Source organism: Myxocyprinus asiaticus, chromosome 43 (genome assembly GCF_019703515.2).
Source record: "Myxocyprinus asiaticus isolate MX2 ecotype Aquarium Trade chromosome 43, UBuf_Myxa_2, whole genome shotgun sequence".
Lineage (NCBI taxonomy): Eukaryota > Metazoa > Chordata > Actinopteri > Cypriniformes > Catostomidae > Myxocyprinus > Myxocyprinus asiaticus.
In genome coordinates, this window is record NC_059386.1 from 24,734,253 (window position 1) to 24,865,912 (window position 131,660).

The following is a 131,660-nucleotide window of genomic DNA, read 5'->3' on the forward strand; positions in this document are numbered from 1 at the left end:
AATGAAATCAGCATCTTTAAAAAGCTGGTCAGCAGAAGGAAGCATGAAGTGCTCCAAAATTTCTTGGTAAATGGGTGCAGTGACTTTGGTTTTCAAAAAACACAATGGACCAACACCAGCAGATGACATTGCACCCCAAATCATCACAGACTGTGGAAACTTAACACTGGACTTCAAGCAACTTGGGCTATGAGCTTCTCCACCCTTCCTCCAGACTCTAGGACCTTGGTTTCCAAATGAAATACAAAACTTGCTCTCATCTGAAAAGAGGACTTTGGACAAACAGTCCAGTTCTTCTTCTCCTTAGCCCAGGTAAGACGCCTCTGACGTTGTCTGTGGTTCAGGAGTGGCTTAACAAGAGGAATACAACAACTGTAGCCAAATTCCTTTACACGTCTGTGTGTGGTGGCTCTTGATGCCTTGACCCCAGCCTCAGTTCCTTGTGAAGTTCACCCAAATTCTTGAATCGATTTTGCTTGACAATCCTCATAAGGCTGCGGTTCTCTCGGTTGGTTGTGCATCTTTTTCTTCCACACTTTTTCCTTCCACTCAACTTTCTGTTAACATGCTTGGATACAGCACTCTGTGAACAGCCAGCTTCTTTGGCAATGAATGTTTGTGGCTTACCCTCCTTGTGAAGGGTGTCAATGATTGTCTTCTGGACAACTGTCAGATCAGCAGTCTTCCCCATGATTGTGTAGCCTAGTGAACCAAACTGAGAGACCATTTTGAAGGCTCAGGAAACCTTTGCAGGTGTTTTGAGTTGATTAGCTGATTGGCATGTAACCATATTCTAATTTTTTGAGATAGTGAATTGGTGGGTTTTTGTTAAATGTGAGCCAAAATCATCACAATTAAAAGAACCAAAGACTTAAACTACTTCAGTCTGTGTGCACTGAATTTATTTAATACACACGAGTTTCACAATTTGAGTTGAATTACTGAAATAAATGAACTTTTCCACGACATTCTAATTTATTGAGATGCACCTGTATTTTAAAGATAGATAATAAAATTATATTTTGAATATTATGTATGTTACAGGTATTAATATTATACTATTTATATTATTATTATTATGTATGCCATTACCGGTACATATAGCCTGCTTATATTATTAAACTTGACTAATTGACAAAGCAGAGAAAATACCTGTATAGCCTACGTCAGATGATGGAGATGAGGGATGTAACAGGTGTTAAGCAGGGCGAGGAATTCTGTTTTAAGCGTTTCTCTTCACTCTGAGTAGTTCTGGTAGCATTACACACAAAGCATTTTTTGCTATTTCTTCCTTTCTTGTCAAAGGTGCTGTTTTACAAGGGTGCGTTATGATGTGACGAGGCAAAACTAGATCACTCCAATGCCGGGCGCTTGCACTGTAAAAACAGGAGTGATTGTTTTATCATGTCACTTGCAGAGAAACGATATAAAAATTCATGTCGAATTAACCGGTTTATCCTCAGTGTGCGCTCACACTAATCTCTACAATCGTCCAATGAGCTTCGGAATGCTGCACGAGAGAGAGAGAGGGAGAGAGAGAAAGAGAGATCAATTCTAACTAATTAGATACAGCCAAATTACAGCACAAATAAAACAAAATTACTTAACTTACTGGAAAACTCAAGCGCAAAAACAGTAAAATGCGATGCTATCTAGCCCTAAAGTGAGATTACACCATGGCAAACTATCTGTACACAGTGTACAAACTGAGAGCCACCTTGACTAGATACAGACTCAGTGGACACAACCTCACTATAGAAACGGGCAGACACAGGAAAACATGGCTGCCACAGGAAGAAAGGTTGTGTCCACACTGTGATCAAAATAAAATCAAGACAGAGTAGAATGCAAAAAATACACAGACATCCAGGAAACATTTTTACCACAAAATTAAACATATTCACAGCACATTTGACCATTTAACAAGCAATAAACTTATTCGGTGAATACAAGGAGTGCTGTGTGATAGCAGCATAATATGTGTCTGTCAGCCACAGAATGAGGGACAGTGAGTGAACTGACCCGAGTCTGCATCTCCAACATACTTTTTCTCTTTCTAGTTTTTCCTTTATGTATAACTTTAAACTTGTGTAAATTTTTATTATTTAACATTATTATTATTAACATATTATCCAACACATTCTACCTCTTCTGCAGTTACATTCCCTTGCACTGTATATAACCGATTTGTATTTAGATTGGCACTACTTATGTGTATGTGTGTGTATGTATGTATGTATGTATATATATATATATATATATATATATATATATATATATATATATATATATATATATATATATATATATATTGTCTATTGTGTATTCTATATATACTTTTATCTTTTCAATATTTATCTATTTTTTATTAAATTTTAATTATTTTTTAAAAGTCTTGTTGCTGTTTTTGTATTGTTTTTGTAATGTTGTACACTGGAAGCTCCTGTCACCAAGACAAATTCCTTGTATGTGTAAGCATGCTTGGCAATAAAGCTCATTCTGATTCTGACTCTGATTATCGTTTTTACCTTATTTTTCAAGAATACATTGTATATTTAGTTTTTTTATTTTATTTCTTATATTATGTACATTGTTTTGCACTGTTTTATTCGTATGCAGCTCAGCTGTAAACGCTTTGGCAATACGAATGTTAAAATGTGTGAGAGAGAGACACCAGGTTTATTCATTCATATTTCTTAAGGAACTTTTATTTTGACACCATAAAACATATTACTCAATTAGCTTGCTGATGATAATGGAATTTTGGTCAAATACAAGCTATTTTCACAGTGTAAAAATGTACAACATGCATCAGATGGTTGCTGATATAGCCTACATAAATTAATATGACCAAAATGGCAAGCGTTAACAATGAGCTGTATTTAGAAAAATGATTAAAACCTGTCATTCACTACAGAAACCGTAGTCTCCTCCGCCATATTGAAAGGTTACGACTCCTACCATCCAAATTATCTCCACGAGTTTCCCCTTCGTATTTATGACTTGAGGGGTCGTTCATGTGCAATCTCCGAGTGGGAAACTCGTATTTATGATGATTCCGATAGCACGTGAAGGCACCATTATTCTATCATAAGATTGAAATGTAAGTTTGTCTTTGATAGACAGTGAGGAAAACATATGAAAGAGAAACACAAAATATTCTCAATAAAGGAACGATAAAAAGTTATAAGAATAGACCTTTGAACACCGATGGAGTTCAATTTTTTCAGCAAGTGAAGTCTTTGCTGTGACTTTTTAATAATGGCCTCAGTGTTCCGTTCAAACTTTAATGTTTTATCAAAAATTGTCCACAAGTACTTGTATTCATCTACTGTGTCAACCTCTACACCACTGATGTGAACCGGTTCTGGCACAGGGGCTTTTTTTCTAAAATCAACCACCAACTCCTTTGTCTATGAGACATTCAATTCCAATTTCATTCAGTCACACTATGTAATAAACTCCTGCAGAGCAGGACCATGATCCTGTCCTGTGTCTGAACTTGAAAGCAGGGAAAGAAGAACTTGCATATTTGATTAGATAACGGTTTGCATGGCAACTTTGGTAGTCATTTGTGTACCGAACAAACAAAATTGGTGAGAGCACACATCCTTGGGGTGAACCTGCTGAAGTGTATAGTGTATCTGATAAAACTCTGTTTGCCCTGACCTTCTGTTTTCTTCCTGTTAAAAAATCCATTATCCATAAAACAAGTCCTTGGTTAAGATTAAACTCACTAATGAGTTTTTTCTCTAAAATAATAGGTTGCATTGTATTAAATGCTGATGACAAATCTACAAAAAGGAATCTAGCAAAGACCCCCCTTATTCAAATATTGGTGAAGAGTATTTAACAAAAACAGCTTTGCATCACCCATGCCTCTTCTAGCACGATACGCAAAATGTAACGGATCCAGAGCAGCAATAGTTAATGACATAATATGGGCTTTAACCTGCCTCTCTAATGCTTTCATAACCAATGAGGTTAGAGCAATTGGTCTGTAGTCATTAAAAGAGCCAGGCTTATCTCTCTTAGGAATAGGAACGATTGTAGAACTTCTTCACAGCTATGAAACTAAGCTTTGGTCCAGTGAAGATTGGGAAAGTGAGTGGAAAACCATACTGAGCTGTTCTGCACAGTGCGTCAAGGTTCTACCACATATACCATCTGGACCAGGGGCTTTATTAAGTGGTATGGCCTTCAACAGATTTAATAAATTCGCCGGATGCAAATTCAAATCAGTGTCAAAATTCAGTGAATGTCTAAAATCTTCCATGTCTGATATCAGGTCAAGTGTCTCAAAAGAAGCAAAAAATGAATTTAGCTCATTTGGTAAGGACATGCTGTTATTGTAATTTTTCATGACCACATGACTGCATATTCACAGCTGCCATGCTCTTAATGCCTTGCCATGCGTTCCTGAGATTACCCTGGGCAAACATTCCCTCAGTCTTATTCTTATAATTCAATAGCATTTTTGATGGCTTTTTTTTTTTACTTCCCTATTTATCTGCTTAATCTCTTCTCTAGTTCCTGAAAGGAATGCCCTTTTTTTTATCATGTTCAGAATACACTTTAATTCCTTTGTCACCCAGGGTTTATTATTATGGAACACAGTTATCTTTTTGGTGGGTATAACAGAGTCAAAACAGAAAGCAATGTATGCAGATATGGTAGATACTAGTTCATAAAAGTCTGTACATGTGCTAAAAACACATTCCAATTCCAACCCATGTACAGTAAGGCTACAATACTAGAGGGGGTCCAGTTTTTAACAGTTTTACCTCCCTCTCCTCTTGCTTTACAATAGGAGTGTATAAAGGAGCCAACAGTATGGTGTTATGATCTGCTGAGCCAAGAGGAGGTAAAGGCAAGGACCTGTAGGCACCTGGGATATAGGGGCATAACACCTATCTAAGATTTTATCTGCTCGATTGGCACGAGACAAATTGGTGATAACCCTTAAGTGCCTTGTCCATAATACAATGGTTAAAGTCACCCATAGTGAATTTGGAAGAATCAGGCAATATAGTGTCCAATTTATGCAGGGTACTTTTTAATGTCTCTGTTGCAATGTCAGGTTTAGCACGAGGATGTATGTACACAACAATAAAAAACAGTTGGGGAAACTAGCGGCGTAGATAAAAAGGACATGCAGAAACTGCAAGCAACTCAATGTCTGAATTACAAATCTTGTCCCATACTATTGCTGTGTTGCACCAGCTTTTCTTAATATAAACACACACCCCACCTCTGCGTTCTTTCCCTATTGTTTTTTCTCTCTGTCCATCCGAATCGGAAGTCCGAATCCATCTATCCATAAACTGTTTTCATCCATAGATTCATCCAGCCAAGTCTCAGCAAACACCAGCATGTGCGTGTTACTGTATTCATACATAAAATTCAAATTTGCCTGCAGTTCATCCAGTTTGTGGCAGTGAACAAATGTTATCTAGAAGTATGCTGGGCAATGGGGTGAATTGTTGGGATTCCTTCAGCAGGGTCGTAGCTGGGTATTCTGTGGCCCCTGATTGTATATTGCTTTGGGCCACTTTCCTATTAAAAAATACAGTTTAGAATTTGTTGTGGGTCCCCCCTGGACCTGTGGGCCCCTAGAATCATCACCACCTTTCACCCCTCTAGCTACGGCCCTGTTCTTCTGTCTACGTCGCACTCCGCCGCATTTCCCACGTTTCCTCAGAGCTTTCCTTTTGGCAGTCCATATGCTCTCCGGAGGCCTAAGTAATTCCTCAGGAATAGTCCATGTGGAATCAGCGAAACTGGCAGCTGACCGGAGACTTAAAAGATACTCCCTGGTCAGCAGTGGCAAACTCTCCAGTAGTTTTCCACTATGAATTAAAGTAGCAGCAACTCCACCCAGAGAGAACAATGCCAGGATGATGCTCCGCGGGTGTCGGAAAAAAACGAACATTTAGAGTGACAGAAAAACACCTCACGAGCATTTTCACATAGTAAAGGGGTGCTGCAGACCAGTGTTGGGCAAGCAACTCAAAAAATTTAGCAAGCTAAGTTACAAACTACTCGACAGAAAAATTGTAAAGCTAAGCTAAAAGCTACACTTAAGAGAAAGTAGCAAGTTACACTACAAGCCAAAAGTAGCTTGCTACATTTAAGCTACTTCATATTTTTTTCAATCACAGATGCACGGAGCATACCGTCATAGACAAAGCACCTAAAAGACGTATTCACATGATGTTTATCAAAGCCTTGGTACAGTATATTACAGTTAAGTGCAATACAGTATACAAGTATACAGTATGGTGCAATACATACCAGTATGTACATGTAAACAAACCCATGTGTTCAACATTTAAAGTCACTATTTTTACATTTTATTTTTCATATTTATACAACTACATATACTAGCACATGTGTTAAATATGAAAAATCACTATTTTTAGACTGCTACGTCTACAAACCCATACCCGTTTAAACATAATTTAATTTGCACATTCCTGTATAAAAACTCTGCATAGAAACAGTATACTATTCATCTATATATTCATCTATACAATACAGAAATACAGCAGCTAGATACAGAATTACAGGATATATCATCAGAGGCCAAATTTCTTGTGTGTGTGTGTCTGGCGGGTTTGGGTGGTTTAGGAGGACATTTTTTTAAGTTACAAACTGGTAACTATAAGGGTATTATGCTATAAATGTGGGTTATGAGAACATTTCTAGTGTCCCCATAATTCAAATCACTTACAAAACATACTAAACAATGTTTTATTTTATTTTTTATTTTATTTTTATGTAAAAATGCAGAAAGTTTTTTTGTGAGGGTTAGGTTTAGGGGTAGGGTTAGGGGATAGAATCTATAGTTTGTACAGTATAAAAATTATTATGTCTATGGAGAGTCCTCATAATGATAGCCACACCAACATGTGTGTGTGTGTGTGTGTGAGAGAGAGAGAGAGAGAGAGAGAGAGAGAGCACATCTGAGCAATAACAATGTGATTTCTGATGGTTTCAGATGGTAATACCATGGTACTTTGATATACAATTACCATATTTATGTACCATTCTGTATTTGCATGGTGCTTCAAAGTACTTCAAAGAATACCATGGTACTTCCATGGTAAATTGATATATGATTACCATATTCATATACTATTGTATTTACATGGTGCTTCAAGGTAATTAAAATTTTGAAATATTTTAAAATATTTTTTGAGCTTATTGGCAAGTGAGAGTGCGCACAAATGATTCAACAGCGTGCGCACAAGCTTTCTGAGTCATTCAGATTGAATCGCAAACTGATTCAGACCGTTTTCCTATCACGTGGGATCAATTTATTTTAGAGAACCGACTCAGATGAGTGATTCATTTATGATCAGACATCTTTAGTTTTGATTCAAATCTGTCGATAGTAAACACCGGGTACAAGGCATAATGTAGCGATGTAGCATTTATCAACGCTACGGCGCTACCTAGTCAAAAATATAGCTTCGCCACTGAAAAGCTACTTGATTTAAAAACTAGCGAAGCTACCAACTTGCAACTCAGAAATGTAGTTAAGCTAATAGCCTCGCTATTTGTAGTGAAGCTACTGCCCATCACTGCTGTAGACTCTTGGTGAAAATACTTTATGTGCTCCCACACGTAATCCATTTGATAGACTCATCTCAGTAGCTTCAATACAAACAGGAAGTTAGATGACAAAATGTGGAAGAGCAGAGTGCGGAAAAGGGGAGGGGCTGAATAAGGTGAATAGGCCAAAGGAAAACTAATGCACGCTGCTGTTTATTGTTCTCATGCTTTTCATTGGGCACTTGCTTATCACTGTTTGAAAACAGCAGTTAAGCTAACTGTCAAACTGTCGTTTGACTTAATTTAAAAAGGAGAGAGCATTTGTGTCATCCTGTGCATTTGTGGATTGCAGCACACATTTGTGGATTCTGAAACATTCCTAGCTGTAAGAAGCGCACACAGATTCACAAATAGGTGGACTCAACCCACTGTCTACTCAAGCCAATCAGATAAGGACCATATTACTAGAGGTCTGCACGGGCCTTAAAATGAAACCCGACCCGTACCTGAGACCGTGTGGCCCGACCCTACCCGTCCTGAACGATACCATTAGATTTTATCCCCGAACCCGAAATTGCTTACTATCTAATTTCTTCTCTTAGCAAGTACTGTTGCAATAGGCTGTTATGTAGCATATATACAACATTCGTAACAGTACTGAAACAGAAAACATACACAGTTTTAACAAGGCACGGCAGCCTTTTAGTACACTGGAGCAGAAGGGGAAAAAAGCATTGACTTACCATTTATTTGCTGAAACTTCACCTGGTGCAAAATAGTCTGGAATAATATGAAACACTGCAACACTCCCCTCTATGCAGCCTGAACTTGTTTAGAATGTTGAATCTTTGTGACAGCTGCGCTAAAAACAATCTAGATGCAGCGCAAAGAATGAAACTGAGCACAGGTGTCTCAACATGCGTTTTTGACAGTTTTAAGTACTTTTTTGACATGGTGCTAAAATATGCCAGTCCTGCACGAGAAGCTGAAGAAAAAGTGAGATGCAGTGCAAATGCATTGGGGCAGTGGTGGCTCAGTGGTTAAGGCTCTGGGTTACTGATCAGAAGGTTGGGGGTTCAAGCCCCAGCACTGCCAAGATGCCACTGTTGGGCCCTTGTGCAAGGCCCTTGACCCTATCTGCTCCAGGGGTGCTGTATCATGGCTGACCCTGCACTCTGACCCCAGCCTAGCTGGGATATGTGAAAAAGAAGAATTTCACTGTATATGTGCAAATGTATAATGTGTGATAAATAAAGAAAGTTATTAATTATTATTATTAAATGTCAAAGACATTCATCCAGCATATTTAAACAATGGGAAAACAGAACAGACGCATGCAAAAACACATTCGGTGTGAACATCCCCCTAACTCGTCCGTTCGTGCGTGTCTGTGAGTGAGAGTGTGTGCGAGAAACAAGTTCGGTAAGCCTGTTTATTTTTTCATTAATTACAATCCTGAACCCAAAAACCTCAGCCCGAAACCTGTCAGGTTCTCGAGTCCCGTCAGGCCTGGGTTGGGTTGCAGACCTCTACATATTACTGACCAATCCAAGGAGCTCTAACCAATTCTAGCACTTTCTAACTTCAACCAATTGCATTTTGTTTTAGAATCAGGGCGAGATCAAGCCAAAGTTGCAAGTCAATCCAATGGCGGCCATCTTTGGAACACTTCCGGGAAGCTATTTCCAGTCATCACAGTGCAGCTCCTATCTACTTGAATGGGGAAAGTCCGAAATCTCCAAAACGATTGGACAAGATTACAACCAAAGAACATATTAAAAATCAGCAGTAAAATCTTACAACACTGGTATCACAAATTGTGCTTCTTTACCTCTGATTACGCTAAAAAACAAACATTTTCCGGCTTGTATAGCTAATGCGTATGCGCCTTCTCGAGTTGATTGACAGGTGATCTCTGTATCTAAAAGGTGATTGGCTCTTTTACCTGTAAGGCCGGACTTCCTTTCTACATCCGTTGACCATTGGGCATTCCAATTTCACCCATTCATTTTAATAGAAGTGGCCCATCTCTGCTAAATAGTCTGGTACCATCGAAAGACTTTAAGCACCATTTTGACAGCACCATTTAGAAATGGTGCTATTAATCTCCACTTACACTTCAACATCTTTTGTTTTGATTCACATTCTTCATACATATTGCTACCTACTGGGCAGTGAGGATAATTTATAGGAAAAAAGGACTTAAATATTGATCTGTTTCTCATCCACATCTATCATATCGCGTCTGAAGATATAGATTAAACCGCTTGAGTCTTATGGATTATTTTTATGCTGCCTTTATGTGCTTTTTGGAGCTTCCAATTTGGTGCCCATTCACTTGCATTGTATGGGCCTACAGAGCTGAAATATTCTTCTAAAAATCTTTGTTTGTAATCAGCAGAAGAAAAAAAGTCATAAACATCAGGGATGGCATGAGGTTGAATGATGAGAAAAATTACATTTTTGTGTGAACTATCCCTTCAAGTTATTAGTAGTAGGGGGTGGGGATAATAACACAACCACTTGTTTTAACACACCATGCCCCCATTATCGACCGCTGAGTAAAGGTATTATTTTTAGGATTGATGATATCAGCTATTAGAGTTAACAGGTAAAGTTAGTGTGTTTTTAATACATCAAAACGCCTCATGCAATCCTACTTTAAACTAGCACATAAAACTTGTTATTCTACTATGAACTGCATTAAACTGTATATGACTGACCTCTAGTGGTATATTGAGGTATTGCAATTAAACAGTCATTCAGGCTTTCACAGGGTTGTTTGACATTTATTGGAACTATAACTCAGCCATACTTCACATTCCTCCGTGTCCCTTAGTAAATAAGAAATGTATACAATAAAGATGTAAGCACAAGGCTTGAATGACAGTTAGTGTAAATTAAAAATGGTTTAATCAAACAAATGATACATTGTCAAAGAAATTACATAATAACATTTTCTGGTTACCCAAAATGAGAATAGGGTAACACTTTACAATAAGGTTATATCTTTAGTATTAGTTAACACAACAGTTAACATGAACTAAAAATGAACAATACTTTTAAAGCATATATTAATCTTGGTAAATGCTTATTTCTACATATTGTAATACTTTATATGCATTAAAAGTTCTATGCGTTAACATTAATGCAACAATGAACAATATTATATTTGTAAATTAACATTAATAAATGCTGTAAAAAAAAAAAAAAAAACTGTCAGCTAAATGCATTAAATAAGGTTAATGAAAAGAACCTTATTGTAAAGTGTTACAGAGAAAAGAAAAAGTTTATCCCTATAACTTGGCATTAATGTAGAACACTAAAACATGCTGTATTTTCAACAACCTTGGCTGAAAATGAAGCCACAATACTAAAACAGCAAAAAGCAGAAATTTTGGATGGATTTTTTTCAAATGTGCTCTCAAATCAATGCATCTGCGCCTTGAGAAGATGGTGAACAATGCCCTTCTCACCACCTGTGCACTGAAAGGATGTGAATGATCGAGCATTATGTAAAATGCCTTATGTTAAGATTATCATTAAAAAAATAAAATAAAAATAGTACCTGATCATAGTTAAACTGATTATAGTTTACCCTTGCACGTTCCATATGGCTTTTGGCCCATTGTGACCTAAATAGTAGAAAACATGAAAAGCACCAGGCGCTGTGGTATGAACCTTGTGGATACTTGAATTCTGGAAGGCCAGTGAAATGAGAAGGGGTCAAAGGTCATCAGATAAGCAAGAGAAGGTTGGTTAGATGTTCAGGGTCCCTCACTGATTATGGATAAGGGAGCTCATGCAGCTGGGCTAGAGACCTGAAGACTGTGAGAGAGAGAGGTGGAACGAATAGGCCTGCCCTCTCCAAAGTCTTACCAACATCAGATCACGCCCTGGACTTTAAGTAGGACACAGAACTGGAGAACGGAGAAGTAGTAAAGTGTTAATGCAAATTGACAGCCATGCTAGAAAAGATTTAGAATAAAAGGAACTTTTGTTTTTTACTTCAGTTGAGGAACATTGTTGGCTTGGAAGTCTACAAATCCTAAAAAAGCAAAAAAAGTTAAAGAGAATTACCTTTTAATATATAGTCAGTCAGCAGAGTTGGGACCTTCTCACTGTCTTCCTTCATGGCATAAAGAACTGAGAAAAGAAAAAGATGCATTAATTAAGAATGAATTAACAGGCACTAGAAATATAATTTATATTTCTTATTTTCTTTTTTTTACCTGTATTTGTTATGATTTAGCTTACTGACAACATTTCTGAATTACAGAAAAATGTCAACATCGCCTAGCCTACATACAAGGGATCCTTTCACTTTACAAGTGGATTGGACAAGAATAAATACTAATGAAGGTCAGTAGACTTACTTTTTGTGAGCATTTGCAAGTCATCCACAGATGGAGGAGTCCCTTTTTTCTCATATGGGATAACTGTGTTTAGGTACTGTTGAACACACACAAAGAAAGAAAAAACAGTCAAACACAATTCAGTAAAGAATGCATCGTGGCCTGAGCAAATAAAGTCAGTGCCATGGTCTTTCTTGCAATTGTGATTTTCTTTCTCACAATAGCCATTACATTTATTTTATTTAAAAATGCAATCTCATAATTGCGATATTATAATTTTAATATTGTTTGTATTGAAGCTACTGAGATGAGTCTATAAATTTTATTTGTCATTGTTTCGACAAATTTTTTAAATATAAATATCAATATACATTTTTAAAATATAAATATTATATTTTAATATATAATAATATTTTTATTTTTTTAAACTAACAGACCAACTTTTTTCTTTTTGTTATATGAAGGTCACATTAAAACTGAATTAGAAACTTTGAATCACAAATTTGTCATTTATTTTTGGTACTTTCAAATGCATTTTATATATAGATTTTATTTTAGCCTTGTCTTTCAATATTAAACTATGAATATATATATATATATATATATATATATATATATATATATAATCTTTTTATGTTTAAAACTATAATAATTGTGATTGCCCAGCAGTTGTAGTGTTAATAAAAAAATTAAAAAAATTCCCTTAAAGGGGTCATGCCATGAGGAATCAAATTTTCCTTGATATTTTGGCATATAAGAGGTTATTCTACTATAAAAAAAACATACTGTAAATTTCAGAACTCAAAACTTAATCCCCCAATGCAATAAAAGCAGTTATTGAAACCAAACTGCAAAAAAAACGCCTCGCCCTCTACTTCCGCATTTCCCTACATCATTTGTGGGCCCATTAATTCATGACTGACTCTAAAGCAAAAAAAACATCAACGCCTACATTACATCATCACACCCTTGGCCCCGCCCACTAGTGCTTCCATTTGTAAACTAAGAGAGCAGGACGGACAGGCCTAGTGTGGCCTAACTATTCTTGAACACCAAAGAGGACCAATCTGGACTGTTTTTTAATTATTTTTGTATATGAACATGCACTAGACAGACGTATTTGACCACTGTCCTGTATCTCACGGCACTTTTAAAAGATGCGGTGTCAAGTTACAACTCTGAAGAGGAGATGTCATTCTCTTTCATTCAGCTGCTCTGCCTCTTGCTGTTTTTACACAAACTGTTCTTTCACCCACTAATAAACATGCACTAGATGGATGTCTTTGATCGTTTTGATGCATTTCCAGCGATTTGATACTCTATGTGTGTACGTCTATTCACCATGCTTTGGACTATCTATGTGTTTTTTGTTTTTTTTGTTTTTTTGTTTTTTGCAGCTCATATCAGCGTGGATTGCTTGTGAACCAGTCATAATACGATTCAAGCTTTGCAAAGGAATGGTTATTGAAGGATGGGGCAGTTAAAAACACTTGGACCCAATCAAAAATGTAGGTGAACCGTTTTATTAATGAATATTTCAAATACCATGACTGTTTGATATTTTATGGTACTGAGTGTTAACAGTTGTGCTTGAGATGAACAGTTTAACATATTTGGATGCAATGTGTTGGATGTGTGTTGTGTAAACCCTAAAATGTAGTTTTATAATGTTGTGGAGCTTGTTCTTTTGTCTTCCGCTTGAGTTTTAAATATGGCTGCATGATGTTAGCCAATCTTAACAGTAGGCGTTTACGTTTAAGTTTTAATGAGGCACTGAGGCCAAAACCGAACGTTTCAGAAAGAGGGCCAGAGACAGGGTGGAAAATGTATTATATTATAAATATATATATTACTAAATTATGGCTGTTTTGCACTTTACTAACCTGTTAACCTCTGTTTGGCCTGTACGGACCCACCTGAGTGCTTATTTACATTAACTATATGTTTAAATGGTCAGTTATTAAAGGAATAGTTCACCCAAAAATTAAAATTTGCTGATAATTTACTACATTTCAGGCCTCCTCCTCTAAACAATGCAAGTGAATGTACTCCATTTTTTGATGGTCCAAAATGCATATTTAGGGTGCATCAAAATAATCCACACGATTCCAGTCGACAAATAAAGTTCTTCTGAACCCAAATGATTGATTTATTTTTAGAAACAAAACAATACTTATATAATTTTTAACTACAAATGTTCGTTCCGTACATCTCTGTGACACACGCTCATGAGAGTGATGACGTAAGCTCGTTGGTAAGGTCACGCGTCACGTGGAGGAGTCAGGAAGTGCGTCATGGTTTACATTGTTTTTTTTATTTTTATTTTTTTATTATTATTTGGAAATTATTTTTTATTTTATTTTATGTTGTTTTGAAATTGTTTTGGACTGTTTTTGTTTGTGAACGGCGCTTGGTTTGTGCTCTGTGCAAGTTTCTATTGTAAACAATGAAGCGCTTCCTGCCTCCTCCTCCACATGACGCATGACCTTACCAACGAGCTTACATCATCCCTCTCATGAGCGCAATGTAAAATGGAGTACATTCACTTGCATTGTTTAGAGGAGGAGGCCTGAAATGAAATCCTAAAAGTCTTAAATTCTGTTTTGATGAAGAAAGAAACTCAGATACATCTTGGATGGCCTGAGGGTGAGTTATCAGCAAATTTTCATTTTTGGGTGAACTATTCCTTTAAGTAATCTTTAAGACCAATACATCATTTGAAAGCTCTAAATATCATGCTTTGATGACTGAAAGCTGTTTCATGATCACTATGTTATAACAAATGTATTTCCATAATTTATGTAAAGAGTGAACATCAAAACATTTGTATCATACATATGAAATAATTCTGCAAAAACATCTCCAATCATGTAAGATCTAGTGTACTTGTCATTTGATGGCTTCACTAAACAACCTCCATTAAATCTTTTAGTCAAAAAGTGTGTACATTTGGAGAAGTTATGATGGATTTGTATAAGTTTACTTCATATTTCTTTAGCCAGAAACGTAATTCGTGTAAATTTTCTACAAATGTATGCAATCTGAAGCACTACAGGACTCGGATACTCTTATATAGTGTGTGTTCTATTGAACCAGGAAGACAGAGGCCACTATCCACCTTTTTCCTGACTTCTCCATGGGCGGCATCATTGCAGAGAAAGACTTCCTCTCAGATGCTCCACACTTCCGCTTAGTTGTTGTTATCAGCTAGACTAATGTTACTGGCAAGCAGCTAAGGGTCTGGATAATTATGCGCTGTTATAGGGTGTTATAAAAGCTACAGGTGGCTTAAAAACTCCTGGAAAATGAATGTCACAACGATAAGCACCCCCAAAAGCTGCCAATGCTGAAACATTCCGAGTTGAACCAGATGTAATAAGAGGTTGCATTAAACTAATTCTCCGTCACTTGCCTTTACATATATATATTTACAGATAATTCCAAATACTGTCCATCATTTTGGAAGATAATAAAGATGAAAAACGTTTAAACCAAGCCTATGTTTTATTAATCATCTTTACGAGGTTAATATCTCATGTCGCGCTGTGAGTGTATGTGAATGAGGGAGACACCAAGTTGTTCTCGGCAGAGAAGGCGTGAGAAGACGGCACTTTTTAATGCAGAAATAATGCAAAGGTAGGTGCCTCAAATCTGAAGATTTTTAAATGGAACCTATAATGACCATACGTGCTCTTTTCACGGATGTTTCCTCTTTTTTCGAACATTAAAAATCGACCCGTCGGGATTTCTAGATTCCCTAAATGTCCGCGATTTGGCTGTTTTCATATTGAACTACTCAACAAAAAACGTAATTAAATCTTGCGCATCATATACGTCTCTCTCTCTCTCTCTCTCTCTCTCTCTCTCTCTCTCTCTCTCTCTCTCTCTCTCTCTCTCTCTCTCTCTCTACACACACACACACACACACACACACACACACTAGAGCGCTAGAGCCCAGTAACTTTACCATGTAAATGTGTGTGATTGTGTACTTATCTATTCAGGGATTGCCGTTGAAACCATAAGTCAGCACGCGGCCTTTAGTGAGAAAAGGATTTACGTTAAGTAAATACAGACTGTTCACTCGTTTTTGACTGTTGTTAGTGATATTTCAGTGCTTGTTAATGGGAATAAGCTGCGAAGCGGAAGTCCAAATTTCGCCGCCTGTGTAAAAGGTGGATAGCTCCAGATACGATCCATATATGGACTGTAGGAGAAGAGGTTATTACATCAGAGATCACATGACAGGTGTTCCTCATCCCTTACCATAGTAGGATATAAACTGTGTAAATCCTTATTTAACGTTTAGACCGCTGAAGTATGTCCTGAGTAAATAGAAAATTATTAAAAATATAGATATGTGGTTTGGCTATATTTTTCAAGCGATTGCTGGCATATTGGTTTGATGTCTGTATACTTGAAGAATTTTGCTTCTGTCACTGAACCTGCTGTTTGCCATAGACTGAGTATTCTATAAATATTATATTTCTGCTTCATTCTATGAATGGAATCCACACGAGATCAGTGAAAGAAGCTGTTATAACCACTCGATGATAATTGAAATTAAGATATATGCAGTATGTTAGGTTTAATTTGTATTGTTTACATGCTGCTGACAAAGCCAAGCTAATGCTAGCATGCTCACCTTCGCCATAGTATGCACCTGTTACCCTCTGTTATTGGATTTTATGGTGGGATTTGTTAAAAGAATAACCAAAAAATAAATAAAATGTATACTTGTTTTTAAAGAAGAGGGTTAGTCAATGGGCAGAATATAGACAAAAGAATAATAATTAGAGACACACATCTATGTGTCTCAGGTGTGAATTGCTTGCAGACTGCAGACAAACATAAATCAAGCAGCATATTAAAAAAACAAAACAAAAAAAAAAAAAAACAGGGTGAATAGACTTCATTTTTGTGTGTATTTGAGTAGATTTCATTCCTTATGTAAACTTCCTTGAAAAACACATGGCATGGTCTTAAATTATGTTTAATAAAACCCTATATTTTTAAAGTTATCCTCAGATTTGAAAATATAACATTATCAGACTTGTGGCTTGAGCTCCATTGATGGATATAAAACAGACCGTAATTCATCCTTAAGTCATTCATATTGCTGAACATGAATGCCAGTGAAATTTGGAGCATTAACTAAAATACACTTTCCTTACCTGTCTCTCTGTCCCTGAGGTCCCAAAGGTCTGTCTGATCCCTGTCTGCAGGATGTTGGACAGACCCTCCATGCTGAAGCGCTGAAGAACATTAAAACAAAGTATTCAATACCATAGGCTTCAGCTCGAATTGGATCCTCCGATGCAAACATTTCATATCAAACACTGCCCAACGATCTAGTATAAACTCAAATGAGGCTCCAGAATCAATTGAAAATGTAACATACATATTAAAAACCCAAGAAAGCATTTTCACTCACTGAGCACTTTATTAGGAACACCTGTACATCTACTTATTCATGTGATTATCTAATCAGCCAAGCATGTGGCAGCAGTGCAATGCATAAAATCATGCAAATACGGGTCAGGAGCTTCAGTTAATGTTCACATCAACCATCAGAATGGGGAAAAAATGTGATCTCAGTCATTTCAATCATGGCATGATTGTTGGTGTCAGACAGGCTGGTTTGAGTGTTTCTGTAACTGCTGATCTCCTGGGATATTCTCAGAGTTTACTCAGAATGGGGCCAAAAACAAAAAACAAAGTGAGCGGCAATTCTGCGGACAGAAACGCCTTGTTGATAAGAGAGATCAACGGAGAATGGCCAGACTGGTTTGAGCTGACAGAAAGTACTATGGTAACTCAGATAACCACTCTGTACAATTGTAGTGAGCAAAATAGCATCTCAGAATGCACAACACATCAAACCTTGAGGTGGATGGGCTACAACAGCAGAAGACCACGTCGGACACTTTATTAGGACCATAGTGTTCCTTATAAAGTGCTAAGTGAGTGTATGTTTCATTATAGTATAAATACTTTGAGGTTCAAGATTTGCCATGTAAACTAACCCAATATGTACAAAAAGACTAAAATAATCAACTAGAAACAGTACTCAGAACATGACAAATAAAGCTGCAGTGAGGCTGAGGTAAACTCGCAGCATGCAAGTAATCAAATGATGGCTGCATTACTGTAAAAGGAAGCTGGTATTGCCACTACTGCCCAGACAGAGGGAATGCTTCCTCTGCTTTTCCAGTAATTGCTTAGTGCAGAGTAATGGGGCAAGATCCATTAACTGCAGAGAAACATGTCTGTGCATGAAGACTGGATGGAAGCCCTACGATCTGGTGGTATTTACCTCCCGTGCAGCTACTTACGGTACATTATCGTCATAACACTCACCTTCACAGGCATGCCTCCAGTTTTCTCGGAGTGAGTGGAGCCATGCAGACTCATGGCCTTGTCCTTACGTCTGCGCTTGCTTAGATCTCTTTGTTCCTTCTGCCTGTTCTGGACCTCCATTAGAGCTGTAATGAAGGTGTTCTTCACCTCCTTCTCAAACTCCAGCTCGTCCCGCCGGGCCAGCTGAGCCACTAATTCTTCAGAATACTTGCGTATAGCCGACTCCATCCGACACAAGATGTCAAGCAGTGCTGAACTTGGCATCAGCCTCAGACCTGTGTAACAAAGAGCAAAAACATTTAGCACTGAATTCATTAAATGTGGTGTTTCAGCACACACACACACAAACAAAACAAAAAAATCTCACTTTACTCCTGCAATACAGTTTAGCTAGGCACTATCTGTGCTGGTATAATGATACACAATGCATATTTAAATTAAGTCGTTGTCATTCTTTTAAGCTCAAACATGGCTCTATTTTAGATAAACTCAGTGTGTTTTATTCACAAACTTGCCCGACGCAATTAACGTTGCGCTTTTATTGCCTGTGGAAAGCAGACATTTGTGTATATTTTCTATTGATCATGGAAGCAGTAATTCATCAGATGATGTAGAAGAGCATTATAACTGGGCATATATCCATCCTACTGTATGTACTCCAGTGCACTCAGTTTTTTAAAGAGCTAATTCAGATGTCTGGATTGCAGTTGTGGAGCAATTTTATACAGTCGCATTAAAAAATGCCAGATCGCAGTACTTTCTGTTGCCTCTTCCGCAACCTACCACTTAAATTGTGCCATGCAGTTACGTTTTGTGCAGATTTTTTGCCCTATTTGTGGTATTAGCTGATTTGCATGATTCCTTCAGTGAATCAGGAGTTAAAATAATGCTGACAGGAAGTGCAAATAAACAACGCTAACAGTGGGCACAATTCATACCTTTGTAAATTCCCCCCTCAGTTTAAAAAGCCCCAGTGTTAATATAAGACTTATAATATAACACTTTCACTTTCCACTTTAGTGTCCCTCAGTTGATTGTCTGACTTCCATGGGCTATCAGGTATTTTCATTTGCCTCTGCTGCCTTATAGAGAATAACATCTTTGATTTCAAACACTTGATATGTTTCTTCAATCCCTGAGATGATGAAATGCTGAAACAACATGTTTTAAAATAGAAACCTCTATGTGCCCAATTAGACTCCTCTCTCTATTTCTGGGGAGGCAGCGCATGTCCAGGAATGTACTACAGGTCTGTATGTCCTTGATCTGGTATTATCGATTGGGAGATGCTTACCTCTGATAATAATGCCACATCTGCTCAGGGACTTCACACTATATAGGCCAATGACTGTATTTTTAAAAGATGCCTTATCCTCATTCTAACCCCCAATAAATCAATTACAATTAAAGCAGTATTGCTTGGTAATTGATTTTTCCCATTTTAATTATCTAATGTAGTCAAAATTTGTGAAGTATGCAAAGTTCTAAAATTCACACTGAGGTCGGCATAGATTTCTATTAGATGCAATGAGTACCTTCATAAGAGCAGTTGCTGTTGGAGGCCTGAGACAGCATGCGGATCTCCTCCAGCAGGGAAGGGCTACTTTTAGAAGAGGAGACCCCAGTATCATCCTCCTCCTCTTCCTCTGTCTCTCCAGGATCAGGCGAGTTTTCCATCATCTCAACAATCTCTTCAATCACCTTAAATAACAGATTTCAATACACTCAAAAAAAAAAAAAAATTTTTTTTTTGCTACTTTTTTAGTTTACTTAATTAAAATTAACTAAAGCAACACAATTCAAGTACATTTTGTCAACTTGATTTCATTGCGTTCTATCCATTTAAATTTGTGAAATGGAAGTTTACTTAATCCATTTGAGTTGGGACTATGTACATGAATACTTTTTGCGGTGTTAATGTAGCACTGATTAAACTGGGCAGGGGATTTCCATTTCTCAGCATGCTTTTCATGGGACTCTATAGGGATAGTAAATGTTAAAATTAAGTATTATTTTATGAGTTTTTGTGCAAGATGAATATAAAGAGGGATACTTGCTAGTGTTTAATGTTTTATTATATTGAGATTTTGAAGAGTCTCTGTTATGTAAGAGTTTTTGGGGGTTACCATTATGGTGAAGAGCGGAACTTGAGCAAACGATCAGGACAGGTAGATGGTACACATGAAAGTTATTGCTCACTTCGTTGAGAAAAAGTTACTAAACTACACTCTGTAGTGCTTCCAACTAACATGTACAGGATTTAGCATGCTAACATTCACTTTCAATAGTTAATACATAGAGAAAATAAAGAGATGTATTTGAGTTACATTGACTTTGTTGGGTTTACAAAATTAAACTAGGTTCATAGTCATTTTAAATTAAATAAAAAAACTAATTTCAAACACATGGAACCACTGTCCATGATTGAATCAAGTTCAGCCAAAGAGCTGCTTTTTTTTTTTTTTTTTGGGGGGGGGGTCTTTACAAAACTTTGTATACAAAAATAGAATTGTGGATTGCTTCAAATTCAAGGCATTATAGCCTTGAGAGCTGTATACAGAAAGATTAAATGTAATCTCAAAACAGCACACTTTATTTTAAGTATAGCAAAGCTCTGGAGCTAGAGAGTTCAGGTGTTAACCTGCTTAAACTCAAAAACCTAATCTGCTTTGATTTTTATCATTTAAAATCTAAATAAACTTATTAAAACAACATGAAACTTAATACTACCATCAAAAACAACAATATGGGGGGAAAACATGTGGCAGCTGGCGAAGTTAAGACTTACCTGATCAGCTGTAATAAGGGGCTCTTGACTCAGACAATTTGCATTTTTCTCATTCATCTCATCCTCTTCTTTTTCATGTATCTTAAAAGCAAAGAAAAAGAGGATTATGAAAAGCTTCACAACATGATTACAAGCATCAGCAGTATTAATATGACATGTGCTATGGGCAATAGCTCCATAACGTTCCATTATACTCTTTGCAAATGTGCTGAGGAAAGTGTTATCAAATATTAGCAAGGCCCCTGTGCGAATGGTTGACAGCTCTTGCGGCCTTGTTGTACAGCTACATTTTCCTCATCTACTGAATTTGTATTGCCTAAACTGGTCAAGGGCAATAATAGGGTAACATTTACATCATTAAATTGATTACCTAATATGTAATCTATCAATTCAATTTGTTGGTAAAGTATTGTATAGGAAATATCCTTTATAATTTGCTTAAAAAATAAGTATTATAAAGTAAAATATTAACTGAGATTGTAACTGTGTAATCTCACATGATGTCATAATTTATAATGTAACTCAGCTCAGTGTTCTGAGGCAAGTCATTGCCATAAAATGCAGAAATCCTGTCTGCCAGTTAATTGTGGTATAACTGATGAAATTTTCAAAGCTTCTGCAAATGTTTTAATAGTATCAGCCATGCCTAGACTAAGTGCATTTGATGCAAAGCTTGTAACAGTAGTTCTGGCTGAATGTCAGAGAAAGTAGATCAGGTCAGGTTTTTGGCAGCGAGTGAATTCACTGTGTTTGCGGTACATTTGGCATTAATATAGCCTACACACCACACCCTGAACCTAGAGGATAAAGCTGCACTCCCATAATGCTACAAATGTGGTAGAGTAGAAATGAAGTTTCATCTTCCACTGTGTACCAATGTTCAAATTTGGTAAACTCTGCAAATTCATATATTGAAAATACGCTTGACCGATAAGAGGGTCTAAACATAATAACGCATGTTAAAGCGATAGTTCACCCAAAAATTTAAATTTTCTCATCATTAAGTCACCCTCATGCCATTCCAGATGTGTATGACTTATTAGAAGAATGTCTCAGATCTGTTGGTCCTTACAATGCAAGTGAATGGTGACCAGACCTTTGAAGCTCCATAAATAACATAAAGGCAACATAAAAGTAATCTATAAAACTCCAGTGGTTTAATCCATATCTTTATGTTGCCTTCATCTGCTATCGGAATTATACTACTTCCCACTTCTGAAGTGATAATTACGAATACGTCACATTCAAGTGCTTTGTTATTGGAAAAAAACATTCATTCATATATATTTCTTGAGGAACTTTTATTTTGACACCATAAAAAATATTACTCGTATATTACTGACGATAATGGAATTTTGGTCAAATATAAGCTATTTTTTTTGTGTAAAATTTACAACATACATCTAATGGTTGCTGATATACATAAATGAATATGACCAAAATGGTAAGCGCTAACAGTTAGCTGTATTTTAAAAAATTTAAAAATCCTGTCATTCACTACAAAAACCATACTCTCCTCCACCATGTTGAAAGTTTAGGACTCCTCCCATCTCAGAAACTCGGGTATCAAAATTATCTCTGAGTTTCCCAGTCATAATTATGACTTGAGGGGTTTTTAATGTGGCATTTATGTGTTTTTTGGAGCTTCAAAAGTCTGATCACCATTTACTTGCATTGTCTGGACCTACAGAGTAGAGATATTCTTCTAAAAATCTTTGTGTTCTGCAAAAGAAAGAAAGTCATACACATCTGGGATGGCATGAGGGTGAGTAAATGATGAGAGAATTTTCATTTTTGGGCAAACTATTCCTTTAAACATATTCAACCGGACAGTGGATTGTGTTTGCCAGGCGCTCGCATCTGCATAAGCATATTTGCATATAGAAATTATTTCAAGATTGCTAATTTATTTCCAACTCAATAACTCTGCATAATGTGTAATAACTAATAGCTCAGCACTACAGCAAGTAGTGTTTACATTTTTTGTTTAGTTGTTAATATCAGTAATATCAGCTCGTTATTTTACTACTACTAAAGTACACAATACTCTTCAGGAAATTCAAAGAACATATTATCATGTTTACATCATGTCTGTAGCGAAAGGCATCAAAGCAGAGCAGTGAGAGGGATGTTTACCTCATGATCTGAGAGGTTGCCATTCAGTGTTTTTGAAGTGGGGTCATCCCAGCTGGATACAGAAGAGGGGATGTAGTTGTCAGTCAGAGCATCCCACACGCTACAAAACACATGCATGAACATTTATATACACAACCAACCAACCAACATGAAATTAATCACAACAAATGGGACATTCTCTATAAGTAAAACATTCTTTAACAAGGTGTCTTAATTAAAGCCAATATACAGTATGTATTATTTTTTCAATGTAATTTCTTGTATCCCAGCTTAATATGCAGAGACAACTATACGGTGCATCCGGAAAGTATTCACAGCGCTTCACTTTTTCCACATTTTGTTATGTTACAGCCTTATTCCAAAATGGATTACATTCATTATTTTCCTCAAAATTCTACAAACAATACCCCATAATGACAATGTGAAAAGTTTGTTTGAAATCTTTGCAAATTTATTAAAAAGAAAAAAGAAAAAAAAAGAAAAAAAGTCACATGTACATAAGTATTCACAGCCTTTGCTCAATACTTTGTTGAAGCACCTTTGGCACCAATTACAGCCTCAAGTCTTTTTGAGTATGATGCTACAAGCTTGGCACACCTATTTTTGGGCAGTTTCTCCCATTCTTCTTTGCACAACCTCTCAAGCTCCATCAGGTTGGATGGGGAGCGTCAGTGCACAGCCATTTTCAGATCTCTCCAGAGAGGTTCAATCGGGTTCAAGTCTGGGCTCTGGCTGGGCCACTCAAGGACATTCACAGAGTTGTCCCGGAGCCACTCCTTTGTTATCTTGGCTGTGTGCTTAGGGTCGTTGTCCTGTTGGAAGATGAACCTTCGCCCCAGTCTGAGGTCCAGAGCGCTCTGGAGCAGGTTTTCATCAAGGATGTCTCTGTACATTGCTGCATTCATCTTTCCCTCAATCCTGACTAGTCTCCCAGTTCCTGCTGCTGAAAAACATCCCCACAGCATGATGCTGCCACCACCATGCTTCACTGTAGGGATGGTATTGGCCAGGTGATGAGCGGTGCCTGGTTTCCTCCAGACATGACGCTTGCCATTCAGGCCATAGAGTTCAATCTTTGTTTCTCATGGTCTGAGAGTCCTTCAGGTGCCTTTTGGCAAACACCAGGTGGGCTGTCATGTGCCTTTTACTGAGGAGTGGCTTCCGTCTGGCCACTCTACCATACAGGCCTGATTGGTGGAGTGCTGCAGAGATGGTTGTTCTCCTGGAAGGTTCTCCTCTCTCCATAGAAAAACGCTGGAGCTCTGTCAGAGTGACCATTGGGTTCTTGGTCACCTCCCTGACTAAGGCCCTTCTCCCCCAATCGCTCAGTTTGACCGGGCGGCCAGCTCTAGGAAGAGTCCTGGTGGTTCCAAACTTCTTCCATTTACGGATGATGGAGGCCACTGTACTCATTGGGACCTTCAATGCTGCAGAAATGTTTTCTGTACCCTTCCCCAGATCTGTGCCTCGATACAATCCTGTCTTGGAGGTCTACAGACAATTCCTTGGACTTCATGGCTTGGTTTGTGCTCTGACATGCACTGTTAACTGTTGGACCTTATATAGACAGGTGTGTGCCTTTCCAAATCATGTCCAATCAACTGAATTTACCACAGGTAGACTCCAATCAAGTTGTAGAAACACCTCAAGGATGATCAGTGGAAACAGGATGCACCTGAGCTCAATTTTGAGTGTCATGGCAAAGGCTGTGAATACTTATGTACATGTGATTTTTTTCGTTTTTTATTTTTAATAAATTTGCAAAGATTTCAAACAAACTTCTTTCATGTTGTCATTATGGGGTATTGTTTGTAGAATTTTGAGGAAAATAATTAATTTAATCCATTTTGAAATAAGGCTGTAACATAACAAAATGTGGAAAAAGTGAAGCGCTGTGAATACTTTCCAGATGCACTGTAAGTAAGCCATGTGTAGTGTAAACACTGTGGCTCTGTGACGATTTTAAAACATTGCTGTTTTTGTTTGAGCATCACAACCAGCCAGACACAGCAACACTGGCTCAACCAATGGTGTCAGTTTTAGGTGGGATTATACACTATATTGCCAAAAGTATTCGCTCATCTGCCTTTAGACGCATATGAATTTAAGTGACATCCCATTCTTAATCCATAGGGTTTAATATGACGTCGGCCCACCCTTTGCAGCTATGACAGCTTCAACTCTTCTGGGAAGGCTTTCCACAAGGTTTAGGAGTGTGTTTATGGGAATGTTTGACCATTCTTCCAGAAGCGCATTTGTGAGGTCAGACACTGATGTTGGACGAGAAGGCCTGGCTTGCAGTCTTCGCTCTAATTCATCCCAAAGGTGCTCTATCGGGTTGAGGTCAGGACTCTGTGCAGGCCAGTCAAGTTCTTCCACACCAAACTCGCTCATCCATGTCTTTATGGGCCTTGCTTTGTGCACTGGTGCGCAGTCATGTTGGAACAGGAAGGGGCCATCCCCAAACTGTTCCCACAAAGTTGGGAGCATGGAATTGTCCAAAATCTCTTGGTATGCTGAAGCATTCAGAGTTCCTTTCACTGGAACTAAGGGGCCAAGCCCAGCTCCTGAAAAACAACCCCACACCATAATCCCCCCTCCACCAAACTTCACAGTTGGCACAATGCAGTCAGACAAGTACCGTTCTCCTGGCAACCGCCAAACCCAGACTCGTCCATCAGATTGCCAGATGGAGAAGCGTGATTCGTCACTCCAGAGAACGCGTCATCACTGCTCTAGAGTCCAGTGGTGGCGTGCTTTACACCACTGCATCCGACGCTTTGCATTGCACTTGGTGATGTATGGCTTGGATGCAGCTGCTCGGCCATAGAAACCCATTCCATGAAGCTCTCTACGCACTGTTCTTGAGCTAATCTGAAGGCCACATGAACTTTGGAGGTCTGTAGCGATTGACTCTGCAGAAAGTTGGCGACCTCTGCGCACTATGCGCCTCAGCATCCGCTGACCCCGCTCTGTCATTTTACGTGGCCTACCACTTTGTGGCTGAGTTGCTGTCATTCCCAATCACTTCCACTTTGTTATAATACCACTGACAGTTGACTGTGGAATATTTAGTAGCGAGGAAATTTCACGACTGGACTTGTTGCACAGGTGGCATCCTATCACAGTACCACGCTGGAATTCACTGAGCTCCTGAGAGCGGCCCATTCTTTCACAAATGTTTGTAGAAGCAGTCTGCATGCCTAGGTGCTTCATTTTATACACCTGTGGCCATGGAAGTGATTGGAACACCTGAATTCAATTATTTGGATGGGTGAGTGAATACTTTTGGCAATATAGTGTATCTATTTGGTCGGAGTGTTCTGGAAACGTGTTATAAAGCAATCATTATTTTTGCAGTTCAGTTTGGTGATGCTAGTGGCACAGAAATTACACACTTTTTTAGACAGATTTAAGACAAAAGGAATTCCAAATAAAAAAAATTTTTTAAAAAAAATTAAATGTTTTATATATATATATAATATATATATATATATATATATATATATATATATATATATATATATATATATATATATATATATATATATATATATTATATATATATCTATATATATATATCTCAAAATGGAATTTTAGAAGAAACAGAAATATATTGACCAGATTTGGCTGTTTTAAGGTCTGTTGGCACTTGTGTTCTTAGAGACAGATCCAATGTACAGTTGGTAAAGCAGTCTACCAATGCATGTGCACCATTATGCTACATTGTGTATAAGATGCTTTCTTTAAGTAGCTGCTTTCCATGTTTATATAACAGAAGTCGTGACAAAGCTTTCTTTCTCTTTTCTAGCTATTCATTTACATACTGGAATTATTCTCGCCACACTTTTTTTGGTGCCTCTGTCCAGCCATCCAAAGAACAAGTGCCTATTCACAAGTGCCCTGATTGCTGAGGGCACATGCCGCAACCCTACCAGCCTCCAGTCCAGCAGAGCAACAAAGCCAAACTGGTACAGACTCACTGTCTACCCATATGTCATTGTCTGAAGATATTTAATTTCTGTTTACAGTCTGTAAAATTCTAGAGCTGACACTACTGGTGTTTTAGAATATTTAACAACTGCAGGTAAAAAACTGAGAATTGCAGCAGGCTTGATTCTATATTTTGTCAGATGCAAAGCCACAGGCTGAGTTCTAACACAGGGACAGACTTGTGTCTGAATTCGTGCCAAGAACAAAAGCCACAGGGAATGAGAACACATCACAGAGGGAGACTTGGAAAACATGCTAACAAATCATAAATCAACGACAAATTTAGGCTTACTGCAAAAAACAATCTGTTCAATGAGCAAGATTTTTAAGTGCTAAAAATCAAAATGACATACTATATGAGGTTTTATCTCTCAAAGGGCTGCAAATTGTAAATGTGAATCAGATCATTTGAAATTTCTAGTAAATGCACCACTGTGTAATTAAACAATATTTTATGAGGGAATGGTTATAAATCTAAATCCACAATTAGGACATAATGTTCATTAATGTTTATTGATTTTATTAGGGCTGTCACCAATATGAAAATTTGGCTGACGATTAATTGTCAAACTAATAATTTTGATTTCATGATTATGATGGTTAATTGTCATACAAATCATAATACTTCTTAAAAGAATAGTGCACCCAAAATCTTGGTTACTGTTGTAATCTCCGTTCCCTGATGGAGGGAACAAGACGTTGTGTCGATGTAGTGACACCAGGGGTCGCTCCTGGGAGCCCCAAACACCTTTGATCTTTGAGAAAAGGCCAATGGGAATTGGCGAGTGGAATTTGCATGCCACTCCCCTGACATACGGGTATAAAAGGAGCTGGCTCGCAACCACTCATTCAGGTTTTGCGCTGAGGAGCCGAGACAGGGTCCCGGCCATTTCAGCGGGTAGTACAGCGTTGTGGCAAGAGGGACACAAAGTCTCGTTTCCTCCATCAGGGAACGGAGGTTACAACAGTAACCAAGACATTCCCTATCTGTCACTCACTCGATGTTGTGTCGATGTAGTGACACTAGGGGTCCCTATACGAAACGCCACAACCAGCTGAACTGTGTTACGTGGACTGGCGGTGCAGGTGCATGCAAGCCGCTGCGTGCCTAGTAGCAAGTGCATCCAGTCCCCACATAGCCTTCCCAATGCCTCATGAACGTCGCATGGTCCTTCACACCCGGGGGGGGGGGGGGGGTACAAGACATATTTACAATGGGAGCAGGCCACGCCAGCCGCGACCTTTTCTCTTCTTTTTTTTTTCTCCCAAAGAAATTGCATTTATTCAGCTGGGGCCATATGTATTCGTGTCGGGGAAGGCGCTCTTTACACAAGGGAAGACACCGCGGAGACCACATCCTGCCGAAGGGGAGTTTAACATGTGGCGAATATTTCACATCGGGCCCTGCTGAAGGGAGACACGGATTTGCCCTCAGGGAAACCGTACCATGGAAAATATGTCACAAGGGGTTACCACAGGTAACCAGCACATGTGGAGCACCTACCCCAGTACAGGGCATACTAGCACACATACTGGGCCTGGCTTCGAATTCCTCCGCCGGATTCGCCTGCCGCAGGGCTAAGGAGGAAGGACATCCAGGGTTCACCCATCTCGAGAACTCGCATGGGGGAAAAAAGTGCACTTCTTCCCCTCAGGGAGGGGAAAGGCACTGTGCGCAAGCGGTACACCCGGCCAGCTGCCCGCACATTTACCTGTTCGTAGCTGTCAACACACGGGATGAAACTGACTCAACCCGGAGATTATAAAATCTAACAAAGGTATTGGGTGTTGCCCAGCCCGCTGCTCTACAGATGTCTGCTAGAGAGGCACCACTGGCTAGTGCCCAGGAGGACGCCACACTCCTAGTGGAGTGTGCTCGTAGTCCCAAAAGGGACGGCAGGCCCTGGGCCTGGTAAGCCAAAGCGATGGCATCCACAATCCAGTGGGCAATGCTCTGTTTGGAGAGAGTGTTCCCTTTCCGCTGTCCCCCAAAACAGACAAAGAGCTGCTCAGTGCATCTAAAGCTCTCTGTGCGGTCCAAGTATATACACAAAGCGCACACCGGACACAACAACGACAAGGCTGGGTCTGCCTCCTCCCAGAGCAGCGCTTGCAGGCTCACCACCTGATCCCTAGAAGGGGTCGTGGGAACCTTGGGTACATAGCCCGGTCGGGGTCTCAAGACCACGTGAGAGTACACCGGACCGAACTCCAGGCAGGTGTCGCTGACAGAGAACAACTGCAGGTCTCCAACCCTCTTGATGGATGTGAGCACAGTCAGAAGGGCTGTCTTCAACGAGAGAGCTATTAACTCAACTGACTCTAGAGGCTCAATGTGGGCACTCTGCAGGCCCAGCAGGACCATGGAGAGATCCCATGAGGGATGAGGCACGGCTTAGTAGGATTCAACCTTCTAGTGTCTCAGATCATGCTTCCCCAGGGACATACCATCCACCGCGTCGTGGTGTGCCGCTATAGTGGCCACATACACCTTCAAGGTGGAGGGGGACAGCCGCCCCTCCAGCCTCTCCTGCAGGAAGGAAAGCACCAACCCAACTGCGCATCTCTGGGGGTCTTCACCTCGGGAAGAACACGAATTCATGAACATACGCCACTTCAAGGCATACAGCTGCCTCATAGAGGGCGCCCTGGCCTGAGTGATAGTGTCTACCACCGCCAGTGGTAGGCCACTTAGGTTTCCACTTAGGGTGCCAGATGGTGCCCCATCCCTGAGAGAGGAACTCACCAGTGAGGGGCAGTCACGAGGAGTGTGAGCTCCGAGAACCAAGTCTGGGTGGGCCAATACGGCACCACCAGGATGACCGTTCCTCATCCTCCCTGACCTTGCACAGAGTCTGCAAGCAGGCTCACTGGGGGGAATGCATACTTGCGTAGCCCCTGGGGCCAGCTGTGTGCCAGCGCGTCTGTGCCGAGGGGAGCCTCGGCCAGGGAGTACCAGAGCGGGCAGTGGGAGGATACCCGGGAAGCAAACTGGTCTACCTGGACACTTGCTCTAAGGGAACCCCTGCCCGCAGAAATGCAAGGTCCGTCCAAGGGCTGAACATGCGGCAGCAGATTGACATTATAGCCACGCGATGCGTGCCATGGTGCCATGCCCATCTCGGGACCAGAGTCTGAAGCCAGTGCTGAAACGGTCTCATATGCATCAACCCGAACGCCGTAACCACCGCCGAGGACGCCATATGCCCCAGGAGCCTCTGAAACTGTTTCAGTAGGACCGCTGTTCTCTGTCTGGTCACCATTCACTTGCATTGTATGGACCTACAGAGCTTAAATATTCTTCTAAAAATCTTCATTGTGTTCTGCAGACGAAAGAAAGACATACACATCTGGGATGGCAAGAGGGTGAGTAAATAATGAGAGAATTGTAATTTTTTGTGTGAACTATACCTTTAAGGTTTGTATGTTCTTAATACACACACATACATCTTAAAAGGTCATTTATTCATATTTAACTTAGAATCATGTAATAAAATAGGGATATATGATTTCCTTTTAGACATTAAAAACTTGAACGGGGATGAATGACATGAAAAACAATATATAAAAATGTTAAATATTTCAAAATACTTAAATTATGCCTCATCAATATTTTTACCATTACATTCCCAATCAGTTATTATTTTTGCTTTATAAATGATCTTGAATCAACATCATGTAGTTTAAATCAATAAGAATGTATGCTATATTTAGACCAAGAGTATTTTTTTTATTTTTTTATTCCTGTATTGTGAAAGGCCAGATTTGACAACAGACGGAGGAATGGTGACAGGCTGCCAACACAGACAAGTCAGGACAAACAAAAGCATCGAGGCGTATACAAATTTGCTGAATAATTCAAGGCCATAGCATGGATACACACAGACAGACACTGGTGATGGATAAAGGATGGTTTTTGAGTAATTTCATTGGCAGGCCAGATGCCATGGATGTCATACATGTACTCACATTTGACTGGCTGAGAGACAGCCAGCTGGATGGGCATATTTATGATTAGAGACACTGTGCAAAAGGTCAATTCTAACATCAAACCATTCATTTATAAATATCTACATTTTATATATATATATATATATATATATATATATATATATATATATATATACATACTGTATCCATAGCTTTTGTTGTGCAGTGACATTCCATATTATATTATTCCTCCATTGTTGTGTCAACAAGATAATCAACTTACTTCATTAGTTCACTTTAAATGGTCCAGTTGTGTGACAAATGACAATGACAAATAAATATTCCCTGTAGTCTCTCAAATAATATGAGGTCATAAAAGTCGCAGGCATAATAATTCTTGAATAATTTGCATATACATTTTAGAGGAGTATAGCATGTCACACCGCAGGACATGTCCTTTCCAAAAGTATTTAATGTTAACTGCCCATAAATGTCTATCTGTATTATGTCCACTTAAAGGCATCTAAATTGAAAGTTCTTATGTAGAATAGAAAAAGTCTTGCTTACTCTTCATCTTGAAGCCGCTCTTCATCTTCCTCGGCATGTGATTGGTTGCGTACGGGTGCCAGACCTTCTGTCTTGGTGTTGTAGTTGTGGAAGCACACATTCAGCTTCTCGTCAAACTCATTGACGAGGTCCTCCATGGATTTGAAGCTCATCATCTCAGAGAAATTCTCCAGCTCTGAGAAGTCCTCGCGGCACAACGGGGCCAGAGGAATGGTTTTGTGAGGCCGGCAGGGGGGCTGTGATTCATATTCCTCCATCTTGCAGGGCCTTAGATCCTCAAACTCCTCATCCAGGCACACCAGAGGGGCCTCCATTCTGATGCCCTCTCGATCACGCAGTTACGCGAGGGTCGGTGTAGTAGCAATCTTAATTAAACAGAAAAATATTAGATAATTAGGAATCCAGCATTTCAAAGGCATCTATGACCATCAAAGACATAAAATTATGAAAATGGAAGAATTTACCTAGCTAACCTTAGTTAATTTGCACACATTTTGGACTGTTCCTCACACAAAGCTATTCAGAAGACTTGGAAAATAGTGCTTTTATTATACTATTATCATGGTTTTACAACCTTTTTTAAGCTTGAAAGGTCCATTCCTCATTTATTGTTATTGAATGGAAAAGAAAGACCAGCACAGTCATCAGAATTTGTCCTTTTGTGTTCTACAGAAGGAATAAAGTCATATGGGTTTGGAACAATGTGAGGGTGATGACAGAATTTTCATTTTTGGGTGAACTATTCCTTTAAAAAATATATAATTATATAGAATATAAATATATAATATATCATATATTTTGAATGTTACTTTATATAATACTAATGGACTCCTTAGAGCTAAGAACCTTTTAGACCCTGAGAAATATAGAAAATATTTCCTTTTTTTAATATGAAAAATGAATGACAGGCATGCCAAAAGATGTAGGTCAGAGGACAGATTATTAAAAATACATACTTTTTTGTTTCTTTCCTTTTATTCAAATGACTTCTCATTAAAGTAATTCCTTTCTCTTTCACTAAACTTGCATGGAACATGACAATGACTGCATTTCGCTCAAACAGAGTGAAAGTAATTGTCTTTTATTTGCATTGGGTTGATTCAGCAAAACCACTGGGATTATTCCAAATTAATTCAGGGATTGCAGGGCAGCCAAAGTCAAACAGCAACTGTGCTGCTCGTAATGATGCTCAAACAAAGAGTGCTCTTAAACAATGGATAAATGTGTAAGCATGTGCATTAGCATTTTTCCTGCTATCGTTATCCTTTAATAAAAACATGAATGTGTATAAAGGCCAACTCTCCTTTTCTCTGTAGAAAATAAAAATACTATACATGAGTATATTGCATTGTTTATATTATAAATCACTGAACATATACAGTATGATTGTTTCTATAAAAAAATACATTACAAATATAGTACAACAATATACTGTATATACAGTACATTCAGAAAGTATTCAGACCCCTTCATTGCAGCCTTATGCTAAAATGCTTTCAATTATTATTTTACACCAATCTACACTCCATACCCCATAATGACAAATCAAAAACCAGATATTTGATAACTTTGCAAATGTATTAAAAAGAAAAAAAAAATTAAATATCACAACGACATAAGTATTCAAACCCTTTGCTTTGACACTTGAAATTTAGCTCAGGTGCGTCCCATTTCTCTGGATCATCTTTGAGATGTTTCTACACTTTTATTGGAGTCCACCTGTGGCAAATTCAATTGATTGGAAAGGCACACACCTGTTTATATAAGGTCTCACAGCTGAAAATGCATATCAGAGCAAAAACCAAGCAATGAGGTCAAAGGAACTGCCTGCAGAGCTCAGAGACAGGATTGTGTGGAGGCACAGATCTGGGGAAGGCTACAAAATATTTTTTCGGCTGCATTGAAGTTTCCAAAGAGCACAGTGGCTTCCATAATTCTTAAATGAAAGAAGTTTGTAACAACCAGGACTCTTCCCAGAGCTGGTCACCTGGCCAAACTGAGCAATCGGGGGACCCGATGGTCACTCTGGTTGAGCTCCAGAGATCATGTGTGGAGATGGGAGAAACTTGCAGAAGGACAAACATCACCGCAACACTCCACCGATCTGGGCTTTATGGCAGAGTGGCCAGACGGAAGCCTCTCCTCAGTGCAAGACACATGAAAGCCCACTTGGAAGGACTCTCAGACTGTGAGAAACAAGATTCTCTAGTCTAATGAAACGAATATTGAACTGTTTGGCCTCAATTCCAAGTGTCATGTCTGGAGGACACCAGGCACCGCTCATCACCTGCGCAATACCATCCCAACAGTGAAGAATGGTGGTGGTAGCAATCAACCTGTGGAGGGGTTTTTCAGTGGGGGACTGGTCAGGGTTGAAGGAAAGCTGAACGCAGCAAAATACAGAGATATCCTTAATGTAAACCTGGTCCAGAGTGTTCAGGACCTCAGACTGGGCTGAAGGTTCACCCTAAGCACACAGTCAAGACAATGCAATAGTGGCTTAGGTACAACTCTGTGAATGTCCTTGAGTGGCCCAGCCAGAGCTCAATCTCTGGAGAGACCTGAAAATGGCTGTCCACCGATGGTCCCCATCCAACTTGACAGAGCTTGAGAGGATCTGCAGAGAAGAATGGTAGAAAATCCCCAAATCTAGGTGTGCAAAGCTTGTCGAATCATACCCAAAAATACTTGAGGCTGTAATCGCTGCCAAATGTGCTTCAACTAAGTACTGAGTTAAGGGTCTGAATACTTATGTCAATGTGATATTTCAGTTTTTAAATTTTAATACATTTGCAAAGTTATCAAAAATCTGTTTTTTGCTTTGTCATTATGGGGTATGGAGTGTAGATTGATGTGGGAAAAAATATTATAAAGCATTTTAGCATAAGGCTGCTACATAACATAATGTGAAAAAATGAAGGGGTTTGAATGCACTGTGTACAGTATACTATACAAAAAATGCTAAAAAATTATCCCCTCTACTTCTATTGGATTAAAACCTTCTGTTAGTTGATTAAAACATTATTAAGTGAAACTAAATCAAATTCAGTTTGTGTGTAATTATAACATCTAGCCAGCCATTAGTTGTAGTTCATGCATGCTTTTTTTGGCCTGTCATTTGACAGTTTCCATGAATGAGAACCAAAGTCTTTATCAGGCTTAACATCAAGCTAAAAGACTGCTGGATAAAAATCCATTTAAAACAGGCTTGCATAAGCTTTTACCCCAACATTACATGACTCAGCAAAGTGCCATACCACTAATGCAACAACACTCCTTTACTTCAACCGAGTGTGTATGTGTTTGCGTATCTGTCTGCATTGCCAATATTAAGATAATGACCTTTTTCTGTCCACAATATATTTGCCCTTTTCTGTAATTCTCTGCCTTTGGCCAAAACCAGGTTAAAAAACAAAACTTAACATCATAAATCAGTGACCGAAGACTAGAGGTTATTTAATGTTTGAGTGGTAAACTGCAGCGCCTTATTCACACTTCCTGGGGAGAGAGGGTAGAAGCATTGGGTATGAGTGTAAATAGCATACTGACCTCAAATCAATCAATGGAACACAAACTGTGGCAATGGAACAAAACACTTTTGCTATTGAGCAACTGTTCCGGTGGGGATGATGTAATCCAAATGTGCTGTGCATTCTTTATTTATCATCATTCTGATAAATGGCAAAAGATGATTCACAATTGCACTGTTTAGAAGGTGAATTTATATTCCAAAGTGAATTAGCTAATAAGCATTAATGGTGCTTGCACCGTATGTTACCTAATCGAGAAATATGATCATGAACACGTCCATGTCACAAGATAAGATGAATGTAATGAGACATAAGGGCAGGAAATATGGCGGATCGCAAAAAGCATGGCTGATAAAACACAACATCACATATTAGTACTGCCTCGATAACTGCCTCATTTCTTAAAGCCACTTCACATGGCATTGTAATTATTAATAAATAATATTTGTCTTAAAAATAGTGTAAATTGTTAAATATTTTAAAATACATCTTGACAAGAAAACCCCATAATGTCTTAATATATATGTATTTACAGAAAAATTAAGAAATACAGGACATATGAGTTGCAGAAAGGGATGCATGGAGAATGGATGTAGATCAAGTTTATCCCATATCCCAATGGCAATAAAGGGAAAACAATGGGTGGATGGAGAAAGGGTGATGGAGGAAAGAGAGGGAGGAACAAATTACCTGCAGAAAAATCTCTCCTTGTGTCTCTGGGTAGACAGAGCCCCTCCTATTCCAAGCTGCTCAGAGCAAATCCTGATCGAGATAAAATGACACCAGAAACATTCAGTCCCATCTCACACTTATACAAACTCACACACACACACACACACACACATACACACACACACACTCTGAGTTGTAATGGCTGTTCGGTACCCTGATCCAGTCCACGGTGTCTTGTCTAAGCCAGCCGAGGCTGCGAGTGTTGTTTTCTGATCATTAAGCACAAGTTGTCCTCTCCTTTTCCACGGAGCCTGCGCATTGCTACGGCAACTGACGAAATCATCCTCCTCCTTTCCGCCCCTCCCCCTTCTCCTCCTCTTTTCATCCATCTCTCCTTTTGTCTCCGCCCCCCCATCCCTCCCCTCTCCCTTTCGCTTCATCTGCCAAAAGCCAAATCCCTCCATATTCATGAGGAAGGCAAATAACACTGAGCAGTAACAGAAAGAAGCTGCAGTGGGGCTTTATTCACACCTTGCACTCTCCTGTCATAGGCCACATCAGGGGTCTCTTGGCAGGATGCCCGAGCCCCCCTCTCATTACCCCTCAGAGCACGCTTAAGGGATTTTCAATGAGGAAGCCGTGCTTACAGCTTGTACATCGGCTCCTTACTGTCAGTCATTCCTTTTGAAATTGGCAGATCAGCACTGCACCTGCATGGATGCTAGAACATTATAACACTAAGGGATAGTTCACCCCAATATGATAATTCCCTCATCCCAGATGTGAATAACTTTCTTTCTTCTGCCGAACACAAACGACAATTTTTAGAAGAATATTTTCAGCTCTGTTGATCCTAACAAAGCAAGTGAATGGGTTACAAAATCTTGAAGCTACAAAATACACATAAAAGGGAGCATAAAAGTAATCCATAAGACTCTAGTGGTTAAATCTATATCTTCAGAAGCAATATGATATGTGTGGATGAGAAACAGGTACATTTTTAAGTCTGTTTTCACTATAATGCGAATCGCCAAAAACAAAAGAAGAATGTGAAAGTCGAGATTTATAGTAAAAAAAAAGGACATAAATATTTATCTGTTTCTCATCCACACATCACTTCATTTCTAAAGACATGGATTTAACCACTGGAGTCTTATGGATTACTTTTATGCTGTGTTTATGTGCTTTCGGAGCTTCAAAGTTTTAGTACCCATTCACTTGCATTGTGAGGACCTAAATAGCTGAAATATTCTTCTAAAAATCTTCATTTGTGTTCAGCAGAAGAAAGGAAGTCATACACATAAGTTTGCTTCCATTGAAGCACATGACATTTCATACAAAATAAGTTCAGTGTTCTGTATCACAAATCGGCTTATGTAATTAGCAGTTTTGGGTGTAATCTAATTTAAAAGTAATTAATTACAGTAATCCAATTACTTTTAGTACAAAATTTAGTGTAGCTACATGTCAAATTCTTGTAATCAGATTACAGTTACTGATTTTCAATTAAATGAATTACTTTTAATTACTTTACAAGGGTTACACATATTTCTAATAGTATGTACTGTATGTAGAATATGTTTAAAACGTACCAAATTATGTACATCTGTTTGAGTTTTGTGACAGCCGAAGTGTGCGCGCCCCCTAACAAGTCGATGAACTAGGAGGGAATATAGAAATTATTTTGAATTCGTTGAGTAGAAAAACCAAATGTTTTCAGTAAAAATGTATTTAACTTTAAAGTAATTATTAATGTGATTAATATTTTATCAATGAAGTAATTAGTAAAGTCAGAAATCTGATTAGATTTTAGAGAAGTATTTTGTAGTGAATTACTTGTTTGTAGTGAATTACTTTTGAACTTACCCAATAATGATGATTAGTGAGCTTGGAATACTGCAGAATCTTAAAATTATCTTATCAATTTTAAACCCATTAAACCCATAACCCTTCTTCGTTTTAAACTTTGGAAAACTTAAAACAATCCTAAAACTGCCAGGTTAAAATTTGATTTTAAATCCCTGATTTTTAATGTGGTCAAAGATGTTTGGACCCCACTGTGTTTCTTTGACATCATCATTCTCACTTTCAGTAAGCTTTGTCTGGAGTCTAAGCCATCTAGTGAGTCACTGAGGAGAATGCAGTCGCAGACAAAGACTGTGGCTTATAGGAACTGATGAGGCATAAAGAGCACTGCCTGTTTAGTTTGCTCATAGTATTGCCAAGCCAACACCTACGTCACATACACACCCCTCCCATGTGTAACGCCACTCTCCCCGCTGGCCTTAATCCTTCGTGGATCTAAATATGCTCCTAAGACTTTAAAAAGCCCTACACACACAGGTGAACAGATAAAGACACCATCCTCAGTCATACACGCATGCAAGCTGCTCACAATTGGCTCCCCATACTCCTGGGATTAGCATCTGATTTTGTGGATTACAGACAATGCTTTCTCAGTTTTTAGCAGATGACTGCGGGAAAGAACAGAAGTGTGGCACATGCTGCATTAATTGTGCTTAGACATCACAGGATGTCCAGTCTTTTAAAGTAAAGCTTTCTCTCCATGCAGCCAGCTTTACTTAGAAATGTGTTGCATTTGTGTGCTATGCGGTTCAATAACACTTTGTTTGTGTGTGTGTGTGTGTGTGTGTGTGTGTGTGTGTTTTAATTATTATTATTTAGGGTTAAATATGACTAGGACATTTTCTTGACAGGTTTCTAAAGAATCATTCATGTGCATTATTGCTATTGGCTGCTTGCAGGTTAGAATTTTAACTGGACTAAATAGCAACACCACTGTCTATCCTAAATCTGTTTTATATTCTGCTGTAATATATCATATTTGATATAGTTTGGTACATTTGTTGGCAGTATGCAGTATGCATGTAAGGGACAGTCCTGTTTAATTGACTTCAAACCATGTGAGTCCATTAACGGTTAATGTGATGGAGGAGACAGTATAAAGTAACAGTAGTGGGTCTATATGGGGAGAAATCTTCTGCAAAGCTCAAAGACAAATATGACATCATCTCCCATGAGAGTGTCAGTCTTTTTCCTAATTTATTCAACATCTACAAAAGTGTTAGATTGTTAATCAACATGTTTTTATGATCAAAGATAGCTGCATCATTTCAATGAAAGGACCCTTTCAAAAGGGTGTTTCAAAGTCCCTCTCACAATAACCAAACAAATAGAGATGGTGTTTAAAAAAAAAAAAATCTAATTTTTAAGAACAGCTATCATATTTATTTGCAAATTAAAATATCACAGATTAACTAGCCATCTTTACTGGGGGTGGGAGGGGCACTAAAATGACATGATTTTTTCTGTGCACGCCCCCCTCCTTCTGCAACTCTCCTCCACAATACAGTCAAAAGACTCAGAATGATGGAGGACCCGTTGCCGTGGTAACGGGTTTGTGCAGCTGAGCATTGCACTTGGAGTGATTGCCGTGGTTAATGGTGAAAGATTGGAGCTGGCCCACTAGCTCCACGCCTCTACAATGTAGGGCCTAATAGGTTTGAATAATGGGGCAGCTGAATTTACAGAAATAATATATTCCAGCTGGCATTTATATTTATTGATAGTAAATTGTTGTGTGTCGAGTCTATGTCTATTACCCACCAAGTGCAGCTTCACCTTTACTGTAGGACAAGTGTTTTCCCTTGTCATTGTTAAATATGAAAGTCCACCCAAAAAATGAAAATTCTGTCATCATTTACTCACCCTCAAGTTGTTCCAAACCCGTATGACTTATTTTCGTCAATGGAACACAGAAGGACAGTTAGCCAGAATAACAGCCTCAGTCACCATTCCCTTTCATTGCATCTTTCTTCCATACAATGAAAATTGAATTTATTTTAAGTGTAAGTTAAAAAGAAAGCCAGTAGAAAAAACATTTAATAACAAAAGAAATTTAACCATTATATGTAGTTTATTGTTCTAAAAATCAGATTGGATTTTGCACAATAAAGAGTGATTTGTTGCTTACAAGGAACAAAATATGTCTACTGTATGCAGCTACAAACATTGTGTGACAGATTCAGTTCTGGATATAAACACAAAGGTTTTTTATTTCTCCTTGCAGGCCTTATTAATGTGTTTGGGCTTAAATTCTGCAGATCTAATGGAAGAGTTCTCTTTACTTCCAGGTTTCTCTTCTCAGCTTCTGAATTCACTTAAAAATACAGCTGTCAGCACCAGGACCAGCCGATCAATACAGACAATTTCCTCAAAGCCAAAGAACTACACGCACTATATTGAAAACTCATTGGCTAGAGTATCCGCCTTAATCCTTGTCTATCCGAAGGGCTTACAATAAGAGACAAATAGAGCTTATTATACTGCTTCATACCTGGATGCCTCTAGATAGAACAGCAAAGCTTAAGAATCAATGTACAACAATAGAAATGTATTTACAAGCTGCTCCACAAAATAATTACGTTAACTAGTCAACTTTTGCATTAGTATTAGTCAGTAAATACAAATGTACATTGTTGTTGTTGTTTTACTTTCCATTCTATACATTAGCAATGTATTGTTCATTTCTGACTGGACAAATGATGTTTGTCTGCCCTCTAGTGTTTTTGAAGTGGCACTGCAGACTGTGGCCTGACGCGCCAACGAGTTTGTAATCCTCTAGCAACCTTTTTAAGCATTAAAGACTTAGTTCACCCTAAAATATAAATTCTCTCATCATTTACTCACTCTCATGCCATCCCAGATGTGTATGACTTTCTTTCTTCTGCTAAACACAAACGAAGATTTTTAGAAGAATATCTCAGCTATGTAGGTCCTTACAATGCAATTCAGGCCTTTGAAGCTCCAAAAAGCAGATAAAGTCAGCATAAACATAATCCATCAGACTCCAGTGGTTTAATCAATGTCTCCTGAAGCAATTCAGTTGGTTTTGGGTGAGATCAGACCAAAATGTAACTCCTTTTTCACTGTACATCTTAACAGCTGTCTCTTTGGAGATCATTATTTCAAGCTTGATTAAACGTCCTATAGCGCCATCTAGCAGTCTGCGCATGCGTCAAGCACTAGGATGTGTAATCGAGCTTGAAATCATGATCGTGATGTGCCTAGAGACTGCAATGGCAAGATGTACAGTGAAAAAGGAGTTCTATTTTGGTCTGGTCTAACCCTATACTAACTGGATCTCTTCAGAAGACTCCAGTGATTTAGCCACTTGCATTGCATGGACCTACAGAGCTGATATATTCTTCTAAAAATCTTTGTTTGTGTTCAGCAGAAGAAAGAAAGTCATACATATCTGTTATGCCATGAGGGTGTGTAAATGATGAGAGAATTTTCACTTTTGGGTGAACAATCCCTTTAAATCACCAAATCGACTGCAAAAAGACTCAGAGAATTTATATTATCTTGCAAACCAAATTGTGTTGGAGAGAGACAGATATTGAGTTAGACTGGAGTTACAAATTTAGATGTAAATACCAGGTAAAAGGAGTCATTTGTCATTTTTAGCACCAGGTCTAACTCTTTTTATCTCCTCTGCCAGATATTTACATTAAAAAAAAATGTAAGACAGATCTTAAAGGTTAGCTTTCTAATGAGAAAGACCAGTATTATATCTTACAAAGAACAGAAAACTCCAACACTCTTTATATGGCCAGAGTAATGACATAAGAATATAAAGCATCTACATCCCTGGAATTTCTTCCGTCTTTCACACAGTTGAGGTGTAAATATTTTCTACCTGGTCTCATAGAAACACGTTACTAAACGTCCATTTTCTAGGTGAAATGAACACTAAAGGCGCTAAAACAACTACTTTTATTTCCTGTCAGACAAATTATGAATAAAAGGGCTTACTTTTCTATCTTTTGATTTCCAAACACTTTTAATATAGTGCATGACTTGTATGGCGATACATTTGAACTTTTCCATTACATAACCAACTATATAACTCAACTGATGGAGCATTGAAGGCTACTTCCGATGCAAAAGACTGGGGTACAAGCCCTGAAGAGTAGGGCTGGGAATCGATTTAAAAAAAGAATCGATTCCTCGATTCCGAAGCGTTAGGAATTGAGAATCGACTCCCAAGCTTTGAGTGTTTATTTCCTCAACTACTGAACTTCTTACTACACATTCCGGAAGCATTAACAGCGCTAATTCAATTTACAAACTGATTAAAACATCACTGCAGCTAAACCATCATCACCTTGACTCTGAGTCATCTGTAGTGTCAGTCATCAGTTAATCCGCTCCATTTGTTAATCTGTATGAAGCAATCGCGCAAGCCCTTCAACACGTCAGACAGCTGCTTTCCAGACACTTATAGTCTGCTGGTATTTTCCTTTGGATTAAAGTAATAATCAAGTAAAATTACAAAATTGCCATTCAATAACTTCCTGATGTTACAACACCTGTCTGGAGATGACAAAGGAGGATCAAGCGAGTTAGGCCTACAACGAGTTAGCTTCCAAATTCACATAAATAATCGGTAGTTTAAAGTTTAAATGATCAGTGGGCTGCACTTATAAAAGCTAAAAAACTAAAGTGTATTATTTGGACATTTTATTCAGTGTACAATAGGTTGTGGACAATTACATACTAATATAAACCTCTTTGTAACAAGATCATCTAAAAAGTGGTAACTGGCAATTTCAATGTATAAATTGTGTTTTAAACAGTATTTGCAGAAGTTCTTCGAAATACAGGTGCATCTGCTCAAACTTCTCTCAGATGTATCCCATGGGATTGAAGCGTTGCATTGGGATGTTTATCTAGGGCCATTTTTATTTTTAAAATAGATTTATTAATAATAAATCTCATTCATGCTATCTTAAATAGTGCAAAGAACACTTTGTATTGAACTGTTTATTATCAGATTTAACCTCCCATTTTTGTAGTGTTTTTTTTTTTTTTTTTTTTTTGGACAAGTCTGTAATCGACTCCATCGATTCCGAAACCAGGAATTGGAATCAATTCCAAAATTTCTGGAATCAAACAGCCCTATTGAAGAGCACGCATGTCGACACAAGTTGAAAGAGTGATGGAAGCACCACAAAAAGACGTCTTTGCTTCAGCTTTGCTGAATTGTTTTGGATTTTTATGACACTATCGGTTAGGATTAGGTTTAAGGTTTAGGATAGGGAGATAGGCTTTGTTGAGTTAACAATCGATAAGAGTTTGAGAGAAAATGTAACTCTCTTTTAACACTACACATTGAACATTTCCCCTCAGAACTGCCAAGATGAATGTAAGGAGCCACGTAATAGCATTTTGCAAAAATGTTGCAAAGTTCCAATGCAGGTAAAATAAGGACACACGACACAGTGGAAGTGTCTATGAGGAAAAAGATGAGAATTATAGAGGATTCTTTTAATTTGTGAAATCAGAGTAAAAACAAATTTCATACTGTATACAGAGCACATGATACAAGTACTGAAAGAGCAGTTAGATAATTTGTTTTCTGCACTCCAATTTAAATTAGCACATTTGATTTCTAGAATCTTGTAACTCCCTTTCGTAAACTCTGCTAGTACCTTAAGAGCTGTCAATCAGCGTTTTCTAAATCATTTCAAAATCATATACTTACAATTCTGTAAATATATACTGTACATTCATAATATTAATATAGAAATATGGTTGTTTATCTAATGCAGTTTAAAGCAGCAATTTTTTGCACACTGATGAGTGTAAAGAAAGTTAGGAAACATTATTCATTTTTTACTTCTTTGTTTTGAAAGGATACACAGTGCTAATTTGTAATTATATGCAAAGTCATGGCACACGAAGACATAAAGGGCAAGAGGCATGACTATTCTGCAAAGAAATGCTTTAGTGAAACAGACAGTGGAGATATCGGTTACATTTGGAAGTCTTTAAACATGAGCTGCATCCCTCTGTGGCGGGTACTTATCCTCATACGTTTTACAGTCACACTTTCAATCATCTAAATTGACACCAATGCAAGTTTTATAATGTTTAAGAAACAGTACCTGGACCCTAGTGTCGGAGCAATATGCCACATACCTACTGTAATTTAGTTTAGTTAATGTTCAGTCCCTGACACAAGGACATTTTTTTACTTAAGTGACAGGAGGAACTAGCAACAGAAATGATAGTCTCACAGAAGACAGCTTATTGTTAAATAATTTATCATGTTTTTTGGACAGATAAACACCCCAACTTTCTAGACACGGCAAGAAGCAATAATAAAAAACACCTCTTTGAAAAGCAGCCGTAATGGCCCTGCTCTCTGAAAATGGGAAACGCTTCCAAGAAATGTTTGGTAATACTTCTGTAAGCTTTTCAAACAGTCATGATCTTTGTAAGAAGAATTTGCTAAACTGCACTGTTACAATCAGATATTTTTTTGAAATTCTATATTGGTTAGTGAATGGTTGAAGTTACAACATTAAAAAAGAGGGCAGCTGATTTCCAGTGTTGGTAAAAAAAAAAAAAAAAAATGTTAATGCCTCCTAAATTCTGGGAAAGTTAAGTTTAGAGGAATTAATGTGAAAAAAAGACAGGTTGAATGTAAAATTGACTAAAACAACAGCAAACAACTTGTTTAAACATTTCTGTTTCGCCATAATCAAACGTCATACAGCGATAATACTGAATTTCATTTCAATATTTTTCTACACTTAAAAACATGGCAGGGAGCCAAGTACAAACACTCTACCTATTAAAGGGAGAGTTGACCCAAAAATGAAAATTCTCTCATCATTTACTCACCCTCATGCCATCCCAGATGTGTATGACTTTCTTTCTTCTTCTGAACACAAATATTTTTAGAAGAATATTTCAGCTCTGTAGGTCCATACCATACAAGTGAATAGTGGCAAGAACATTGAAGATCCAAAATGCATATAAAGGCAGCATAAAAGTAATTCATAAGACTCCAGTGGTTAAATCCATGTCTTCAGAAGCAATATGATAGGTGAGAGTGAGAAACCATTACCACTTACACACTCTTCTTCTTTTGTTTTTGGCAATTCACATTCTTTGTGCATATTGCTACCTACTGGGCAGGGAGGAGAATTTATAACGAAAAAGGACACACCTTCATATCGCTTCTGAAGACATGAATTAATCCACTGGTGTCATATGAATTACTTTTATGCTGCATTTATGTGCTTTATGGAGCTTCAAGGTTCTGGCCACCATTCGCTTGCATTGTATGGACTTACAGAGCTGAGATATTCTTCTAAAAATCTTCGTTTGTGTTCGGCAGAAGAAAGAAAGTCATAAACATCTGGGATGGATGAAGAGAGAATTTTCATTTTTGGGTGAACTATCCCTTTAAATTATTGTCACTATGAACTGACCGACCTCAGTTTACATAAAACACGACTGCTGACACAGGGAAATTAATTTGGTTTGTTCGTTTAAAATCTAAAAAATAGATATGTAAAGTAAATTTGGGCTGATATGGAGTATAGGGTATCCCCCTGAGACCCTGAAGTGCCCATAATTGTTCCTCAGGAATGGCAACAAAAAGTAAAAAGGCATGTATTGGTAATCAAAAAGTATATAAAAGTTTTTTTTTTTTTTTTTCAGAGTGCATTATGATATCTATTCAAATTAATTATAAATATGAATTAAACACTGTTGCATTAGGAAACTAAAACTGAACACTGTATACCATGAATATGTTATGCAAGAAAACTCAACAATAACAAAGTATTAGAAACAGAACTTAAAAATAGACTGTATGTGGAAAATAGAGACTGAAATGTTTTGTGGTTTCTTGATGGACTGCTGAGATGTTAAAAGCAAATGTAAAAGAAAAAGTAAACATCTGAAGAACAGCCACAAAGAATTTGTAAATATCGATTTAAGTTTTTTTTAATCTTCATATATTTATCCCTTTTTTAAAAGCTACTTACTTAACATCTTGTTGATCATAAAGTATAATGTTTAGGAATGTCATGAAATATCATGTTTACGCTGCCCCACCCGTCTTGCTTCGAGTCCATACACACACTCTCTCTGTCACACACACATGCACATACTGTACACACATGAGATGATGAAATTCCAAGGTCAGGTTTAGTTGCTGTCCTCTTTAGCTTGAGCGAGAGCTTTCTCTGAGGTCGCTGAGCCCTCAAAGCGCTGGGAGGCAATGGCAGCTTGATGGGACATGCTCTTCCTTACAATGTCTCCCTTCCTCCATAGTGTGATCTCCTATATAGTTAATAGTCCATTAATACTCAAAATAGAACATAAAGACATAATTCCATATTTTTATACAAAAGCTTTAAAAAAAATTACTTTGGCTAATAAACTCAGCAAAAAAAGAAAAGTCCTCTCATTTTCAACTGCTTTTATTTTCAGCAAACTTAACATGTGTAAATATTTGTGTGAACATAAAAAGATTCAACAACTAAGACATAAACTGAACAAGTTTCACAGACATGTGACTAACAGAAATGTGTGGGGGGGGGGGGGTCAAAATCAAAAGTGTGCAGTCAGTATCTGGTGTGGCCACCAGTTGCATTAAGTACTGCAGTGCATCTCCTCCTCATGGACTGCACCAGATTTGCCTGTTCTTGCTGTGAGATGTTACCCCACTCTTCCACCAAGGCACTTGCAAGTTCTCGGACATTTCTGGAGGGAATGGCCCTAGCCCTCACCCTCCGATCCAACAGGTCCCAGACGTGCTCAATGGGACTGAGATCCAGGCTCTTCGCTGGCCATGGCAGAACACTGACATTTCTGTCTGGCAGGAAATCGCGCACAGAACGAGCAGTATGGCTGGTGGCATTATCATGCTGGAGGGTCATGTCAGGATGAGCCTGCAGGAAGGGTACCACATGAGGGAGGAGTATGTCTTCCCTGTAACGCACAGCGTTGAGATTGCCTGCAATGACAACAAGCTCAGTCTGATGATGCTGTGACACACCGCCCCAGACCATGACGGACCCTCCACCTCCAAATCGATCCCGCACCAGAGTACAGGCCTCAGTGTAACGCTCATTTCTTCGAAGATAAACGCAAGTCCGACCATCACCCCTGATGAGACAAAACCGAGACTCGTCAGTGAAGAGCACTTTTTGCCAGTTCAGTCTGGTCCAGCGAAGGTGGGTTTGTGCCCATAGGCGACGTTGTTGCCGGTGATGTCTGGTAAGGACCTGCCTTACAACAGGCCTACAAGCCTTCAGTCCAGCCTCTCTCAGCCTATTGCGGACAGTCTGAGCACTGATGGAGGGATTGTGCATTCCTGGTGTAACTCGGGCAGTTGTTGTTGCCATCATGTACCTGTCCCTCAGGTGTGATATTCGGATGTACCGATCCTGTGCAGGTGTTGTTACACATGGTCTGCCACTGCGAGGACGATCAGCTGTCCTTCCTGTCTCCCTGTAGCGCTGTCTTAGGCGTCTCACAGTACGGACATTGCAATTTGTTGCCCTGGCCACATCTGCAGTCCTCATGCCTCCATGCAGTATGTATAAGGCACGTTCACGCAGATGAGCAGGGACCCTGGGCATCTTTCTTTTGGTGTTTTTCAGAGTCAGTAGAAAGGTCTCTTTAGTGTCCTAAGTTTTTATAACTGTGACCTTAATTGCCTACCGACTGTAAGCTGTTAGTGTCTTAACGACCGTTCCACAGGTGCATGTTCATTAATTGTTTATGGTTCATTGAACAAGCATAGAAAACATTGTTTAAACCCTTTACAATAAAGATCTGTAAAGTTATTTGGATTTTTACAAAATTATCTTTAAAATACAGTGTCCTGAAAAAGGGACGTTTCTTTTTTTGCTGAGTTTATATTTAGTGTGAGTACGTGCACCTGCTGTTTGAAGTAACGTCTCTCTTCTTCGTCAATGAGTACGAGATTCAGGTAATATCGAACAGAGAATTTTTTATTAATGTCCCTCATGGTAGGCGTCATCTCATATCCAGCCAAGAAAAGACGGATAGGGATGGATTCACCTATAGGCACAAAGATAAAAGGTAAATACGCAAGAAAAACTGTTAGTAACAAGCTTAATTTACATAAAAATGAACTTAAAATTGATTAAAATGATATTTGATTTGTATCTTTCAGTATACGTCATATTGAAAACAGGAGTCATTCTTAAACTGTCATATGTTTGACAAAAAATACAGTAGAGGCAACAGTTATAAAGTACCTCGGACAGGTGCCCCATCCATGATCTCGTATTTTGCAATGGTGTCATTTTCGTGGTAAACATTTGGCCCGGTCCCCGTTGTCTCTCGTTTAATAATATCAATTTCCATGTGTTTGATCTTAATTCGCACCAGCAGGAAATATATCTTCCCCACAATCACATCTTTCAAGTGATACCTGCCGTTTTCAAGAGATTTGGGAGAAAAAAATTGGCAAGAAGGGATTGATGAACAGAAAACGTAATTATCAAGCTATTTAAATTGTATAAAACTATATTAGCATGTCCAAATTATCTACACCTAAAAACTCAAGTGTAAGCTCCATGCTTTAAATTGTAAGCTGCATCACACTAACTTCTTTCAAATGAGGAACAATTCAATAAATAGTAGTTAGCAGACATTTCATTCACAGCACTTACCCAGTAGCCATTTATCAGACTTACTTTGACTTGTTGTACTCAAATTCAATGTGTAGACAGTCCTCGATTCCCACCTCCATCTTTATGGAGGTGTTGAGTTCTGGATATGTGCTGAGTGTGTGCACTACGATGTCCATCTCTTTAGAGATGTCATTCAATCTCCTGCTGATGACTGCCCGCAGGAAATAGCTAAGGGGGAATCAGAACGCATGATATTATGTACCAAAATAGTAAACCAGTTCGATATTTTCTACTTTAAAAAACAAAATAACATTTAATAAGTGCACAAAATATTTGGGAAATTCATATATACGTACCGAAGTTTTACATTCTGGCCTGTGTAGGACTCGTATGGTTTCTCCACATGTGTGAACTCAAAATCAAAGGTCTGAGATTGGGCCATTTCCCCAGGCCGAGCTAAATCCTTTACGAGAGAGACAAACTCATGGTGGTTTCCTCTGTCATAGTACAACTCTGGGAAAAGAAAAATAATAGAAAAATATTACTACATATTTTTATGTTTTGCCAGATGATGTCTTTATAAATTTGAGTGTTGTTTGAATTTGAATTGTGCATCTGTATTGTTCTTTTAAAGGAATATTACGGGTTCAATACAAGTTAAGCTCAATCGACAGCATTTGTGGCATGTTTATTATCACAAAAAAAACATTATTTAGACTCGTCACTCCTTTTCTTTCAAAAAAAGGCAAAGATCGAGGTTACAGTGAGGCACTTACAATGGAAGTGAATGGGGCCAATTTTTGAGGGTTTAAAGGCACTCACATTAATTCTTCTGGTAAAACTTGTATATTATTTGAGCTGTAAAGTTGTTTAAATCGTAATTTTTACAGTCATTTTAGGGTTTATTGACATTACATAATCATGGCAACGAAGTCTAAGAAAAAAAATAAGAATTATATATATATATATATATATATATAAAATTAACTAAAAAAAATCCATTTCAAAACAACGACAAATATATTTCTTTACATTTCCTTAGAGGAATATTTTCGGGGTATTTGCGTGTAAATAGAGCCCTAATTTAACCAAACTGTGAGTTTAAGGCAAACGTCGTTTTGGAACTGTTCATTACTGTAAAACAGGATTCATAGCCTGTGACGTGCAGCCAGAGGTGTGGGCTTGTCAATAATACCGCAATTTTACAGCGGATGTGTCATGTGTCACGAGGCTATGTGCTTGAAATTTGACACTTCACCATGTATCATTCTTCAGTGTGGATCCACGTACGTTATAAATTTGACAAGATGGAATTATGCGTGTAACACCTCTAAACAAACACACAAATTCGAGCTGTTTGATACATTCTAGCCCATTCGTTACAAATCATCGCTCTTCCGAACGTTCTATTTACCGATTTGCCCGATAAATTCTATTTTGATTCCTTGATGCTCTAGCCTTTTCCCTGGGTTCTTCAGCGTTACGTTGACTTTGCCAGACACTGTCTCCCCGTCGTAAAACAGAAAATATTTGTCCTTTTTCCCATCTTCTGTCTTGTGCTCAGCCTTTTTCCTCGTCTCGCCATCATTTAGAACTATGTCAATTTCAGCACTTTGTCCGAAACTGAAGAAGCTCATCCTGACACCTTGTGCTGGACCGTGGAATCCTTTTGTATTCTAACACCTTGTCAAATTCCACATCAATACAATTCCGTCTTGGTCTCAGGCTAGCTGTTTTATCTTCTGCAGCGCATTTAGGTTTATAATGGGCTATTTCAAGTTCAATGATTTGCTAATTATTCGTATGGTCACTGCGGAGGGGTTTTCAGCTATGTACACAAGCACAAGCTTCTGAAATGATTCAACTACCGGGATAGCCCACGTCCAATATTTTCAAAATAAAAGTCGTTGGAAATCAAATTTAAGGAATCAAATTTCATTGGTTAAAAAAAAAAAAAAAAAAAAAAATTGTACGTAGCAGTAATTACATTTAGGAGTAACTGGTGAAAAATTCCAAACTGTAATATTTCCCACAAGTTATTCAAAATTGATTTTTTTTTTTTTTTTTTTTTTTAATAACCGTGATCACAAAAGTTCATATTTAATTGCATATGTATAATTCGTCACCATTACCATTATATTGGTGACGGAACCATTAGGAATTTCTTTTTCTTTCTAAAAAACAGTAATAATTTATAATAATTTAAAAATAACAGTCGTAATGTTATCATTACTTGTACTTGTAAAATTGTCATTTTAGATATAAGAAATCTTAATCGCATAAAAATTGGTCACCAATTAACAGATATTCACACATTTTACACATGTATTTATTTTATACTCAAATTACTTATATTATACTCTTACATAACTGTGCCAACTATTTTAGAAAAATGCCAATAACATTTTCTACATTTAAAAATATGTAAGACTTTCTCATGCACCGTGGTCTAGGTCAGGTGTTTTCAAACTGTGGTCCTGGTACCCCCAGTGGACCGCAAGGGGATGCTAGGGGGTTCCGCGAAAAAAAAAAAAAAAAAAAAAGTTTGACATTACAGATTCTGACATTGTTACTGTTTCGTTCTGCTTTCTGAAGGCTGGATGGAAATCGTGAGATTAATTATGATTATTTTATTCTATTGTCAGCCCTAGCTAACTGTTAGAAATAATAATAATAACAAAATCTACATATAGGTTTGTGGTCAAAAATATTTATTGAAACTTTAGCAGTCACCTTTAGCTTGCTCCCTGGGTGTTTGTTAGGCCATAAACTCAGTAAAGCTGCAGTGGAATAATATTTATTGTGAAAGCACTATAAAAATGCATTTGAATTTAATTGAAAATGTTTCTCTTAAGGCTTCTATAAAAACATTAATAGTGAAAATATGGTACTATAAACTTAATACAAAATAAATATTTTTGGTGTATTTTATATATATATATATATATATATATATATATATATATATATATATATATATATATATATATATATATATAAGCGGATCACCATATTTGCGAGTCTTCCTAGTCTTCGAAAGGTTTGAAAATCCGTGGTCTAGGTCTGGGACTTTGAAATGTCGCTGTCATTATGACTATGTGGCTATGTCTCCCTCTGGTGAGCAAAACATTGACAGCAAAAGTCTGCATGGACAGGACACTGGATGTTTGACACATTTGCTTTATTGAAATCATAAAGCATCTAAGCACATGTTTAAGAGGCCATGTCCTACAGGATTTACAGACTATTTGACAGGCAGATAAGTGCCAAATAGCTTCTAAATCCCAGTGCTTTTGGCCTCTTAAATCTTGATCAAAGGGCTACTTTTAAATCCTCTTACCAAAAATATACTACGTTAAAATGTTGATTATTTGATATTAGACATCTAAAAAGGTGAATAGAAAGCCAAAATGTGTGGTCAAATTCTTCCATGGCAATCATAATCCCCTGTAAATCCTGTTTAACTGAAAGGATAAACTAGAGTAACGTGGGTTGTGCAAACGCAATCTCTGTTTACCTTGTGAATGCGCTCTTGTGATTGGCTGTCACTTTAGTGATGGGCGTGGCCACCTCACACTACTCACACGCTACAACACAGAGCGCTCCAAAAAACTCATTTGACTTAAAGCCGCGGTACGATTCAGATATCGCCGAGTCTTACAATATAATCAGATATAACTTTGATTAAGTAGAGGTTAGGACATAATTGTTTGTCAGATTATCTAATCATGTGTTAGACAAACTAGTGAAGAGATTTCACCAGCGGATGTCAAAATCTTCACAACATTTATCATCAGTTTGAGGGAGAAGTCAGCGCGACAGCTGTGATTTTGTGATGGCAGAACCGCAGCAACAGTTGGTAGACATCGACCCGGATTTTGAACCTCTCTCCCGGCCGCGCTCATGCACCTGGCCGCTGCACCGACCTGAATGCGCCGAGCCGGGGAGCTCAAACACATCCTCCCCGGCACCCTCCGTCAAGCCGGAGCAAGGCATCGTGGACTTTATCAACAGTTTAAGTTTACTCGAGGAGACCGAGGACTACCCGGAGGAGAAGCCCGTGCTTCTGTGTAACGACTTCCACAGCCAGGACAACTGCGTTCATCCCCAGCCGTTGCATCCACAGCAGCCGAATCCCCAGCTGACGCACCCGCAACAGGTGCCGCCTCTCCCCGCCCCTGCCAGCAGCTCCAGCCCTGCAGCCGCCCAGAGGAAGAGCAGCTCGTCTCGTAGGAACGCATGGGGGAATATGTCATACGCTGATCTCATCACCAAGGCGATTGAGAGCTCCCCTGAGAAGCGGCTCACCCTGTCCCAGATCTACGAGTGGATGGTGAAGAGCGTGCCTTACTTCAAAGATAAGGGCGACAGCAACAGCTCAGCCGGCTGGAAGGTAATTGTATTCTCAAGGCCAAGCAGAAGTGTCATTTAGGCCGGTGTAAAGTGCCATTTGAGATCCCATAGTACAGTATGTGCATAAGTTTATAAAGCTTAATAGATTTTAAAACCCACACATACCATTAAAAAAGAGTTCATGCACATTTAAAACATCCTTGTTATGTTACAGTATTTGTCCATGAATGTAGTTTCATGATTTTTACCTTAACGTAAAATGAAAACATTAATAATTCTCATTTTAAAACGATTTGAAAAGTGGGGAACATATTAAAGGGCCGTTCACACCGAACACGTCCTTGCGTTAAAAATAAAATAATACATATACTAATATGAGTAGGAAAGTAGGGGAAAAGACGCGTTAACAGTGCAAGATTCCTTTAACATCTTTTTTGAAAGATGTCCATCTACCGCATGTTTACAAAGGAGAGCAATTAAAAACATTGAAGCATGAGTTTGTGAAAAGTCTTCTGAACATTTGCTGGACGGATATAGATTATTTATTTATTTTTACATTCTGATTAAAAATACATACATTTTTTATTATTATTATTATTTTCACTAGTCCCCTGAAAAAAAAAAAAAACAATATATGACAGTAACAACTGGCCCTCCATAGCAAAAGTAAATAAATAAAATAATAACAGATTCCCTCTCGGCGAAAATGGGTGACGCGCGGTTTGTTGTGGAATTTAAGGCGCGAAAGAGGAGGGAGCTCAGTGCCTGTTCAGATTCAAAAGAATGCGTTACAACCCAGTATCAGCTGCTTAGTTGGTGATGGCAGTTCAGTTTAGTCATTGTTTAATATACTTGACTGAAGAGCTTGTTTTGTGGTTTGCCTTGTTTACCTTAAGGTGCCAAACTGAAAGTAGAGGGAGGTATTAATGAGGCCATTCACAAATCTGGCATCCTCTCATGTAAACATATTAAAAGAGCACTAACATTAAAAGAATAGTTCACCCAAAATGAAAATTCTGTCATTATTTACTCACCCTCATGTTGTTTTAACTCAATATGATTCTCTTTCCTCCATGGAACACAAAAGGAGCTATTTTGCAAATTGTCCTGGCTGCTGTTTTCCATACAGTGAAACTAAATGGGGACTGGGGCTGTCAAGCTATAAAAATGATGGAAATGCTCTACAAAAGTGGTCTATATGACTTGTGCTCTATATTTTACTGATGTTTGGGCTGTTAGAGACCAGACATTTTAGAATTTATCTCGATTACTCCTTTCAGAATGAATTCCAAGAGTCGATTCCAGACTAATGTTCTCCATTCTTGAGCAAAAACGAGAGGCAAAGTAAAATCTCATAATAAACGGTGCAATATAAAGCATTCTTTACACTATTTTTGATACTGGGTTGTTATCCTCCGAGATTAGAAGTCAACTCTGGGAATCAAAGAATCGATTCTTTTTGGAAATGACTCCCAGTCCAATTTGACCTCAAACCAGTCATGATGTCTTGACTTGCCATATTAGAATGTATGTAAATACGAATGAAATTTAATAGATTGAACAGAGTGAAGATTTTCAGTGCTCTGGGGTTCAGAAGACTCACATTGTGAGTATTGAGGGACCGATTTAACTGTGCTTTTTGTGTTGGGCTTGGAATTTGAAGGCCCTCTTCCCCTTTTACTCATATTGTGTAAAAATGATTCATTTCAAAATAGATAAAAGGTAAATGTTGTTGTCTGAGAAAGAGAGAAGGTAAAAAAGAGGGGAAGCATGCAGTTGTACTCTGCCTGTGACTTGGTTGATAGACTTTTTAGGACTCAAACTACTGTATGTTCACCAAGGAATGTGAGTGAACAGTGATCATGTTCATTGGTTTCAGTCATCTGACCTACAGTATTATACTAGCACTCTGAACACACATGCAATGGTATGTAAGTCTCGTGATTTAACCATACATTTCTAAAGCTCCTGTGGTGCTTTGAGGGGCCTAATGACTAAAATCATCTATCACAAATCCAGGGGTCGGCCTCATTTCTCAGGAGTAAGGTGAAGCAAACAAAGAATGGTTTCAGTGTTGAAAGGGATTTTGTTAACCTGTCAATTATTTCTATAGCACTCGTGTTTCACTCTGATTCACCTCTCCATACAAACCATTTTTGTTTCTTTGCTATGTACGGTGCGTAAATGGAAATACAAATCCTTACCGTCACATATGTCAGGGCCTCCTCCCATCACTGAGCTAAAAATACCTGCAGGATTACCTGTCATTACATGGAGACACATCTGTCTGAAAGGTGTGGTCCACCCCCTCACTGCCATTGGCTCTACACGCCACGACAAAACATTGTCTGGTCTCTTACATCTGTGACATCATAGTGTCAGCATTCCAATCACTCGTAGGATGTTTCTGTCCGGTTCTAGGGGCTGGACTGTTCTTTATCATCATGCTGTCTACATACCTGAGACTAAAACGGTATTCTGTTTCCTGTCCAGTAGATTCCAGCCTGTGTTTGCCCCATTAACCTAACATAATGAAACTTGAGTGCCAAAATAAAGTGTTTGCCATAGTGCTGTTCAGTCACTGTCTATATAATATACGAGTATTAATAGATACTTTTTTTTAACCCGTGCATTTGAGAATTTGCATTTGACATTTCCAGTGTTATGAACTCATTGACTCATTATTTTATTTTACTGGCAAAAGACTTTTTTCTTATTTCTGAGATAAAGTAAACATGCACATAATGAGGTCATGTGACATCAATGTAGCATATTGATGTTTGAAACATTTATTGTATAATGTATACTGTATTTAAAAAAAGAGTAAACAGTATTTAGTGTATACTGCACAGTATGCCATAAGCAACATGCAAGTGTTCCATTCCGAACATAGTAAACATAAGAAAAAAAGAGTAAACCGTATTTAGTGTATACTGCACTGTATGCAGTAAGCAGCATGCTAGTATTCCATTCTGAACAAGTCAAATTTTTCAGTGGAGGAAGATGCTGATCCAATGTGAAATCAATGCTTTTTTAAAACCATGTTATTAAAACAATGTTCACACTTAGAACATTTTAGTTTGAAAACGCATTATTTTCGCTAAATATACACCTCCCATCTGAACTAGAATACTGTTTTCCTCCACCAAAAGCGTTACGAAAATGCTTCTTTTTTTTTCACGCTATTTTTCTCTTGACTGTTTTTTTATTATTGTTGCACATTAAATACATTATTTAAAAAAATTTAAAAAATTGTTAACAGTATTCAGAATCAGCATACATTATACTGTACAGTATGTAGTATGCTAAAATTCCATTGCAAACATAACCAAGGAGATTGAGAGGTGAAAATGCTACCCTGGATTGTTCCAGGGGTCAGGGGTCAAAATTTAAAGGTCATGCCACCACGTTTGTGAAGCATGTCATAGGAGTCCATGTTCATCTCCTAAAAGTCAAAGCAAAATAATGAGAATGGTTTTTAAACACATTTTATGCGTTTTTGGCAACTAGTATTTTGTTTCATAACTTTCCTGTGTCTTTAAATATGCACTCCATTGTTTTATGTACCATTAATAGTCAAACACATACATACAGTGCAGGCAGAATTCCATACAGGTCAGTTTTGCAACAGCACTGCCAAGTGCCCTCATAACCACCATGGCTGTTCATTTAAAAAAAAAAAATGGCATTTACTTTCTATTTCTTAACCCTGGCAGTCTGTGCCCATAGCTAGAACTGTATTTATGTGTATGTGGTATAGTGATAGTATCTTGTGTGTAATCCTGACACAAAGAATCAGTGCTTGCTTTCCTTGTCTAATTGAGCACATACCTTTCCATTCATATAGGCTTATTTCATGTTCATTCATAATGACATGAAGGTTACTCGCCTGAAATAATAAACGCAATCATATGGTTTTTATTATGTTACTTTAGAAAAAAAAACATGCTTTCTCACTTCCCTCTGTCTTTTTTCTCTCTCTCTCTCTCTCTCTCTTCTCTCTCTCTCTCTCTCTCTCTCTCTCTCTCTCTCTCTCTCTCTCTCTCTCTTAAAAAATGTTTAACTGAGCCCTACTTACAGCTGATGAACCCTGTTACCTCTAATCGCTTTGAAGTTCACCATAGGTTTTAACCTCTCCCAGTAATACACAAACAAACATGCAAGCTGTATATTTGTTCTATAGAATTTTCAGAGCATTTGAAAGGCACACACACACTATATTTGTTTAAGCTTATCTTACAGCAGATACTAAATTGTCTCCTAGTTTGTTGGTCAACGAGAGTTTCGGCTGTAGGTGAACTGTCCACTACTTCTCCACTAACTATTCACTGTTGACCTTGAATGTTTGTAGATAAGGCCACGTCCACAATTTTTTTGGTTTGGTTTTTCATTACCTAACATCATCGTTTTTAAAGTGTGGCACTAGAGAGCATTTTTGAAAGTATCAGTTTTCACAATAATGATCTGTAAGTGGTGAACAGCTTGAAGCTCAAAAAATACAAGATGCATTGTTTTCTTCAATCAAAGCTTTATTTATACAAAGTTTGATTTTTGACTGTGAAAACTTGAAAACGTCAACGGCTGTGTCCGAAACCAGGAAAATGTTGCTGTATATGGAGGTAGGAAGGGACCAAGGCATGTCCGAATCCAATGTTCTCATCAAGGTTACTATAGCTAACTAAAACTGAAATGAAATTCCAAAAAATTATTTAGAAAAATGAAATTAAAACTAAAAGTATTTTTCCAAAAAACTAAAACTAAACTGAAACTATCATGCATTACTTCAAAACTAACTAAAAAGGAATAGAAATGATCATAAAATATTTTCAGTTTTCGTTTTTAATACTTTGTCTTGTGCATGTTACAAAATAATTTTTGTTCCTTTTAACATCTCCATCTGTTGCATCGCAAACATGCCATCTACAGGCCATGAGTTTCGTGTGTGTGTGCCCACATTCGGTAATGTGCTCAGTGTTTCAAGATAAATGAATTTGTTTTTTTTAACTACATCATCCATTACTGTTCAAAAAATAAAGGGATACATGCACTCATCGACCACTTTATTAGGTACACCTGTACACCTATTTATTCATGTGATTATCTAATCAGCCAATCATGTGGCAGCAGTGAAATGCAGAAAATTATGCAGATATGGGTCAGGAGCTTCAATTCATATTGATGTCAACCATCAGAATGGGGAAAAATGTGATCTCAGTGATTTTGACCGTGGCATGATTGTTGGTGCCAGATGGACTGGTTTGAGTATTTCTGTAACTGCTGATCTCCTGGGATTTTCACGCACAACAGTCTCTAGAGTTTACTCAGAAAGGTGCCAAAAACAATGAACATCCAGTGAGCGGTAGTTCTGCAGACGTAAATGCATTGTTGATGAGAAAGGTCAACAGAAAATGGCCAGGGCTGCATTTCCCAAAAGCATCGTAAGCCTAAGTAGATCGTAGAAATCATTGGCACCAATGGTCTCTATGACCAAAGCTTGCAATGCTTTTGGGAAACGCAGCCCAGACTGATTCGAGCTGACAGAAAGGCTACAGTAACTCAGATAACCACTCTGTAAAATTGTAGTTAGCAGAATAGCATCTCAGAATGCACAGCATGTTGAACCTTGAGGCTGATGTGCTAAAACAGCAGAAGACCACATCTGGCTCTGTATTAGGAGCATAGTGTACCTTATAAAGTGGTCGGTGAGTGTATCTACATATTTGTAAGTACTCCTTGGTGGTTTTTACCATGTTGTATGTCAGCCTAGCTATACATTGTAGACCTGTGTAATCTGGACTAGACAGGGAATAGTTTAATTTAAAGAAAATTACAAAGTTACAAAGATGTCTCCTGCAAAGTTATTTACTCATCTACAGTTGAAGTCAGAAGTTTACATACACCTTAGTCAAATACATTTAAACTAAGTTTTTCCACAATTCCTGACATTTAATCATAGAAAACATTCCTTGTCTTAGGTCAGTTAGGATCACTATTTTACAAAAGTGAAATGTCAGAATAATAGTAGCGAGAATGATTTATTTCAGCTTTTATTTCTTTAATCACATTATCAGTGGGTCAGCAGTCTACATACACTCAGTTAGTATTTGGTAGCATCACCTTTTAAATTGTTTAACTTGGGTCAAATATTTTGGGTAGCCTTCCACAAGCTTCTCACAATAAGTTGCTGAAATGTTGGCCCATTCCTTCAGACAGAACTGGTGCAACTGAGTCAGGATTGTAGGCCTCCTTGCTCGCACACGATTTTTCAGTTTTGCCCATAAATTTTCAGATTGAGGTCAGGGCTTTGTGATGGCCACTCCAATACCTTAACTTTGTTGTCCTTAAGCCATTTTGCCACAACTTGAGGTATTTTTGTGGTCATTGTCCATTTGGGAGACCCATTTGCGACCGGGCTTTAACTTCCTGGCTGATGTCTTGAGATGTTGCTTCAATATATCCTCATAATTTTCTCCTGCTGCAAAGCACACACACAACATGATGCTGGTTCCCCCATGCTTCACGGTTGGGACAGTGTTCTTCGACTTGCAAGCCTCACCCATTTTCCTCCAAATGTAACAATGGTCATTATGGCCAAACAGTTCAATTTTTATTTCATCAGACCAGAGGACATTTCTACAGAAAGTAAGATCTTGGTCCCCATGTGCACTTGCAAACTGTAGTCTGGCTTTTTTTTTATGGTAGTTTTGTAGCAGTGGCTTCTTCCTTGCTGAGCAGCCTTTCAGGTTATGTCGATATAGGACTCGTTTACTGTGGATATAAATACTTGTCTACCTGTTTCCTCCAGTATCTTCACAAGGTCCTTTACTGTTGTTCTGGGATTGATTTGCACTTTTCACTCCGAACTACGTTCATCTCTTAGAGACAGAATGCGTCTCCTTCCTGAGCGGTATGATGGCTGCATGGTCCCATGATGTTTATACTTGCGTACTATTGTTTGTACAGATGAGCGTGGTACCTTCAGGCGTTTGGAAATTGCTCCCAAGGATGAACCAGACTTGTGGAGGTCCACAATTTTTTTTTCTGAGTTGTTCGCTGATTTCTTTTGATTTTCCCATGAGGCACTGAGTTTGAAGGTAGGCCTTAAAATACATCCACAGGTCCACCTCCAATTGACTCCAATTAGCCTATCAGAAGCTAACTTGCTTAGCAATAGGCTTGACATAATTTTCTGGAATTTTCCAAGCTTCTTAAAGGCACAGTTAACTTAGTGTATGCAAACTTCTGACTCACTGGAATTGTGATATAGTCAATTAAAAGTGAAACAATCTGTCTGTAAACAATTGTTGAAAAATGTACTCATGTCATGCACAAAGTAGATGTCCTAAACGACCTGCCAAAACTATAGTTTGCTAATATGAAATCTGTGGAGTGGTTAAAAAATTGGTTTAATGACTTCAACTTAAGTGTATGTAAACTTCTGACTTCAACTGTATGTTAACTGAAATAGAAATAAAAATAAAAACTAAAACTTATTGATAGACTAAAATAAAAACAAACTAAAGAAAACTAAATAAAAATTAAAACTAAATGAAAAACTCAAAACTATAATAACCTTGGTTCTCGTCACATCCTGTCCATTAGATACCTTCATCTGATTGATTTTTGAAGGCAGCATAGATGTATCCTTCGCTGCTTATGAAATCCCACAATCTTGTGCGTGGGGATCCACAGAGGTTAAGCTGAAGAAAAAAAATGGCGGCCGAAGAGGCAGTTGATAGCCAATTTGTGTGTAAATGTAAGTTTTTATTCACGTTTCCATTTCTAGCGAGAAAGTAGTATTGTAGTTATCGCAAAAACTCTCTTGATTTTATTCTAGACTATTTGACTATTGTAGTTGTAGGTCCAGAAACCAGTTTCTGGAGGTACCTTCATACACGGAGGCTGTCTGTTGAGTCATTGACTGATAGGGCAGCGAGGCAGTAAGACAGTTACCTTTGTTTTGGATTCAACCAACATCTGAGAAAAATTCCTACTTGTAGAAGAAAACTGGACGTGGTATGCAGCGAGCAAGCAGCAGTGCGTTCTCTTGTGTTGGATGACTGTATAGATAGTCTTTTCTCTATCTGCTGGCAAGATTACTGAATGTATTTGTGCTGAAATTGATTAATCGACAATTGATAAGCTTCACTGATCAAATTATTAACAAATAATCATTCACAGATTATTCATTAACATCCCTGTCATAAACATTGCAAAATCTATGTGGTTTTTTTTTAAACCAAAGGCCACATCCACACTAATCTGTTTTACAGTAGTTTGAAAACTTTGTTTTCCATTTCCTAACTTTATAGTTTTCCAAAGTATTCTGTTTTCGGTGAAGGAATAGGCCTTTTTTGAAACTTTCTGTTTTTGGTGGAGGAAAATTACGTTCCAGTGTGGATGAGAGGCGTAAATGTAGCAAAATCAATCCATTTTTAAAACTGAAAACATATTATTGTGGATGTGGCTTAAGTGTGCATCCCAAATTCTAGAATTTGTGTGCATCCCGAAGAAAATCTAGAATTTTAGTTTTAAATTTAAAAAGTTTGTGTGCTCTCATCCAGTTCTGGACAAGTTCTTAGAATCTATCTGATTAATAAATGTCAGCATATGCAGGTGAAATGTGCAGAGGTTGAAGTTTGTGGTTTGTAGATGATACCTGCTCCACATAACACGGGTAATGCCTAATTAGCATTGTGCAAAGTGCAGCAAAATTGAGGGGACATTTAGCTCTTTCTTACACACACGCTCGTACACTCAGAATGAAAGAGAGAAAGGAAAGAGTTGAATATGAAATGAAAGCATATGCAACACTGCTCCACCATACCACAAACACATGAAAGACTTTGTCACTGTAGGCTCTGAGGGTTGGTGCACACTCTGGCTCTGTGGGTACCTGTGGCTTTTAATCTATATCTTTATCAGTGTGCATGCATTGGGACAGTAGTGTGACAAAAACTTGAAAACTCTGAATTCATCAGATACCAGAAAAAATCCCCAAACTCAAATGTCAAATGACAGTAACCGGATGCCAGCGACAAAGTTTTTATGCAGATAAAGAACAGTCATACAACAATCAGTTAGTAGTTTTATTATCTTGTACCTAAAGATTGTATCTTGTCACCAAAAAAGTTACTTAAAGTGGTCATGGCATACCTTTTTATAATAACTTTAAAATGTTCCTGTCATATATGTGTAAAACATGATAATTTTCCACCCTCATTCTGACCCTTTGTCAGAAACACTCAGTTTTGGTGCTGCTTCTCCTTTAAGGCTTGACAGTAAATGCCCACTGTTTTCTTGCCATCTCACTGCTCAATGCTACTGGGCAGGCTATTGTTGTGGAAATGGTTAGATGCAAATGTCTACCGCAGTGTGACATAGGGCTGAAACGATTAGTCGGCGTTATCGACAACGTTGGCAATACAAAATTGTCGACAAAAATGTTGGTGTCGAATAGTCGTTTGATGTCATTTAACATAACATGAGATCACATTAAACTCTGATGATGCGCGAGAGCAGTACTGCAGCTCACAGTCCAGATGCACTCTAAACTTTCCAAACAAGCTTCAGGTGATGTAGATCACAAAGTATGAGAGAATTATAATGCAAAAATACAAAATAAGTAAAAACAGAAGCACTCTCGCTGTGGAATGGACCTCTTTAAAGGAAACACCCCGGCGTTACATCTTAAATGCAGTTAATAGCAGGTCGTGTAAATAACTACAAACTCCGAAACTGGCATTTCTCTGTGCAGTCAGCGCCTCTTCAATGAGAGACTGAAATGGTGAGAGAGATAGTCTTCTCCCCATTATACACTGCAACAAAACACTTTTTTGATTTGTTTTGGCTTGTTTTCCAATATAAATATATAAAACTCCTTTAAAACAATGTACATTTTCTTTAGCAGCTATACTGCAGAAATGTTTTTTTTATCTGAGAATGTTGAATAAAATATTAAAAATACAAATATTTTAAAATATCTAGAAAAATGCAGCATATAAGATATTTAGACTTGGTTTTAGTGAATAGATCTTGAATATAGGTATATTTTGTCTTTACTACACTCGCAGAAGTATAACCAAGTGAAAAAATACACTTATATTTAAGATACATTCTCTTAAAGCAAGTCTAAATATATTATATGTTGCTTCTCAAGTAAATGGATCTTGTTTTAAGGATTTTTAGACAATTTTAAATGGAAAACAAGACAAACAATTGTAAACAATAAGATTTATTGCAGTGAATTTCTTTACTGAATTAAACTTAAGTATTTTTTTCCCTTTAATTCAGTGAATGTCATTTAGAGGTATTTTTAAATGCTGATTTGGTCCTCTTTATTGTTAGTAAGCACATTTAATACAACATTTTAAGTTGGGGCACAAGCTGAATAATCGGTTAAGAGCTAATGATTAATCGCTGCAATAATTGTCGAATAATCGTTAGATTAATCGGTTATCAAAATAATCGTTAGTTGCAGCCCTGTTGTGACATCACAATGTGGCAGCTTGATGTTCTTGCAGTAAGGAAGTTTTGAGTTCTGAAACTTGCCATATGTTTTTATCATACAATGACCTCTTATGTCAAAAGATAAAGGAAAATTTTATTCTTCATGTCATGACACTTTAAAGCTGATGTAGACTAATTTCTGCGACACTAGCATCACCAAACGGAATTGCAAATATAAACATTGTTTTCAAACAGATTTCCAAATACAATCTACGCCTGCCATTGGTGTAACAAACACATAGTCCCGCCCCAAACTCATGGCATTGGTTGCGCCAGTGTTGTTGTGTCAGACCGCTTAAACAAACAGATCAATGTTTGAAAGTGCCACAGTATTTACACTTTATGTAGAAATCAACCTACGAATGGTTTGAATTAGGGAGTGGATTTTAGCTGGATTGAATTCAGTTGGATTAAGGGAGCTGAATTATTAGATTTGGAAACAGATCACACCTGTAGTTGTACACTGCTGTGCACTGAATGAATTGGAATTCAAATTGTTATCATTGAATTGCACTGTGGTATAGCATTCCTTTTGTAGGTAAGAATGAACAATGGAAGCCTAGAGCGTTCTTTGTGATGAAGAGAATGAAATGGATATAGGATTGACAGGAATTTTCTTTTAGCTTGCCATAGACATTCCTTAAACAACTTGTTTGCGCTTGTTGCGAAAAGACCTATGCATTTTAGCTGCAAGGAGTCCCTGGATTATTTAAAAAATCAAGACAATAAGGCATTTGTGTTATTTCTACCTCTCACTGTGCCTTTACTTGCCACAAAAAGACAGAACATATTTCTTAATCTAATTTTTGCCCTGTAGGAGGTCTGCACAGGCATCAAGTTGAAGCCCAAACCTGGCCCGTACCAACACCATGTGACCTGACGCGACCCAACCAGTACCGTCAAATTTTAACGCCAAAACCGAAGTCACTCACTCTCTTTAGAATTTCTAAATTGGTTACAGCAGATTGTAAGTTTATTTATTTATCATAGCAAAATTCATTACAGTATAGGAACAGTAAACAGTACAGTAACTAAACAGTAGTTTAGTACACTATAGTGTTACTAAACCGTATCGTAATAGTAAACATACTTTTAACAAGGCACGGCAGCCCCTAAGCACACCAGAGCAAAAGGAAAAAACACTAGCTTACCGTTTGTCAAGTGCTAAACCTTCGCTAGGTATCTGGAATCATGTGAAACAAGCACATAACACAACTTTTTCAGAACATCAAATTGACTCCTGCGCTAAAAAGAAAAAAGCTGCAGCACATCGAATGAAATGAAACGCAGGTGTCTCCAGATGTGTTTTTAAAAACTGAAGTTCTTTTTACTTGACATTGTGTCTAAAAATGTGGCAACCATGCGCGAGACAAGGTGCAGTGGTCAAAGACATCTTTCCAGCACGCGGTTACATAAAAAAACAGCGTAGACACACGCAAAAACACTTTCGGTGTGAACAGCCCCTAACTCAGCTGTTCGCTAATGTCTGTGAGTGAGATCGTGAAACAACAACAATATATACACACACAAAATATTTATTATAATAGGAATCATTTTTTTTTTTCATTAATTACAAACCCAACCCAAACCCGAAATCATGCTTGAAAAGCTGTCAGTCGGGTCCCGTCGGGCTCAGGTCAGGTGACAGACCTATACTGTGCGTATGTGAATAAGAGAAAATTGTACTATGGGTCAAACAAGGTGTCCCAGTGTCACAAATGTATTGGAATGGCAGCACAATGGATGGGAATCTCTGGTCTGTTTGTTGCTCTCAGTGGTAGATTCTGGCAGAGAGAATCTCAATCACATAAGCAGGTGCCTGGTGCCTGGTGCCTTATTCAGCCATGAGTAAAGGCAAAATACACAGTGAGATTTCAAAGCCACAGAAATACAGAAAGAAATGTCTTTTCTGTGGAAAAAGGAGGTCACCATAAATCAATACATTATTTGTTTTCAGAAAGAAAATAAAAAATCAGAAAGTCACAAATAATCTCTTTTTTTTTTTTTTGGTGGCTAGAACAGGCCTTTTAATGTGAACAGGCCTTTACAAACAAATGTATAAAATTCAGCAAGGTGCAAAGATTAATTGAGTGCACAAAGTCTAGGTAGTTTGGGACTGTTACTGTATGTAGACAAGCATGCACCTTCAAAGGGGCAAGAAACATGCAGCCGGTGGTAGGCCTTCGCATCTCTTTGTCAACTCTCATTCGTCATATAGAATGCACCTCGTTGACGCCACTTCTATGGCGGTGAAGGTACCATAATGGGAGGTCTGCATTGTTGTCAATGAAAAGCCAGTCTACACCCTCCAGAGCCTATATATTCACTGTCTTCCCATGTATGTAAAAATTCTCAGTCATGAGATTCCTCACACTGAATCCCGGAGAGTTCAGAGGCATCTGGGTTCACTGAGGTCACTAAGGGGCAGCAGGGGGTGTTTTTTAGGCCCCACTGTATTCAAGTGAAATACTCAGGACTTACTGCACAATCACAGGAGGTGACAATAACTCCTCCAACATTGTGGAGAGAGGGAGAGGAGATGGGGGGAGGAGGAATGGAAGGGAATGGGGGTTACTTGGGGAAAAACGTCAAACATCCTCCATTCCTGAGCACTGCGCTCATTTCCATCTGAGCATGTTCCTCTGCAGCCCATCAGAAATGCCAGTGGCTTGTATTTGTAGAGGGACATCATGGTGAAGTTGTCTTGAACTCCTTTTTTTTGGTTTGCATATTTGTTTTACATTTACATTTGGTACACACTTTTATCCGAAGCAACTTGCAGTCCTTTCAAGGTATACATTTATCAGTATGTGTGTTCCATGGGAAATTAAACCCATGACCTTGTTATGGCTTGCATCTTTATTAATGTTGATCGCTGACATTGCACTGTTGAAAAGGCCAAAAGTGCTGGTGTTTATGTTGTGTTTTGGATAGCAAGCTCCTGCATTGGTTGCTTGTGGAGTGGTGGTGTAGTGGACTAAAGCACAGAACTGGTAAGCAGAAAATTGCTGGTTCAATCCTCATAGCCACCACCATTGTGTCCTTAAGCAAGGCACTTAACTCCAGGTTGCTCCAGGGAGATTGTCCCTGTAATAAGTGCACTAAGTCGTTTGGATAAAAGTGTCTGCCAAACGCATACATTTAAAAGGTATGATGATGTCTGCCTTGCCTGGTCTTAATGTGCTTAACCAGGCAAGCCTCCCTTGGTCAAGCAGCTTCATCAGAAATAACATGCTGGTTCACCTGCTAGACCAGCACTAATCACATTAACTCCAGGCAAAATCTGCAAATATCCTGAAAAAGTAATGTAAAAGTCTTGAAAATTTCTAAAGTATAAAAGTATAATGCATTTTTCTTGATTTTCTCTTCTCTAACATTAGCTAGATATTGCTCATGTGGGAATATAACTTGCTTGCAAGCCACAGTAATGTCCGATTTGTCAGTGAATCTTTTTTTTAGTCTGTTTTTTGAGTTTGTTTTTTTGGTTGAAACATTTCACAAATCGGTTTAAACCCTGAAAATACAGTAGCTTGGACCTGCATGGAAATTCATGCTGGCCTAAGCTAGTTACTAAACTAGGGCCCTACTTTAAGAGCACAAGCGTTATGCGCAAGGCAATGCCTTAAGTCATAAGCGCAAAGTCAATGGGCATGTCCATGAAGTTTTGGTATTTTCATACAAGAATGCTTAAAGTCTCGGTGCAAGTGGGTTTGGTAAAATCGGCTGCGCAACGCGCAAAAGGCATGACCAAGTGCCATTTAATTGTGAGGTTCTTCTCCGGTTATTCAACGTCTGCGTCCTATAGTCCATTCCCTCATGTGCCAACGATTTAAACAAAGGCAGCACATTAATAAGAAGTTGGTAGTGTTTAATGGACTGTATGCAATGAATTGGAAGAATTTAAAATTACGTTCTTCTGTCCATTAACTGCATCCTTGATGAATATCAGGCATATTTTTATGACAGGGACACGCTCCTTTTATACGCATGGAAAATATGATCCTCATCAGAATTTGGATGTATTCGCCATTAAATAAAGTAATTATTATTAATCCTTTTAATCTACTGACACACAAATTATGGCTAGTATAAACAGTGATTGTAATGACACGCACTTCACTTCTACTGGTCAATTTAGATTTTGAAAAATTAAATGAATTTATTGAAACACAAAAAAAGTAAACCAAAATATTTCTAAATTCAAATCACATTTCAAATTAAATGAAAATATAATAAAAATAAAAAGTGGTCAAAAAAATCTAGTTAAATCCAAACATTTTACTCTCTCCAACTTGTTTCACCGGCCCCTTTTGCAGTGACTTAGAAATCACTCTACGACAACTGGTAGAAAATTACTAGTCAAAATTAAATCATAAATACAATTGTAAATATACAAGAATAATAATATATAAACATAACAATAAAAATTATAATAATAATTGAAAAAATAAACCATGACCTCTAGAAAGTTTAACACAATTCTCATAATTTTTTGTTTCAACAAACGGCATCAACAGCGATTGAAGGGACATCATTTGATGTTCTGTACCTTCAGAATTTGGACATGAACTTTATTACCACCTGCTGGTGAAAAATCCAAACTGCAAATGCAGGAACTGATTTTGGACTTTGTGCTGAGTTAAGACTTGGTATTAAAACATCTTAGCGCAACAACCAATTTCTTAGGAAAATAGCAAATTGCGCTTTGCTCCACTTCATTTACATACAATAAACCCACAGTTTGCGCACCTACAATTACAGTAGTGCAAAAACTCCCACCCATGCCCATTTGCACTTTGTGCTAGCACAACAATTGCACTTAGATTTAGCACTCTCACAAAAATTGGATAAGACGTTGTGCACGGGCGTTGCACACTCACAAAAATAGACCCTTAAATGTTAATTCAATGTTAAACCAATAACTTTTAGATCAAAATTGCTGTTGTCAAAATTAAAGGAATATTCCGGGTTCAATACAAGTTAAGCTCAATCAACAGCATTTGTGGCATAATATTGATGAATTTTGACTTGCCCCTCTTTTTCTTTAAACATGAGGTACATGCAATGGAAGTGAATGGGGCCAATATGTAAACATTAAAATATTTGCGATTTCAAAAAGTACAGCCATAAGACATAAACAATATGTGTGTTAACACGATTTTAGCATGATACGCTTACTAACCTTTTCTGTGTAAAGGTATAGCCAATTTTACAAATTTGTTGCCATGACAACTTAATGTCAACAAACCCTAAATCCCTAAAATTACTGTTAAAATTATGATTTTACAGCTTAAATAATACATGAGTTTTATCAGAAGTATTAATGCAAGTGCTTTTATAAAATTATAAGCACCACATTTCTGCCTTTTAAACCCTCCAGAAACTGGCCCCATTCACTTCCATTGCAGGTGCTTCACTGTAACTTTGATTTGACCTTTTTTTTTTTTAAAGGAAAGGAGGGGCAAGTTCAAATAATTTTTTGTGGTAATTAATATTATGCCACAAATACTGTCAATTAAGCTTGTATTGAACCTGTAATATTCCTTTAAGAATTTGTAGATGTCTCTCTGCATTTTCATCTTCTGTCCTCTTGTTGACCTCCGCCACCAAAGCTCTAGTTGTGTCGGTTTAGTTTAGTGGTGACTAATTGAGATCAAAGAGGGGATGAACCAGAAAAAATGACGCTATTACTTGTGAAGATGAAGCTATAACTGTGATGTGTGTGTGAGAACATTTAGTTTTTTGGTAATGATATCCAGTGCCCAAAGCTTGTGTTTATTTGCAGTCAGCTTTATTCTGAGCAAAGATGTTTTTAAGTTTAACCAAAAAATGGCCACTCAAACAAACGGATTAATGTTTTAATAGAGCCAAAAGCCACAGTGTTTAAATTTTTTAGGAGAATCAACTTGCAAAGCTTGCTTACATATAGTTAAATTAAGCACGTTTTAGCTTTTAACGGGGCCCTCTGACATTCTCCTTAAACCCTGCTCCTACTAATAAGGGTGACTGACATAAGAATGTCTCCCTTGTCCAATGCCGCTCTATCCATGTCTTTTTGTGTTATACTTTGAAAGCAACTCTCTGTGAGAACACTGATGAATGACTTCCCCGACTTTTTCAACCACTAATCATTTGCTGCATTGATTAGGCTTCTGAGTCCATGTCCTGTCTGTGTGTGTCTATCTGTGTGTGTGTGTGTGTGTGTGTGTGTGTTCAGAGAATGCCTACATACACTGTTCTTCTTTTCCTATTGATTCTATTTTTATAATCAGTGTGGCACGAGTCAAATATGTTTATAAACATAATATTTCATTTCAATACTTAACAATGATATTTATACACTTAGTATCATTTTCATATCAGTTACCGCCAAAGGAATCTCATTAAAGCCACCAATAAATCAAGCATGACACTTTTCTGCCCCTCTCTGCTGGGAGCTAAGATATCCTTTTCCTTTCATTTAAAAGAAGAACTGCTACTGGAGTTTTGTCATATTGAGTCCAGCGGCTCCGGTGGAACCTTTGACTTGAGGTTATTTTTGCACTTTCCTGTAAAAACAGCGCACACGTCTCCCACAATAAGTGATGATGCGTTTCCTGCTGAGTAGCTGGAAAATAGTGACATTCCCTCCCTGAAAAAGACACACAAACTTTCTCACCCTGGCCGGGGTGGTGGGGGGGTGGGGCAGCAGAGTTTGACAACAGAACTGGTCGTCAGTCTGTCTGGTACATTTCAGAATAAAAACTTTGGTCTACCGTACAATATAATGCAGTTTTACCATACTGGCAGACTTCATAAAACCCAAGTATCACTCATTAAATGACTTACGTTATGCATAGTAGGGGTGGGTAAAAATATCGATTTTCCGATGCATTGCGATCTTCATTTGAACGATATCAATTCTTAAATCCCAAGATCAGTCTTTTACTTTATGTGCAAGTTATTAATACTAAAACACCTTTATCTTTAGAATAACCTGCCAAGATGAGTCATGCACAATAACACCAGGTACATTTAATAAGAAAGTAAATTTCATGCTGTCTTTTAAATGAAGTTAAACTCAGACTGAGTTTGATGGGGATATGGATTTGGAGCCTGCTGGTAAATAACTGTCACTCACATAATGACCAGTGTGGAATAACAGGGGAGGAGAATGAGAGACAGTGCAAGAAATAACAGGGGAGGGGACAAGAGGAGTGTTATTTTTTTTACACCACCTTACAATAACACACACGCCCTTGCAGGCCTCTGGGGGACAGTTGGGGGGGCTCTGCATCCTGTAACACACACATATACACGTGCAAACGCGCACACCCACACAGGCACGTTTGCAGAAATACACAAAACGGCAGGTGCTTGTCTTCGCAGGGCCTTCCCTGAGAAGGGGGTCCCTCTGCTCTGTCTTTCTCTCTCTCAGAGGAGGCTGCCTTGCTCTGGATACTGGTGGGCAGAAAGACCCCAGATACTTGCCGGCTTACTGGAAGTCTATGTTTTTCTCAGCAGCTTGTGAACTGAACCGTTACCACACGTACAGTATGTAAACTGGCAGCAGAATAACGTAGTGTACAGTGAGGGCCAAAAGTATGAGATCACATTGAAACTTTGAAACTTTGGGATATGTTTCTTTCCTTTTTTCATTTAAACCTGAAAATAAACAAAGTTTAAGGATTTTGAAAAAATGTAAACAAAAAAATTATGATATCTCAGGGTCTCTATTAAATTGAGACTTTGATCTTTAAGTACTAAAGGTCAGATTTCCTTACTTACATTGAAGCACACAAGATGCCCTTTGGAACATTCTCAAATTATCATGGATAACATGGATCATCAGGATTTGCACAAACTTGTGGGGTCCATGCCAGCTCGAGTGCATGTACTGTAAAAAAAATATTTTTCTTCAAATTGTTGTGTTGATAATATAATTTGAAATGTTCTATGGCATTTTAGTGCAGATTTCACAATGCTATGACGTTATTCTTGTAATTTTAACTTTATTCCTAAAATGTCACAACTTAAATCTTTAATCTTTACGACTTTAATTTAGAAACTTAATGACTTTATTGTCTTAAAAGGCCTACAATGCGATTATTCTCAAGAAATTACAACATTATTCTCATAATTTTGAATTTATTCTGTAAATATTACTACTTTATTCTTGTAATGTTACGACTGTATTCTCAAAACCTTTACTTAATTCTCTTAAAAGGCCTACTATGAGATTATTCCAGCCTGATCTTAAGAACATTACGTGACCGTGGCAACATTTCTGCAAAACAAAATTGGGTGCTTCATTACACATTTCACTGCAATTTCCTAGTGAATTGTCCAGCGGGGGTTGCCAAAAGCGAGTGAAATGGTGTCGTAATCAGACAAGGCTTTTAAGGTGAATATTAGAAGGAGGTATTAATGAGGAAAAAAAACATACTTCCTAACCTAAAACTTTACATTTTACATTTATGCATTTGGCAAACTCTTTTATCCAAAGCGACTTACAGTGCACTTATTACAGGGACAATCCCCCCCCGGAGCAACCTGGAGTTAAGTGCCTTGCTCAAGGACACAATGGTAATGGCTGTGGGGATTGAACCAGCAACCTTCAGATTACCAGTTATGTGCTTTAGCCCCTATGCCACCACCACTCCTTACCAAACTTTAACCTAAACCTTACCAAAAGTGTTCTAAATGCAAATGAGAGGTAAACAAAAAAAGTATCCTTACCCTTAACCGATGCCTAAACCTAACTGAAAGTGTCATAAATGCAAATGAGAGGTGAACAAAACAGACAACCTTATCCTAAACCAATACTTTAACCTAATTGATAGTGAAAAAGGCAAATGCGACATGAAAAGCAAATTTCAGAAAAGACACTTTCGTCTCGGCCTTCAGAGTCCAAAGTCCAACACTCTAACAGGTAATCACATTGGAATACATGTATAAATCTGGGTCTGGGTATGTATTAAAAGCATAACATTTTATTGTTTTTCAAATTATGCGTTATAGTAAGTGTTTCAAAATCATAATATAGCAGTGTGTGAGTAATAATAAGTGTTTATAAAGTCATAATCAGCTGTTGTACTCCTGATTTGTGTGAAAGTGAATAAAATGCCCAGTTGTTGTAGAGTTCTAGTGTTCATTTCAGCAGGAAACTACATCGAAACGTGGAATGCGGAGCATTTTCTTTTTTCACATGGCATTAAAATGCTGTCGTAGTAATGAAAATTTTATATAAAATTATAAAAATGTAAATTAGAAGCACTTACAATAGTCGTCTCTTTTGGACCCCACTGTCTGCTAAAAGCAATTTAATTTCTTTAGATAGATCAAATTTAATCAGACTTTCATCTTTCTTTCCTACTTGGGATTAAAGGAAGTTAGTGGACATTGTTGAAAAGCCATGATAAAGAGATGATTGTGTGTGAGAGTGTGTTTGTGTGCACACTTTTTCTGTTTGCGGGAAAAAGCTATAGATGAATCAAACATAGATAAGGCATGATCACCTGACCTTGGCCTGGCTTTGTATGTCCTCTTCCTCTGCAAAGATGTGATGTCACTTCCTGTAAATATCCTTGGTTTAGATATTTTTTTATTGAGCTGTTGCCTATACACACACACAGACTGAGTATGAGAGCAAGTGTGCAAGTACAGTTTTCAGTGTTTGTACTACACAGACAAAAAAGGTTATAATAAAGGCTGCTTTCACAAGCAGACAAAGAATGTAGAAAGAGAACTTAAAATTGTGTCAGTGCAGGCCATCAGCTGACTGGGTACAGTAAATAGTCTGTGTGTGAGAGAAAGTGTATGTGTGTGTGTTTTTGGCTTGATACAGTGAAGGGGGTATCTATGTGTGTGACACTGGGAACGTGAAGCATGTTGGCTTATTGTATTGTGTTAAGTATGGTTGATGGTAATTACTCCTCTATGGGCCCCTGTGTTTGTGTGTGTGTGTGTGTGTGTGTGTGTGTGTGTGTGTGAGAGAGAGAGAGAGAGAGAGAGAGAGAGAGTGATAATCCTTACAGAATGCTAGACTAGAACCTATATTTGTGCTTGCAAATCAGATCCCAATTTAAAGGGATAGTTCACCCAAAAATGAAAATTCTTTCAACATTTACTCACACTCATGTCAGTTCCATCCTTAAGATCCATTCTTTTCCATATTATGAATGTGGACAGTGATTTATACTGCCATAAAAAAGTACCACAAGATTCATCCATATGACTGGTGTTCAATATTCCAAGTCTTCTGAAGCCATACGATAATTTTGTGAGAAACAGACTGAAATTTAAATCATTATTTGCAGAAAATCTTGCCATCTGCCAAAGCTCTCAAATCTCTGTGTTTGTGTACATTCAATAAAATATAGAGATATAACTTTATATTTTGGTCTAAATGGACAAATTCTATGGTACTTTTATGGTACTTTATTGTCCTGTAGTCACTATATGCTTTCATTGTATGAAAAAGAGCTGCATGGACATTTTTCAAAATACCTCATTTAGTGTTCAGTGGAAGTTAAGTCGAAAGAGTTTGGAATGACATGAGGGTGAAACAATATTATAATTTTTGGGTGAACTATCCATTTTATAGGTAAAGTAGATTCAGACCTTCAGTGCTTCTAGGACAAAACTAGCTGTCTTCTTTAGCCAAACCTCATTTGTAGACTCATTCTTTCCATTTGACATTGAGCCAGAGGTGAGAGAAAGTGAAAGAAATGTAGAAGACATTAAAAGCTAAATGAACTGTCAAACTCATTTAGTGAGTGACAGTGTTCATTTCAGGTCACCCTGTGATTAGAGCGGAGAGAAAAAAAGAGGCAGCAGCAGCATGTTGCTCTGGTTTTTAAGGCTGTCATATTAAAATCCAAAATTCAAATATTCATCAAATTTAAGATAAAAATGTGCTTTTGTATTTTGTATTTGTGCCAGGATGAAGTTCTTTTTAACTTGACGCTGCATTTAAAAAACACAGCACTCCTGCAGGAGACGCTGAATAAACTACAAAACAGTAGTTACATTTGGAAATGCGCGTCTTGAGATCCTCGCGTTCTGTTGCATTCTGTTGTACTTCGTCTGTTTGACCAGCTTCTGCTGGGGCTCATAGGTTTAGCCGCTTTACCACCAAGTTCAACTGAATACCACTACTATCTAGGAATATTACATACAACTGTAATGAATGCAAAACACTGTGGTATCACTGTTATTATGAAGCTTGAGTCTGGGATAGTACTGTGGCACTTAGAGCAACACCATGTTTACATAGAACTGTCTAATGAAGCTTTTTTCCCCTCATTTACTTTTTACTTAACATTTTAGAATATGAACTGGCTTAAGCTTTTTTATTATTATTATTCTTTTTTTATGCACTTTAGTTTGAAATGAAAGGCACTTTTTGTAACGGCCAGGAATGTTCTTTGCAATAATATAACACTGTGGTTTATGGGTATTCGTTGCGCTCTCTTGTGGACTAAGGAAAACAACGGAAATGTAAAAATTTGTTGACTTTAAAATTCAAATTTAGTTTAAATTGTAATCAAATTTAAAGGAAAAATTTGAATTTAGTTTCTCAGCCCAGTTGACAGCTCTACTGGTTTCACAACTTCAGATTGACCCAGACATACACACATTCTAAAAGCATGTCTAATGCATTAAAATTGTGACTGTGATCTAAGAAATGGCACGCTTCAGAAAACCTGATTGGTGGTAATAAGTGACTATATAATGTCATATAAAATATAATTTAATTTGCCAAACAGAGCAGCTGAATCTCTCTCTCTCTCTCTCTCTCTCTGTTTGGGTGGTTTACGAGGATATTTTATGTTACAAACTGGTAATTACAATGGTATTATGCTATAAATGTGGTTTATGAGGACATTTCTATTGTCCCCTTAATTCAAATCACTTAAAAAAACATACTAAACAATGTTTTATTGAAAATGTAAAAATGCAGAAAGTTTTTTGTGAGGGTTAGGTTTAGGGGTAGGGTTAGGGGATAGAATCTATAGTTCGTACAGTATAAAAATCATTATGTCTGTGGTGAGTCCTCATAAGGATAGCCGCACCAACGTGTGTGCGCGCATGCGTGCGTGCGTGTAAGCATTGCTTTCATGCTGTGCTTTTACATGCTTTTAGTTGTCTCTGCCTTTCCTGCCCCTCCCTGAAGCGACCACATGAAATGATAAAATGTCAGATCTGAGTTCAAGCCAGGTTGGCTTGTGTGTGTGATTTAGTCAGTAAAGGTGGGTCTGGATTGGTTGGGTGGGGTGTGGAAAGCAGTTAGAAAAGCATGATAAAACTCAGTGGGTAGATTCCTGTGACCTCCTGCCCTCTTTATTCCCAGTTTCTACATGTGTATCTGTGTGAACATGTTTGTGTAAATGTATGTACAGTATGTAGCTGGACAAAACACATAGTCCATAGGAAAAAAAAACATCTAAAGATCTTAATTGTTTCTCCTAGACAGCAATGAGATTAAACAGAGCGCACATTGTGATTTTTGCTTTAAGAGATAGTTCACCCAAAAAAATTCTAATTCTGTCATCATTTGCTCAACTTCATGTTGTTCCAACCCCGATTCTGACTTTCTTCACAAAAGGAGATGTTAGGCAGAATGTTAGAGCCTGACCGCCTAAGTCACCATTCACTTTTATTGTATGGAAGTAAAATGCAATGAAAGTGAATGGTGACTGAGGCTAACATTCTGCCTTGCATCTCCTTTTGTGTTTCGCAGAAGCAAAAAAAGTAATAATACGGGTTCGGTACAACATGAAGGTGAGTAAATAATGAGAGAAGTTTTCTTCTAGGATGAACTAAGTCTCTTGCTTCTCAGATTTTTCTCCTGAGAAATAGACCTTAGCAATCTCACATGTGTTTCTTCTAGAGTTTCAGAAGATATCTCAACAATTTGCTCAGATTTGTCAAAATGCCAAAAGTCAGGGATTGCAATGTGAACTCAAACATTGCTAATCAAATGCTTCCAAAGCCAAATTATCTGAGCAGTGCTATCTGCATTAATTTTATAGCTTTAAAAAAAATTATTCTGGGAAAGTTTAAAGGGGTTAAAGTACAAACGGCTTACTTTTACTTGAAATCACAGTTAATCGGTCATTTTTCAAAGTGGGACTACTTTGTATTGTTGCTTTGAGCTGTGAAATGTCCTTTACTCATTACGATGAATGACTGCTAAACAATACTGCAATCAGGTTTTTAGATAACACAAAGAAGCAGTTCCTCAAAGGTAAGTTCCTGCCTGCCGCTGACTCTCATGACTGCATCATAAAGGTCTTTTTTATCATTTATTGGGGTATTTTACTATCCAGAGGTCACTGCAGTGTCCCTCTAGTATGTGCCCATCTGGAGCCCTGTGGTCTGGCAGTGCGAGAGGGCAGACGGGGCTCCTATCAGCTTCACGCAGCTCTTTCCTGAGCGGATGGGCCAATGAGGGCGACCAGTCTGCTCCCTGACTACACATGTGGAACGTCAAGTTTTTCTCTTTGTGCCCTTCTCTCTGTTTTCCGTTCTCTTTTCTCCTTCTCTGTTTCACTCACTCAAAATAACTCTGTTCCAAATGCAAATTTAAAGGGGTCATGGCATAAGGAATACAATTTTCCTTGATCTTTTGACATAAGAGGTCATTGCTCTATAAAATAAAAACATTCTGTACATTTCAGAACTGAAAACTTCCTCCTTAATAGAAAAAGAGCATTTATTTAAACCAAGCTGCAAAAAAAGCTCGTGTGGAATTTGTGACGTCACAAGGACCAAATACATCTGCATATGCAATGCCTATTTTTCCATCATTGCACACTTGTTCCCGCCCACTGGTTCTCAGTCAGTCACACAGTTGATGTGGAGAGAGATGGGGCCTGTCATGGGAGATTCATCCGAAATGGACTTACACAGGACATCTTCATGTGCCTGTCTGGATTTAAATGTTTTTCTACATAAACAAGCACAGACAGACATTTTTGACCACTTGATACATATCTCGGGCCGCTTTTAAAAGACGCGGTGTCAAGTTACAACTCTGAAGAGGAGAAGCTCTCTGTCATGGACACATTCTTTCGCCCATCTGCGGTATTTTTAGTTGTTGGTGTAAGAAAACATGAAGGAATGATATTGGAAACTGGATGTGTCTTCAATGTATTTTAGAGTGGATTGTATGTTCAGCTCATACAATACAATGACATTTTTGCAAAGGAACTTTTATTGAAGGATGGGGCAGTTAAAACACTTGGACGCGATGGCAAAATCGTGAGTAAACGGTTTAATTCATGAATATTTCATATGTCATGACAGTGTGATAGTTTATAGTGCTGACATCCTGTTTACACCGGGCGCGTCGGCTTGCTGCTTTCTACACCGGGCGCGTTGACACAAACATTCTAAACCATTTATTTGTGATGTTGGCAGTAGTAGTGCCACCGCGTGCTGTGCAAAATGGAACAGGACATCTGTTTATTGTCAGTGCAATGCGATGCACCGCAATGGATGCTTCCATGGTACACAGCATCATTGATTATAATGGGTTCTATTGCTTTTGACATGACTCTCGCATCCGGTTTAGGCAGGGTGTGAGTGTTAACTGTTGTGCTTGAGATGAACAGTTTAATATATTCGGATGTGGGGGGCCTGGGTAGCTCAGCAAGTAAAGACGTCGACTACCACCCCTGGAGTCACGAGTTCAAATCCAGGGTGTGCTGAGTGACTCCAGCCAGGTCTCCTAAGCAACCAAGTTGACCCGGTTGCTAGGGAGGGTAGAGTCACATGAGGTAATCTCCTTGTGGTCACGATTAGTGGTTCTCGCTCTCAATGGGGCGTGTGGTAAGTTGTGCATGGATCGTGGAGGGTAGCATGAGCCTCCATATGCGGAGTCTCAACGGTGTCATGCACAACAAGCCACGTGATAAGATGTGCGGATTGACTGTCTCAGAAACGGAGGCAATTGAGACTTGTCCTCCGCCACCCGGATTGAGGTGAGTAACTGCGCCACCATGAGGACCTACTAAGTAGTGGGAATTGGCATTCCAAATTGGAAGAAAAGGGGATAAAAAATTATATATATATATATTCAGATGCAATGTGTTGGATGTGCATTATGTGTAAACATAACGTGGAGTGGTGGTGTAGTGGACTAAAGCACTAAACTGGTAAGTGGAAGGTGGTTGGTTCAATCCCCACAGCCACCACCATTATGTCCTTGAGCAAGGCACTTAACTCCAGGTTGCTCCAGGGGGATTGTCCCTGTAATCAGGGCACTGTAAGTCACTTTGGATAAAAGCGTCAGCCAAATGCATAAATGTAAATGTAAACCCTGACATTTTGTTTTATAATGTTGTTGAGCTGGTTCATTCTCTTCTGACTGAGTTTCAAAAATTGCTCTATTCGAGGGGCTGCACGATGTTAGCCAATCATAACAGTGGGCATTTACGTTGAAGTTTTAAGGAGGCGCTTATGCCAAAACCGAGCATTTCAGACAGAGGGCCAAAAACAGGGTGGAAAATTATCATTTATTACTAAATTATAACGGTTTTAATGGAAAAAAAAACTTTACTAACATTATCAGTGGATCTCAGGGAAGATAATAAAACTATATAAAAAAAAAAAGAGCATTTCATGACCCCTTTAAAGCTGATGTGTTTTTCACTACATTATAACACTTTTTCCTATACCATCTTAATATGCTGAGACAACTATAAGCAAGCAATTTGTAGGTCGATTTTTCCAACTCTGTGGCTCAGTGGTGCTATCAAAACATTTCTCTGTTTGTTTGCACATTCTGATCAGCACGACACGGCAACATTGGCTCAATCAATGCACTCACTTATGCATATGTTTTTTAACATACCCAAGAAAAAAATTCAAGCAAGCAGAAAAGGAATAATCGAGATTAGGGCTCTTTACATTTTATGTGTTAAGCCCTGTTTAACCTTTACTTAAAGTATGAGCAGGATTATGTTATTTTCTTTATAGATCTTGGGTGTGTGTGTGTGTGTGTGTGTGTGTGTGTGTGTGTGTGCGGGCAGGATTATGTGGTTTACGAGGACTTTTTTTTTTTAGGTTACAAACTGGTAATTACAATGGTATTATGCTATAAATGTGGTTTATGAAGACATTTCTAGTGTCCCCATAATTCAAATTGCTTAAACATACTAAACTATGTTTTTTTTTTTTGAAAATATAAAAATGCAGAAAGTTTTTGTGAGGGTTAGGTTTAGGGGTAGGGTTAGGGGATAGAATCTATAGTTCGTACAGTATAAAAATCATTGTCTATGGAGAGTCCTCATAAGGATAGCTGCACGTGTGTGTGTGTGTGTGTTTGCTCGCACACTATAGTTTCTAAAAGAGCTCATCATCTCTGCTTTCCTGTCTCTCCTAAATGCAGCCACATAAAATGAACGTAAAGTGCAGCCTGTGTGTGCAGTATTACTGAAGAACTCTTATGAAGCGCAGATGCTTGTGGTACAATGAATCTACTATAGAGTGCAAATATATATCGGAACTGCACCCAAGAATTTCACACACTATTGCACTTGTGTATATGGTTGTGTGACAATAAAAGTGATTTGATTTGAGTGGTTGCCAGGGCATTGCTACTGTATGTGGTTGCTAAGGTGTTCTGAGTGTTTTTAGTGCACTGCTATGCAGTTTCTAGGGTGTTCTGGTTGTGTTTGAATTTGTGTAAATAGGAGTGAATGACTTAACTATGAAGAACTGTCCTTCCCTAAGTTTTTCATTCATAACAGGTTCACTGAGAATTCTGTCACTGACACATAAAAGACATATATTTATTTTCTGCTTTTTCACTTCAGTGCTAAATATTTACAATGAAGGAAAGAGATAAAGCGGATGTGCGCAGGAGGAAGTGGTTAGCCCATTGAAGTCTCTGTCAGGGGCTTATCACACAGAACCTCTCACCGTTCTCTGTTGAACTTTTGCATTCCACTAGTGTTTATCTCTTCGCACTGAAATCTCATCCACTGGCATTCTCCTCTGGATCAGAACTCTGTTTTTAAGTCCTATGAGGCATAAAATGAGATGCAGCACATCAGCTTTTGTGTTTACTCAAGACGGCGTCCAACAGATGACTGAATCTTACTTGTAGAAACAAAATCTTTGCTCTGTGCAGTGCACTCATGGTTTATTTAATCACCTGTTACACTACGTTAGGTTACTTTATGTGGAAGTATTGTAACAGATGTGAATGCATTCACATTTGTCTTCTGGTGTTTATACAGGTTACTACTGTGCTGCTCTCTGTGTCTGTCAGCTTTTGACATGTTCTACTTTGGTGCCACTTGCCCAGTCAGTCCATTCTAATCCTGATTTTTGCTGCACCCCAATGAAAAAAAAAACATTAACCGCGTGTCAGCTAGGGATGTGCACGAGTAATCGACTAATCGAGTAATCGTTCTGAACCAGCTAGTCGAATATTAAAATCGCTAATTGATTTTAATTTTTATGCATTTGCCTTCTGCGAACAGAACTGAATTACTTCCCTCTGAATCTCACACCACATCTCGCAGTTACAATTGATTCCACTGGGGGCGCTGTAGATGTGCGTGTCATTGAGGTGTTGAATGAGAGAAGAAAATATGATGCCGTCTAAAGCAGATGAGGATCTGCTTTTTTAGGAGAACATTCAGAAGCTCAGACCAGGACTGCATTTCACGAAAGCATCACATGGTCTCTACGATCTACTGAGACTTACAAAGCTTTTTGGAAACGCAGCCCAGAATGTATGTAAGTGCATTAAGTCTCTGAACACTGACAGAACACATTTTACAAAAAGCCAACTTTCACCACTTGATTTTCTGAATAGTAACACGTGAAATGATGAAACGTGATTTATATATGTGCGTTACTCTAATGCCGTCAGTATTGATTTCTGCGTAAGCTCCGGGTGAGTTTTTTTTTTTTTTTTTTTTATTTAATTTTTTTTTACATTTTTTTATTTCTTCCAGTTTTATTAAAGCATATTATTCATTTCATTTCCCCCCCAAAAGAAAAGCATAGTTTATTGAAGCTATCTTATTTTTAAACCGTTCTTTGTAACGTTTGTTAGTAAAACAAAATATAAATTTCTCATATGCGTCATACTTAAATTTTACGTTTTCATTTATGAGTAATCGAATACTAATTTTTTGTAGGTTAGAGTACTCAACTACAAATTTACTCCAAAAAAGGGCTGGCCGATAAAGCGATATCAATATATATCGGGGAAAAAAACATTTCCGATATTGATGATAAACGTTTGAGTAATCTTCTATATTTACCCTACGTTCTATATCTTGGCGACTGGATCAGGTACGTGTCGCTAAAAATGAAAGCTACATAGTCCTGCTGTCATGGAAACCGGTAATGAGACTCGGTAGCCGCTAGCTAGCTATCCAGCTAATGTGATATCTTGTGTACCGAACAAGACAGCACTGACAGTGCAATAAAGCTATCGACTAAACACAACAACATCTTCGATATCAACACCATTGCTGCTTATTTATGTATATTTATGTATCTATTAAGTTAAAAGTTTTTTAATGATCCATAGCGCTGTCACGGGCAAGAAAGTATTTAAGTGGTTTAAGTGGTTTACGAGGACTTGTTTTTTTAGGTTACAAACTGGTAATTACAAGGGTATTATGCTATAAATGTGGTTTATGAGGACATTTCTAGTGTCCCCATAATTCAAATAACTTACAAAACATACTAAATGATGGTTTTATTGAAAATGTAAAAATGCAGAAAGTTTTTTTGTGAAGGTTAGGGTTAGGGGATAGAATCTATAATTCGTACAGTATAATGTACAGTCTATGGAGAGTCCTCATAATGATAGCTGCACCAGTGTGTGTGTGTGTTTGTGTGTGTGTGTGTGTGTGTGTGTGTGTGTGTTGACATCAGGCACTTGTCTGTCAGATTGCACCTGGTCTTTGGAAGTGCTGGTTGTTTACTCCGACCAGTGTTCGTTGTCAAAGTGTCACGCCTTACTGGCTGCAGTCAAACAGCTGTACAGGAGTTATCCAATTCACAGTTACCAATGTTTGAACATTTGATGCCCTTAATCAAGCATTACACCATGCCTATGCTGCGATCAACAAAACTGTCGACACCACTTTAGTTGTGCTGCTAACTTGCAGTGTAGACACAGTGTTAGGGGCCATTCACACAAGATGCAAGATTAATTGTGCTGTTTTGGATTTGTTTTTCTATGTAAACACACACTAGGTGGACTTTTTGATCGCTGTGATCTCATGGCATGAACAAAGCATTTTAAGACACTGTCAAGTTTGAAAAAAAAACTAGTCTCGAGACAATTGCACTCGGTTGAGTTGGTTCCATTAGTTTCACTGCGTCTAGTTTTTTTTTTTAACTCAAGTATACATTCGGTGTGAACAGCCCCTTACAGTCACTCTCATGTCTAATTCTATATCTATAAAAACATGAAAAATATATGATGTGCAGTATGATTTCTGATTATGGCATTCAGTTTACTACAGTCTGACTTCTTTCTTTTGTCCTCGGTCACATAATATATGAGTATGAGATGGTTTGGAAACAGTATGTTGATGAGTTGTAAGTGTTGAAGGTGATGGCTGATTAATAATGCCTGTTTGTTTTTGAATGGCAGTCTGTGTGTCTGCTGTCTGGGGTGTCAGACAGGATGCAGATGGGGTTTCTCGGACTTGTTTATAAATCCCTCAGGAGATCTGACACATGTGCGCGCACACACACACACACACACACACATTACCTGACCCCTTAAGCATACCCTATTGGCACATAGCACTGCAGAAATAGCTTTGAGGATTAGAATATAATTGCACGTTTTTTATATCATGGTGGGGACTTTCCATTGACTTCTATTGTTTTTAAACTGAGCTAATAATATATTCACCTAACCCTACCCCTAAACCTAACCTTTAGAGAAACATTTCTGCATTTTTACATTCTCATAAAGACATTATTTAGTATGTTTATTAAGCCATTTTCCTGTGGGAACCATTGATTGGTCCCCACTGTGTAGGCAAAACCTGACCCACACGTTCACAACACACACACACACACACACACACACACGCGCTCATACACATGCAATTATAACTTCACACACACACATACAGTATATGCCACTGCACCTGTTACAATAAGCAAATGCACTTCTGTTTACCAGTTCATTGTATATTGTCCCATGATGAATTCACTCTTTTTTTACTTCTGGGTTTTCAAATGTAATTTAAACCTGGAAATAAGTTTTAAGATGTTGGAAATTTTTAAGCAAAGAAACATTATTGTCAAATCAAATATTTAAGATTCTACACTATTTCTTGGTAACTAATCAAATATAACTAAAACGTGAACTCCTTTATATAAAAGGTAAGATTTCCTTGCTTGCAATGAATCAAACAAGATGTTCTTTGGAACATTCTCAAATCATAAAAGAATTCATCATCAGGTTTTGCTTGTGGAGTCCATACCAGCTCGAGTGTATGCTTTCATTAAAGCAAAATGGGGACAGAAAATACTAAGAAATTCTGAAATTCATGTTCATTTTTTAATTAAACTTTTTGCAGAAATTGTTTTGCTGATAATATAATTTGTAATGGAATAAAAGCTGTTGAATCAGAATAAAATTCCTCTTGATATCTTCATCAGCAGTGCTTCGAATGTATTGATTTCATTTATCGCCCATTTTTCTTCACAACCATTCAGACCTGAATCTGCCTCCCTGACAAACCTTGCAACGACCTGAAATGAGCAGTTTCAATTTATGCAATCCTGAGCACACTTCCCACCCATTTGTAGATAAACTGGTGCATGAGTCCACAGTCTTTTCATCTTAGACTTCAAATGACTCACATCTTAAAGGAAAGGGAATTTTAATGTTAACATTTACTGTCGCAGATCAGTTGGGGATGTCCCCAATCTGAGACCAAAGGTCACAATGTAGCTTTGAAATACCTCACATGCCTGTGATAAGAGAGGGATCGGAGAGAGAGGTAAAAGCCCCACACCATGTACCGATATCCCATGGGCTTGTCTTTAGTAGTAGGGCTGCACATTGCACATATCATTGAGCCAATGTTGCTGTGTTGGGCTGGATGGACCGCTTTACATTTCAGTCTGTTCATCAAAGCTATAATAGGAATGGAGGATGCATAGAATTTTGTGAATTACTTTGCGGAAATACTTTTTCACAGAATTCTGTGGGCGCAGATTCCTTGCAGGCCTGGTCATTACTCACATCCTGTACTTAAACATTATAAAGCTGTCCTCCATTTATAAAGCTCAAAGCAGTGGTCAAAAACTAACCGCTAAAACTAACTTAAAGCTATTTTGAGGGTACTGACCAGATACACTCACACTTTAACTCAGTTGCCTGTGTCGTGTTACACTCATAACTAATATGAATGTGCAAGTCACGGTTTTCACATTTAGTGAAAACACAGTGGATACTGGCCTCAGCCGTACTTTGTTCCTTTATAAATGAATGATCTCTGGTTTGATTAGAAAACTCTGACACCTTCCCCATCACAATGATATGCATTCCTGTACTGACTCACATCCTGGTTTATCACACTACAAAGCGTGTGCACATGTGCTCTGAATGTGACTGTGTGTGCGATCTGCTAATTTGACCAAATGACAGCATTTGCATTATAGGTTTTTTTCTATCTATCTTTCTCTCTCTTTCTTTTTTCTTTCTATTTCATTCTCTTCACAGTATGGAGTCGGTCTCAGGGTGGAGTGGGGTTGTACTGTGGGGGTTCTATTACAGTGGAGACAGACGGCAGACAGCTCCATACATTATTACTCTCTCTCTCTCTCTCTCTCTCTCTCTCTCTCTCTCTCTCTCTCTCTCTCTCTCTCTCTCTCTGTTTGCAAGGGTCTGTCAGCACTACTGGAGGCGCTGCCCTACTCTCCACACACGCACAGACACACAACGAACCCATCGACCCCGTCCCTCTCATCAGGAAAACATTTCCAACCCCCCCCCACCCACCCACCCCTTTCTGCCTCTACACACCTTCCCACTACACACTACATCTCTTCCTCTCTCACTTTCTCTCAACAATATTACTTTCCATAGTTTTACCTCGCTTTCTCATTTTATCACTATTCTTCCAGTTCTTCCTTTTTCCTCTCACTCAGAATCCTTTCCTCCTCCTTTTTCCCTAACACCTCCTTCATATTTACCCTGTTGTAAAGACCAGCATTGCTGGTCACCATCGTATGTTGTTGTTTTAAATGCTGGTTCCATGCATTGGTTGGTGGTGTGCTGGTTTCACCCACCAATCTTTTTAAATAGCTTAAAGGAATATTCCAGGTTCAATACAAGTTAAGCTCAATCGACAGCATTTGTGGCATACTAGTGTTGACCAAAAAATTATTTTGACTTACCCCTACTTTTCTTTAAATAGAAGTAACTCACAATGGAGGCACTTACAATGGAAGTGAATGGGGCCAATCTGTAAATGCTAAAATACTCACAGTTTCAAAGTATAGCCACAATACATAAACAATATGCGTGTTAACATGATTGTAGTGTGATAAAATCACTTACTTTCCTTTTCTGTGTAAAGTTATAGCTAATTACACAACTTCGTTTACATGATGAGGTAATGTCAACATACCCTAAAACCCTAAATGTACTGTAAAATTACGATTTAAACATCTTTGTAGCTCAAATAATTAATGAGATTTAACAGAATAATTTATGTAAGTGCTTTAATAAAATTATAAGCTTCATATTTCTCCCTTTTAAACCCTCCAAAAATTGGCCCTATTCACTTCCATTTTAAGGAAAAGAGGGACAAGTCAAAATGCATTTTTGTGGTAACCAACATTATGCCACAAATGCTGTCGATTGAGCTTAACTTGTATTGAACATGGTAAATTATTTTAACCAGGCTTTTTTTGCAGGTGAAAAACGTGTCTATTCTGGTCCATTAGTCTAAACTAGCAGCCTTGATCAACATGGAAATTCATGCTGGTCTAAACTGGTCTTTTTTTTAACCATGTGGACATTTGAACTGTGTTCTGTTGACTTCTGGTTCCTCAAATGTTCATGACCCAGTACTTTTACATGCATCACAGAAGGCATTTACAGCTGATGTGATTTATCATCCACGGCATGTATTTCAATGGTACTTCAAAATACAACCATCTTTCCCACTTGGATATTTTCTCTTTTCAGAGGGGTTACTTTTTACACTCAGCCTTTTGGAATTCATATCTCTCCCGTGTGGTCAACTCCCTTTAGAGTGATTCTGTGATGTGGAAGCTCCATTTCCCTTGACTTGACCTTAAAGGTCATGGCCGTCAGGTTCAAAGGTTGGAGGTGGTCTCCCGTTGACCTTCCTCTGTGGCTTGGTCCTTACCGTGGTGCCTCTGTTTTCATTTTCCTACCAATCTACTTCTTGCTACACAGGAAATAAACCGTGCCCTTCTCCGGTATAGTGGTTCAATTTGGGCCACGTCCACACTCATAAGTTTTAGTTTGAAAACATGTTAATTTTGCTATATTTACACCTCTCATCAGAACTAGAACACAGTTTTCGTACACCAAACTCTGAGCTTTTCGAAAACGGCGTCCATTACCGCATATTTTGGAAAATGACGACGACGTTAGGAAACTGAAAACAGAGTTTTCAAACATAAACGGATTAGTGTGGATTTGACTTTGCTCATTTCCTTCAGGACTTTCTTACTAGAATCTTTATGTACTAATACATCAGGAATGTAAAAAAATTGTTTAGTTCACTTAAACTAATTCAGATAACAAGTTCACTGAGGCCAGTATTAATCAAGTCTGTCTTTCCAGTGAGGATTTTGTCTTTTTGTATGTTTGAGTGTTGTGTTTTGGAGATAAATACTCAATCATAAAGTCATAATACTGCCAGAAACTCAGCCCTTAGGCCTAAAGACTTTTGTGTATGTAAAACCACATGGTCTGCATTTAAGATGGAGGGAGCAGTTACATTCACATGCTTGTGTAGGGAAATTCCCTGGTTAGTGCTCTTATTTTCCTTTTTTCTCTCTCTCTCTCTCTCTCTCTCTCTCTCTCTCTCTCTCTCTCTCTCTCTCTCTCCAGTTGTCTCTTGTGTTGGGTTCATTTATTTGATCTCTGTGCCCATTACATGAATTTCACTAAGCCAGGCATCATATTCACAAAGTGCACTGTATTTTGAATAAGGATTATGATAGGCTCAGGTTTCTCTTGTGTACCAGCCACAATAACTATTTGCCAAAAAATCTAAAGCTGATCTAAAATCAGCATCGGATCTCCTGGCTGGGAGACTAAGATTTGCTGATTTTGTCCATAGACTGTTCTCCCTTATGCTGATTTAACTTATACTGTACTATACAGTACATACAGTATTTATATATTTATTATATAAATTTATTTTTAGTGTCTGTAAATAAAGAAGCTATTATTGTAAAATGGTTCCACTTCTACCTTTTTTATTTTGTTTGGATCACATTTCTCATAAATTTTTTGCTATCTCGTCTCCTCCATGTATTCATGTGTTTGGATGAATGTTCTGAATGTGTTAATATCATCGTAAACACGTGATGACCATATTCTTGTACCATGGTTTTTACATGGCACTCCAAGGTACTTCAGAGAATACCATACTATTGCCATGGTGCATGTCAAAAAACAAGGTATTACTATGGTATTTTTGTTGTTTGTCAGGGAATTGATGGTCATTCTCATAGGTCAATAAACAGGTAATCCGCTCACAGATCAGGTCTGAATGACATCTCCTCTTCCTCTTTTCCATCACAGGGAATCAACAAATGCATGAGTTAATCTAGGAAATATTTTGAGATTTTAAATGGTATTATGGTTCTCTGTCTGTCCCTGTCTTTCTCTCAGTGTAGGTCTGGTCAGGGTGTGAATGGGAAAAACTAAAGCAGACAAAATATCATTAGCGCAGGATGTGTGTGTATACACTGAGGTCTGAGCATGTGTGTATGTGCACCTTCAAAAAGGACATTACTAATGTGGTTTTGCGGCTGACTGACTATTCATCAAGTTCACATTATCTAGAGAAGGAGACTAAAAAGACTGTGTATGCGCAATTATCTATGATTACATGGATGTGATTGGGTAACATAAGATAACTAAGTGATAGCTGTCATTCTTAGACAAGTTTATGAAAGGTAAACCCTTCTGACCTTGTGCGAAACTTCCAAACACACATAGACACACTTATATACTTACATATATATATCACTTTTAAAAAGTATGAATGTCATTGCATTATTAGAAAATTATCAAACCAAGTGGCATTTATTTTACAGAATGATTCCATAAGCGCACTTTTCAAACTAAACATTTCACAAAAAGACGTTTGTTAGGTTTTAAATGATAAAACAATAAATATACTGTTCAAAATTAAGAAAAAAGGTATTTGTACACTTTCTGAATGTCAAACTCCAGAATCATTTGTTTGCGGATTCCATTTGATAACATTTTTTGTTATCTAATTGCATTCAGTGTGTATATTTTAATACTTTTGGTGCCATTCTATGCAAACAACCTCACTCCAATGTTTGTCCATCAAAAAGTCAATGGTCAGTCAAAAGGTCATTTATTGATCATATTTGCTTTTTGTTGACTCATAACACTGAAGCATGATATTAATAAAGGTTAAAGTTCAGTCATCCAGTTGTTATCGCAGAATAAACCTCAACAGGGTGATCAGGAGCCCGACATGAAGCAAAGGGCTCTTTGCTGGCTAACTGTACATTATCCTGCTTATTACATGGCTACTAACCAAATAAATAAATGGACATGAAACATTGATTTGAGTTTAAACTATTTTATTAGCGTACTTAAAGAGATCGCACAGTGATCCGAGAAATAGTAAAGATGACTCGCAATACCAGGATGACCGGTCTGATATGTCTTTATCTTTGGATGTGCGGTTGTTACTTAGAATTTATCAGACCGCTAGATGGCACCATTGACCAGTCAGAATCGATTATTCCAGAGACCCGTATAATAATGACATTTATTGAATGATTACAGGGCATTTCCGTTATCTGTATTTGTTTGTTTTTTTATGCAGTAAAACATACGTAAATACATTTGTGTTTTCATGTTCTCATCCAATTCTTTCTGTCTCCCTTGCAGAACTCAATCAGACACAATCTGTCCCTGCACAGTCGTTTCGTTCGGGTGCAGAATGAAGGAACAGGGAAGAGCTCGTGGTGGATGCTGAACCCTGAAGGAGGCAAAAGTGGAAAGTCTCCACGCAGGAGAGCCACTTCCATGGACAACAACAGCAAGTTCACAAAGAGCCGTGGACGAGCAGCAAAGAAAAAGGTCAGTTGAAGGGAAACAGATTTCTGGCCACCTACTGGGAGCAATTTCACTGTATAAAGTTGTGTTGAAGCAGATTGCTATGTGTAGGAGTGTAAATATGGTGGTTTGAGTATTTGTATGCTTCACTCAGCTTGATACCTCTGTAATGATAAGTTTAGCCCATAAAATTACTTCTTTGAAAACTTCTATTTCATACCATTCCCGAAAGACTTGAAACAGACCATTATTTGGTTTAAAGATAAACTAATAGCGATTATGGTGTTTGATTCTAGGTTTCAACACTAACCAAAAATAGTTCCATGGTAGTAGTGTTTCTTTTTTATTATTTCTTTTTTTATGTACCTTTACAATACCATTGTATTTTGTCTTTTAATTACCACATAAATACTATAGCACATGAATATTTTAATTCAGTACCATTGCATATATCAAAGTATCATGGTATCATGTAAATACCATGGCACATGAATATGGTAATCATTCAGTACCATGGTACAGTATATATTGACATACGGGGATCGGGATGATAATGACCAGCTGATTGTAGATTACCCAGCTTATTGCAAAGCTACTTACCAAGTAAATAGATAAATGGATATTTATTATAATGGAAATACATTTTAATTTAAGTTGAAATTACGTTATTGTGTGAGAAGAGACAGCGGAGTCTCTAGAAACAACTGAATACCACCTCTTGTTTGCGTCGGAGTTTTGTAAAGTGTTAATATTGCAACAATGGCTGTCTGAATGTACATTATCCTGCTTATTACAAGACTACTTGCCAAATAAATAAATAAATAAATAAAAGGACTTGAAATATTGGTTTGAGTTGAAATTTGTTTTATTAGCTTACTTGTAGAGATTGCAGAGTGATATGAGAAGTAGGAATGATGACTGATGAAATATCACTTTATCCCCAGATGTGTGGTCATGATTCGGAAATATCAGACCGCTGGATGGCACAATTAATATGAATCAAGTATTCCAGAGAGCCGTGTGATAATTTTAACTACCACATTTACATATTCTAATTCAGTGCCATTGTATATATTAAAGTACCATGGTATTGCAGTATCATCTGATACAATGATATCCTTTCATTGTTATGCAGATGACACCCAAATCTATTTGCCCTTGAAAAAAGATGAGAAGTGTGGCTTGGAACCCTTACTGGCCTGTTTATCTGATCTAAAATCTTGGATGTCTTTAAATGTCTTAAACCTGAATGAGACAAAACTGAGATTATTGGTTTGGCCCTTCTGAGGCCTCTGGTATTCCTGATCTTCATTTTGGCAAACTGTCTCCTCATGTTAAACCATTGGAGAAAAACTTGGGTGTTTTATTTGATAGTGCCCCTAAGCTTGATAAACAAATGAATTCTGTAGTCAAATCTAGTTTTGCCTAAAGTCTAGTCTTTTCTCTCTCTTCAAGGACTTTGAAAGGGTGATTCATACTTTTATTTCATCTAGACTCGACTATTATAATTCTCTATATATAGGAATAAGCCAATCATTTCTTGCACAGTTGCAGATGGTTCAAAATGCTGTTGCCAGGCTTTTGACAGGTGTATGCAAACGCGAACATATAACTCCTGTTTTAGTTTCCCTGCACTGTTTGCTGAATCATTACAGAATTGAATTCAGATTATTACTATTTGTTTTTAAGTCCTTAAATGGGCTAATGCCATCCTATCTCTCTGATCTGTTGTCTGCTCACCAGCCTGGGAGATCGCTCAGGGCTCCAGTCAGAGGCTTTTGAATGTCCCCAGGTCTAAATTGAAATTGAGAGGTGACCGTGACTTTGCGGTAGTGTCTCCTAAGCTTTGGAACTGTCTACCTATTTTCACTAGAACTGCCTCAACAGTGCAGATAATCAAAAATCAAAGTTAAAAACTCATTTATTTTCACTGGCTTTTGTATTTTGATATGTAATGCACTTTATTTCTGAACAGTATTTTTTATACATTGTGTACTTCATTGTGTACTGATGAATTATGAATGTGTTTATATTTCAATTAACTTTTATATTGCAATGATTGTACAACACTTTGGTCAACTGTCGTTGTTTTAACTGTGCTATATAAAAAAAATCGACATACCATAATTGTACCATGATACCGTCACAGTACTTTCTTGCATGGTAAGAATTATTACATATAATACAGTGATGGGTTAAACCTGGTTTTCACAGTTTACTGTTCTGATTCCCTCTTTTGTGCTTGTAGATGTCCTTACAAGCTGGACTGGAAGGTGGTTCCAACAGTCCTGGTTCTCAGTACCCAAAATGGCTTGGCAGCCCCAACTCTCATAGCAATGATGATTTTGAACCCTGGACCACCTTTCGTACACGCGCCAGCTCCGATGCCAGCACACTTAGTGGACGCCGTTCACCCTTTCTACCCGAAGAGGACCTGAATGAGGCCGTTGAGGTCCACATTGGGTACCCAGGTACCATAGGCACCAAGCTGGGTGGCCCCCTCCCCAGCCTGTCTGAAGTGGCAGGTTCCTTGGGTCACCATGGGTCTGAGAATGTGATGATGGATAATCTGCTAGACAACCTCAACCTCATCTCACCCAAAAATAACGGTCAGGGCAGCCAAGACGCCCAGCCTATGATGCAGGGTAGTACTGGATACTCATCTTACAACTCCCCCAATATGGGCCCTCACCCTCAACCCCAAGTCCAACAAGACTACCGGAAGTGCATGTATGGTCAGGGAGGAGTTGGGGGACTGAGTCCCATTGCCATACCAACTTTATCGGACAGTAAACCCGGAGGTTACGGACCTTTTGTGGGTCCGTATAATTGCGCTGCTGGGTTGCTTAAAGAGCTGTTGACCACAGATGCCGATCCAAGAGTCGAGCTGATGCAGTCTTTGGGGTCTCAGACTGGGGAAGGGGGACGTGTGCTACCAACCTATGTTAGTCAGGATCAATTGGGACAAGGGGGCAAAATGATGGGCCCTCATGCACACCAGCACCCACATCCGCACCTGCACACGCGCCCAAGATTGCTTCATCTGTTGCCCTCTCCGGCTATGGGTATAAATGGGTGTACCATGTTGCCCCATGGGCATCCTGGTTGCCTTGGCAACATGAAGCCCCAATTACTCCTGCCTCACAATCATCCCGCACAGCTGGGAAGAGTTTGCAGTGAGGCGGGGTTGCCAAGTTACAGCAGCACCAATGGCAACGGCTTCCACAGGCATGGACCGGTACCTCACCACCATGGACATCCTGAGCGGTTGCCCAGTGACTTGGATGATATGTCCATTGAGCAGCTAGAATGTGACGTTGAGACTGTCCTTCATGATACGCTCATGGATGGTGATGCGCTAGACTTCAATTTTGACCCCATGAGCAGTCAGCAGAGTTTCCCTCACGGGGTAAAAACCAACACGCATAGCTGGGTATCTGGATAAACGTGGTGATATCTGCTCATACTCATACACATAAGTAGACTTTTTCTAATGTAATATTGTGATTGATTATGAAGTTATGTCATCAAAACAGTGGGACTCACCATTGTATAGCACATATAAAGTATGTAAATCTCATAGACAGCTGGTCAATAGACAGTTGACCATTGAAAACTGAAGGTCTTATCAATACGCCGCATATACATCCTTTAAACCCTTCATTCTTCTCTGCTAACCCTACTGAAATCATATCTTAAACAAATTGGTTTGCTGGTCTTCCAACCTGTTGGCTGGTTTTAAAGGGGGTTGTGGCACTTTTAAGCTAGTCAGACTGGGAGACTAGCTGAAACCAGCAGCTAAACCAGCTGAACACCAACTTGACCAGGCTGGTAGGCCAGCTAGACCAGCTTAAGTCAGCTAAATCCAGCAAACCAGCTTCAAGGCTGGTTTAAGCTGTTTTTTCCAGCAGGACTTTCCTTACCCTCATCAACTTAGCAAAGCTTTCAGTCGTAAAATCTTTTAACCACTTTTTCCCAATGTATGTTCTTGTCCTGAACAGAACGCAGTATAACTTGTCTGGAATCATCCATAGTGCCTGTTATCAAGCAGGCTTGCGTGTCATGTTCAAACCATAGTAGCATTCAGCTCTTATGGGCAGCTAGACAGTTCATGCCTACCCCAGAAAAATGACTGACATGACATATTTCATTTTAGTTCACTTTCAATGTTCAAATACTTTTTCTTTTGTTTCCTTTTTTTTTTTTTTTTCTTTTTTTAAGTGTGTGCATACACCTCATCAGCTGTTTACCTCAACACAGACAGAACCTCTGCAGCCAATCAGCAGAGGCCAGTGAATGTTCGCTATGTACTGATTACAGTACATTGTTCCAGTAGACTTCATGATTGTCGGGATTCATTTTAATCTGGATATGCTTTTGGTTAGTCCAAATGTAAATAAGCTGGCTAGTCAGAGATCATTGCTGTTTTGTACATATTTGTCTCTCATATTGGCACTGTAGGTCACTAAAATTCAGGGCAGAACTGTGCATCACATTAAATAAACTGGAATGGTGTTTTTAATGTATAGTGTATTTTACATTATAGTTCATTTTTGCATTTCAGGTTGTTGAATTGAATGCCTTTTGTACAGAGATGTATATCTTTGTTGTACCAATGGGATGGTAAATCAAATGTTTATACTAAAGTGTATTTGTAAATTGCATCTTCTTACTGATCTAAGTTCTCATTTCCAAGAACCCCTACCAGACTTTTAAAGTCTGGTTATTGTGGCCTTTTTGCTTTTTTATAAAATAGGATATTTTCTCAAACTGCTGGAAAAAATTCCTTCAGAGATATTCCCTGTAATTTATGTGTTGAATAATCTGTACTTTGTGCCTTCCCCTCTTACAAACTTGCATTCGGGTCAATGACATGGTTATGCACATGTTTTGAGTCCGGCTCTATTCATTTATAAAAAATAAAAATAAAAAACATAAATGCATTTCACACATATTGACTTTCAATTTTCAAAATAAAAGTCAAATTGGTTTAATCGTCCTGAAATCATAACAGAGAAAAATAGTTTTTTTTTTAAGGTTCAGGTAGTCAAATGTCAGCAAAGATATTTGTTTAAAAAAATACTTTTTTCCTTAAAAAATATGTTTGAAAATCTTTTATATTATATACATTTAAGGTGTAAACAAAACATGTTATTACATTTTAATTGATGGTTACACCACTGAGTCAATAAATATAAAAATGTTCCAAAATTATTTTTTTTTCCAGAAACCTACATGAATACAAAGACTAATAGCAAGATTGAATAAATGTACAGTATAATACTCCCAGTGAAGGTCACTAGAAAAAAAAAAAAGTTTACTTCAAGTTTACTTCAAGCTTAATCTGAGTCTTTCTGAGGGGGCCGGGCTAAAAATCTCCTCAAAAGGCTTTCTCCATTTTTGTATTTTTGACAGAGATTATATAATGATTTAGTGAAATTAACAATTGTTCTGTCTGTGTTCTTGTCTTAATATTAAGTTTCCACTGTAGCACACAGATATGTGTTGTATACATTATACATGCATTGTAACTGCAAAATATTTAATGCTTTGAGATTTTCAGTATGTGGGAGATGTTTCTATCCAAACAGTGAGGAGAACCATGAAGGGTTTGTAAATTATTAAGAATATTTGAAACATATGCATATATTTTTAAGTGCTTTAATACAACTATCCAAAAACTGTCGTTTATAGTAATTTTAATCTCTCTATAAATAGTAAAAGTATGCATTTGTTTGTGTTTTTGTTATCTGATCACATCTGTGTATGTAATTTTACATTTAATTGATTTTGTGCTGAATGATTTTATTTTTACATTTGGTCTTTGTTTTGTCTGTTTGAATCTTTTTGGCATGTAAATAGTGTTGATTTAGTCTTATTTAACAACCACAAATATCATTGGCTAGATTTGACTCTAATCATTTTTTAATGGATGAATTAGTCTCTAAATGTATTAGTGATGGTTTGTGTATTTGCTGATTCTAATGTTGTTGTCTATCATGACCTGATTGACATGGGGAGATGTGTTCCTATGGCACTGTAGCCATTTGTAAATTAGAAACATGTACTGGTCACACAGTCCTTGTCAGAACCACAATGCTTTTATAGACTAGCTCTACATGGAGGAAGTGCCTGATAATACTATAATGTAATTAAACAGTTATGACAAATTGTTGATTTATAAGTTAACAAAAGACAATGCAGCTGTTACATGAAGCCATAATTGTATATAAAGGTATGAATAACAATTAAAGTCTGTCATTATTGTAGCTGTATGTAGCTGTATGTAAATATGTTTGAATGTTGGAAGAAATCTGTTTGGGTATTGTGTACATGTTTATGTAAAAGTGGGTGTTTGTGTTGGTGACAATGTATAAGTATGTTTGTGTCCATTCAGGTCATTACCTGAGATGCAAAGAGAGTGTGAGAGACCTCATGCGTCTGTTCTTTAATCTGTTTAACAACATTAGTTTACATGAACTAACAATAATTTTACAGCCTTTATTACTCTTAGTTAATGTTAATTTCAACATATAGTAATACATTTTTAAAACCAAAAATTGTGTTTGTTAACATTAGTTATAAACTATGAACTAACAATGAACAATTGTATTTTTATTAACTAACATTTACAAAGATTAATAAATGCTGTAAACAATATATTGTTAATTGTTTTTCATGATACCTAATGCATTAACTAAAGTTAACGAATGGAATCTTGTAAACAGTGTTGGTTAAGTTACTTAATAGTAATTCACTAAACATTACTAATTATTTCTCTAAAATTGTTATCAGATTACTTTAATAGTTACTTTTATGTTACTTTCTAAAACACTTTTCTGCTCAAAAAATTCAAATTAATGTCTATATTTCTTTTTTGTTCATTGTTACACACAAGTCATACACTCAGCACCTCACATTTCCCCTTCACAATCACCCGTTACGGGCCATAATTCATGGATTTTGCATGAATAATATATTAGAAATAAGCATAACCCTATAATGTACTTAAAAGTAATTAAATTAATTGAAAGTCAGTGACTAATCTGATTACAAGAATTTCAGTGCATTACTCTTTTTTTTTTTTTTTTTTTTACTAAAAAAGTAATTATATTACTGTAACTAATTACTTTGTAATTGGATTACACCCAACACTGCTTGTAAAGTATTACCCAAAAAGCATATAGAACTGATATATTGTCTTCCTTTGATATTATTATGCTTAACATTGAACACAGACTATTCCATAGTTTAGGAGCCAAGTACGAAAAGGATCTACCTCCTTTTGTGGATTTTGATATTCTTGGAATTATTAACAAGCCAGTATTTTGTGATCGTAATGAACGTGACAGAATATAGCATGTCAGAAGGTCACTTAAGTACTGTGGAGCTAGACCATTCAAATCTTTGTATGTAGTTAACAGAATTTTAAAATTAAATACGAAATTTAACCGGTAGCCAGTGTAACGACGATAAAATGGGGCTAATATGATCATATTTCTTGGTTCTAGTCAGCACTCTGGCAGCTGCATTTTGAACCAATTGAAGATTATTTATTGAACTTGCTGGACATCCTCCCAGTAATGCATTACAATAATCTAGTCTTGAGGTCATGAACGCACGAATGAATTTTTCAGCATCAGCAACAGATAGCATGTGTCATAATTTAGCATTATTTCTCAGGTGGAAGAATGCCGTCCTACAAACATTTACATGCACAAGCTTACACTGATTATGCTTAATAAGCTGACAACATGCAAGCTCATGTTAACTCCTTAAAATGGCTTTCCTTTACCAGAGTAAAGTCATAAACCGTTTAAGAGTAAAACCGATCAACAGATTTTTGGCCACTACCCCGATTTCGCTCTGCATGTAAACACCTTTAGAGGTGTTCATACCGGCTTATCCAATGTGCACAAGTGTTGTTTGCATGCCTGTGTACGTTTTGACATCAAAAGCAGAGAATAACCAGATTAGCGATGGGAAGTCAAAGTCATTTTCGCGAACCTGTTCTTGATCAAAATATTCTAGAGCAAATAGTTTTCCTAAAAAATGTTGTCCTCATATGTGGACAGCGGGACTAATTTGTGAAATTTTAAGATATACCAAGCTATAGAAAGTCAGATCAAATAGTTTATTATGTGTCCAGGAGTGGTTATTGGTTATTCATGTTTTTGAGATGTGACAGACATTACAGCTGATTTTCTTGAAAGATGAATACATAATTCTGATTAAAAGTAATGGCCAGCATCATCAAATCACTGCCAATCATGTTAAAATAAAATTCTGAATCTATGTACTGATTATCATTGTCCCATGTCTGCCAAACATGTTGCATGGTCCAAACATTATCTTCAGCCTGAAACTGAACTTTTGGTCGTAGTTTAGGAGTGAATGCACTAAGCTGCATTGAGAGTTATAGGATGCACCCTTGCTCCCTTACTCCCTATTTAGAGAATGGCTTAACCTCCAGTGTGCTGTCTATTTGCACTGGTCTCAGAATAGTTTGAAATGCATCTTATTTTCATCCTAACTCCAAATAATTCCATATAATATAATTCCATCATTTTTCAGCTTTTGAATGAATACATTTATTCTCAATATGAAAATGCAGAGTAAATACAGTATATAGGAATGCATTTACTAATGTTAATGAATAGCACCTTATTGAACATTGTTAACAAACAACAATTTACACAATTTAGATTAAAATGAAGCGAAATGACCCACAGATTTGCTACTATGAAAAGTTATTCAAAATAACGAACACGTTTTTGGAACGTATGTCAGAAAATTGCTCCACAGCACTCATCCGAGTGCTTCATGTTGTTCAGCGTGCCAAAGCATGAAAAATGAACAAAATATTTAAAGCAGCATATCAAACGGAGCTAGAAATGCTACTCTTTACAACCAAACAGGTTTCAGTGAAAAAATGCGAAGAAGTTTCTTACCAGAGGTTTTTTGTTGGCGCTGCGCCCATAGAAGCAGTTAACGGAAATCGACGCCATGGTGTTTGGTCATGTGACTCAGAAGTTTAACCCTTAAATGACTCCTTAGAGTGTCCTGAACGGTATGCAATGGGTTTAAATTAATTTAAATTATGCGTTGCATATAGCGAATCCAAAATAGCGAGTTCTTGCGTGAGGCCACCGGGTCACACGAGGTTAAATAAATTAATACGAAATAAAGACTCGAGAACTGTTGTGACCGGATCGTTCAGTCTGAACTGATCAGAATGGTTAATCACAAAGCATTAGCAAAAGCAAACATCATCATAGTTCAAGGATAATATGACTTCCATTTCTCAGCTTATTTCGAATCAGTGTTGGACACGTCCGAGGTACGAGTGGATTAGTGTTGATGTGACTAGAGATGAATTGTTCACGATTCAGTCCGATTTGGTGAACTGGTTCAAAAGACTGATTTGTTCACGAACCGGACATCACTAGGTTTCAAGAGTCAGTTAAAAACTGTTTTCTTGCATTGTCATCTTTATCTTTCTTGCATCTCTAAATAAGCTAGTTTTTGGTTGTTAACAGCATATTTGTGTGCATGTACTCAGTGTCATCATAGGAAATTCACTATAAAAACTGCTAACAAATGGGCACACACAACTGAGGCTGTAATGAGTCAAGAAAAGCAGATACCGAGATTAGAAGTCTGAATAAACATTGAAAATATGGGACTCCAAATTCACTTTAAACCTGGAAATAAACAGAAAGTTGAAGGATTTTTATGTAAAAGTAAAAGAAAGTTCAATCTAAAAGAAAGGAACAAAGTAAAATGAAATATTATAGGCAACTCTTTCTGGGTCTCTTATCAAATAAGCAAATTTGTGACACTGGCCTACAAAAGGTAAGATTTCCTTGCTTCCATTGAAGCACACAAGATGCTCTTCTCAAATACAACATTGTCAAATCATGTTGTACAACATGAATCATCAGGTTTTGCACAAACTTGAGAAGTCCATACCAGTTTGAGTGCATGCAAAAGGGGGACATTAAATACAAAGACATTCTGAAATTTAAATTTTTCAGTTTAACTTTTCGCCCAAACTGCTGTACAGATTATGTAATTTGCAAAGGAAAAAAGTAGTTAGAAAATGAAAAAGGATGCTTTTTTACTAGTGTTCTCTGCTTTCTTGGAAGGAAGATCCATAAGATCGGTGTTGGGTAAGTTACTCTAAATAAGTAATCTACTACAAATTACTAATTACTTCATCTAAAAAGTAATCATATTACTTATTATTTTACTTTTAAGTTACTTACTAAAACCCTTTTCCTAGAAAAGTTTGTATTTCCGATGTCTATATTTCCTTATTCATTGTCGCACACCCTTCAACTCTCACAGAAATGTTAACAGACGCACATATGAATTCATATTTTAAATATAATATACATATTCCTTTTGTTAAAGTAATGTACTTAAAGGTGCTATATGTAATATTTTTACTGTACTAAATCATAAAATGACCATAATATGTCAGAGAATTAGGAAACATGCTAAGTTGAAATACTGGCTTCTCCGATAACAATGCTACAGCCAGTATAATCTACTTTGAAATTACTGTTTATGCTTTGGCCTATGTGATCCCGCCCACTCCCCACTCACCAATAGTATTTCGACACCACTGGGTTGCCAGATTTGAACAAGTTTGCAGGCAAACAACACTGCGTGCTGCAGCCATGGAAGCCAGCAAACGAACTGGATCAGAGATAACAGATTCCACCTGACCTGAAAAGCCTCGCCATCCGTCTAAAAACCACCATGACCAGAGGCATAGTAAAACGAGGATAAATATTGGAGATGCCTTTGGAAGATGGATACAGCTTAAAGCCCAGAAATCCTTTAAAACGTATGCTGAGTTGGCTAATTTGCATGTCAACTTTCTGGTGACCCGCATGAGCTTCGAGTCTGGGGTGGGGCAGATAACTCTCCAATATTTTGAATTTGGACTGCAGTACCCATTTCAAACGCTTGTTGTCAATCTTACATATAGCGCCTTTAAAAGTAACTAATTAAAAGTTAGTAATTGTAATCTTATTACAATAATTAAAAATGTTTAAAAATGACTTTGTAATCGGATACACCCAATACTATATAAGATAATAAGAGAGCTCTTTTGCACTCAAACACATTTTCTAAATTATTTCAAGGTGAAAAGGGTATAAGACAAAGACAGAAGACATATCACAGGTGCTGAGTTGAGTCATTGGCTGACAGCTCTGGTTAAGTGAAAGGGCAACACACTGTCCCCCGTGGCTGGGTCAGGTTGGTGGGTCTCTTTGGTGGGATGGGTCTGCTGAAGAATGGAGCTAGGAACACATGCTTCCCATTTGTCTCTCCTGATGGGTCTACAGACAGCGATTAGGAAGAAAAAGAAGAGAAGCCATGTTAGGACACAGCACTCAAGGTCATGAGTTCATGTTGTGGGACACATCAAGCTATTTACTTATAGACGTCTTGACTAAATCCACCTCTCTCGATTTCCGATAGGAGTCTGTGTACTCAAAAAAATATTTTAGCCTATTTTTAACATTTACGCATTTTAAATACATAACCTAATTCCATTAAATTAAATTGTGTAATTTTTAACAAAATTACATTTATTTATATTATTTTGTTAAAGATTACTCAGTTCAAATTGATGGTAGGCCTATTTTGTTATAAAATCTTATTTAATTTTATAATTATTTTTTTTAGTGTGTGACTCTTTCAAAGCTGTAGGGGTTTGATGTGGTATGCAAATACATTTTCAATTTCAGTCAATTTCAGTTTTTCAGCCTTTGAGAGAGTTTTGCATCAAAAGCACTACAGTACTGTAATTGATGTTTTTTGCACCAACAATCAGGTTTCTTAAATTTTTTGGACAACAACCACAGTGACCTATTTTAGTGCTTTGAAGATGCATCTAAACTGTCACATGGCGATTTTACGAGAATTCCACTGGAAATTGTTAATTCAATGTCATTTAATATTCTGGGGAAACAAATAAGAAGATACAAAGTGTTCTACTTTGTGTTCATGGTATACTGTTATCAAATAAGCATGTGTAATATGTTAGGGTGCATTTAAAAATTTGATTTGGTTCACCAATTTTTTGTCACAAGTTTAAGCATCTATTTGAAGCACAGGCTCTATTCAGTTTATACAGTAGGCATCTACCCACATACACACCTGCTTCAGACCATTTCAGTTCAGTTTTATTATTTATCCTCATGGGAAATTTCATTTGCACAAGTGTCACATTAAAAACATCCAAACACACAATCATATATGCACATGGCCAATTTTCTTGAGACAGATACTTGGTTTGTGTAAACTTTTATTCTCCCCTCCCCATTTTGAAGCGTCCAGGTGAGGCTCAGGCCACGGTTAGTTCAGGGAGGAAGTGAGACTCTCTCCTCAGCCAGAAACCACCAGGCAAACTCTCAGCTGCCAAAATAGAACCCCACTGAGGCTTCAGCTTAAGTTCATCAAGTTCAGTTTAAGTGTGCCAGCATGAAGTACACACACACGCTGGTGCAGACAGGCCTGTAGTTTGGAAAGATTTATTAAGTTGTCATTCTAATAAATGAATGAAAAACTAATATCCATGAATTAAAGGGATAGTTTGCCAAAACAATAAAAATTCTGTAACATTGATTCACTCTTATGTTGTTCCAGACATATTCCTTTCTTTCATGAAATACAAAATTAGATGTTTTGATGAATGTCCATGTTGCTGTCTTTCAGTGGAACTGTACTGTAATGACCAGGTGCTGATTGAGACACAAACCTCATTTTCTCTTGGGCATCGTTAAATTTGTAGCACATTTTTGCTAAATTATATTACGTAGTTCATAGCATGCATCTTGGTCAACCTATTCTCATAGAATGTACATTACTATAACTACATTAGTCAGTTTCCTGGTGAAATGAACACCAGAGGCGCTACAACAACTGTGCGTTTTATTCACTTTTACACAAATCACGACTACAATGTAGATTATGACTTTATAAACCAATTTTTCTCACACTATTACTCACACCCTGCTATGTTATGATATCTAAACACTTTTACTAATACACATCATTTGAAAAACTATAAATTTGAACTCTTGTACAACAGACACGCCTACATACATTTACACACGTATTCCATTCCAGTTAGCTTCCACGGTAGCACACCTGACTGAGTGTTGGACTTTGGGCTCAGAAGACTGCAGTTTGAGACCAGTCAAGCACGCAAGTTCACACTAGAGACAAGAGTGACATAGAAGAGACACGAGATGATGTGGAAATGTGCTTTTTCATTTCTCATTTTGTTTTTGGACACTATTGGTTAGGTTTAGGCGTTGGTTAAAGGTAAGGATGTCTGTTTTGTATACCTCTCATTTATCTTTTAGGACACTATTGGTTAGGTTTAAGTTAAAGTTTCAGGTTAAGTCAAGTCATTTTTATTTGTATAGCGCTTTTCACAACACAAATTGTTTCAAAGCAGCTTTACAGGAAATCATGCATTAACTCAAGATGGGTTGAACTCAAGATGGCGCCAAGTATGGCTGCTGCGTTGCGAGCTCCGACACAACATAGTAATGTTTTGTTTGTTTTGTTCACAATTCTTATGTTTTTTGTCTCGGATGTTGTCTGCCTTATTGTCTACGACAGACAAACACTTTTGGACATTGGTTCAGCAATCTCACACCGTAAACCGGACTTCAAATTCCTCAATGCCGACCCGCTGTTTACAAACACGCAAGCGGAGCCCTTTGTCTGGGCAGCACGGCCGCGGAAACGCAGGAGGAAAAGGGGAAACAGAGCCGGCGTTCTCATCGGAGTAAGACGCCGTGCAAATCGACCCCCGCTACCCACTATTCTACTGGCAAATGTTCAGTCTCTGGATAACAAGCTCTGCGAGCTGAAAGCGCGGATCTCTTTCCAATGAGATACAAGGGACTGCTGCATTATCTGCCTTACAGAAACTTGGATGTCTGCGGAGATTCCAGACTCAGCCATTGAACCCGCGGGGTTCTCCGTGCACCGAGCGGACAGAGCGAAAGACCTCTCAGGTAAAAGCAGAGGTGGTGGTGTATGTTTTATGATCAACAAATCCTGGTGTGATCAGAGGAACGTTCATTCTGTCAAGTATTTCTGCTCTCCTGATCTGGAATTTCTTATGCTTCTGTGTCGACCATTCTGGCTACCGAGGGAATTCACAGCGGTCATTATCACAGCTGTGTACATTCCCCCACAAGCCGACACAGACCGGGCACTCAAGGAACTGTACGGGATTATAAGTGAGCAGGAAACCACGCACCCTGAGGCCGCGTTCATTGTGACCGGGGACTTTAATAAAGCCAGTTTAAAATCAGTCGCACCAAAATATCACCAGCACATTAGTTTCAACACACGAGGGGACCGGGTTTTGGACCATTGCTACTCTCCGTTCCGGGATGGCTACAAATCCCTCCCCCGCCCACCATTTGGCAAATCGGACCACTCTTCCATTCTGCTTCTGCCCGCTTACAGGCAGAAATTGAAAAAGGAAGCACCCACCCTCAGAACGATCCAGTGCTGGTCGGACCAATCAGATTCTACGCTACAAGACTGTTTTGATCACACGGACTGGGAGATGTTCCGGTCCACCTCTGATGGCGACATCGAGCTTTACGCTGATAGCGTAATGTGTTTCATCAGAACGTGCGTAGAGGACGTGGTTCCGACCAGAACTGTACGAATCTATCCGAATCAGAAGCCATGGATAAATAGCGATGTTCGCGCGGCACTTAATGTGCGGACCTCCGCTTTTAATTCCGGGAACGCGGAGGAGCATAAACAAGCCAGTTATGCCCTCCGAAAAACTATCAAAACAGCAAAACGCCAGTACAGGAGCAAGATTGAAGGACAGTTTAACACCACCAACTCTAGAAGCATGTGGCAGGGAATTAACATCATCATGAACTTTAAAGGGAATAAAAACTCCGCCATGAACACCGCTGCCTCTCTACCGGATGAGCTAAATACTTTTTATGCTCGTTTCGAGGGAAATAACACCGCCCTCGTGGAGAGAGCTCTCGCGGCTGAAGCTACAGAGGTTAGTTCACTCTCCGTCTCTGTAGCGGATGTAACCCGAACCTTTCGACGGGTGAACATCCGTAAAGCCGCTGGCCCAGACGGCATTCCGGGCCGCGTCATCAGAGCGTGCGCGAACCAGCTGACTGGTGTTTTTACGGACATTTTCAACCTTTCCCTCTCTTTGTCTGTAGTGCCCACATGCTTTAAAACATCCACCATTGTGCCTGTTCCAAAACAATCAAAAATAACTTGTTTAAATGACTGGCCTCCTGTTGCTCTGACCCCCATCATCAGCAAATGTTTTGAGAGACTAATCAGAGATTACATCTGCTCTGTATTGCCACTCTCTCTTGACCTGCTGCAGTTTGCTTACCGCAACAACCGCTCCACTGATGATGCCATTGCATCTACAATACACACTGCTCTCTCCCACCTGGAAAAAAGGAACACTTATGTGAGAATGCTGTTTGTAGACTACAGCTCAGCATTCAACACCATAGTGCCCTCCAAGCTAGATGAGAAACTCCGGGCTCTAGGCTTAAACAGCTCGCTGTGCAGCTGGATCCTGGACTTCCTGTCAAGCAGACGCCAGGTGGTTAGAATAGGCAGCAACATCTCCTCATCACTGACCCTCAACACTGGAGCCCCACAGGGCTGTGTTCTCAGCCCACTACTGTATTCCTTGTACACACATGACTGTGTGGCAACACATAGCTCCAATGCCATCATTAAGTTTGCTGATGACACGACGGTGGTAGGTCTGATCACTGACAATGATGAAACAGCCTACAGAGAGGAGGTACACACTCTGACACACTGGTGTCAGGAGCACAACCTCTCCCTCAACGTCAGTAAGACAAAGGAGCTTGTGGTGGACTTCAGAAGAAAAGACAGAGAACACAGTCCCATCACCATCAATGGAGCACCAGTGGAGAGAGTCAGCAGCTTCAAGTTCCTGGGTGTCCACATCACTGAGGAACTCACATGGTCCATCCACACTGAAGTCGTTGTGAAGAAGGCTCATCAGCGCCTCTTCTTCCTGAGACGGCTGAGGAAGTTTGGAATGAACCACCACATCCTCACACGGTTCTACACCTGCACTGTGGAGAGCATCCTGAATGGCTGTATCTCCGCCTGGTACGGCAATAGCACCGCCCACAACCGCAAAGCCCTGCAAAGGGTGGTGCGAACTGCCAGACACATCATCGGAGGTGAGCTTCCCTCCCTCCAGGAAATATATACAAGGCCGTGTGTGAAAAAAGCTCGGAGGATCATCAGAGACTCCAGCCACCCAAGCCGTGGGCTGTTCTCACTGCTACCATCAGGTAGGCGGTATCGCAGCATCAGGACCCGCACCAGCCGACTCCATGATAGCTTCTTCCCCCAAGCTATCAGACTTCTGAACTCTTGATCTCCCACGATCAAAATACATCAGCACTGCACTTTATTACCCTTACTCTTATATCTCACACCGGACTGTCATAAATTATATTATTATTATATTATGTTCTCTCTTAACAACTGACTATCAACCGACAGCCTGAATGTTAATACAGTACAATACTGTACATTCTCTATATATATATATATATATACTTTTTTATATATTTTTATTTTTTATTTTTATTGAATAATGTGTATCTATATAGTGCGTATTGTATACTGTACAGTGTATGTTATTATTTGTATACTGTTGAGTGTAATTATGTGTATAACAGATGTTTAAATTGTGTTGTGTTAATTTGATGTTAGTGTAAATTGGTATATGTCTCATCACTGTCACGACTGCTATGTTGATCGGAACTGCACCCAAGAATTTCACACACACCATTGCACTTGTGTATATTGCTGTGTGACAATAAAGTGATTTGATTTGATTTGATTTGATTTAACAAAAACAAAAAATGAAACTGTAATATCTATAATGTCTTACAGTGATCATTGTGTAGTTTGATTAAATATGATTGTAAATTGTGTATAGAAATTAAATAATTAAATAATAATTGTATTTAGAACCCCTGTGAGCAAGCTGAAGGCGACTGTGGCAAGGAACACAAAACTCCATAAGATGTTGGTTAATGAAGAAAAATAACCTTGGGTGAAACCAGGCTCACTGTGGGGGCCAGTTCCCCTCTGGCTAAAAAACGTGAATATAATGCCAGTATTAGTTATTTATGTGCAGTGCAAGTCACAGTTTTAAATTAGTAAATTAAGTAAATGTTAAGGTCCATTGTTTTTAAAAAAAAAAAAAGAAAAGAAAAAAGAAAATATATATTTTTTTACCTTAAGATTAATGACTAATGTCTTTGAAGTCCATCCAGGATTAACTGCAGAAGTTCACACTGATGCATTGTCCTTTGTTAGTTGGCTGATGAAGGCATTTGTTGGCAATTAAATGATAGTCTATGTATTCTATTTCTAGAGTGTAGTCCATCAATAGACAAAGGTGATGCAGGCAGAAATTAATGAGGTGCATCACAGTTGAACCTGCAGGTCATTTCTGTGAGGTTCGGTGGGGTCCATCTTAAGTCCAAGGTTCAGGCAGTGGCATACTATATGTAGTATCCGATGTCTTACAGTTGTAGTTAGCATCAGTTCATCCTCTGAAGTCAAAAGACTGAAGTGACGTCTGGCTTGGACTGGCTGTAGTTTGTCGTCATCTCTCAGCGGCACATAGCAGTGGAGTCCGACACCAAGCTGGCAAGGAGCTGGATCTGGCAGGCTCTGGTAACCTCGGGATATGAACATGGAAACAAATAGAATAATATTAGTGTAGATGCCATTCATTTTATGCAAAGTTTTTTATGCAGATCACGATAGATGTTTCTGGTTCCGGCAGACCTAAGTAAAGCAGCCTATTTGTGAGTTGATGGATAAATTAGGTGTATGCCTGGCTAAATAGATGAGTCTTTAGTCTAGACTTAAACTGAGTGAGTGTGACTGCATCCCGAACAGTGTTAGGGAGACTATTCCATAGTTTAGGAGCCAAGTATGAAAAGGATCTACCTCCTTTTGTGGATTTTGATATTCTTGGAATTATTAACAAGCCAGTATTTTGTGATCGTAATGAACGTGACGGAATATAGCATGTCAGAAGGTCACTTAAGTACTTTGAAGCTAGACCATTCAAAGCTGTGTAGTTAGCAGAATTTTAAAATTAAATACGAAATTTAACAGGTAGCCACTGTAACGATGATAAAATTGGGCTAATATGATCATTTTGCAGCTGCATTTTGAACCAACTGAAGTTTATTTATTGAACTTGCTGGACATCCTCCCAGTAATGCATTACAATAATCTAGTCTTGAGGTCATGAACGCATTAATTAATTTTTCAGCATCAGCAACAGAGAGCATGTGTCGTAATTTAGCATTATTTCTCAGGTGGAATCAAGAGATCCCTGAATTTTCCACTTCTTAGTAAGTGATTGAACAGTACTGACTGGCATTTTCAAGGCTTTGGATATCTTTTTATATCCTTTTCCATCTTTATAATGTTCCATTACCTTGTTACGCAGGTCTTTTGACAGTTCTTTTCTGATTCAGTATCTAGCCTGCTCAGTGCATCCACGTGAGAGCTAACAAACTCATTGACTATTTATACACAGACACTATTTGCAATTTTAAAAGCCACAGGTGTGGGAAATTAACCTTTAATTGCCATTTAAACCTGTGTGTCACCTTGTGTGTCTGTAACAAGGCCAAACATTCAAGGGTAGGTAAACTTTTGATCAGGCCATTTGGGTGATTTCTGTTATCATTATGATTTAAAAAGGAGCCAGACAACTATGTGATAATAAATGGCTTCATATGATCACTACAGTTTTTTTTGCATGATCAGTCATATTTTCAAAATCAATGCCAAAATTTCACAATTTCTGCCAGGGTATGCAAACTTTTGAGCACAACTGTATATCCTGTCCTCTGAGTACCACCAAAAACTACACTGTAAATTGTAGCAAAACCTCCTCCTCGACCCTTCAGATGAGGCTCATGTTTATAATGATAACCTGGGGGAGTAGATTCATTTAAACTAATATATTCATCTGGTTTAAGCCATTTGCATCCAAACAGAGTGCATCCAAACTATGATCTGTAATAATTTCCTTTACAATTAGTGCTTTGGTAGAAAGAGATCTAATGTTTAGTAGCCCTACCTTTATATGATGTTTATCTTATTATTATTTTTTTTTTATTTTTTTTATTTTTTTTTAAGTTTGACCTTAATACATTTTTTTCTAAATGATTTAGTGAGAATTTTGTGTTTGGTAGTTCAGGGAACAGACACTGTTTCTATGTGATATCTAGGTGATACAGTCTCTATGTTTTGTAGTTTATGTGACCTATGTGACATCTCAAGGCAGCTAGCAGATGTTCGGATCAACCAGTTTGTCTGCTTCCTGACCTGGGCCCCAGTTAGTCAAATACTATCATTATTAAGACTATGAGCCAAATTACTAGAGAGGAGAGCGGCACCTTCCCTGGAGGGATGGAGTCCGTCTCTCTGTAGCAGGTCAGGTCTACCCCAAAAACTCTTCCAACTGTCTTTAAATCCTATGCTATTCTCCAGACATCACTCAGACATCCAGCTGTTCAGTGACACTAATCTACTATAAACCTCATCACCACGATGAGCAGGGATGGGGCCAGAGCATATTACAGTGTCTGACATCATTTTTGCAAGTTCACACACCTCTTTAACATTATCTCTAGTGATCTCTGACTGGCGAAGCCGGACATCATTAGTGCCGACAAGAATAACAATTTTAGAAATCTATGTTTAGCATTAGCCAGCACTTGTAAATTTAATCTGATGTCAGACACCCGAGCTCCTGAAATGCATTTAACAATGTTGGCTGGAGTCTCTATTTCCACGTTCCTTACAATAGAATCATCAATTATTAGGGCTCTTTCAACATGATTCTCAGTGGATGCATCACTGAGTGGGGAGAATTGATTGGAAACCCTAACAGGAATGGGAAAGTGGTGTCGCTTTGCTGAGCGAGTATGCCTCCGAGACGTCACCCAAAGCCCTGCTGCAGGGGCTCTTCAGTCAGAACCAAAGTGTGTGTGTTGCTCACTGTATTACCCGCATCCAAAACGGTATCTATCGACTTCTCTTTCTAACTGACCTCCACTAGCGTTTGGATGCGTGTCTCTAACTCATTGAACTTCTCCGTCAGCCTGATTAATTCCTTACATTTATCACATGTAAATCCCTCACTGCTGATGGAAGAAGCTATAGTAAACATGTGGCATGTAATGGAGGAAGCAATTTCATGAGCGGATGCCATGACTTACCGCAATTAAGTTGTTGTTAAATTTGTTGTTGTTGTTGTTATGGTTGTTCTTGAGCGGTAAGGGTTTGAGATCGATGTGGTTCCTAATCAGCAGATGTTTGAGATTGATGCAATAATTCTTGTAAAAAACAGTGCAGAAAAAAATGAATGCACGCAGTCAAGACGCGAGATGTTGACAAGCGGAAAAAGCAGGGAAAAAAAAGAAAAAAATAAGAGAAACATGTGCACAGTATAATATACACAGATGAAACAGTAGAAAAGCAGAAAAACATGAAGCACATGGTAAAATGGCAAAAGATAAAATGATGAATGGACAAGAATAAGAATAAGCAATGCTAAGCAGGCTATCAAGCTGCAAACACTTGTACATCATCCTCTCAGCAACAGCACGGTTACAGAGGTAAGTTTAACATTAAAACCTCCATCTAATATCCACCTTAAAAACAATGTCTGATTACGACACCATTTTACTCGCTTTTGGGGACCCCTGCTGGACATTTCACTGGGAAAATGCAGGCATACTTGTAGTAAGACACATTATTTTGCTTTGCAAAAATGTCACCGCAGTCACATAATGTTCATGAGACCAGGCTGATCTTGGCAGTTCCAAAGTGAAATTTATACTGTGTAGTGCTAAAAGCACAAAACATTTTCTCCCAAACTAGTAAGGTTTTTAAGGTTAATGCTCTATTGAGATTTAAATCAACAAAACCTACCTCCCTACCGTAAACCCTAAACCTATCCGATAATGTAATAAAAGGGAGTAAAATTTGATATAAAAAAAGAAATTGCTGAAGCGAACATGTAATTTGTGGTGCTTCTATGACACTTTTTAGCACACAAGTCAACTTGCATGCTCTTCCGAACTCGTACTCGTTCAGGACAAGGGCAACACTCTATCAGTTGAGTGGCTGCAAAATTTAATCGCAGCTGAACATGATTGCAAATATAGTTGGTTATGTAATGCACATGTTAAAATGTAACATTATATAGTAAAAGTGATTTGATCTCATAAGAGAGTATTATGTGAGGAACAGGGAGGAAAGTAAGTATTTATGAACTGATAATCTGCCATTTTACTTGCGATTTGTGTGAAATTGTATGACAGTCATTGTTGTTGTAGCACCTCCAGTGTTGCTGCTGCCATGCGTACAACAAGCCACATAAATATCATTCTGCAAAAATGTAGGTATAGTAGCATGATTCTTTGAGACTAGGTTGAAAGAAGGTCATATGAGTTTGGAATGACAATGATGATTACATTTTTGTATTTTTAAGTGTACTTTTCCTTTAAAAAATGTGTTTTGTCTTATTTATGTTTTTTGCTTTACATAGAAGTTTTTTTTATGGCTTATCTGATTTTGCAAAGCAGAAGGCTAGGTCAGCTATTTCTGTTACTATTTCTACAATTCTTGCTTATTAGTAAATATCTTTGTTACCATGCTTGTATATATCTCACCTTTCAGGTCTGTTTATTGCGACCATGTGTCACATAAACTTCTTCACGTCTGGTGATTCATTGTTGTTGAGAGCTGAAATGCAAACAAAATTTTGAAATGTGCTTCAGAAACATTAAATAACAGAAAATATCTGGATTTCATTAGTGCACAAAAGCTGCCTCTCTCTATTGCTTTTCACTTTTCTCTTATACACATTTCTTCTCACTCCTTCTTTCTCAGTGTATTTCACTTTCACTCTGATGAGAGATCCAATCACTTTTTTCAGTCTGGTTTTCTGCAAAGCAACTATCCACTATTTTTGTCTTGCTCTGTACAAAAGTCAGTTGTTAAGTTGTGAAAGTAGAGAAAAACACACAGGGTTTGTAACGTCTCTCACCAAGTGATGACAGCGTTGATTAATGGAAAATGGAAAGAGAGTTGAGAGCAGTTTAGTTGTGAGAGGCGCAAATAGGATTATTACTCTGTATCTAAGATCCATCTCTGCTGTGAGTTCATTATGGTGGCTTGGCTGTGCAGTAGATATGATATTAATATTTTGATTGTGGTTGCCCTTGATGCCCCGTGGGTTACTTCGTTAAGAGAGGCTACTAGACAATCCATAAATTTGTGTAATAAGCAGCTTATTTATACAGTGGCAAGAAAAAGTATGTGAATCCTTTGGAATTACCTGCATTTATGTATAAATTTGTCTTCAAATCTGATTTGATCTTCATCTAAGATGATCTTCATCATCTTTGTACAATAATGAACAAACTCAATCTGTTTTAACTAATAAAAAACAAATTATTGTATTGTTCTTGTACATATTGAATATATCATTCAAACATTTACTGTGTAGGTTGGAAAAAGTATGTGAACCCCTAGGCTAATGACCTCAACTAAAGTTAATCAGAGTCAGGCGTTGGCAAACCTGGCATCCAATTAATGAAACAAGATTGGAGGTGTGGGTTAGAGCTATTTTGACTTATAAAAAGCATTTTGAGTTTACTATTCACTAGAAGCATCTGCTGACGTGGACCATGCCTCGCAAAAAAGAGATCTCAGAAGACCTGTGATCAAGAATTGTTGCTTTGCAGAGCTTAGATATGATCTGTCCACAGTTTGTCAAATTGACAAATTTAGAGACGATTTAGTACTGTGGCTACTCTCCCTAGAAGTGGCCGTCCAGCCAAGTTGACTCAAGGGCACACAGCAGAATGTTCAATGAGGTAAAAAAGAACCCTAGAGTGACAGCTAAAGACTTGAAGGAATCATTGGAACTGGTTAACATCTCTGTTCATGAGTCTACTATACGGAAAACATTAAACAGGCACGGTGTCCATGGAAGGGCACCACAAAGGAAGCCGCTGCTTTCCAACAAAAATATTGCTGCACGTGAATTATAACTAATTATTAGACTAATAGTCTAATAATAGAAACTTTTCTCTTTCCCATGTGTCCCACACTGTCCCGCAAATCACATCTGTTGTCCTGCAGCAGTGAAAAAATTACCCTATTCTAGACTAGTTTTGCTTCAGGATCCAGATTTTACGTTGGACATCAAGTTGCGACTCAAACAGTATCGTAATTTGTTTATTGTACAAAAGTAAACAAAAAATACAGTTTTGTGGCGTTTAGGCCACATCCACACAAATATGTTTTTGTTTGAAAATGCATCTTTTTCTCAACATTTTGGTCTTCCATCCACACTGAGAGGATGTTTTGACAGCGAAAACAGAGCTTTTCGAAAACGTTTTCCCAAGTAGATATATTTGAAAATGTCGTCTTCACATTGTAGTGTGGACCAGAGTATGTGAGTGGAGTGGCAAGACTTTCCGTGCTCAAAGCATTTCATAATCACTCTGCTCCTCGCTCCCTCCTCGCTCCCTCCTCACTCACTCCTCACTCCGTGTTCACTCCATGGCAAAATTTGTGCCTAATTACCACTCCACTGTAAATTTTCATAATTTTTTTGAAATATCACAAACCTCTGCAGAAGATGCATTCAGTGTAATGTAAATACACAATATTAGGAGAAAAACATTAATGTGCTTTATTGGAACAGTAGTATTAGCCCAAGCCGATAAATTATTGTTTAGCTCACTTTTGAAATTTAAAAAAAAAAAAATACAGTTAAATTAATTACCAAATGAAAAACATTACATTAAATAAAATAAATAAATTACCAAAAAAAAAAAAAAAAGAAAAGTTAAATAAATTGCCAAACTAAAAAAATATGTAGGCTATTATTGCCTTCTCTTTAAACAAACTTTTATATTAACCTTGAGAACTATAATTCTCTGAACGGAAAAAAAAGGTTGGTTGGTTGGTTGAATACACTTTTAATCATCAAAACTATACCTCCAATGCTGCGTTCACTTTCAGAATAATTAGCTTTTGCAGAGTGGCAGGTTTCAAGCACATGCGATGACTGCTGGATGTCAGGCCAGCAACAGAAAACACGCTTTCTACTCTGGCCGAGTGAGAACCATCCAACAATGCAGCCAGAATAACGTGGGTGTTGTCATTAAACCTTTTATAACGAGTTGAAAAGTTCTTAGCCAGAGTTTCTCCGAATGCAGCTATTTCGAGTGGATTGGAGACACCAACCAACATTCTGTGTATTTCTGCAACTGCCGGCAAGATCATCCCCAGGTTTCCCAGTTCCTTTTGTAAACTATCTGTCAGTTCGGCAAATGGTGTGAGTACTCTCACTAAGCCTTGAAGCATGAGAACATCATTGCATGTGATTTTCCCATCATTTGTGATCGATGTCAGCCTGTTTTGCCACAGCGCGTCCTTCTCAAACATTGTCAGCACCGATTCGATCATCCGCAACTGACTGTTCCATCTGGTTGCGCATGCAGTTGTGGGACGAACACCTAATTTTTCGATTTCCTCTGTGTTCAGTGTGCTTTTTCTGACTGTTTTGACTATTTTCCAACCTTGTTGATTATTGAATTGACTGCACTATCGCATCTTTAATAGACGGAGTAAGTGGATCGGACATCTCAGGTGAAGATTTGATTCTGTGACGTAGTGCTGTACCATCATATTCAACTGGATGGCCAGCTGGTCTGCATGGAGCTGCAGGAGTGCATCAGTATCTGGAGCATCACCCTCAACATCTGTCTACCTGACATCTTGATCCAGCAGATCCCCAAATTCATTGAAACCAGGCAGATTGAATGCTTTCACCATATTGCTGGCACTATTATTAACCACTCTGATCACACCATGCTGGACATTCCAGCATCTCAGGACCTCCTCGTATTTTTCATAAATGTGCTTCACTGTGTGGTGTCCCTGGATGTGTTCACAGCTCAGCAGAACAGTGTGGCCTTGAAAGTTTTCATCAATAAAACTGCCCACAATACCCAGAAAACTGTGACCCCATTGGCTTGTCCAAATATCAGTGGCCAATGAGAGTCCATTGCAGTGCTGTAGCAGAACGTGCAGCTTATTCTCCAGTTCTAATAAAGCATGTGGCATGAGTGTGTCACGGACTATGCTGTAGCAAGGTGGGATGTAGCCAGGCTGTGCAATGTTCGCAAAATAACGCATCCCTTCTCTTTCTCCTTTGGTGAGTGGCTCATAGTCCATGTAGACCATTTTAAAGAAGGCCTGGTCCAGTTCACTCTTCCTCTCCTGTGATAGATTTATTTTTGTCGTTCTTTGTAGAAAGAAGCTTTTAAATCTACTGCTCTCTGCCTCTTTACATGTTTGCTGTGCTTCTTCCTCTGCAAATATATTTAAATTGTACATATTACGGCGCTAAAATTAATTTTAAATAGTAATCAGTAAAAGCCATGAATTGTTAACAAATTGATTTATTCAGCTGGTGTTGGTGGTTTAGGTCATTAAAGTTTAATTAAATTTAATTCGGGACATTATACAGTTGAGATGGCGATTAGATTAGAATGTTGCAATTTCTACCTATAATATTTAGAGAGACAAAGAGATGTATTACCGACATTTAGATTTTCTTTCCAAGTGTGAGTGGAATACATTATTGTGTTTCCTTGACACGTGCCATAGATTCCACAATGAACATTTTGTCGTTGTAATCACCTCCCCGCCCTTGCATTCTCCTTTGTCGTCATTACCTTTTAAGATACATTTGTAGTTTTGTTCACCTTCTTTAAGGTAGTATTTCAGAAAATCCATCTTTCTGTCAGTCAGTGGTGTTTAACTGTGCTTAACATAAGAATTTGTTCGTGCTGTAATGCAGTTGCATTATGGGCCGTTAACATGAGTTGTGCTCATGATGGAGCAGTAATGGAGAGCTCTTGGAGTGAGAGAAAATCACGACGCTCCGACTTTCAAAAAATCCACTCCTCACTCCAGTCAAAATCACGCCGCTCCGCACCTTGCTCCACACCCACTCCGCTCCGCTCACATACTCTAGTGTGGACAGGGGAAACGGAGATATCTGAAAACGATGACATATTTGTTGTCATGTGATGCAGTCATGCGATATATTCAACCCAAAACAATCAAGATGGTGGCCCATGTTGTAGTGGCATTATTGTGCCTGATATTCAATTTGATAGTGTTGTTAATGATAAATGTTACTTTGTACAGCCTTCACTTTGCATTCTTTAAAAGGCGACGGGAAGTTTACTCGGAATTGCTGACCGGCGATGGAACATGAGGACAATTGCATTTTAGACCGTAAATGGAATGGAATGGCGATTTTTCGCATGTGCAGCAAGGGGATTTAAGAATTTTCATAAGTTTCAGTGTGGACGAGAAAGTTTTGGAAAATAATTGAAAACACCAGTGTGGACGGAGAGAATTGAAAAAATGAAATCACCATTTTCAAATGTTTCTGGATTAATGTGGACCTAGCTTTAGCCAGTGTATGTTAGCCTTGAGCTCATATATATATGCTAGTGTACTCCTAAACATAAAATACACTTGTAGTAGATATGCACATTTAAAATGTTCTTTCTCTTCAGGGAAAATGGACTTAAAATAATTATGACTCATTTTGCACCACACAGATTTTTGTCCAATCAAATGCTCTTTAGAATGAAAGTATCCCTCCCCCTAATACCACCAGCAATGGACTAGCAAAAGGCAAATCATGGTTCATTTCTGTGATTTAACAAAAACGTATTGACTATTTCAAAAAAGGGGGTGATGAGCCCTTTCATATGTCCCGCCCAAACTTCCTGTTTCAACTGGAAAAAGGTCAACACAGGAAAGCAAAACTGCACTCGTCTAGCAATTTCTCAAGTCAGCATTACCTTCATAACTTGTTGAGTTCGCAATGCTTTATTTACCAGCATCGTCCCCTCATATATTAAGACATTTTTCATGTTCTGACTAGTAGCCCACATGAACACAGAGACATTTAACAAAGCAGGCAGTGAGTATTTCACAATAAATTCACTTAATTAGTTCCCAAAGGTTGTAGCACACAGAGGGGTATTTGCAGTATATTGCTTGGTGGCCTACCTGGTTGAATATGTGCTCTATGTGTTTGTGTGTGTTTGAGGGGAGGGTACTTGTCAAGAGCTGGAGTCATTGCACTTGAATAAATACTATTCGTACATCAGTGCTATACATTTAAATGATGCATTGCATTGCAACAATCTTGAGAGGTGAAGTGTGTTCTGTTTCACGCTATGCATGTTTGCCACACGTAAAGAGGACAGCAGGGGATGTATACAGTTGTGCTTTGTTACTTGATGTTCTGACTGTCACCAACATTTGACCCTAAAACACAGCTTGGCTTTGATGATTGTGAACACTTCTTGAGGTTGTAAAGATATGGAAAGGCCCACATAGATGGAAATTCAGAGTGGTGATGTGCACAGTTCAGTTGTTTTTTATACACAGCTTTCCAGCCTTGCCAAGCTGGTGTTTAGGTAGTTTAGCTGACCAGTGCCTCAAACCCCTCTAAAACCAACAAAAATTCCCAGCCTAACCAATTTTGCCAAGCTGGGAGATCAGCTAACCACCTAAGGCTGGTTTAAGCTGTTTTTCCAGCAGGGAATTCATATTCATAAGCAGAAAAATGCTTAAATGAACTTTGATTTGATCCATGGCCCTTTTAAAGCAGATGTGAGGCAGCAGTCTGTGTCTTTCCATCAAACACTGGTGTTTGGTGCAGACAGAGCAACTCCCAGCTGAAAAAACATGGAACAGGCCAAGAATTACAGGACCCCCGTACTGCACTATAAGGGTGCAAATAGCATAAGCACAGAAACAAATGTCCCAACCATGCTATTCCATGATATAAATCCAAAGAAAATTGCTTAGCAATATTCCGTTCATTAGCTGTGACTGTTATTGGAGCACTGAGGAAAATGAAGTCCCTTATAGGTTGAATACGCATAAAATGTGCTTTGTTCATAGTAGGTGGTTAGGGAATAATCTCTCTCTTCTGATATTTCTTACTAATTAGATGAGATATTATTAGAGGTATAGTTTCTATGTTATGTAAGTGAATGAGGACTGGGGCTGTCCAGTTTGAAAATGGCACGATCTAGGACAGATGTTAAGATTTTCAGTGAATTACAACTTAATTTTTGGTCCGTTTTTGTAGTAATCTTGGAGCTTGACAGCCCCAGTCCTTATTCGCTTTCATTATATGGAAAAAAGTGGCTAGGATATTCTTCAAAAATTCACCTTTTGTGTTCCACAGAAAACAGAAACATATCATAAACATGGACTGCAACTGGGATGAGAGAGAGTATTGTTTTGCTTGATTATCTGGTATTATCTCCATTGTAGGTGGTTAGAGAGCGCAGACTGAGAGAATTACTAATATTGGCCACCTCCTGTGCATCAGTCCAGCTTGCTGTCACCACCCTCTCATCGCTTCCTGCTCTTTAATCACATGATAAGAGCTGATGACGCCTCCTGGACTGGTATCATGCGGCGTGTTTGTGTGCATTTCTGTATGTGTGTGGGTGTGTATGCATGTGTGTCCCACATGTCACAGTGTTGATGTCAATCACCCCAGGTAAAAGCCAGGCCTCCACCCTGCGTCTCGCGGCCTCCTGCTGTCTCTCCCCATGGTCGTGCTGGGCTAACTGGGCAGTGGTGAGACAGAGACCCAGGAGAATTGTTGCCGTCTGGCTGTGGCACAGCTTATGGGAATTAATCAGGTTTTCCTGTTGGTCCCTCTCTAATGGGGTAAGCAGTGTGTACAGACATGAACTTACACTTTCAGACACTGCATCTGCTGACTGAAGAAACAAATGATTGTTTTGAAAGGAGAAGACAGTGGCTTTGTCTAATTATGGAGGACACATTTTAGAATCATTGAGGTGACAGACAGACAGACAGACAGATAGATAGATAGATAGATAGATAGATAGATAGATAGATAGACAGATAGTCAATTATCTAGATAGAACATACATTCTTTATATAGTGTATAATCTAAATAGTTTATTAACTATTTATATAGTTATGTGGTTTGAAATGTGACTTGGAAGTTATCCGTGCGTGTGTGTGTGTGTATGTGTGTGTGTGCAACCTCACACTGAAGTTTAGCCAAAGTACACTAGTGAATGAGTCCAAAGATCCTCATTCCAGAACTGTGCCAGAGGAATGGCTCTCCATCGGAAGGTCTGTGCTGTTGTCACTGTGGCCCAGTAAAGACAAAAGGAAGATGATTTAGGATGAGCTTGATAGGGAAATGTTGCATGATGATCTGACAGGACTGTTGTGCAGGAAATTAATGCCTTTTTTAAATGATAGAAAATCAAGGGTTAATATGATTTGAGAGGAGATATTTTTGCAAATAAAATTTGCACATGTGAATATGTTATTGTGGCATGTTATTCAGAAAATGTGTGTTATGTGTTATGGTTTTCTTTTTTTCTCCTTATATAGCCAATACTGATCAAATATATACAAATATTGAATGGTATATAAACATATTAAATAAAATATTAATATAAATAACAATGCAATGCAATGCATGGAATATCACAGACTGCCTTTCATGGCGTAGTGCTTGTCATGATGAGCTAATGTCATGTCACAGATCAGAATCATCTGTCTTTATTTGGTGTCTAATATGTTAATGTGTCTTTGAAGATGTGTATTAATTTGCAGCATATGCAGAGGCAGACTCGTAATCGTAATACAAGCATGCATTACCTTTATTGTGCGTTGTCCATTATACTTACTACCTTACTACCCTCTTCCCCCTTTCACAGACTTAATTATGGCTCTGTTAAGAGGTTTTTCATTTTCTTTCTCTCTCTCTCTCTCTCTCTCTCTCTCTCATATGCTCATGTTCACTCTCTTTTTTTATTCATTCTGTCACTTAGCCATCTTTGAATCTAAATGATTTTTCTGGCTCCTCTGTGATCCATTCCAACTAGATATTTTGAGTGTCTCTGTAGGCTACTTTCTTAAATTTAAAATTGCACAGAGTTCTGCATTTTAACCTCACACTGGTCTACAGTATGTTTTGTTACATTATTATGAGCTTGGCTCTAGTGCCTGGACTATTTTGGCAGACTTCTCACTAAGCCAAGCAGCCAAGTTAGTTTGTTTGTTTTTTAAGGGGTAGTTCACAAAAAAAAAAAAAAAAATACCCTCATGTGGTTTTAAACTCTTTCTTATATTTTGTTGTGCCTTTTTTTCTTTCATGGAACACAAAATAAGGTATAATGCAGAATGTAAGCCAAACATAATCACCATTCACTTTTATTGCATCTTTTTTTCCATGCAATGAAAGTAAATGGTGAACACTACACTCCTTTTGTGTTTCACAGAAAGTCATATGGGTTCGAAACATCAAGAGGGTGAAAATGTTGATAGAATTTTAATTTTTGGGTGAACTATCCTTTTATGCACATTTATGTGTCAAACAATATGTTCAGATCCAAATTTTTCTATTTATAAGCAACATTATCAGCAACTTTAATCTATTAATCCAGTTATGGAGTTTTTCACTTAAGGATTAATATAATATCCATTTCCACTTGCCTTCAGTTTTACCTCCGGGAGTGAAAGTTTCACAGATAAAGGTGAAAGTGTGCAGTTTCCCACACTGTCTAGTGTAAACTATGCCGACAGGTTGAACAAATACGCCACAGCCTTTTCTGATTGCTTCACTCTCTTAATGGGCTGATGGGGTTCTGCTGTCTGTCCCATAGGAGCTCTCAGTGTATAAGTTTTAATCATCATATGTTATTATGGTAACGACATAACACACAAGCACTCCCACACACTCTGCAGTTTAAACTAGGGTTAAGGAACATGAAAACCTAGAGGGTGGAATTGTGAAAAACAATAGATTCTATACAAAAAAAAATCCACAATTTCTCAGGCATGTAAGTAAAACCTCAATAGCCTGACTGAACTAATTACAATCTTTACTGAGTTTTAGTTCAGCAACTGTATGCATGCTAAAATGTTATTTTTGCTTGTTCTAATACAGGGTAGGGAAGAAAATCTTTCGGTGTGACATAATGATAATCAGTGGTGCTTGCTAAGACAAGAATCACTATCACTGTTGCTCATACTTAGTGTTACAGATTTGACCAAACCCCTAAAACCACTACGGCACATAACTTGTCTCGCACCGTTTGAGTTATGGACATGAATGATACCTCAGATCATACAGCTTGTTGAAGAGATGTGTACTATTACTTCTCTAAGCAATCAGACTTACTCTTTTTGACTGAGTGGACAAATAAAAAGGTGAAAAACTTCCCATAGGCCCGCACTGAAAAATGGACGCAAGTCATATGAAGGGAACGAAACACTGTGTCAAAGACTTTGAAGTGGGCTCTTTTGATGTATGTATGTATATATATATATATATATATATATATATATATATATATATATATATATATATTGTGTGTGTGTGTGTGTGTGTGTGTGTGTGTGTGTGTGTGTGTGTGTGTGTGTGTGCGTGCGCGCGTGTGTGTGTGTGTATATACAGTATATAATATCAATAATATGTATATGGAATTTATTCCAGTATTTCATTTTTTAGGTATAACATTCTAAAAAGAGTTATACTCTATCATTCAGATGATATCTCCATCAAAAAAGATGGTGCCGCAGATGGCTGCTTCGGTGTGGAGCTCTCTAGCATTTTTGTTAATTTTGTTTGTTTGTCATGTTTTTTGTCACTCTTTCCCAAGTCAGTTTCAACAGGGATGAACTGCTGAATATTTGGCAGAGCATACCTGATAATTTCTTGCCGGTGTTTGATTATTCAAATGTTTTATTAGACATCTAAGTTGGAGGCACTGCGGTACTCTACAAGTGATCCAAAAGATGCACGCGAGGGAAGAGACCCGGTGCGCTTGTGCCGCTTCGTCAACGCGGCTTTAGGACTCCGCTGCTGAATATTCATCAGGCGACTGTCCGCTCCCTCGTCAACAAAATGGACGAACTGCTTCTGCTCACTCAAACAAATAAGGACTTTTCTAACTCCGCTGCTCTGTGCTTCACAGAAACCTGACTGAGTGAAGCCATCCCGGACAGCGCGTTTCATCTGCCGGGCTGTTCAGAGCGGATCGCATCACGGAGTTATCGGGAAAATGAGAGGCAGTGGAACATGCTTTTACATCAACGAAAGTTGGTGTACAGATGTAACAGTGTTTAAGAAGATGTGCTGTCCTAATTTAGAAGCGCTCTTCATCAACTGTAAGCCTTTCTACTCGCTGCTGGAGTTTTTCTGGTTTATTCTGGTGAGTGTTTATATTCTGCCACAAGCATGTGTGAATGCAGCATTGCAACAGCTGGCTGATCACATCACAGACATGGAGCAACAACACCCGGACTCACTAATTATTATTCTGGGAGATTTTAATAAAGCTAACCTCACCCATGAACTGCCAAAATACAGACAACACATTACATGCCCCATCAGAGACAGAAATATATTGGACCAGTGCTACACACTGTAAAGGATGCATATCGCTATGTCCTATGTGCAGCTTTAGGACTCTCTGATCACTGTCTGGTTCATCTCCCGACCTACAAGCAGAAACTAAAATCAGCTAAGCCTGTAGTAAGGACTGTAAAGAGATGGACCAATGAAGCAGAGCTGAACCTACAAGCCTGCTTTGACTGCACTGACTGGAGTGTTTTTAAAGCTGCAGCCACAGACCTGGACGAGCTTACAGATACTGTGACATCATATATCAGTTTCTGTGAGGATATGTGCATTCCTACTAGGACATTTTTATCATTCATTAACGATAAACCATGTTTTACAGGAAAACTCAGACAGCTTCATCATGTCAAAGAGGATGCTTACAGAAGTGGGGATAAAATATTGTACAAGCAGGCCAAGAACACATTGACTAAGGAAATCAGAGTGACTAAAAGAAGCTACTCTGAAAAGCTGAAAAAACTGTTTTCAGCCAACGATCCTGCATCTGTGTGGAAAGGTCTAAAAAGCGTTACCAAGTATATGACACCTCCCCCTCGCTCTGTAGAGAGACAACTAATGGCTGATGAATCGAATGTGTTTTACTGCAGGTTTGAAAAGCCCAGTCTCACACCCCTCCCCTACTCTGATCTTAAGTTCACATACACACCAACACCTCCTGGAACCCCTCTCCTCCCCCTCCTGCTACTCAATCTGCACTTATGATCTGTGAGAAGGATGTGTGCCGGGTCTTTTGGAAACAAAAGACTAGGAAAGCTTCAGGCCCAGACGGTGTTTCACCTACCTGTCTGAAAGTCTGCTCTGACCAACTGGCCCCCATCTTCACACAGATCTTTGATAGATCACTGGAGCAGTATGAAGTTCCCTGATGCTTCAAACGCTTCACCATCATTCTGGTCCCCAAAAAACCCAAAATCACAGGACAAAATGACTACGGACCTGTCGATCTTACGTCTGTGGTCATGAAGTCGTTTGAGAGACTGGTTTTGGCCTACCTGAAGGACATCACTGAACCCCTGCTGGACCCCCTTCAATTTGCTTACCAAGCAAACAGGTCTGTGGATGATGCTGTCAATATGGGACTGCATTATATTCAGCAACACCTCGACAGACCTGGGACTTATGCAAGGATCATATTTGTGGACATCAGTTCAGCCTTCAATACCATCATGCCTGATCTTCTCTCAACCAAACTGACCCAGCTCTCCATGCCCACCCCAATCTGTCGATGGATCACCAGCTTTCTGACAGATTGGCAGCAGCTAGTGAGACTGGGGAAACTCACATCCGGGACCATCACTATTAGCACTGGTGCACCTCAGGGATGCGTTCTCTCTCCACTGCTCTTCTCCCTGTACACGAATGACTGCACTGCAAAAGACCCCACTGTCAAGCTCCTGAAGTTTGCAGATGACACCACGGTCATCTGCCTCATCCGTGACAGTGACGGGTCTGCATACAGATGGGAGGTTGATCAGCTGGCTGTCTGGTGCAGTCACAACAACCTTGAGCTGAACACGCTCAAAACAGTGGAAATGATAGTGGACTTCAGGAGAAATCTCTGGCCAGCGCTACAGAGCACTGAGCGTTTCACTGAGGCCATTTTCCACATGAACAATTAAACTGCCTCAGGACTCTCCCATAGTGCAATAATGTAAATAAATATTTATACAGTACATTACCACTTGCACATGTGCATATGTCATTCTATGTTATATGTCCTATTATTTGTATGTCTATTTATACTCTATTATACCTTGTTTTATATTCTGTGTCTCACTGTAATGTTCTGTGTGCACTTGTTTCTCCTATCACCAAAAAAAAAAAAAAATGCCTTGTATACGTGAGAACACTTGGCAATAAAGCCCATTCTGATTCTGATTCTGAAGTAAAAGCTGACATAAGTGCTCAAATATAGGGATGCACGATATATCGGTGGCCGATAAGAGGGAAAATCTAAATATTATTATTGAGCCGAGAATGGAATTACCGCCGATATTTTCGCCGATAATTTGTTATGGTTTATTTGCTTGTGGCTGAGAATCTCTCTGACTGCCTGTAGCGTCTTTCCTTCAGGCAGAGACTCAGACAACCCCAAGCAACAGTGTGCATGGGCGCACACAGCGTGTCTGTGTCAGGGGGTCAGGAATTGACTGGTTAGCAGGTCCCTGTTAGAACCTGCTGGTAGATGCTGGAACTACACTACCTGATGGCAAAAAGCATGTTTCTCCATAGACAGCCATTCAAAAGTAGCCGTGTTTTATGACGAAATAAAAATACATTTCCAAAAACATTTTAATTAAAATTATTCAGTTACATCATAGCACATCGTCATCTGGTGATGGATTGTTTTTGAAGGGCTCTTAAAAGCGTGAAATTGATTTATTCTCAACGAGTGATCAGTCACATGACACCCAATCCGGAACTGAGCGCACATGAGCAAAGATGGCAGCCTCCATTTCGCTAGCTTTCTGGGAAACCTGAGCTAGCTGAGCACAGTCATAGAGATGAATGGGGTTGCTAACGGATAGCTCTCTTCAGGTATTTTATAGCTTCATGTGTGAGTGAAAGACAAGTTCATGTCGCTCTGTGTGGATTATTTCAACATCTCTGCACCTTGTTACGTTATTTTAGGTCTGGTTTTAATTCTGGATCATCTGCTGTGAGTAATGACATGCCATTTCCCATATTCTGTTTATGTTTCATGAGGCAATAAACAAAAACGTGACAAAAAACATGAATGTATGTGTTACTTGGGGACACTCATTTTCACTTATTACTTCATGAAATATAAGTAGACTGTGGGAAATTGCACATTGTTACTTGCAGCACAGCATTGCGATTAAAACAAGCCCCAAAACAACCTAACACAGTTCATAGAGCTTGAAAAAAGTTTTACAGAGTGACTCAAGACTCAAGGCTAAAAACATTAGTTTGTGAGTGAAACGAATGTGCTTGTTGTATTTTACGAGTTGAGACTTTCAGAACGTTATGATCCATGACTATTCGATCTAAATGATGTTACTTATTCCCATTGTGATTTCATAAGTTTTACAGTTGAACTGTTAAGTATGGGTGCTGTAGTAAGCATCTGTGAAATACACAAATCACCGCTGCACACACAGTCTGGCTGCTATCAAATATTACACCATGTATACAGAGTTTATGGTTTGTATTGTGTTTTGTTGTTTAATGTTTGTTACATGCTGTTTATCGCCTAATTTGGTTTTAAAGCACTATAACAGCTGTTCTCTCTGTTAGCGAGTCATCAGGACTACCGTAAACACTCATATAAATGGGCACCATACAATTCATGCAAGTGTATTGTCATTTATTTCTCATTCAAATCAGCATACATTTGTTTTATAGGCACATTTCTGGTTCATGTTACATCAGCCGAACCTTAAACAGCAGTAATCCCAAATTCAAAGCTTTTACATGACACAAATTTTTCAAATGAGAAGCTTTTAATGAATTAGCTAGCAGTTTCAGGTTAAAGGATTTAAAATTAAAACTTTTAAAAAATATCGGTTATCATTATCAGCCACAATGATCTGTGAATTATTGTATTTTTGGCCCAGAAATTCCAGATCAGTGCATCTCTACTCAAATGATTGTAATACTCTGTTTGTCAACACTGCATTTCAAACCTTATTATAAGAGACAAATTGCAGCAGTGTATTGAGTGATTTAGTAATAACTCGTTATAAACTCACAGGCACGTTATATGCAACACTTTTTGAATCATGCATAGTTTCCCATTCAGCCAGGGAATCAATGTCATGCAGAAACCATTCCAAATGCTCTGAGCACACAGAGAATGAGATACCTGCAGGGATGTGAGAATTATTTAATAAGAACAACAAGTTATAATGAGGGGTGTGGGCCAGCTTGCTGCAATGCTTTATAAGATGCAACTCACATGCACAGTTTCTATGTATCATTTGCATTGTTTCGCCTGATCTTCAGAGGGATTAGGCACCAGCTGTTAGACATCACCTAATTACCTTACTTGAGCTGTGGATTACACCCAGATGAGAAGGTCCCACTAGTGGTAAGAGATCTCACCTCCTTTTAGGCAGGCCTGGACAGGCCTGATGCAAACCTGGGACAAAGTAACAAGAGTCATATGTCCATCTCTTGAGAGTTGTGAGGTGATTGGTGTTGACAAGCACTTTTGAGATGGTGGTATTGGTCCTTGCAGATGTGCAGTGGATCTTTTGCAAAAGGTTAGTTTTATAGGTTTAAATGTGTGTGTGTGACATTACATGTTTTCATACACTGTTAAAATGGAAATGGAAGAAGCTATTAAAATACCTGTTAAAGTTTAAAATTATTATTATTATTATTATTATTATTATTATATTATTTCTTTTTTATTATTTATTTGCCTCTTAAAGGGATAGTTCACTCAAAATTGAAAATTCTATCTAATTCTATATCTATGTTTTCTGTCTGCTGTGGAACACAAACAAATATCCTTGCCACTTTTTCTATAAAATGAATGTGAATGAGGACTCCAAAGTGACAAAAAGGACCATAAAAGTATCAGAAAAGTAGTCCATGTGACTTGTGCGGTATATTCCAAATCATTTGAAGCCATATGATAACTTTGTGAGAGGAACAGACTGAAATTTAAGCCAGTATTCACTCATATACTTGACATCCTTGGCATGTTCACCAGGAACACAAACTGATCAAATGTATACATTGGATGTAAGTTACTTTAGATAGAAGTGTCTGCCAAATGTGTTCATGTATTGCGAAATGTGTTCATGTATTGAAAGCTTTCAGTGTTACCCGTTGTAATTTAATTTTGACTAGTAAAAACTCAAAGTAAGAATTTACTAGTAAGAGTTTCAATTTACTAATCAAAATTGAGTTGCAGGTATCTTGAATTGAATTTCAACTAGTAATTGGGGGATTTTAGGCTAATTGTGCTTGCCATATAAATATACACATTACACTGCTTTTAGAAGATACAGATTTACAAATATGTGTTTCTATTTGTGATCACAACCCAAATTCTTTAATTTACAGAACTTTTATTAATCCGACTAGAAATTTTAGATGCTATCAGTCACTGGACATTTTTTTTGTTTAAGTTACCTCAGTCGTTTACAGCCATCGCTTCAACCCTCAAACTATAGAACTTATATGCCTGCTGAATCTGCCAGTAGAAGAACATTCATTGCTAAAAGGTGCTTTTGTATGAGTACTTGTTGCTCTCACTTGGAAAATAGGTGGGTGGATGTAGCACTTCAGATGCTGTGAGATGATGATTTCCCATGTCTGTCTGTCTCCGGTACTACACTTCTTTCCCGAGAACAAAAACGTGTCTATATAAAAGCACTGCTGGACGGAGAGTGAATTAAGCCATGCCTGCTCTCCAATGCCTAATGGAAAGGCCAATAATTGCTCTGTCTGTTAAAAGATACAAAGTGGGAAGCATGGGGATAAGAGTGTGCCATTGAAAGTGTGAACAGGAATAAAGGGACTAATTACAAGGGGGGGTTTTTCACAGCTCTAAAATGGTGTGCTAGTTGAAGGTCAATCTTCATTAGTGGGCTAGTTTTAGCTCATGCAGACCGAAGGCCCGGTCCCTCTCTTCAGATTGTAATTTGGTCTTTATGAAAAGTAAGAGATATTATTCGAATCAAAGGCCATATGAAAAAGGCACGCAGCCAATGTAATAAAGCTGTTACACAATGGTTAATATTCCTGTGTGGATGGCGCAGATAATGCCATCGTGTGGTGTCCTAATGGTTAATGTTACTCAGAGAAATTACCAAAATGTCTTTGTGGTGCTTGGGCTCATAGGAAGATCCATCCATCCATTTTCTATAGCTGCTTGTCCTATGCAGGGTCGCGGGTAGTGCTGGAGCCTATCCCAGCTGTCTCGGGCCGAAGGCGGGGAAACACCCTGGACAGATGGCCAGTACATCACAGCATGACTCTTAGGAGGATGGACATCATAAAGGTTATTTTCAGATGTCTTTCTCTCCCACTCTCAAGGTATTTCATGAAAGTTAAAACTCGTGAAGTTGAAGACAAACTAGAACTTGAAACATTAAAGAGCCCGTATTATGCTCATTTACAGGTTCATAATTTTTTTTTTGTGGGTCTACTAGAATATGTTTACATGCTTTAATGTAAAAAAAAAAAAAACACACACACACAAAAAAAAACATTATTTTTCTCATACTGTCCATTGCTGCAGCACCTCTTTTGACCTTCTGTCTGAAACGCTCTGTTGTAGCTCCTGCCTCTTTAAAGCCCCCCTTTCCAAAAAGCCCAGTCTGCTCTTATTGGTCAGCTGGCCCAGTCTGTTGTGATTGGTCAACCGCTTAGAGTATGTCGGAAATGTAACACCCTTTACCATAACTGAGGTTCAGCTCCCGAGGCTTCCTGAGCAGCGCATTCCTGAGGTGGGCATTATGCAAATGTGTTTCATAGTGACGTTGCTAAGTCACGGAAGTAATGGCTGGACTTCAAACCAGGTGTTTCCGGCAGTTCAGGAGCAGTGTTTTCTGTGGGAGAGTGTAACTCCCTTTGGCGTGGACTTTGTGCTTTGTAACTTTGCAGACCTTTTACATGCACAAACAGCTATATTACACATTAAAGGAAAGGTAAAATCCCCAAAAGCATAATAGGGCCTCTTTAAAAGAATAGTTCACCCAAAAGTGAAAATCATGTTTTTTCGAAACTGTATGACATTCCTTCTTCTATGGAACACAACAAGAGATGTTAGTTAGAAAGTTAGCCTTTAAGTCGCCATTCATTTTCATTGTGTGGATGAAAAATGTGCAATAAAAGTGAACTGTGGCTGATTTAGGCTAACATTTTGGAACACAAAAGAAGTTGGGGACCGTTCACACCAAACACAGTTTTGCTTTCGTCCATGCTGTTTTTCAATTGTTTTCATATGTAAATATGCGCTAGATCATCGTTGACCATTGCGCCGTGTCTCGCTCTTTTTTTCAGCACCTCGTACAGGAGCACCGCACTTTAGTGTTCGGTGTGAATACCCCCTTATTATAGCAGAATGTTCAAGCTGCTGTTTTACATATATCAAGTCAATGGTAACTGGCCACAGCTGTCAAGTATGATTTTCAATGAATAACGATTTAAGTTTCAGTTTGTTCATAAAGCTAGTATATGGCTTATTTAGTAGAATACAATACTTTAATAGTGCATTTTTCCTTTTGGGAGCTTGACAAGTCCCTGGTCATTATTCACTTTCATTGTATTGAAGAGAGCAACATGAATATTGTTAAAACATCTCCTTTTGTTTTCCACGTAATAGAGCAAGTTATACAGGATTTAATTTGGAATGATTTGTTGGTGAGAAAATGATGACAGAATATTAATTTTATGGTTAATTATTCCTTTACAGTTTTGGCCCTGTTTTCTCAGGGAAGAAAGTTGGCATTTACATGAGGACACTTAAGGATCCAGTTTTCCAGTTTTCTTATGTGTGTTCTCCATGTGTCTCTCCAGTTTGACTGTTGTGGTGTTTTTTTTTGGTCTGATCATATTCCGTTGACTGCTGTCTATCCCTTCACTCTCCAGGAAATTGTGTTGAATCTGTGACGCAAAGCAAACTCTCACAAGCTCATTTTGATTAAATTATGGCTCATCTAATCAAATTTAGGCTTTAATGCTTTTCTCAATTTAATCTTGGCTATCAAAGATGTTTCTCCATTCCTCAATACTGCTTCGGGGCTGTGAAACCAAGGGCAACGTGCCTTCAAGATCCCCAAGAAAAGAGTTTGAAGGGCCAAACCAGATTCATTAAGCCTTAGGGATGAAATGATTACTTATTTATAATATACTGTATAAGATTATCATTCAGGTAATAGTACATTTAACTGGTGTGTATCATAATGGTTCATGTGAACTATAGTAGAAGTTTTTTTATGCAGGTAATAGGCTATGTTCTTAATTATATCAACTTGGTTGCAATGAACTAAAGCAGTGGTTCTCAACATTTTTTTTGATGAACTTCATCCCCAATTCAACGGCATTGATTTTGAGTTGGATGCAGATGTAAGTTTTCTGGTATTCACAACAGAAAGGTTATCTATAACATCTATAAAAAGTAAAAAGTTAACACCTAATTTGTGACTAAATTATTCTAACAGTGAGACTGAGTTGGAACTCCTTTCAGGTTCTTATTGATTCAAATTAGTCATATCTTGGAATTTCTGAAGGCAAAGAAATCAGTAATATTTTCTTAAACTCAAACAAATGAGACTTTTTTTTTATTTAGGATTTACACATTTAATAGTGTTTTTTGCATTTGCCCATATGAAAATTTTTAATTTATTTATTTATTTGTATAGTGGTATTTGTAACAAGACCATAGTAAGCACATGGAAGCATGGATCTTCCTCACTACTGTGGTTAGATGTTTGATAGAAATCCTGTTACAAATTATGGCATTTTTGTAATTGCAAACAGTAGGCCTACTCTAAACACAATCATTACGAAATATAACATTTTGTAACAATTTATTATATTCCCTCACTCCCCTAATGTAGCCTATGACAAATTTAATAGAGCTGAAGTAGTGAAAAGATAATATGTATTATGAATATATTTCTGCCTAAAGTACAGTTAGTGTTACTCTAGTAAATTCAAGGGTGGTCATGTAGAATTCGGTGCCGAATTCAAATGGTTTCCACGTCTCGCAACGTGCTTCTCATTGGTTCTCGCAGTGCTACAATGATCAGAGGTGCGCGTTTAAGAGCTCAAGACCAGTCTGTGAGTAAAAACGCACCTGCTTTGCATTCGCGCTGCTTTGTCCATTGAGCCTTATCCACCTACAGAGCTATACTGGTGCATTAGCAGAGGCTGTGACTTCACCGGTCTATTTGACGCTGCTAAACCAGATACTTCAGATGCATCGCTAGACTTCAGAATCAGATGAACCGCGGTACAACCTGTATAATGGAGTCTAGATAAACATTTTAATGCAAACAGGAACTTGACAATAGATTTGATTAACATGACTGAAACGCCCCCTGGCATCCTTTGAACTCCCATTGAGAACCACTGAACTAAAGGCTTTAAGTAAACCTGTTTAACTGTTGGCCTCTGACTCCAATTAAACACCTTTTTCTCCTCACAGCGGAAGAAACGAGCAGAAATATCAATATCATCATGCTCAATACATAATTTGCAATTTTAAAGGAAGAATTCACCCAAAAATTCATCATTTACTCACCCTAATGTTGTTTCAAACTCATGACATTCTTTCTTCTGTGGAACACAAAAGATGTTGGCCAGAATGTTAGCCTCAATCACCATTCACGTTCATTCACAAAAAAAGTCATTAAAATTCTTCAGTTAAGTAAGGGTAATGTCTTTCATTCAGATTGTCAATTTCATTGAGCCAACATAATTTAGTTGCATTAGGTCAAATGAAT

General features: G+C 38.2%; 3 protein-coding genes across 3 annotated transcripts; 1 reads left to right on the forward strand and 2 right to left on the reverse strand.

The window, feature by feature from the left end:
• Nucleotides 1-10,325: 10,325 nt before the first annotated feature.
• LOC127434000 (fasciculation and elongation protein zeta-1-like) lies at nt 10,326-36,232 on the reverse strand. Its single transcript, XM_051686414.1, has 11 exons — nt 36,102-36,232; nt 35,907-35,978; nt 31,687-32,051; nt 23,197-23,296; nt 21,061-21,141; nt 19,808-19,973; nt 18,273-18,547; nt 17,087-17,167; nt 11,934-12,009; nt 11,638-11,703; nt 10,326-11,477 (listed from the first exon to the last, which is right to left on the reverse strand). The coding sequence occupies exons 3-11, from the start codon at nt 31,998-32,000 to the stop codon at nt 11,461-11,463; spliced, it is 1,176 nt and encodes a 391-aa protein (XP_051542374.1). The 5' UTR covers nt 32,001-32,051; nt 35,907-35,978; nt 36,102-36,232; the 3' UTR covers nt 10,326-11,460.
• Nucleotides 36,233-43,226: 6,994 nt separating this feature from the next.
• Nucleotides 43,227-50,238, reverse strand: LOC127434004 (vacuolar protein sorting-associated protein 26B-like). Its single transcript, XM_051686421.1, has 6 exons — nt 49,797-50,238; nt 48,739-48,895; nt 48,446-48,610; nt 48,005-48,180; nt 47,662-47,804; nt 43,227-46,055 (listed from the first exon to the last, which is right to left on the reverse strand). The coding sequence occupies exons 1-6, from the start codon at nt 50,017-50,019 to the stop codon at nt 45,921-45,923; spliced, it is 999 nt and encodes a 332-aa protein (XP_051542381.1). The 5' UTR covers nt 50,020-50,238; the 3' UTR covers nt 43,227-45,920.
• A 1,781-nt stretch (nt 50,239-52,019) lies between these two features.
• Nucleotides 52,020-96,130, forward strand: LOC127433996 (forkhead box protein O1-B-like). Its single transcript, XM_051686407.1, has 4 exons — nt 52,020-52,775; nt 89,379-89,570; nt 91,795-92,955; nt 93,768-96,130. The coding sequence occupies exons 1-4, from the start codon at nt 52,218-52,220 to the stop codon at nt 93,840-93,842; spliced, it is 1,986 nt and encodes a 661-aa protein (XP_051542367.1). The 5' UTR covers nt 52,020-52,217; the 3' UTR covers nt 93,843-96,130.
• The last annotated feature ends 35,530 nt before the right edge of the window (nt 96,131-131,660 follow it).

Coding starts and splice junctions, on each gene's coding strand:
- LOC127434000 (XM_051686414.1), bottom strand. CDS start 32,000: ATGGAGGCCCCTCTGGTGTGCCTGGATGAGGAGTTTGAGGATCTAAGG. Junction 17,168..18,272: donor CTGGAGGCATGCCTGTGAAG/GTGAGTGTTATG, acceptor AATGTTCTTCAG/CGCTTCAGCATGGAGGGTCT. Junction 12,010..17,086: donor CCTCAGGGACAGAGAGACAG/GTAAGGAAAGTG, acceptor TGTGTTCAACAG/TACCTAAACACAGTTATCCC.
- LOC127434004 (XM_051686421.1), bottom strand. CDS start 50,019: ATGAGCTTCTTCAGTTTCGGACAAAGTGCTGAAATTGACATAGTTCTA. Junction 48,181..48,445: donor TTTGAGTACAACAAGTCAAA/GTAAGTCTGATA, acceptor TGAAAACGGCAG/GTATCACTTGAAAGATGTGA. Junction 46,056..47,661: donor GACGTTACTTCAAACAGCAG/GTGCACGTACTC, acceptor TTAACTATATAG/GAGATCACACTATGGAGGAA.
- LOC127433996 (XM_051686407.1), top strand. CDS start 52,218: ATGGCAGAACCGCAGCAACAGTTGGTAGACATCGACCCGGATTTTGAA. Junction 52,776..89,378: donor ACAGCTCAGCCGGCTGGAAG/GTAATTGTATTC, acceptor TCTCCCTTGCAG/AACTCAATCAGACACAATCT. Junction 92,956..93,767: donor AGCAGAGTTTCCCTCACGGG/GTAAAAACCAAC, acceptor TCTTTTTTTAAG/TGTGTGCATACACCTCATCA.